Genomic DNA, 144,179 nt, shown 5'->3' with positions numbered 1-144,179 from the left:
ATCAGATGTGGATACTTAAAAATTCCAAAGATCTTTTAGAGTACATACAATCTAACTCTCTTTCATCTTGTAACAGTATTAAAACATTTGACTTCTCTACTCTTTACACAAGTATTCCACATTCCAAACTTAAAGACAAATTAAAAGAGTTGGTATTACTTTGCTTCATAAAAAAGAATGGCCAACGTAGATACAAGTATCTTGTCTTAGGGAGGGATAAATCCTACTTTGTAAAGAATCACTCTGATTCAAACAAAAAATTCTCTGAAACCGATATCATCAAGATGCTTGATTTCTTGATTGACAACATATTTGTTACGTTCGGAGGACGTGTTTTTCAACAGACTGTCGGCATACCAATGGGAACAAACTGTGCCCCTCTACTTGCTGACTTGTTTCTTTATTATTATGAGGCTGACTTCATGCAGGAACTTCTTAGGAAGAAAGATAAGAAGTTAGCAATATCCTTTAACTCTACTTTCCGCTATATAGATGACGTTCTTTCACTAAACAATTCAAAATTTGGTGACTATGTGGAACGCATCTATCCCATCGAATTGGAGATAAAGGATACTACAGATACAGTTAAGTCAGCTTCATATCTTGACTTACATCTAGAAATTGACAATGAGGGTCGGTTGAAGACAAAACTTTACGACAAAAGAGATGATTTCAGCTTTCCAATTGTGAACTTTCCATTTCTAAGTAGCAACATTCCAGCAGCACCTGCATACGGGGTATATATCTCTCAATTGATACGATATTCCCGTGCTTGCATTTCCTATCATGATTTTCTTGATAGAGGTTTACTGCTCACAAGGAAGCTATTAAATCAAGAGTTCCAAATGGTGAAGTTGAAATCATCCCTTCGTAAATTTTACGGACGCCATCACGAGTTGGTTGACCGTTATGGAATAACCATTTCACAAATGATATCGGATATGTTCCTCACGTCGTAACTACAATCCCCTTCCCTTTCATGAATTTGACCTCCCGAATTAGACTATTTACCGGATTTGTAATCACATAAGCAACACGACGGGTGCCGCATGTGGAGCAGGATCTGCTTACCCTTCCGGAGCACCTGAGATCACCCCTAGTTTTTGGTGGGGTTCGTGTTGTTTATTTCTTTAGTTTTCTATGTTGTGTCATGTGTACTATTGTTTTTCTGTTTGTCTTTTTCATTTTTAGCCATGGCGTTGTCAGTTTGTTTTAGATTTATGAGTTTGACTGTCCCTTTGGTATCTTTCGTCCCTCTTTTACATCCATCGCTTTTATTCACTGACGCCAAGGAAGTTTTCTGTAACATAACGTGTTGCCCTTACGCCCAAATATTTGTATAATAAAAATAATTATTTTATTATGTTTTTATATTTTTTCAGTACTCGAACAAATCAGACTGGGTATCTTGAAATACTTCCTGCTGGACGTTTACAGGCTTTATATCAACAATAACTACTTTCGTAATTATGGTATATTGTCTGTGATCGTTTTTATAGACGGTCATTAAAAGCTATCAATTATCTGCGGTCAAGGTTAATTTATAATTATTTGTACATCTCTAATCATTGTTCACGCATGTAATTCTCTTATCAAAGGTCTATTAAGGTCAACGCATTGAGGTTTTATTAGTTAATTGGCTTTGGTCTGCTGTGTCGGTATTAACTTTGGATCATACGCTTGATGTGTATTTATTATGTTTGAAACATGTTGTATAAACCACGGAAAACGGTCATTCCAATGTAGTCTTATAGGCTTTACATGTGTATTCATCCTTTGGGCTGTTTTTTATCCGGATGCCAGCGCATATTTTTTTTTTTACACAAAGTATGGAATTGTTGGCTTATACAATGACACTAACGGTACCAATTTTACTTCACAAGATAACCATTTCGACAAATATGACTCTGATGACTGTTTAGGCAAAAAATGAAATATAAAATTAAAAAATAAAGTTCCAAAATTAAAGAGCTTATAAACACAAAAAGATCAAAGGCGGGCACAAAATAACCATTATGCATACCATATCAACTATTTCGCCCATTTGTAGATTTCAAATGCAGAAGAAATAGCGATACAGTTGTGGAAAATTGATAATTATAAATATCATGTCTGTAATTTGGAGATAAGAGGTCTCAGTAGTGACTTGAATTAAAACAATTTTCCCAATTTTTGCATCAGGACCATACTGCCTGTTCATGAGGCCCATGAAATGTACGCATGCATCGATTTAAATGTGAAGACATCATCTGATGTAAACCGGAGACGAGGGTTCGCAGCCTTTACTGCTATAAAGGCCGATAAACTGGAAGTCAATGTAGAAAAACCTTCATATCTTTTAGTTTTCAATTGTTGCATACCTTATGTCTGTATCTAACACAGTTGAAGTAAGACAAATAAGTCTCGTCATTTCATATTAAAAAATGGTTTAAGTGATCCGTATTTGGTTAAATATTTGATTATTTGCAACGTCACAGGGTTAATTTAACATAGTTTGTTTCAATCTTTATTCATTTGTGTGTGACTGACGACGAAATGTAAAGAAAACAAATTTGTATTATTGTAATTAGATATATAATAAAGAGGACTGAATATTAAATTTTTAAACTTTAAAAGAAAAGAGTGTATATGAATAAACAAAAAAATAACAGGGGCTGGGGATTTGTATTGTAAGTATCTATATGAAGATAAATATCATGACACAAATATCGTATACTTGTAAGTAGTTAAATTTGATTTGTAAATGTTCTTATATATGATATTATTTCTTTTTATAGGAATATGTTTGCATGGCAAACAACGCGGAACCGTGCAAGAGCTGAAAAAGGATACACAAGTTTTACTTAAAAGTATGTTATATAAATAATATTGAATGGGATACTATAAAATAAGTATTAGTTCCAAATTCATTTATGTATATGAACTGTTTCGATCTCTGGACATATTGTAATATATATTGATATAATAGGTGTTCTTGTTGGAACAAATATTATATACCCTTTATTCAGACAGAAATAAATAAAAGAATATTACATCCGTTTTCAACATCTACCATAAAGGAACCTCTATTTCACAATTACCGAAACATGATAACCAGAATTTCCCATTTAAATTAATTTGAAAAATTGAAAGCTACTATGACGATCAAATTTTTAACGTTAGGTTTAATCATTTTTATTTTATTTTATTTTTTTTTTTGGCAACTTGACGGTGATTTGTTATTTATTTAAGGAATGACTGTAATATATTTTCTGTCTATAAAGAAATAACATAAAAAATGTAGTGCACACTGAATAACCCGCGTAGCGGGTTATTTAACAGTGTGCACCACATTTTTTATGTTATTTCGAATAGACAGAAAAAATATTACAGTCATATCTTATAATTTAATTCTAAATTCCATTTTAAACCGTAGAAAACCATGAAAAAACGTTGACGACGTCACGGTCACATGACTAAATTATGTCTATGGGCTGATAACAAAATAACGTCAGCCAATTAGAAGACGCGTTACTTCCAAAATAAAATTATATATCTATAGTAACATATGCTATTGATTATCTATTAGTTTTCTAGGAACTATGATGTAGTTTGAAAGACTTTTGTGTAACTGCAGTTAGATCATATAAATCAAAAGAAAAAGAAAACATTGATTGATTATTTGACAATTAAAACACGTTAATTTAATTGATAGTATACCTTTTTTGTAGAAAAGAAATTAATATGAACACGTTTTATATACAAGTTATCATTTTGTACAAAGGATAATTAATACAATTAAATAATGTTTAAATAATTATAAGATTGTCAATGAAATAGATACCTGTATTTAGATCATAATTATGAAGTAGATGGTTGCAATTTTGGCAACTTTACGGCATTCAACAATGAGAGGGAAAAGAAATTTGTGTATAGTCGGTTATAACAGACCCTGACAAGAAATATTTGAAACAACTAATTTGATAAAAAACGTATGGCCAAATGTACTAGTATAGCAAAACAATTTTGGAAATTCAAATACTAGTATGTCAGACTTGAACCAACGATAGGTAATTCCTTGCCATGTCAATCATACCACATCTTCTTACTTTATGTTAATTGTTAGCTCTGTTTTGGATATGGCAATATACAAAGACGTTGTTAAAATGAATAAACAATTGATATCAAATGGATCTTAAAAGGTATGTATATTTCTAAACAAACGTCACTACTTTAAAAAAAAAATGTTAAGCTACAGGTTTAATGAGGTGGATAAGATACTGCCAATAAATTATCAACAAGTGAAATCATATTTTATTAAAGAATTCTTTATGTATAACTTCAAGAATTATCAATGGTAAATCAAAACGTTTACGTGTAATCTAAAATTTGGATAGGGCACAAGAGCGATGTTCTAGTATAAATTCATATCCCTTTATCAATTCTTTCACAAGAAGAAATGAAATCATGTAAATATGTTTTCACTGTGTTGTTGAAAAAAATGTTTCAGTTGTTTTCTTTTCTTCCATTTCGTCTACAATAACTGGACAAAAGTATTCGTCACCTGTCACCAACATGTTTTACTACATATTTCATAAATTATAAAAACATTTTGAAGGCATTTATAGTTGCATTTTTATTCAGACGCTATACAAGGAATTACCGAAGGAATATTTGTTTATTTGTTCATAGTTTTGTCTTCAGATGTTTTTGTTTTCCTCTTATGTATACACACATACTAAAATTTTACAATATAATTTGGTTGCAATAAATAGCAAATTTCAGAACAGAAAAAAAATAGTTGTGTTTATCTCGTTAGAAAATACAACTTATCAACAAAAATAGTAAAACTAAATAAACGACTAAACCTTTGAGAATTCGGCTTCTACTGGCACCAAGTTGTTTAAAATTAAACCGGAATGACCAGAGTGACCCCGAAATAATTTTTTTTTTGGTGAAAAATGGTAGTTTTATATGAAATATTTAGTGAAAAATCTCAAAATACTACATGATAAAAGAAATTTCAATGAATTCTGTTTATTCAGAAATCAATTCGAGGTCTTTATAACTAGTAATTATTAATTCAATTTATTTGCATTGGTGAGTATTGTTATAACAGTAACATGCATTCTGATATATTAATACACATACCTGTATACTACATGTACTATTCATCCTGAAATCGAAATAATTCATCTTGCATGTTTGTCCATTCTTCTTAAATCACAATAAGTATTGCATGCACAAGTTTTGGAATTTACAGTATCGGTAACATTTGATTACAAAACTATCAAACTTCAAAACTCTATAAAAGAAGTTTTATATATATGAAAAAGTTTTGTTAAAGTTATTGATTAATTTGAAATTGTCATCTTTTCAGAAACTCGAGGGGAAAAAGAAATTTCAAGGATAGTAAATCTATTGAAGAATGATTTCAAAGGTATTTGTGTTAATGGTTTATGCACTCTACATGCATATACAATAATTACGGATAGTTAGCTTTGTCCAACTCATGATCATAGATATGCGTAGCTTAGTTGTTGATGAATTTTTGCTAGCTCTTTTCTTTTGGTAAAGACAAAAACATGAATGGTTGTTGATTGCTTAAGGATGTACTTAGGTGAGGTTTTGGAATTTGTGTCAAATGTTCGGACTCCTTGGTGTTCATCCATACAATACAATGTTAAATATTTTGCCCCATAACACCCATTTATTTTTTCATATAAGACTTAATAGCTCATGAAAGGTCATTTACCAGAATTTTAGAAGATTCTTGATTTTCTTTTTTTTTTGTTTTGAAACCCAAATAATACCAATGCAAATACAAGGTAAACGTCCGAGATAGCCTTTTCCCGCCATATTTTAAATCTAAAATATCTCGAAAAGGAGGTCAATGACCTATCAATATTTTTAGTTTAGCTTTATCCCTAATTGATGCTCTACCAGCTTATAGTATCAGTTTTAATTTCTTAATTTCTTAATTTTTACCTAAGTACATCCTTAAAGTTCAGAGGCAAATATGTCATGCATCTTAATGACGATATAACATAAGGTGTCAATGGAAATAACTATCCATCAACACCATAAAACGTAGATTGTTGCATCTTAATGTCACCGACACCTTTAGATAAAAATAAAACCCGGTCCATGAGGTCACGATAACGGTGCTTTCCTGACAAAATGTCAAACTTTTCAGACGTATATTTTTGAAGAATTAATATATCTTGTTAAAGTTATATTGGAAGGTAAAGTTTTGACTTAATTGCATTTATGTTTTATTACATGTTTATGTTGACAGCAGTAAACTACAAGTTGAATTCATTTAAATTTTCCTTAGTTCATTTGTTTTAAAACTTCCTACTCATATTTAATATATAGTTAAGCATTTTGAATATTACTATTTTAAGTATTTGTATGCATTATAAATTTCCTACAAAAATGTTTTTTAGTATTCATGAGCATTTGACATTTTCTTGTAACATTCATGGGCATTGCGCGCGATATATGTTACGTTTAATTTGTAGGCTAAATATCACATGAAAATATGATTGATGTAAATGAATCGTTATTAGAAAATGTGAAATCTATTTGTTCATATGTAGTAAATTCTCAATTCGTCTTCTACTGAATATATATTTTTTTGAAAGACATCAAATAGATCATAAAGTAACAATCATTTAACTTATTTTGTATATTTTCAAATTATAAGGAACATGTGCAAAACTTGCAAGAGATTATACAGAGCTTAGGAAGTACAACAAACAATCCGGCGTATACAATATATCTCCAGGAAATTCGAAGAATCTTAAGTTTTACTGTGATATGACAACTGACAGAGGTGGTTGGTCGGTTAGTATACTATCTTGTTGTATATGTTCACTATTACAATTAAGTAAATGGTTCCCAAATACGTTCACCATTGTCGGTGTTTGTATCCAAATTGCTGAATTTCGAGTATCCGTCTTTTCTGTTCCTCCTTTGTTGCAATTGTTGTGATAATGAACGCCATACTAAACTCCAAATTGCACACAAGAAACTAAAATCAAAAATAATACAAGACTAACAAAGGCTAGAGGCTCCTGACTTGGGACAGGCTTAAAAATTCGACGGGGTTAAACATGTTTATGAGATCCCAACCCTCCCCCTATACCTATAGCCAATGTAAAAAAGTAAACTCATAACACTAATTAATAAGTCTATTTAAAGGTTTTGTAAGCTTCTGAGGTGAAAACTGAGAATTTTGGTAATTTGTAAAGAGTTTTACCATAAAAGATTGTTTGCTTGCCAATGATACAACTTTTCACAAGAGTTCAAATGACGTGGTTGTTTGCAATTTAGTCCACCTAACTTAACAATGAGAAATTCCTTACAAATTGATGATGTTGCATGAAAACAAGATCGCGGACACACACTAATTTTACACTGAACGATAATCAACTTTTAATGGCTCGATTTAAATTATCGAAAAACATATCATGATGATACACACTACATTAAAAATATATTATAAATTTGAGGTACAATTTACTATTTCTTAGATAATCCAGACACACCAAAATGGAAATGTGGATTTCCAACGAAAATGGGCAGAATACGAAAATGGTTTTGGGAATGTTCGGGTATCCGTCCACGACATCAGATCAGTACATGAACAGTAAAATACACACACAAAAAAATAAGAACAGATCTTTTCTGCTGTACTCCATCTTAAAATCACAATGAGGTTTTTCAACCCGCAGTAAAATTGTTCACCTCCCTACAAGTTTAAGATTCGGCCTCTAGCTCAAGTTTGAGCAGAATAGTTTGCAATCTGACAATGAATGACCAGGCCTTGAAGTAATATCAAGAAAAATGATGTGACAAAGGGATCAAACATTTCACGTCACTCGTTTTTTTCATTCATTTTCTATTTCTACAGTATTTTGGTTATAATTAAAATATTGCATAGCCAAAAAATCACGATGTTAAATTGATCATGTCGTGTACTGGTCTTAATCTTTGGTATTACCCGAAAAGAAATCAAACCAGCTACTTGTTTTGGGGTTGTTTAATAAAACAACAAATATATCTCAAATTTTAGTTAACCTGGGCCAAAAAGGACAAATGCAGTTTCTCACCACTTTGCGTTCGTCGTCTATCGTTGACGGACGACCGGCGTTTACTTTTACAAAATTAATCCTCACTGAAACTATTTAGCGACGAACTTTAAATTGCAAAAAAATTAGATTGTCAAATCCTACAAAAAAGTCTTGTAAACCCAGAATCAAGGTGTGGGATAGGTTCCAACTTTATGTCTCCATTCAAATGCATGAATGGCAAAAAAAGGGTGTTCCAAACCCGTCTTTTCCCATCTGGTTCCGCCACTGAGAAAGAAAGAAACTTAAATAAACAAAAATTATCAGCAAGACAAGATTAACAATTAAGACAATTGGCGCAGATTATACGACGACTCCTTGGAGTATAATTTTAAGAGTTTGCTTTCTTGATTATGCATACAGACACAGGTAAGCAACACATGTATATACTGAACCAAATCCTGATATCTACGATGAGTTTATTTTTTGCATGTTCATCCCTGTCGTATGGAGATTTTAAACGATCTATCTTAATAATATGATATACGATTGATTAAGAATATGGATCCTTCTTGCATCATAGCATTCAAGGAAATTATAAGTATTTATTCAAAACTGAATAGATAATCTTACTTTCTTTTTCTGGTTTTTGATTTTGCATTCAAACAGCCAACCCACTTATATTGATAAACATCTAGGTTTGTGTTTTTATCTTTCCAAAATATAAGTAACTGAGAGAAAAATCTTTGTTTTGTTAATAGATATTATCCCTTTTCTATTCTTAATTAAAAAAAAACTGAGAGTTAAGCTTTCGCTTTTGTTAGAAATTTAGAGCCAAATTAATGCGATGATCCGCAAAAATACACAAAAGAGAACAATAATAGAAAAAAAAACAGAAAACGTTATAAACTTTTTAGCACCAACTCAAACCCCATTATTATTACTCATAAAATAAGTGAGTTTTTCTCTACATCTAGAAGAAGCACATTTTTTACGTTAAACACATGAACTAGTGTGCATTTTTTGTTAACGGATCAGCTGAAGCACGCCTCCGGGTGCGGGAGTTTCTCGTTGCATTGAAGAACCATTGGTGGCCTCCGGTTGTTAATTTTTATCTGCTCTGTGGTCAGATTGATGTTTCTTTGACACCTTCCCTATTTCCATTCTCAATTTTATTATCCAGGTGATTCGATGAAGTTTCATAACGGAATGCTGTTTACCTCAACTGACCAAGACAATGATCTGCACGGTGGTGGCCATGTGGACCTTGGTGGCCTAAACAATGCTGTACGAGTGCACTGAACAACAAATTAAGCTCCAATCTTTATTGGACCACTTTGCCTAATAATGCTGCCAAATCATCTGTTATGATGATTAAAAGAATATAGACAATCTTTTGATAATAAATGTTTGCAAATCAAAATGCTGTTTGTTTGATTGAGTCTATTGAGTGGTAAATGTACATTTCGTCGACCATGCAATAAATATGTCAGTCAAAGATTCATCTTAGGTTTCAGATAGTTTTAATAAAACATATCATGTTATTCCAGCATTTCAGGTGAAGTAAAGATGGTTCATATTAAAGATCTCAAAAAGAACAAAACGACAACGATTTTTCACTCTTAATTTTACGTTTAAAGTTGATCGTAAGTTTTTGAAGTTGTTCATGGCTTACTTTTCTACATGTGGGGTGTATTGTAGATTGTTGTTTTATCGTTATATTAGCCTTTCAACCCCTTAGGTTTTGGTTTCAATTTCGGCACGTGGAAGGTCTGTGCGACTCCAATCTTAGTTGACTACGATTCCAGTTTTTCTACGGTGGTTCTCTCGTGGTTCTCCGGCTTCCTCCATCAAAAAAAAAATTATATCAATGAGATAGCACGATAGTGTTGAAAGTGGCGGCAAACACCAACCTATCAATCATTTTGATTTGTCATTTGTCATAGGAACTTTAATGACACTCTAAGTATCTCATTAATTTTTAAATTATAACAAACAGGAAAAGGAAACAAATTAATAAATCAATGAAAACTACATAGCTAATTGAAGGCGGAAAACTTTAAAGAAACTTGAAGAGTATCAGATAAAATGTTAAAGAGGCTATTACGAATACTAGTGGTCACCCTATCATGCAATCAAATATTTTTCTAACATTTAACACTATAAGCATAATAAGGTATGGGGCAATATGTATTCAGAATATTTTCTTTTGTCATCTGCTTGACCAGAATATTTCTTTTTTGTAAAAAATTGGGATCCGAATATGTTTTAAGGACAAAACCATAACCCCCCTTTTTTGTCGTTCCTTAACTGCTAGAATAGTTGTCCCAGAAATTTGAATTCGATTCTATCTTATGACCATTTAAGTGTACAGGTAATTAAAAAAGGTGTGTTGATGTGAACACATTTAATATGAAACCGGTGTACATTACACATGTTACATTAAACTAATTGTAAACATCTTTACTGTATATGGTGTTTGCTGTTAATACAGCCTGAATGTCAATAACTTAACACAATTTAATCATGGTGTCTATGATGAGTTTATTTACAACCACCTGGTCGATGCCACTGCTGGTGGAGTTTTAATTTGGGTCGATGCTACATCTGGTGGTGTGATGATTCCCTGAGCTGGTTACCAGTTCAGTACTCCGCACTTCTGTGCTGACATGAATTATCATTGATATGGTAATATTTATAAATTAAATGTTTACAAAAAATTTGATTTTTTTAAATACTAAGGCTTTTCTACCTCAGGAATAGATTACTTTAGCTGTATTTGCCAAAACTTTTTGGAATTTTGGTCCTCATTCCTCTTCAACGTCGTACTTAATTTGGCCTTTTCAACTTTTTTGGATTCGAACGTCACTGATGAGTCATTTGAAGACGAAACGCCCGTCTGGCGTAAAGACAAAATTTAATCCTGGTTTCTAGGATGAGTTTATTTACAACCACCGGGTCGATGGCACTGCTGGTGGAGTGTTAATTCCCCGAGGGTATCACCAACCCAGGAGTCCGCACTTCTGTGTTGACATTAATTATCATTGATATTGTCATATTTATAAATTAACTTTTGAATTTTTGAATTACTAAGGCTTTTCTACCTCAAGAAAAGATTACCTTAGCTGTATTTGGCAAAACTTTTAGGAATTTTTCAACTACGTTCTTTATTTGACATTTTTCACTTTTTGAATTCGAACGTCACTGATGAGTCTTTTGTAGACGAAACGCGCGTCTGGCGCAAAGACAAAATTTGATCCTGGTATCTATAATGAGTATATTTAAATTGTACTTGAAAATGAATAAATGATACAGAAATACAAACGATAATCATAAATTAAATTTAAACTTGTTTAACCTTCATCAGACAACTCTAACATATCTAAGCCTTATATTTGAAAACCAATGATATATTCAAGAGCTGAAAATTTGTCGACTTAAAGGACTAAAACATGCGAAAGTGACCTATCATAATGGTAAAGTTCATCGTTGGTAAATTTTCCGTAGGAATGTCACATGCGAGCTTTTTAATTACATCTAAGGGTAATTATTTTCAATCTTAGTTGGTTTAACTCATGTTGACATATTCAATTTTTTATGGGTGAGATTTTGTAAACATTCCATACGGTACGTAAAATGGTTGGTGTATGTATGCACACAGATGAAATGGTTTAATGGAGGTTTTTTAAATAAAAAATTAAAACGGCTACAAATGTCTCAAGTCAATGGGGTTTTTTTTCAGTCGGTACAAAACAATTTTTGGCGGTTCTTAGATCAAGTTCGGTTTATTTGGGTTAAGATCCAGTCAGTTTTGACAGACTAATATAGTTTGTAGCCAGTTACTTTAACTAACAAATTGAATCACTTCCGACACCACATAAAGAGATATAATGTTTTACCTGTCAGGAGTCATTCTGAGTTCTATTCTGGATTTGATAAGAGTGGGTTGCTCATCATTATTTTTCAATGAAAAGTTTTGAAACTGTGGGTTTGTTCACTTCGTTCTCAAATATGCCATGGTGTTGTGTGTTATTATTTGGATTATGGTATCACACTTTCTGCTTCGTATCTTCGCTTTTTGTGCCTGGATGACAGGTTTCTCTTTTTTACTCAATGTTTAACTTTAGTTCTTCATCTCTGGCTTTAAACGGACTAATTTAAAGTTCATGTAGTTGGTTTAGTTGCTATATGAATTCATTTCGTAGCTTTCTCATCGTGTATTTTTTTTTTTTATAACAAAAAAAAGTGTTTTTGAAATAAAAACATATATATATATCGCTTTTTTTTCTTTTTGTTGTTGTGTTTGTTAGTTGAATTATATGCCTCGAGCGATTCTAATGAGTAAACATTTTCCAATTGATTTTTACAGTGGTTTTACATCATTGGTCTCTAGTAGACAGTTATTATATTGACAATCATAAAACCACTCCTTTTCATGTGCCTCTCACACACAAGTCTTTGGTTGTCGTTGGGTATTTATATATGTGTTTTCTTAATTTATTACATGGTTTAAATCAAGCAGTTGGATGTCCTATTTGAATTGTTTGATCTTTTATCATGAATTACTTTTATAACTGACTATATAACACGGGTATAACTCATTTTTGAAGGTGACTAATAGTTACTTACATGACAGTTGTAGCTTTGGAATACTACATCAATTTATGTCTTTACTGAATTAAAGATACAAAACGAGTTAATTACCCAAATACTGTACATATCACGTAAAAAATGATTCAACCCAAGATATAGATATATGTATCAAATCTCTTTTGGGTGACAAAATATTTCAATTGTATTATTCTAAAAAGAGCTTTGAACTTCGTTATACGTTTTATAGTCATGAGATTATTTTGTTTAAAAGTGTATCATTATTAATTTTTTTTTAATTTTTATATAATAGAAAAATTCTAATGATCTGTATACTGCTATTCTACCTTTATAACATCATACAAAAGTGCACCTTTGTAATACTTTGTAACAAGTAACTGGTTGTTTTGTCGAATATACATCAAACCATTTGGCAACTTAACACCATCCTTTGAAGAAAATAATTGTTTGTATTGTTATCCGTCCGGAGATATAACAAAAACTTTGCTGGAGTACTTACAGGCGACGAACACGTTTCCGCGAATGTCTACAGTGACACCGAGTGGTTTAATCAGCCTCCGATTTAGGAATGTTCACTGTAATTTTTCAAACTGATCATAACACATTACTGATTTATTGTATTCATCCTGCAATTGGGTGTCCTACTATACAGATACAGCCCTACAAATATCGCTATGCTGTATATGAATACTATACAGATATATGGCTTTAAAGCTCCCGCCCACTGCCGGACTGAGTATTGTTTGAACCTGTGTTACCTCAGAATGTGTATTCCAGTTGCATTCCAATGACGATGACAATTGTCGATTTCAAAAGTTGAATGTGTATGATTGTGTTACAAAATCAACCATGTCAATTTCAGCATGCATGTTTAGTGTATGTCAAGTCTGAAGCGTAGGACAACACACTTCTGTTTCAATTTTGACAATGTTTTGGTATTTGTTTTTACTGTTGAAATTAGTTGTTATGTTAAAATAGATAATTATTCACCTTCAGCGATGTATTATTGTTGACCATTCGAGATTCTTTTTTTGCGAACCCGTCTTCAGCGTAATGTGTGATTTTGATATTACTACTCGGGCCTCAAGGGATAACAAATCGAAAATAGATGCTAAATATGTTTAGTTGTTGTGTCTTTCAAAACACAAACAATATACAGAATTAATTGCAGGATAAAGACAATAACTGTTTAGTGTCTTTAAATATCAGCTGTATTTGTACTCGGCTCGAAACAGGTGTAGTAGCTCGCTAAAAGCTCGCATACACCTTGTTTCCTAGCCTCGTACAAATACAGCAGTTATTTAAAGACACTAAACAGTTATTGTCTATGTATTTGTACAGTAAATTTTATCTTGACTTTGGGTAATGTGAGCATAATCGTCATTACACCCTTTATAGTTGTTTTGACTACTCCGTTATGATGGTTAAATTCAATTATTCCTTTCTTTGTGGTGCATGATACCAGTCTATTATATGTGTACATTATACCAGTACAGTGTACGTCTAAAAGGAATGAATTCAGCTCATGTTTGGTATTGATATCAACCATTTTTATTGAATTTGATCTAGCAGTAGTAACAACCATGGTATCGCTATAATATGTGATATCAAAAGGAATAAACGGTTTAAGTTTAATCTTAAAGTCAAGTGAACCGTCAGGTTTTATTACTCCAATGCTCATTTCCTTCTCATTTGCAAATGCAATTTTGCCATGGGGAAGTAGTGTACAACCCGTTACCCCATCTCCATATGCTGTTATCTTCTTTTGAAACTCAAATGCACTATTTTTAATTGACTTAACAGTCGATTTGGTTGCAATCATCTGCGCTTACTTTTCCTTCTTGTTTGTGATAACGACAAAAATTGGAAAATAATCTACACCTACAGTTCCTATGTACGGAATACCAGTAGTAATTTGTTCAATGTCAATAGGGTCCTTCAATACTAACACAGCTTGACATAGGCCCTCGCTGGCGACCATTGATTGGACAAATGTTTCATTTTCCACCATATCATTTTCAATTTGTTTCATAGAAAGAAAAAGTTGGACATCAGATGCATATTTCTTCATGTTTATAAGATTAATATGGCATTGATTTAATTGTTCTAGTTTTTCGTTCAACGGTTTTAAAACCTAGTGTATTTTTTTGCTTTCGTTTTCTTCTTTGTAAACTAAGTCTTGTATTTAAATCGTCATGTATTTTGTCCAGATGTTTGTTAATTTTAAATCTCGTCTGGTCAATTTCTTGTTTTGTTCTCTTTCTCTCTGTCTGCAGTGACTTCAGATTTTCTTGCAGGTTGGTTCGCATTTTCTAAAAATTCGCAGCTGTTTCATCAATCATTTCTTCCATCTTTTATATAATCATCAATTTCGATTAAATCTTTGCAGTCGTTATTTGTTTCAATGATACATTTCCTACAGCAAGGGCAGTCGCGTTTTACAAAATGTTTGAAAAATTTCTTTGTGTTTTGTACAATATTGCTGAATATCTTACAATTTCCGTTGTAAAATCTGATACTCAATTAAAGGAATGATGTTATGATTTCTTGACGCTTTCGGTAGGTATGTTGTTCTTTACAATCAAAACAAAGTCCTTCGTCACAATCAAGTCAACAGAATGTCGATGGTTTCGACAGTTGGCGAACATCACACACACCACATATGGCTATTGAATGCGACATAATGATCCTGCAATATGTAAACATACGCATAAAGATTAACAAAAATCTTATGTTATTTCAAACACCATTAAAATACGAAAAAAGTGAAGGAATATCGAATATATACATTAAATACAATAGAATTTTATAAACAGGTATGTCAGTATAGGTAAAAAGAATTAAAAATCGAGAACCTCAAGTGTTTACTACATAAATTTAAATTTGGCCTTTAGTAGAAACTACAACCTGACCAATTGAATATGACACCCTTAAGATAATCCCAAGACACTTTTCTGTTAGCCATTGGTAATGATTTTTTTAACTTCGTCATGTATTTCATTTAGACTTGAAACTTTGCATTTCGTGAACAAATGCGAAAACTTAAAAAAAAAACTGCATTTTTAAATTGAATAAACAATGTAAAATGCGTCATTTTCAATATATTTACATACATGTATCAATTCAACACAACAAGTGAACTGTTTTCAGCAAAGTCAACATTCAAGGGTATTAAGGTCGTGATAGTGAGGGGAATTTATACTGTGAGTATGTCATAGTTTGATTAAGTTGGAAATTATTGTGTTAAGTGATATTATTTCATGAAAAACAATGGCACATAAATAAAAAAGACATCATTATTTGCTCATGGAACGTCTGAACATGAATATTTGCTGGTAAATACCTTTGGTTGTAGCTATGATGATTCATATCGTTATGAAGGGAAAATAACGATTAAGTAAACACATATTATACAACAATTGAAAAACTGAAAAGAAAAATAATACATCCATTTATTTATTTTTTTGGCGTTTAACCTTTTTCACCTGAATTCGCGACAATTGATGATGTCACCATTTTCTATATTCTTGTATTGTTCATTCACATCAATGGTTCCCATGTGTACGACGATTTTCTACTCGAGGAAAATAAATCCCTCTAGAAATTAGTCATTAACGGTATTTTCAAGATATTTAAACTTCAAAATGTGTCCCCACAGAAGGTTCACAAATAGACTTCCATTTTTTTGTTTTAGGAAATCAGTATTTCCGTGAATATTTCACCTTAGTCTTATGATTGTCCTAAATAATTTTCTTTAAAATTATGCTTCGTGTAAAAATCGCAGAACGGATCACCAATCTCTTGTAAAGCGCACAGACCATGAGAAAATTCCGTTAAACAGTTTTTGCGATGTCAATCTGGGAAACATTCTCGCCTATTTTATCTAAAATGTGGAGGATAAATGTACCAGACAACGTTTATTTTGTATACTTTGAATGATCCTTTCCATGATAATCATTGTATTTTATTCAAAACTATTCTTTTACATAATTATTGCTTTTAAATTTTAATATAAACGAATAAAGACTTCTCTTATATATATTTAACAATATAAGCCATAAGAAGTAACAATGTTTTACGTGCGGTTTGTGTATTAAAAGTTGTATTGCCCATCGAAATTCAATTATTTGATAAATTTTGTATCTTTGTTTTTTTCACAAGCGTTATCAAAAATACTAATAATAGAAGGTTAAATAGCATATGTATTAATAAGATCTGAGCCATGACAAATTTGATCAAAACGATTACTTATTTCTAGAATCTTAACTGAATTATGTCAATCTTTTAACAAAGCCGTATCAATTTCGATATTTTGGTAGACCCTGCGTTTATTTCTTAAAAATAACAATTCATATGTAGATCGTGTGACTCTCAATATAGATTCAAACATCTTACTTGCCTTGTATTTAATCATTTGAAAAGAACTGAGGCAATCGTGCTGGGTAATCACTAACACGTATGCATTTAATTCCAAACATTTAAGCAGTACTATCTACGGGGAATGCATAAAATACTACAAATATCACTTCACAAGCTTAACATTGGAATTAGAAATTGATTTTTGGCTACTAAATAATTATTCTAGTATTTATACATCCCTGTATTTTCTTCTAATAATTTCAGGTGATTATTAATCCAAAGGAAAACTTCGGATACCCAAATTGCATGAAAATCTAAAATAAAACTGTAAACGGTGCCTTAGTTTCTGTAATTCGTACAGACCTTTGAAATAAAACATTTTTCAGATATGTCCTCTTTAGAAAGTGATTTTGTCACAGGCGGGTGTGAAGGCTCCTAATGGAAGTACGACATGTTAAACGCTTTGAACACATCAAATTCAGAAATTTGTAATTTTCATTCTATAGCCTTGTTTCAATACCACTGTTTGTTGATTGAGGGTATAATCAGCCTCGTAATCTGTTCTTCGGTTATCATATGATTTATAACATTATTTTTTTTTTAACTTTCTTTGTTGATGGAGAAGTCTTAATCGCTTATTCCATTTTAAGATGCTAAATGGAACGGCCACATTAGCAGTACTTTATGATTTGCCCAAAACGATTAAGATAAACTTTAAGCACTACACAAAAGGAAACAACCAGAATAGTGACACACAAGGTTTATTAACCAGTTTTGTTCTAACAAAAAAGACCTTTTATACGCCGAGAGAGGATAGTATATCAAACTTTAGCAATACGTCGACATCGACTTATAATGTAATTTTGTAAATGGTGATACACCGGAATATCTAGTAGAAATAGTTCCTCCATGTATATAAAGGTCGTCTATTCTTTTTTATGCGATGGGAAAGGACAAATAATCCCTTTCACTACCTAAATAATTCATTTTGTTTTTCAACACTCATAATGGCACAAATCAAACGATGCTATTCTTTATATAGTCATTATCTAATTTGAAAATGTAAAGGTGCAAAACAAACTTTTTCGAATGGCCCTTGAAAATATCATATCATCTTAACACAGTTGAGATGCAGTTGTACATTTCTTAACAATTTGTTCAAAGTAAATATAACCGAATTTCATGCTTATTTAAGATACATTAAAAGGACTGCATGCTTTTGTATTTCTCGCAATACGTGTTGCGTCTTACCTCTCAAGTTTCACTTGTCATCCGCCTAGTTTATTATTTACTACAAATAATTGTCTCATCCTCTTTGAATCATTGATTAAATAAAATATGTTTAGACCTAAAAACACTGATATGCACTACTCATTTTACTTAGAGAAGCAGGCATGGTTAAACAACTTGACAAAATTATTGATCGATGTAATATACCCATGTTAGTTTCTTCACAGTAAACCATATAAATATATATATATAAATATATCTATCATGTTTATTGACTACCCTTTCAATGTTTTTGTCAATAAAGGCAACAGTAGTATACCGATGTTCAAAACTCATAAATCGATAGAAAAAAAAACAAATCCGGGTCACAAACCAAAACCGAGGGGAACGTATTAAATACAAGAGAATGACGACACAACATTAAAATGTAACACACACAGAAACGAACTAAGCATTAGACAAAATCCGATGAGAATAACAAATATAACATCAAAACTAAATACATGAATTTTGGATAGAAAAGTACCGTGACACGTCTGATAATAATGTGAATTCACACTCAAATATAAGAGGAAACAAACGACACAAAAGAAACACAGCGTTAAAATGTAACACACACAGACACGAACTATAATATAACAATGACCATATTCCTGACTTGGTACTGGACATTTTTTAAGAAAATAATGGTGGATATAACCTGGTTTTGTGGCATGCCAAACCTCCCTCTTTTATGGCCATGTCAAATATAACATTAAATGACAACACAACATTACAGGACTACAATACAAATAAATAGGAGAACACAATTGACACAGAAACACACGAATAATAGCTAACAAAAGGCACCAGGTTTAAAATTTAATACGCCAGAAGTGCGATTTGTCCACACAAGACCCACTAGTGACGCCAAGATACAAATGTTTGAAAGCCAAAACAAGTACAAAGTTGAACAGCATCGAGGACCAAAAGTTCAAAAAAGTTGTGCCAAAAAGGGCCAGGGTTATCTGTTAGGTACCAGAACATCCCTATTATTTAGAATAATTCATACTTTTGCAAACAGTAAATTTTATAAAATAACTATATAAACATATACATGATAAAACTGAAGTATTAACTAATTACAGAAAACAACCGGATACATTACATAACCCGACAAAATCCAACACAATCCAACACAAAAAATAGACACACCCGAATAAGTCAAGGCCTCAACGCAAAGTGACGACACATTTGAAATTGTAAAAAATGACAAAAAAGCTTTGAATTTGTTAAACAGCACATCAAAAATGAAAAATGACGTCACATTTGAATGAATAAAACTATCTGTCAAAAATAAGATAGAATTAGGATTGATTTAATATTATATATGTACTAAATACTGATATTACATTTAATAACAATGAAAATTGCAATACTGAGGTAGCAGTTAGACAATTACCTATATTCTATGTCCGGTTATATCAGAATCAAACTGCAACCGTAATACATCGTACAAATTACGTTTAACCAAATCAAATCTAATAAATGAAGGCGGTGATTAATTTTCTTTAACATAATTTTTTTTTTTAATTTCAAATATATTTCTACCTTTGCTCCAACGCTTATTTATAAAACTATGCGCCGGGTTTATGTCAATATTTGAAAAAAAAATGTTCAGCTTTTAGTGGTTTATTGATGATACATAATTCTAATAATGGTGAAATTATATAAAATGAAAAAAAAACTTCATATTTGAGTGATTTTTGCTGATTTTTCAAATCAAAATAATGCAATGAGGAAAATAAGTACTCACTTTTCTAAAATAACTGTACACTCTTTTTTTCCCTTTATATAATATTCATCTCAAGTCTTGAATATGGGCTTAATTCGTTGAACATTTATGTTTAAACCATCACGTGATTTCAAAAACGCATACAGATAATCAATAAAAAAGGTAAAAAAAGTGGTGAATTTTGAATGAACAAAAATATTTATTTCCGGCTTTATTTAGTCCAGGCTCTACATTGTTTTTTAATATATTGTAATACAAATTGCATTACTACATATTTCGATATTGTGCGTACATCATAATATAACATTGTTATCAAATTATACACAGGAAAAGACTTCATAAGTTTCTTTAAAACAATTCTGATCCTAGTTTAATCATTTATTAAACAAGGGAATGACCACCATAGCCAAGTATGTGTCCACAATTCATATTTTTATTCATTTACGATACACCAGAAATATTGTTAAATGAACTAAACACAAAAATCGGAGTGTGATTTTCTTACTATGAAGCTGATATAGAATTACAAATACAATAGAAAATTATGCTGTCTGGAACAGGAACATAAAGTTTATATTTGATATTATAAACCTTAATAACTCTTTTTGGGGAAATTTGTATTCCAAAGCCATATAAAATATTGATATGTTATTTAACGGTAAGGATTGCAACGCCGACGACATAATACAGCGATAGCGCCAAATCTCTAACACGTGTAACTTCTATACTAGTTTTCGCTTAAGCAACACATGGTTACGTTAGACACAGGGTTTCGATATATTACCTGCTTTTATTGAAATATAAGGGTATTCGTAATATTGGTATTTATCGTGTTCATCGTTCAATCTAATGAACACGTATCTTTATTAGACTAATCCCAATCACTTCAACCAACTTAAATGGAATATTCTTAGTGAAAGCCATATGAAATTAGAATGAAATACAAAACATAGATAACAATTCATTACACAATCTTAAACGATGTAATATATGACTATCTTTTACTATTTACCTTCTGTATTGATTCTCATGACTTTCAATAAGATAATTGTTGAAGACTGAAAAAGTGAAATCACAAAAAAAACTAAGCTCCGAGGACATGCAGGCATTTTCTTATGTAGAAAATGATGGGCATATATTGTTAAAACGCATATGAACTTATTATACTTATCATTTAGTTACAAAGTATGTTTGCTTTATGAGATTTGAATTTAAGCAAACTACTGGTCCTTTAATTTAATCAAAGCTCCTCCGATAATTTGAGAGGAACAAATACACTTTACCTGTATACTGATGAAATGTTGTACCTGATTCTTTTTCGTTAATTCAAAATGGAAACGGGGAATTTGTAAAAGAGACAACGACTCAACCAAAGAGAAGAGAGCAACCGGAATCGACCAATGGGTGTTTAATTCGGGGCGAAAATCTTGCACACTGAAGCCTTATCAGCTGGCTTCAAATAAAAATGAGAACTATTTCAGTGAAAATGGGCGTCACACTCAACTTCGAAACATAACTGAACCAAAATTTAAAAAAAAACATAGAAGACTAACAAAAGACAAGAGGCTCCTGCCTTGGGAAAGGCGCGAACATGCGATGGGGTTAAACATATTTTTCCACAATTTAATCCTCCCCTATACTTCTATAGTCAATTAGTTTACAAACACGCAAAATGGCAATGATCAACATAAATTAACAATGGACTATTTTCAGTCACTGATATTCCAGCTCAAGACCTCAATTAAACTAATTTTTTTAGATTATATCTTACTGAAATTTAAATTAAATTATTTTGTTCATTTAATTTTGTTACATTTCACATTGCAAATGCAATTTAAATAAGCTGTACTTCTAATCTCAACTTTCGTCTTCGAAAAGATTTCTCGTCGCTTACCATGATAATCTCATCTTTTATATACAAAAAGTTGAAATGACTTATATAGTATAAGGAACTACTAGTTCTGGATAGGGGATCACTCTTGAATCATAAAACTTAAAGTGCAGCCTGTTGTCCAGTGAACTGTTTGAATAGACCCGTATGTTGATTTGACATGCTCTACTGATTGTCTAATAACTTTTATCCCTTCTTTGATAAAATTATAAGATTAAGATTTGTTTTTTGTTTTGTTTTTTTATATTATTTATTTATTCTTTTATTATTCTTTTTTTATTCGTTTTTTTGTTTTTTTGTTTTTTCAACCCTTTTTTCAGAGGTTTTCATTCTCTTTTTCGCAAATGTGATTAGATAAGTTTATGATTTTATTTTTTCAGATGTTCGGACTGCTTGGTTTTCTTCGTACAATACAGGGTAATCTATTTTGCCCTACTTCTCCCATTTTTCTTTTCCTAATCTGGAGTGTAGGTTTGACGCATCACTGATACATGTTTGAAGTAAGAATTCAAGTAAAAAACATATGTATAAATCTATAGAAATTTGAAATTAAATGACATAGTGACATGTCAGACACAATTATAATGAAACTATCTAAGACACATATCAACATTTTATTTTATGTAACTTCTTAAATCACCTATAAATTCAGTTAAGATTAATCAATGATATTTATGTAGATACCTATATCATTCACGACGCCCCGTTATGACATTAATATATCATTAAGAAAAATGAATATGCACACAATGAAATACACATAAAACTTGTCAGCTATTTTTAGAAACCAATATGACCATATTTTTAAAAATAGATCAACTAACTGTGTCATGCGTATCTCTATCGTATCGTATCGGGTTGTTACTGATTAATCTACTTTTACAACTAAATCGAAAGTACTTTATATCTTGGAACGAATCCACCATCTACACATTTTTTCCTGGGAACATGTCACTGCAGGTAAGTATTGCTACTTGAAGATCAAAATACGCTATTATATATGAAACAGGAGGGTCGGGTAGCTATTCGCCACCGTCCCCTCGTGTTGATTGAACGTGCCCCGCGGCTCATCTGGTCAAAAGTTCGTTCCAGTAATACTTAGCTCTGACCAATGAGACCCAATACAGATGTTCAAATACATAATTCTATATAAATTTATTCATATATTTTAAAGCCAAACATTAATACCAAAATGAAATAGGAGAACAAAATGTGGTCTGATTTATTTGATATTCAATGTCATGTTTTGTTTTATTTGATTATAGAAAACCATGGATAACTTAAACAAAGAAAAAGTCGATTGGAGAGAAGGCAAAACCTTACCAAATTGTATGCTGTACATGTTAGAAAATGAAATTATGTGTGACGTCACGTTCCGTGTTGGAGAAAGCTGCAAAATAATTAAGGCACATAAGAATATTCTGGCTAGTCGCAGCTTGGTATTTCATACGATGTTTGAAGGTTTACTTCCTGAAAAAGGAGAAATCAATATACCTGATATTGACGATGATATATTCAACAATCTACTTCGGTTAGTATGTTGTCAGTTGTTCCAATTATGGAATATGTTCACAAACAGAATAATTAAATACAATCTGAAATAATAGAAAATAAATCAAAACTTGTTGATAGTTTAAATAAATATATATTTGGAAGTTTGTAATAACCCTAACTGGCTATACAACCCTAACTGGCTATACAGCCCTTGCACGGTCGGTAGTTTGAAAATGTTCAGTCAGCATGTCTTTGAAGCTTTACAAATATGCATGTACAGACCATCATTTAAAATATATTGGTATAAGCATATGCTCTGATCATTTGTTAATGTTTGAACCATATGATAATATACTCGTTTGATTATTTTAACAGGTTAGACCATATGAGTATTCACCAGAACTTACCGCGTCAATGTATCTGCTATTTTGCCTTCGCTAATATCAATTTAAAGCACCTTTATATGGCTTTTCTTTTTTTCGTCCGTAACAGCTCTCCAACGTTTTTAAATTGTTTTGATCTTAAAATATGTCGTTCTCAACTATCATTAAAGATATATTAATTGTCGAAATGCAGATTTGGTTCATGAAAATTAGTACCGTTAAACATGTTAAAGGGGCACTAGCTACAAAAATTTAAGATATGAATTTTTTTTGTTCAATAATTCATGAAAGTGAAAAAGTGATATAATAATTCGCTTTTAGTGGCCGGTATGCTTCAATTTTGTCAAAATAAGTTAAGAACTATTGCTGATGCATTATTCACTTGCAAGTTGATAGTTCGACCTTATGATATCCGTACCTATGCGAACTTCAATTTAACTCCTTAATGATGTTTCAATGAATAAATTGTCTGAGAAAACAACAGTGGAAATCTTGTTAAAGGATTAATTTATATATTTATTGAAGTAATTTTCAAAAAGAGGGGCAAAAAATACCAGAGGGAAGGTCAAGCTCATAGATCGAAAATACACTGACAACGCCATGGCTAAAAAATAAAAAGACAAACAGACGACTAATAGTAAAGAAGACGCAATACTGAATTTCGACATATTGTGTTTCGTAAAGAAAAATCGACAACGACCAGGTCAGTATTTAATATGCATATGGTCATTACACCCCAGCTCCTTTGTTTTATCAGGGGTGATCTGAGCCGGATCACCCTCTTTTGTATTTTTTGTCTGCATGCTTTCCTTTGTTCTGTAACATTTTGGCGGAATTGTCAAATCCACAGTTAAACTTAGAAATAGTTATACAGAAAAATGACTAACTATTAAAATTTGTGAAGAAAATAAACCTGTGTCTATGCTGGGAATCGAACTTAAAACTATTAGCATATAAACACATAAGTCATACCGCTACATAAGGACGACTGGATACACACTCCCTGTTAATCTAACATATTTAAACTGTGTGTTCGGGGCTCATATATGGTATACACAATATAATAATATATGAAGTAAAGTATAATGATTGTGATGTGTTCTAAACTAGATGTTATGGAACGTAAATGGGCTTTTATCCTATTTCGAACAGCTGGGATGTAAAATAATTATCCCATTCAGACTTGGTGAGTCAATGTAATATCATTCTCTGGCTCATCGAAATCGAAAGGATCTTGCACTGAAATACCACTTTCCCTCATTGTATAACTATTACTAAGCACACGCATACGTTACAAATAATCATTTGATCGAGAAAATATAGAAATAACATTTTGTTATTCAATGTTCAGATAAAACAAATAAAACGTTTAAGCTATACAATGACCGCATTCGGTAATCATAATTTAGCCCGTACTGACTTAAACAGTAATGTGACGTTCACACGATTATGGACCGTTTTGAGATCATACAGCACTAAACTACGACTAGTGAAAAGGTAGAATTACTTCCCTTGATGACCTGGAGTGTCCGATCCTTGACTGCACGCTGTCATAAACGTACGTAACAGAGTCCTGAAAGGAAGGATTATCACATTTAATTGCAAATTTGGTTCATTCATTCACTATTTAACTGTCGTCCTTGATAGGTTTATTCCCAATAATATTTTTAAAAAGTCTAATCAAGATCCTGTGAATCGTGGATAGAAATAAGATATATCAGCATTTACAATTGTGGTCTTAAACTTGATTTATATTATATATTTTTTCAATCAGGTATGCCTACAGTAATTAGATTCAAATATCCACAGACAATGTTAACAGAATGGTATATGCAGCTGACAAATACATGCTTTCAAAAATTAAGACAAAGTGTTGTGAACTCCTTAAATCAACTGCACAATCTTCAAATGCCGTTGTGGCGCTCTCAGCGGCTAAACAATTTCATCTCGAAGATCTTCAAAAAGAAAGCTTACAGTTTATAGAAGATAATACGGACGAATGCCTGTTGTCCATTCATGCAGTTCACCTAAATACCGAATGCGTTAAAATTATTTTAACATCTGATAATCTTTCTTGTTCCGAGACAGAAGTTTGTAAATTTTTCCTGAAGTGGACAGAAGCTCAATGTAAAATGCAAGGTAAAGAAGTAAATGCAGAGAATTTAAGAGCCATAGCAGGAGAATTGGTGTTCATGATAAAATTTCCTCTTGTAGAAAAAACTTATTTTTCAAACAAAGTTTCACATTCCATGCTACTTACCACCGATGAAATTCTAAGTGTTTTTCGGTATCATTTTGGTGAAAAATGCTTACTTTTTTCGGATACACCTAGATGTTCATCCAGCTATTTGCAAACTAAATACTTAAATCGACATACAAGTGTTAAGTTTGGATGGCGCTCTACTGCAGCTAACGCCCTCAAGTTTTATTCAAACAAATCAATATTGCTCAAAGGATGCATAATTTTTGAACCAGAAATAAATGCGAGTGTTGAATATTCGAAGTTCACATTTGAATTAACAGATAATTCTGAAAAAGTTATATGTAATGAGGTACTGGACATGCAATCGACAACGTCACACAAAAACACAATTGCTTTAACACTAACCAATCAGATTCGACTGAACACCGACGAGCGATATACAATTATGGTTCGAGATATTAAACCCTCAACGTATTATGGAGTCAATTGCAAATCAGTTTGTAATCGAGATGGTATTACAATAACATTTGAGAATTCTCCAAAGTGTAAATGTAGTACCGATGTTAATCATGGACAGATAGCTGGAATCATGTTCAGTATCTAATACTTTGCGTCATTTATTTGTTCAATTTTTTGCTTTGGTTTACCGTTAAACTTGCATAAACAAAACCGCCACAACACCTGGGAACATTATATTTTTGTAATTTTGAACTCTAATTTATTTATTGTTTGGAAGAGGAGTCCTGTCAAAACGCCTTATTCACTAATGTATGATCTTCATAATCGTATGTTCGTAGGATACGTTTTTTAAGATCAATGTTTACTTCGAGATCAAACATTATTTTGGTAAGCTATACTAAAGAAGACTTAATTGTTTATTAAACTAAAGGCGACTTTTTTCCTTAGTATTACTGGTTAAGCATTCCTGTCAAGTTTTGTCATAATCAATTCAATAAATTTTAGAAAATCTAGTATAATTAAATCTTGAATCTTCAGCGATTCGAGCTAAAAAGTAAATTCCCAAAAATACTGAACTCAGAGGAAAATCAATTTATGAAAGTCCATAATAACATGGCAAAATCAAATAACAAAACACATCAAAAACGAATAGACAAGAACTGTCATATTCTTGACACGGTACAGGCATTTTCAAATGTAAAACTGGTTGATTAAACCTGGTTTTATAGCGCTAAACCTCTCACTTTGATGAAAGTAAAGGAGTAGGTCTAGTAAGACCCCTTTTTGGCCCCAAAATATAGCAGTTTTACAAAATTGTTAAAATGTTATCTTTTTGTTATTTATTGGACAGTAGAATGCTTCAGCTACATAAATATGGCATGTTGTTGACAATACAATGCACATATCGGATACTAGCACCATTAAGTCATGCTAAATTACTGAAATCTTCACAATTCTAGCATTTTAGTTAAATTTTAGACGGTTTTCGTGGCCGCATTCGTGTTCATCCTTAATATTGAACGGATGCGGCCACTTTCATTTTTGACAAAAACCATCTAAAAAGTGACATTTTTTGGCATATTTGGTAAATTTTTCATATTTGAGCTTGATTCGGATCGTTTTTTAATGACTAATTAGTAATCAAAAGTACCAGGATTATAATTTTATACGCCAGACGCACGTTTCGTCTACATAAGATTCATCAGTGACGCTCAGATCCAAATAGTTAAAAAGCCAAACAAATACAAAGTTGAAGAGCATTGAGGACCCAAAATTCCAAAAAGTTGTGCCAAATACGGCTAAGGTAATCTACTCCTGGGGTAAGAAAATCCTTAGTTTTTCGAAAAATTCAAAGTTTTGTAAACAGAAAATTTATAAAAATGACCATATAATTGATATTCATGTCAACACCGAAGTGCTGACTACTGGGCTGGTGATACCCTCGGGGACGAAACGTCCACCAGCAGTGGCATCGACCAAGTGGTGTAAATAGTTATCAAAAGTACCAGGGTTATAATTTTATACGCCAGACGCGCGTTTCGTCTACATAAGACTCATCAGTGACGCTCAGATCCAAATAGTTAAAAAGCCAAACAAATACAAAGTTGAAGAGCATTGAGGACCCAAAATTCCAAAAAGTTGTGCCAAATACGGCTAAGGTAATCTACTCCTGGGGTAAGAAAATCCTTAGTTTTTCGAAAAAATCTGTTAAAATCTTTCACATAAACTAATTGATTCAAATGATGTAGACACTTTTAAAAAAGTCAAATTGGTTTAAATTGGTCAAAATCTTTCGTCAGATGAACCTGAAATTTGAGGCCAAAATCGGTCCTTACCGGACCTACTCCTTTCTTCAACAAATCCAAACCAAGCCACATCATGATAGAAGTTAGTGTGGACCAATAAATGATGAAAACAAATGTATTTCATCTGCCTACAAACAGTTGAATATGATACAAAAGATTATTTTAGGAAGATCAATAGCACTGGTGGACCTAATTGTCTTCTTTATCAGGTCTCTTTTGGTTTATTTATACCTATCATTTCCTCAAAATTTCAAATTTGCAGGTCAATGAATAAAGATAATGGGGCAACTTTCACTCATTTAGTATAGAAATGTTATGAGAAATTAGTAATTCAAGTATTCAAGCAGAATGAAAAATCAATATAAAAGTTTACCGTCTCCAAGGAGATTTCAAAAGTCCTTACATAAAAATTTAATCTACGTAATCTTTTGTTTGCATAAGAATATAACAAATTGAGGAACCATCGCCGTATCTTGTACCTAGTGATGGTACGATATGTGTTATACCACCAACTCATAGTAACATCAGTATCCATACGATGTCATATACTTATATAATCATAAATTTATATCTCGGGTGTTAATTTGAAAGCACCATTATTTTTCTTAATTTGTCGATAATATCAAATATCCATCAAATTCGAGGCTACATGGTTATAAAATGGGGAATTTCATTCGTTAAATTCCAGTAATGGTTATTATTCTATATGCAATTACCAATATCATGAAATTTAAAAACTTTGTTTTTGGTACTGGACAGGATATAAAATTTCAAGTAGTTCTTTACAGGAAATAAGTTTTGGACATTTATTTTGAAGAAGTGCCAATTTAACAAAGACTTAGAAAAAACAAGGGTGGTAAATTGTTTAACTTCTATTTATAGAAGTTTATTATGCACCTGTGATCATACAGATACTCTCATTTGCTAAACCATCATGCTATTGCATTGAAATAACGCAAAAAAAAATAATATTCTGAGTGGATCGAGTCCCCGAAACTCATTTTAAGATGGTTTGAATAGGTTTGCACTTGGGGTGCAGTTGCAATGTTCGTCAAGTAGAAAAAGCCTGTCTTGATGTTTTGATGTTAATACATAGTAAAGTTGATTAGGTCTGAAATAATTTTAGGACTCTACCATAAATAACAATAGGATATTCTTTTATCTTCTTAAAAATGAAAAAAAAAATCAATTCTTACAAAATACGCTATGAACAATCTGCTTTATTCTAAAAACTAGTTTTGCAAGTTTAAAAATTACTTGTTTACAGTTTTATTGATTATTAGTTTTGCACGTTTAAAAATTACCTGTTTACAGTTTTATTGATTATCTTTAATCATTCATCATTCGCGTGTATTGCTTAACAATACTTAGTAGTGCATTAAATGAGGAAAATATATAAATGATTTTGAAAACATATATCTATAATTATATTAGAGAAACACGAGGAGCGAAATTTCTCTTAAAAAGTAAGTACAGTTTTATCCTTTTTATACGACCGCAAAAATTGAAAATCTATGAAATTTAAACACAAGGTTTATGACCAAAAAAGGAAGGTTGTGATTGATTTTGGGTGTTTTGGTCCCAACAGTTTAGGAATTAGGGTCCAAAAAGGGCCCAAATAATCATTTTTCTTGGTTTTGGCACAATAACTTAAGTATAAGTAAACAGAAATCTATGAAATTTTAACATAAGGTCTATGACCACAAAAGGAAGGTTTGGATTGATTTTGGGAGTTTTGGTCCCAAGGAATTAGGGGTCAAAAGGGATCAAAATTAAACTTTTTTTTATTTCATCAAAAAATGAATTATTGGGGTTCTTTGATATGCCGAATCTAACCGTGTGTACAGATTCTGAATTTTTGGTCCTGTTTTCAAATTGGTCTACATGAAGGTCCATAGGATCCAGAATTAAACTTTTGCTTTCAACAAAAATTGAATTCTTGGTTATCTTTGATATGCTGAATCTAAACATGTACTTAGATTTTTAATTATGGGCCCAGTTTTCAAGTTGGTCCAAATCGGGGTCCAAAATAATTATATTAAATATTGTGCAATAGCAAGAAATTTTCAATTGCACAATATTCTGCAATAGCAAGAAATCTTCAATTGCACAGTATTGTGCAATAGCAAGAAATCTTCAATTGCACAGTATTGCGCAATAGCAGGAAATATCTAATTGCACAATATTGCGCAATAGCAAGAAATTTTCAATTGCACAGTATTACGCAATAGCAAGAAATATTTAATTGCACAGTATTGTCCCGTTTTCAAATTGGTCTACATTAAGGTCCAAAGAGTCAAAAATTAAACTTTGTTTGATTTCTACAAAAATTGAATATATGGGGTTCTTCAATATGCTGAATCTTACCATGTAATTAGATTTTTAATATTTGGGCCCGGTTCACAAGTTGGTCCACATTGAGGTCTAAAGGGTCTAAAATTGAACATTATTTGATTTCATAAAAAAAAATGAATTATTGGGGTTCTATGATAATGTATGATATGCTGAATATAACCATGTATTTAGATTTTGGATATTGGACCATAATAGGTAAATGTCCAATTTAAATTTTTTAAGTTTTTAAGTTTAAGTTCTTAGACCAAATTCATTCTGTGTCATAAACCTATGTTGTGTCAACTTTTCAATCACAATCCAAATTCAGAGCTGTATCAAAGCTTAATTGATGTGTCCATACTTGCCCCAACTGTTCAGGGTTGAACCTCTGCGGTTGTATAAATCTGCGCCCTGCGGAGCATCTCGTTTTTTTATTATTTCGTATATTGATGAAGTGGTAAAATAGGATTGACTTAAGGATGCTGTTTTTATCTGCATTTTACAGTGTATTATTATATATTCAAAAACATAGTCATCAAGCTCGGACTTTTAATTTTTGTTAATGTAAAGTCAACTTGGATATTTTTGTAGAGAATGGACACATATATACATATTGTAATGAATTTAGAAAGTTCTCTTGTTGTATCGCGAAAAAACAATACATGTTTTGACACACACTCTTTGACACATTCCCCATTTCTCCAATGCCCGGGCCCCTCTCTTTGTACTCTGATAGACAGGTGAAAGAAGGGAGAATAAAGATGAGTCACTTCATATGCATCCTTTTCCGTTTTACATGTTTTATTAGTCATTAAAAATCTGTTGATCATTTACTAATTCAACACAACCTGAGTTCAGCTTAAATTGATATTATTGTGTGATGTGTTCACTGGTCTGTACAATATCGTATAATCTTTTTTTTTTTTTTTTTTTAACCAAAGCAGTTGACTTTTCTTTTTAATGAATATCGAATAGGTATTTATCTTGATTCACAAGCTAATTTGTTGTCAAGGGATACAGGGATACAACACGACGGGTGCCACATGTGAAGCAGGATCTGCTTACCCTTCCGGAGCACCTGAGATCACCCCTAGTTTTTGGTGGGGTTCGTGTTGTTTATTCTTTAGTTTTCTATGTTGTGTCATGTGTTCCATTGTTTTTCTGTTTGTCGTTTTCATTTTTAGTCATGGCGTTGTCAGTTTGTTTTAGATTTATGAGTTTGACTGTCCCTTTGGTATCTTTCGTCCCTCTTTTATACTATGTATATCCTTATTGGATTATGATGCAATGGATGATTGAATGCCTTAATTGTTTTAATGGTTTAACAGGCCGGTTGGGTCGCAATGTGTCACCGTTTACTCTTGTTGATTAATGGTTTGTTCGGCTGCGAATGAGCTCTGGCAAATGAGACCAAATACAGACATTCAAATATTTTATCAAATAATCCACATAATTTACATGTGATCAGTGAAACCGTATCATAAATTTAGTTACATGCAATAATCAGTATATGAGACAATATCTGAAAAAGTCTAATTTTTGGCAATAAGAAAAAATCAAAAGTCTTTAAATCCGGTATTATAATAGCACAAATCGAAGAACACACATTAGGGATCTAGAAAATGTTGTCTATAATTCAAACAATTGTTAAATGTGGTAACATTAGCAATTTCAAAAATGGTACAAAATAGTTCCAGTTCTTTCCTGTTACCAAAATGAATTAATTTTAAGAAGTTTCTAATGAAAATAAGGAATAAGTTTAAGACACTATTTGTGGTTTAATAGTATATTCTGCAATAGTTTAGTAAATGCCAATTATTGATTTTAGCATTTTTAATACAAAAGGTTTAGAAATATACTAAAAAATAGTCAGAGATTTCGGTAACATGAAAGAATCTTGAGTAACAGGACAACGGTAACAGGACCGAATTGGTAACAGAAAGGATTTTTTTCTAAAAAAAATGCTTTTATTTATAGTTTAAGAAAAATACATCATTTCAGATTGGTCACAGTTGGGTGATAACAGCAAACAATGTCATTTATCCTTTGTGAATGTATTTTGTCAGATAAAAAATCTGCCTAGGTAATGAAAAATTATAAAATAAATTCATTTCTGTTACTATCTACTGTACTAGAATTGCAAAATGTTCTCTGCTGTTATCAAAAGCAAAAACCCTTTTTTAATTCAATATACTGTGATGATAACTTATATTAAATGAAATGGTTGACATATAGTAGATTAACTTTTTGATTCATCAGTGAAATTGTCTTGAACATCCTTCCTGTTACTGATTATGGTTATGCTGTTACTTTTTATCAGGTAACATGACAGAACGTAACAGAAAGGAATTACGCAGTACTTTTTGTTTATTTACTCGAATTGTGTAGAAGTTTACTTTCATCAACATATCAATTTGATAAGATACTATAAAAACACATGTACTGTTATAGTACTGACAATGAAATATTCTCAGAAGGTACACAAAAAAGGCTGCAACAGGAGAGAACAACAAAATTATTTTCTCCAAATTCTGATCTTTGGGGAGTTCAGTTTTTTTTTTAAACTGGCTGCTATTCACCATAACAAATGGATTAATACATTCAGGAAATGATGCTGTTCACATTACGTTACAAAATAAATTGTTGGGTTTTCAAACGTGTCCACAGGTGGAAAAAACCAAGCGGTAACAGAAGGGAAAGTACCCCTGGGGACAACATTCAAAAGACCCTTTATAATGCAAAATTTTCGTATATGCTTTAGTTATAGCCAGTTACAAGACCAGTAATGGAGAAGTATATTATTTAATCTATCAGATTTATGAAAATCGGAAGGCTGTTTACTTAATTTTGATATTCTTTGAATGATTTAATTTTCAGAAAATTAGAGGGAACAACATGATTTTTTGTGGGGTAGACCATTTCATTCGATGAAATATTAAAAATAATTTTTAATTGATTGCAGCTGGTGCATTATATACTCGAGTTAATACTGAAACTTAAAATTTTCCAAAAAGATGCCTGAATAAAAAATTAATTGCTGGTGAAAGGCGGGACATGGAAATTAGACTTTTTCAGATATTGTCTCATATAATAATAGTAATAACGACACTATAAAGTTGACATTGTGATGTTGACAATATCGACAAAACATCGTGCACTGGACATACTAGAGAATGTGAAATAGCTCCTGACTCTCATATACTGATTACTGTGTGTAACTAAATTTATGATACGGTGTCACTGATCACATGTAAATTATGTGGATTATTTGATAAATGTTTGAATATCTGTATTTGGTCCCATTTGCCAGAGCTCAGTCGCGAAGTATGTCCAGTGCACGATGTTACATGTATGTCGATATTGTCAACATCACAATGTCAACTTTAAAGTGTCGTTTTTGTGTTTACATTATATCCTATCTATATGTTCTGTACCTTTGTGTATACATCGTTCACATCGTATAATCGTGATGTTAACAATGTCGTGTCCACATCGTTTTTATGTTGTATATCGACTCTATAATTTTCTGTTTACATCGTTCGCATCGTATACATCGTGATGTTGACAATATCGTTTTAACATCGCCACCATTGTATAGATGTTGTCAACCAAGTCTTTACCGTTGTGTTTACATCGTTCACATTGTATGCATCGCAATGTTGACAATATCGTGGCATCATCGTGTTTATGTTGTATTTCGACTCTATGAATTTCTGTTTTCACCGTTAACATCGTTTACATCGTGATGTTGACAATATCGTTTTTACATCGTTTATATTGTAAACATCGTCAACATAATAACTGTATACCTTTGTATTTACATATTCATTGTGAAGTTGACAATATTCACAAAAAAATATAATTCATTTATATTACTCAATAAAGTATGTCGATTACATGTATACAGTTTTTATGTTTTTTTTAAAATAATAAATCTTTTAAAAAAAAATGTGATGTTATTGCTCAAACTTGTCACAAAATAGTGTTAACATTGTTTATATGGCAATGTAAACAATGTAAACACAAAATCTTTTTATCACTGTATACATCACGATGTTACCGATGTAAACACTATACAAGAGTTCCAACAATATTAACAATGTTGACACAACATCGTGTTAACATTGTATACATCGCGATGTTAACGATGTCAACGATGTAAACAATGTATAAAGGTTCAGACAATGTAAACGATGTTGACACAACATCGTTTTAACATTGTAAACATCTCGATGAAAACAATGTAAACACAATATATTTTTAGATTGTATACATCGCGATGTTAACGATGTCAACGATGTAAATGATATATAAAGGTTCAAACAATGTAAACAATGTTAGAATAATATCGTGTTAACATTGTTGATATCGCGATGTCTACAATATTGATGAATCATCGTGCACTGGACATGAATGCTATTTTAGACCCAGCACAAAATATTTCTTTAAAAAGTCTATACTTTGACAAGTCCATTTAAGAAGGTATAATTCAGTATGACTTACTTTCAATCTAAGGCGTAAGATGCTTTTGTGTGGTAAAAAGAGGTACACAGTAATGTTGTTAGTAATAACAAGTGAGAAATGTCATTTTAACAATAATTTGTCACAACTCTTAATTGAAATTAAAAAATTCGGAAAATTTTAAAGGCTAAATTCATTTTCATTATGATTGCACAAAAAATATCAATAATATTTAATAGTTCTTTATATTTAATTGTAAAATCTTTCGTAAACTGTACATGTTAGCCTTCAATTATCATCTTTTAAACGGGTAATTTCAAAGACGTGTGCTACATCGGGAGCAGGTTCGGCTTACCGTTCTGGTGCATATAAGATTACATCTGGCTTTTTGCAAGGGTCGTGTTCCGAAGTCTTTGGTTTTTTATGTAACGTTTTGTTTTTAGTTGTTCGTCTTTTGGAGTTTTTCTATTTTTTAATGTTAGATTCGTTCATAATCGTCACCAAATTTTGTATTTTTCAATGAGAAAACATCATTTATATAGCGGAACGTAACGTTAAAGAATTGCTAACTTCTTATCTTTCTTCCTACGAGGTTCCTGTATGAAGTCAGCCTAATAATAATAAAGATCAAGTCGACAAGAGGCGGTGAACAATTGGTCAGAGTTGGTTCCCATTGAAATTCCAACAGTCAGTTGAAAAACACGTCCTCCAAACGTAACAAATATGTTGTCATTCAAAAAATCAAGCATCTTGATAATGTCAGTTCCACAGATTGTTTTTTAATCAGAATAATTCTTTACAAAGTAGGATTAATCCCTCCTCAAGACATGAAATTTTATCTACGTTCGCCATTCTTTTTAATGAAACAAAATAATACCAGCTCTTCCAATTTGTCTTTTAGTGTAGAAAACTCAAATGTTTAAATACTATTGCAAGATGAGAGAGTCTTAGATTGTGTGTATTCTGAATATCTTTGGAATTTTTAGTATCCACATCTGATTCACGCCACCTCTACAATAGGCACATTCACAATAACTTTGGAGCCCGGCTTTGTTTGCTGATAAATTAGATGTCAAAAATTTAGAAAGAGATTTCGCGGAGCACTTAGAAGACCCAGTAATATACTGGTGTTACACTTGTGTAGTTTAGGTATCCAATACATTGTTGGAAGAGCCAGTACTTCGATATTTAGTAAGTCATGTACCCGTTTACGAGATCCGTTCAAAGCCACCAGTTTCGTTTTTGTAATTAAATCTCCTATCAGATGTATAGCATAATACCTAACTACTCAAGTATAAAATATTTCTTTTCTTTATTATTACTTTTTGACTTCGAAATTCGATTGAAAAGGGGTTTTATCTGATGGAAATGATGATGTTTACAATCTCGATAAAATCAGGTAAATCGTATCAGTATCTATCTGATGAGTAAAACCCTTTTCATCTGACTTTTATAGATTGTTCTTATGTTGTACAGTTACACCACTGTGTCATGTTAGCAAGAGGGTTGAATCCTTCAAACTAGCTTAACCCCGCCACAGCATGTTCAACCACTGAATAATAGGATTGTTTGGGTTTTTTTGGCTGCATGCATTTCATATTTGTTTTTCCGTTCATTATTTAGAACGATAGAATGCAGCCAATTGTTTTATTATTCACTTTGTTAATTGTAGGCAAAGTTAATGGGACAATCAATCCACCAACACGTATCCCCTCAATTCCTTAAAATCCCCATTGTACTTGTCTAAACTAAATATTAGTTTGGAAGGGAAAGTTTGACACTCATCATTATTGAAGGTTGACCTTAAACTTTAGCCTCACATCCAAAATGTTTAGAAAATGTCATTAAAAGACTTAATTTGCTACAAAGGACGAAACAAGTGTACCTTGGTAAGAACCAACCTATATATGTTCAAACCACCAGCAGTCTTCAAACTTGTGCATTACTAACCAATATAACTCATTAGAAAGGCCAAATGTATGGACTTGAATATTGGGAAGAAATATGGAAAGGTTAACCATCATTCAAATGCATAAACTAAAGGAACATGCAGTATAACTCTTCAAACAAATTGCTCCAAAGTAACTTCTTTTTCCCGTAAAATTCATTGAAAAATGATTTTGTTGTAATTTTAAGACTAACTGTTTTGTTCTATAATGATTGATTGCAGAAAGTGTATTTTGTAATTTTCATATAGCAACATATGGTTGTAAACGATATCTATACATAATTAACATAAATCTGCACGCAACGAAGAAATTTGATAATATACATATATGCTTGAAATACTACTTGTGCAATTTCTCGTCATCAATGTTGTAGACTATTCAATCAACAACATCATTACAGAGCATGTACAAAATAATACTGATTGCGTATTTGTCGACAATGAACTTGACATCGGGGAGTAAAAATAGCAGTGGTAATTACAAGATCAACACTTTATGCATAATATTATCTCATCTGTGCAAACACTTTTTTAAATCATTAAGAACTGTTCCGGTTTTGATTGATTCTTGACTTTCAAATTTTCGGCTTTGAGCTTTGGCAATTGAGGTCAATTCTGACACTCGCTTAGGACACATGGAATTTATAATATGTTGGTTTAATTTTTACGGTATGTCTAAACATTGTAGGTCATACTTTGTTTTGATGTAAGTATATTAATATTGAAAAAAAATACTTTACGTAATTTTGTACCATAATCACCTCGCGATAACTAAGATGATTTTCTACAGTGTATTTCTGTCTTATTTGCTTTCATTTTAGGTCTTTTAATTTGTAAAAAACAATAACAAAATGTGCCACAAAATAATAAATTAATGTATGAATACATTTAAACGGTACTAGAAGTCAAAAAGTTTTAACCGTTTGTTTCCCATCGTAATTATGAGGCTTGTATAGTGAATAAATAAGTAAACCCTTTGTGCTCAAAAAGTTTGATGTCACCAAAATTAACGGTTTCAGTTAGTAAGGTCAGAAAACATGTTTGCCGTATTTTCCATTTAGTTACTTATGCAATCCACATTTCAGAGGTAAGACAGTATCGTAAATCTTCAGAGGAAGATGGTAGATTTGACACTATTTGGAACTCGTTGCAAGGTGAGTGTTATTTAGATAACTGTTATGTTTTTAGTAATTGATCTGTTCATAGGTTACTTTCAGGATATGGTCATCTATATATGGTCTATAGATTAGTTTGTAGAGATATTTAGTATGACCGAATGAAAATCTTGAATGGAACTTATGTCAGAGCATTTTTACTGCTACTACCTCTTATCACTCAAACGCAAACTTTATGTATGCGTCATTGAAAGTAAAATGAATTGGGGAAAATGTGTACAATCAATTCTGACAATACTTTCGGTTTGTCCGATAATGTATTATGTACATATAAAGTATATAATCAGGGAAATTGGAGTCACTTAAATGCAGTCTTGTACGCTGTACATGTGTCTATTGATACTTTTTGCCTGTTTCTTTTCAGGTAACAATTCGATAATCTGATTTAAGGATGTTTGCTTGTCATGTTTTTGGATTTTGTCAGATTTTCGGAATCCTCTGGTTCTATCTATTTGAATAACTTTTTTAAAAATTGCCCATTGATTCCAATTTTTCTTTTTATAAATCTTTTATATGTATAATTATAAGCCATTTGTAAAAGTCTTATAAAATCTTTGTTATTTTGTTAATAGTATTTGAGAAGTTTAAATTGTCAGTGATAAAGCTATGATAAATCAAGAGAGAACATTTTCCCACCAATATTTCAATAGCTAATATCTCGAAAACAAGCACATTTACCTACATATTTTTTGTTGCTTGTTTGGTTCTTTTATTAAACCCCTATTAATATATACTACTATTATGAAAAGCTTGTTATTTTGAACCTGAGTCGCAAACTTCCTTAAAAGGTTTCCTAATATTCCTTCTCGATGTGTGGCTCTTTATTTAAATAGCTTCTTCTATAAAAAAAAAAATGACATTCTGTCGTCATTTGTTATTCATATTGTATTGCCCCGTTGCTCAAATCGCTGTTTTCCATGAATTACTTCTTTAATACCTTAATATAATGTAAGTTCATGGTGCATTCCTCCTTTTTTGTAATTTAGGGATATAAGGTTTATACAGGCGCCTATCTTATCTTGAAATGGAATTTTTTGGTTATACAATAACGTTAATGGTAAAATTGAGAATGGAAATGGGGAATGTGTCAAAGAGACAACAACCCGACAATAGAAAAGACAACAGCAGAAGGTCACCAACAGGTCCAATGTAGCGAAAAATTCTCGCACCCGGAGTCGTCCTTCAGTACCAATTTTACTGCACCAGGTACGCTCTTCGACTATAAATATCTTTTCGTTGATGCTTTATACCAAAACAAAATACAAATTTAATATTCATAAAAAATAATCTAAAAAGTGATTATAAACAAAAAACGCCAAAAAGTAAAGCTAAAGCCGTCCACCAAATAACCATAATGCACAATACTGACAATAAACATTATATCGCCCATATTTTTAGATTTCAAATACAAAAAATAGAGAAGATACAATTGTGGAAAATTGATAATCATACATATCATTTATGTAATTTTGGGTAAAGAGACATCAGTAATGATATCTATTAATTCAGCATTTTATAAACAAACATAGTACAGAAAATGAATGAATAAACACAAAAATGCAGCTATTTTGCTGGTGATATTCATCTTATGATTATCAGTTAGCCAATTCTTTATGGTGGCCTTGAAATGTGTCGGGAACCTATTTCGATTCTCCATATAACACGGCTGCAGCAGTTTTGGTTTCAGGGCCATATCACCTGTTTATGACGTCCATAAAATAACGATTTTTTTCGCATGTATCTTATGAACTGTGGAGACTCCATTTGATGGGACAGAGGATAATTAAAACTAAGAAACGGAGTCGCAGCAGTTACTGCAATACATCCCGATATGCTGGAAGCCTATTTTGAAAATAAAACATATTTTTTTGTTTTTATATATGGCATATATGTATCTAAAGACCTTGAAGACAAGACAAATCTCATCATTTTATCTAAATAAAACGTTTTGATTTTAGTTTTACGTAATGTGTACCATGTTTAATTATTGACGTTGAGGCTAAGTCCTTTTCACATCGTTTGTATCAATTTTGTCCGTTTTGAAGTAACCAACTATGTAATGTAAAGAAACAAATTGGTATCTTTGAGATAATATATATAATAAAGGGAACTCAATACTGTATTTAACATTTTTTTTAAAAAGAATGATTTACAGGTGAATATGACTAACCAACACTTGTACAAAAAATATTCAGGATTTGTTATGTCATGTTAAGTTTGAGTTTGAAATGATATTAGAGATTACTTTTATCATACACTGTTGGTGACCTTCTGCTGTTGGTTTTTTTTTCTATGATCGGGTTGTTGTCTCTTTGGCACATTCCCCATTTCCATTCTCAATTTTACTGCTTCTTTTACATAGGTACTATTTCTGTACTTATCATATGTAATTTACTTTTGATATTTAGTACCATTTCTTTACTTTAATAGTATTTTATATTTAGGTACCTATATTTTACAGTACTTGATTTGTACTTCAAATATTGGTACATAATTGATACAAACAATTATCACAGTATTCCATATTTGAACATCATAACTTCAAGAGATTTGAAATAGAAAATCTTTTAAAATGCTGAAAATGTAACGGTGTAACCATAAATCAGCAATACTTTAATTTCAAGTACAAATCAAGTACTGTAAGTTACAGGTACGTAAATATTACAATAATTTTAAAGTAACAAAATAGTACTGGGTATTAAAAGTAGATTTCCATTGCTACAAATTTTTAGACCAGAAATACTAGTAGTACCTATGCAAAAGTAGCTGTGTTTTCTTTCTTTTTATACATGTTATAGGAATATGTCAACATGGTAATCGACCAAAGACTGTGCAAGAGCTGAAACGGGATACACAAGTTTTGCTCAAAAGTAAGTTATATCAACTTTTAATGGGATACTATGAAATTTAAAGAAATGCTAATTGCATGCATATGTATGAACTTACCCAAAGTGTGGTCTAGATATTTTGAGAGAGGAAAGTTATTTTTTTAATAGTGAAAATGACCTTATCATGAAAAGTATCTAGAATACTATCTATTCTATTCTAAAATTATTTCTGTACTTCTTTCGATAAACCATTGTCAACGTATAGGTGTACCGCCTAACATAAGCTGTTATAAGAATTGATATAAAAGGTGTTCTTGTTGGAACAAATATTCTATACCTTTCATTCCAGTCGGAGTAAATTATATAATATTACTTTCAATTAAATAATAATATTATTTAAAAAGCTTCTATTTCATGACACCATTACTGAAACATGATAACCAGTATTTCCCATTTTAAAAAAATTGACAAATCTTAAAGTTACTGTGACAACAAGATTATTTTATTAACTATTTTTAAAGGTTTAATTATTCATATATTGATTAAAATATATTTGTTTGGTAACACTACTTTGTAGAGGTTTTTTTTTTTGTAGTAACATGTGTTATTGATTATCACTTGGATTTCTTGGAACTTTGTAGTTGTATTATATAACTTCAGCATGTTCAGTTAGGTCATATGAATTAAATCAAAAGGATGGAGACAATAATGACCGCATTTAATGTTTATTTGAATATTTAAAAAGTTGGCCATGTTTGAATATGCTAATTACGGTATGACAAAAAATTTCAAGCTTTTGGTCCTCGATGTTTAGTTTTGTTTTCATTTGCCTTTTTTACATGTTTTATTCGAACGTAGCTTATGTATGCTTATGTAGCTTGATATGCGGTATGGGTTTTGACCAATGTAAAAGTCATTGCTGTGGCCAACGATTGCAAATCTCTACTGACTACTGGTAGGTCTTTTGATGGAAGTAACCTGCTTTTTTATATCAATTATCATCTCTGTTGTAGATATGGCAATATACAAAGATGTTGTTAAAATGAAGAAACAATTGAAAAATGATATCAAGTGGATCTTTAAAGGTATGTATATAATTTAATAATTACATTAGATGTATGATTCATTATAATACTTTATTCTGATTGGCTAACTGCACATCACATTTTATTCCTTAAGCAATTGCATTACTCAATAAAACTTTTCATTCATGATAACACGTGGTCCCACAATAAAGTGCACAGGTGAATTAAATGAACAATTATAAAATTCGTGTTTTCATTATCATAGCTAAAAAATGTAATTATAAGTACTGAATGCTTCTTTTTGTAACTTCATAGGGTTGTAAAAGCGTTGGCCGTGCGCAAATTTTTTTAGAATGAAGCGCTTCCGCTTCATACAAAATGTACTTCGGTCAACGCTTTTACACCCCAATGAAGTTACAAAAAGAAACATTCAATTCTTAACTAAAACGTCAATTCGTATGAAAAATTTTATGGATTAGATACTGAAAATTTGTTATCAATTAGTTAAAAACAAATTTTATTATAGAAGTTTAACTTATTTAACTACACTCTCTTTGCGTTGTTGATAACATCTGGGTTGTTTGGGTATTTTTTTCCTTATTTATCTTAGGGGTCATTTTCTTCAGTGTACATTATATAAGTTACTATATAAACTTCTGTATTCGAGTTCATTATCAATTAGGATAATGTGACTTGATGAGTATTGCAATAATAAGAACCTGCATTCTGATATATTATACATATACTAATCAATGCCCGCAATAATTTCAGAATTTACAGCTGTAACAATTGTTTACAAAATTATCAAAATTCGAAACTCTATAAAAAAAAAAAGGATTTTATATGATTTTTTACTTTTTGAAAAATTTCAGAAACTCGAGGAGAAAAAGAAATTTCAAAGGTATTCAGTCTATTGAAGGATGATTTCAAAGGTATTTGTTTAAAAAAAATGTAAAGAGTGACACACTGTACATGCATATGCAATAATTAGGAAAAGCTAGTTATTTCCAACTTATTATTATAATTTAAGAAAGTATAAGCACAGTTGTTGACTTTGTCCTAGCTCTGGTCTTTTGATTTAGACGAAACATAATTTATTGTTGATTGCTTAAAGTCCAATGGCAAATATTTCACGCATGTTCTGGACGATAAAGAATAAAGAGATATGGTGACAATAGCAACAAACATCAATTAAATTCCATGAAACGTAGTTTTTGAATCTATAAATCATTGCACGTACGGCTTTCAATAAGTGGAAAGCCCGGATATTGAAGTGCTACAGTAAAAAAAACTTTTAATCTCGCAGCGCAGTCTTGTAACAATCATTATTACAGCATACAATGTACGTTGCATTTATTTGCAGATGAAATGACAGATAAACGCGTGGTTAAATTTTCATAAAATTAGAAAATAGATGGAATCATTTTTTAAATCTATGCATTTATTTGTACATATAGAGTAAATCAATATTATAAGACTCTCCAAACCTCTTCTATTGACCAATTATTTGTTTGTAAACATGTTTGTAGCATGCGTTTAACTTATTTTTTATGTTTTAAAAATTATTAGGAACATGTGCAAAACATGCAAAAGATTGTACAGAGCTTAAAAAGTACAACAAACTATCCGGTGTTTACAAAATATCTCCGAGAAATTCGGAGGTCCTAAAGGTTTACTGTGATATGTCAACAGATGGAGGTGGTTGGTCGGTTAGTATTATATGTTGTTTATGGTCATTTTTACAATTAAGTACTAAATGGTTTTCCAATAAATTCACATTCAGGATTGTTGGGGTTCACATTGCTTAGCTTAAATCATCCGCGTTGTGTTTTGTGGATTTGCTGTTTGTCTTTTGTTTAGTGGCATGTCCGTCCGTATTTCGTAGGAGATATTTTATTTGATCCTTCGTTACCTTCTGTTCTTCACCTTTCTTTTATTTTTATGTTTGAGTTCACATATGTAAACGCAAAGAGTTATTATTCTTTTAAAATGATTTTACGAACGAACGTTGTATTTATGAAAAGTTAAAAGCTTATTGATGTCCTTATATATTGAATTTGTTAAATATAAAAATAAGGAGATATGGTTTGATTGCCCATGAGACAAATTTTCACCATATTTCAAATGATGTAGAAACAGCAATTAAAGGTCACCGTACTTCAACATTCAGAAAGGTCTTACGAGAGAATAAAATTGCACATTAAAACAAGATAGCAAACATACATCAATCTTTCACTTGACGTAAATCAATTAACAATCAAGCAAGGCTTTTCTTCCTCAGGAAGAGATTACCTTAGCTGTATTTGGCAAAACTTTTAGTCAGGAACTTTTGGTCCTCAATGCTCTTCAACTTCGTACTTTATTTGGCCTTTTAAACATTTTTGATTCGAGCGTCACTGATGAGTCTTTTGTAGACGAAACGCGTGTCTGGCGTAAACATACAATTTTAATCCTGGTATCTATGATGAGTTTATTCACACCTTTTAATGAATCGTTTTTGTTTTCGAAATATTATATTGATATACGCTATATTAAAAATATTTATAAAAAAAACGGAAAAAGTCTTCGGATATCGTATTGAAATTATCTATTCTTTAGATAATCCAAAGACACTATGATGGTACTTTGGATTTCCAACGAAAGTGGGCAGAATACGAAAAAGGGTTTGGGGATGTTGAAGGTGAATACTGGCTAGGTAATATTAGTTATCTTGGTGTAATCAGGGGTGTACAGAATTTTACACCGTTGTTGAAAATTCATACACCCTGAGGCGGAGCCGAATGGGTGTATGAATTTTCAACAACGGTGTAAAATTCCGTACACCCCTGATTACACCAAGATAACGAATTTATTTCTAATGAACAATTCCTATACTCATTTTGAAACCAGGATGTAAAATTGAAAAAAAGGTAATGAAAAATTTACAGGGTAACATTTTTTCAATGTCCATGTTGCTGCTCATTGTGAAATATTTTTTACATAATTTTTTGAAAAATTGAGAAAATTTTTGTGTTCTTTGAGTTTTCCGGGGGGAAAAAATTTTTAAATATTTTTTAAAATTTAAAAAAAAAAATTTTTTTAAATTTTTTTAACATTTTATTTTGATTATTTTTTTTTTTTTTATTTTTTTTTTTTAATCTTGGCAAAAAAAAATTTCTGAAATTTTTGGCAAAATTTTATTTATCCCGGGGTGAACCAGGGTGGGGTGTTATTTACACCGGGGTAATTAACCAATCAGATTGCAGTATTTTTGCTGCATTAGAAATAAGTCATTTTATCGACTTTGTGCTAATACCTTTCCGTCCGGCTAAAGCGCAGAATCAATTTAAAATATCAAAACACGGTCTCAGGATTCAATTTTAAATCATCCTTTGATCATATGTCGAACATTTATGGAAAAAAAATAATATGTATTTATAAACATTGACAATTGATTGATTGATTGATTGATCGATCGATAAGTTGATTGATTGATTGATTGATTGATTGATTGATATATTCATATAATATATTGTCAATATAGAATGATCCATATATTTGAAAAAGAAAAGAAAAGAAATAAATAAAAATCAAAGGAATTTTGAATTTTGGAAAAACAAAAAACAAAACAACAAAACAACAAAAAAACAATAAAACAATAAACAAAAATATGTCTTCCATACAGCATTCACAATACCGCCCTCAAAGGATTTTTTAATTATTGTCGTATAGACATTAACTAAGATGAATATAAATGTAGTTATAAACATAGACAAACATCAAACATGCATATTCACTATAATATAACAGTATTAAATCCTAAAATAGATGGCGATGTGGATAAAGTAAAAACATGTAAGTGAAAGTAAATCAAGTAAACAAAGTACCTTTTATTTTATGATAAAAAAAAAACCTAGTCTTCTAATATTGGAATCTAGGCTTCAGAGTAGATATTGGCCATATGAAAAGGGTTACTTTCAAAAAATATATTCTTTTCTAGTGGTAGAGATTCTTTGATGTAATGTTTTAGTCCTATAAAATTTACCTTATTTTCTCAGAGATTTGTTCTATAAGTATAATTTTTTAAGGAGTATTATTAAGTTTTTGGTATCCTTTTTTTTTTCTTTTGTTTCCTAGATTTCCAAATAAAATAATATCTATATAATAGAGTTTTTTGTGGTGTAAAAAACCATATTATGCACTTTTTTCCAATCCTATTCTCCTTTTTAATCAAGACACCATTTATCTCCACTGTGTTACATTTTTTTTCTAATAAAACATCATACATATCTTTTGACTCTTTATTTGATAAAACAAATATTCGAAAACTTGGTACAAAGAATAATTCAAAGACTGTATTTTTATATTTTTATTATTCCAAAGTTAGTCTGTTAAATTCCTTTTTTTTTTTTGGTATAAGTTTATTTTGCATTTTGTCCATGCTTTGCAAACTTTTGTTAATTGCTATGAATTTCCCACTGGAATATACTGATATTTTAGTTGTATTCTGTTGTAGAGTTTTTTCATGCAAATAAAAATATATCTTCTTTTTGTTTTCATTATTATTATTCTATTGTAAAGGAAACAAGCATATCCATCATATGACATCTAATGAGAAATATGAACTAAGGATAGATTTGACAGACAACAAAAATAAGAAGAGATACGCTGTGTACAAACAATTCAGTATTGGAGATGCAGCATCAAAATACAAACTAAGTGTTGGGAGTTATAGAGGAAATGCAGGTAATCAAATTATTTTTCGAATGTTTAAACAGGGCTGATATGCATAGTTTTATGACAATTTATAAATATCAGCCCTGGACCTTTCAGGAATTCATTATTAAAAGGCTGGAATTACAAGAAAACGTGATATTTCGATCAATTCATCATATAAACGAGAAAACAATTTTAAGAGCGGATATATTTATGATATTTCGAGTGAATATCACAACTGAAAATAAACATTTTATCTTAATATATAGTTTGAATGATGCATCACGGGATATTCTAGTAATTTTATTCTTCAAATGGTACCGGAAGAAAAACGGCAAACACCAGTTTCTAAATGACATTTTATACCAAATTTGTCAAATTGTTTTACTGAAACGGAATATATAAGCATCTTTTCTATTGTTATATAGTTTGGTTTTGTTTTAAAGCACTCTATTTGCTTATCCGGTGGAATTGATATAAACCTAGAATGATACACAACTCAATCGTACAAAATTCGAAATTTTAATAACAATCATTTTTATCTACCAGTTATTTCCCTTGTTATCCTGAATTACTGAACTAAGTTTTTAAATATCGCTTTTTTTATCCAAGATTACCGCACAATTGATAAGATAAAAGGGTTATGATGTGGTTTACAGAAATAAAATACGAACAAAATATAAAGAACAGAGAAAAACGAACACGAACACGTAAAAAAGTATATAGAATAATGGTGTTGTCTATTATAAAGAATAGAGAAAATGATCGAATTAATTAAGAAAACAGAAATGAAGACATTCCTCAGACCCTCTTTTTTATGATTGTAACTCATAGGATAATTCAAGTCTTGCTCTACAACTAGAACACATATTTATAATACAATGTATCAACATTAATACATTATTTAGGTGATTCGATGACGTCTCAAAATGGACTGTTGTTTTCCACCATTGACCAAGACAATGATCAGAGCAGTGGTGACTGTGCAAAGGGAGGTGGGCCTTGGTGGTATGGAAATTGCACTTGGAGTGCACTCAACAAAGAGTTCAGTTCCAACCTATATTGGCACTTTTTCGCTAACCATGTTGCCAAAACATCTATCATGATGATAAGAAGAATATAGAAATGATTCTAATAATAATTTTTTAGCAAATAAAAATACTGTTTTAGTCTATTATCAATGATTATTTTAATCAACTGAGTGGTGTATATAGATTTCACTGCCATGAAATGAGGATTTTAGTCAAAGATTCATTTGAAATGCACATTTCGAAACTGTGAAGACAATTAATCAAAAATGAGGCGATAATTACTTCACCGCTTATTGAGTTTTGAACGTATAGGTATTGTTTGTCTGTGATCGATTTGTATATGCTCAGAGCATTAAAGCGACAAGACACCTACTTGTTTGGCACACAATGTTTACGTTTAACATAAATAATAATAAACCCTAAAGATTAAACACGCTGTTTTCTAGAGGGTAATGACGTGTAAACTGAACTAATATGATAGTTGTTATCCATTCGTTTGATGTGTTTGAGCTTATGGTTTTGGTTTTACCATTTCAATAGGCAAGGTTGTTTTTTTTAACTTTTCTCGGATTTTTGCGATTTTATTTTTTGCCTCACAAACTGAATAAAATTCCAAAGTTTACATAGCATTCCAAACCCATGCATATGTTATTTATTTCTCTTTGAACCCTACGATTCTACTCATGTGATTCGGTTATGAAAAACATTTGGGCAACATGGTATATCGATGTGTAAACCATGGAAAACATTCTAACGGAACAATGACATTCAAGTATTTGTAGATATGCGAACCATATCAAATTATCATTATTAATTATTAATTACAATACATACCATGTTAAAACAAGAGTGCACACGCTGAAATGTCTCGCCTTCTTTACTAATCATTGATATTATTTGATAGTCCTAAATATAAAACTTTATGACAACTGTCACATAAACCTAACCAAAAAAACTAAACATTCACCAATGAACCATGAAAATGAGGTCAAGGTTAGATGAACCATGGCAGGCAGGCATGTACAGCTAACATTTTTTCCATACAACAAATATAATAGAAATGAGGTCGAGGTCAAGTGAAAACTGTCTGACGGTCATGAGGACCTTGCAAGGTACGCACATACCAAATATAGTTTATTACTTATAATAAAAGAGAATTTAACATTACAAAAAAACTTAACTTTTTTTTCAAGTAGTCACTGAACCATGAAAATGAGGTCAAGGACATTGGACATGTGACTGACGGAAACTTCGTAACATGAGGCATCTATATACAAAGTATAAAGCATCCAGGTCTTCTACCTTCTAAAATATATAGCTTTTAAGAAGTTAGCTAACACCCCCGCCGCCGCCGTAGCCGCCGCAACACTATCCCTATGTCGAGCTTTCTGCAACAATAGTTGCAGGCTCGACAAAAATGCTCATGAAAACGAATCTGAGACATAAGAAAACTCATCAATTGGTTTAAACACTTTTGAAATAAATAACCATGAATGTTGATTGATTAATATTCGCTTAAAACGTTCATTGGCAAATCTTTCATGCATGTTCAGAACGATAACAAATTAACAATGATTACAATAGATAGGTCCTTTAAAAGAGGGGCGAAAGATACAAGGGGTGCAGTCAAACTCATAGATCGAATATAAACTGACAACGCCATGGTCAAAAAAGAAAAAGACAAACAGACAAATAATAGTACCCAAGACAAAACATAGAAAACTAAAGACTAAGTAACAAGAACCCGACCAAAACCTGGGGATGATCTCAGGCGTTCCGGAATGGTAAGCAGATCTTGCTCGACATGTGGCACCCGTGTTGTTGCTCGTGTTATTACAAATCCGGTAAATTGTCTTATACGGTAGGTCACATTCGTGAAAAGGGGAGGGGATTGTGGTTACGACATAAGAAACATATCCGATATCATCTGTGAAACGGTTTTTCCACAATAGTCAACCAACGCGTGATGGCGTCCATACAATTTAAGAAGGGATGATTTCAACTTCACCATTTGAAACTCTTGGTTTAAGAGCCTAAAAGAGTTTAACCGAGAATGAAGAGCCGAAAATCAGAATGCCAGGGAGAAATTATTTGACAAGGAAATATTTTAACCTTGCAACAGGCCACCTATGGATCCATCAAAGTTGTTACTGAAGTTCTTTATGTGCAGATTGTTTGGATCTTTGTCTGCAAGAGACATCGGATTCTTCGTCCACATTATGTCCGGGCATTGCTGCGATCTTATACATATCAAACAGTCAAGTGGACGTCCCACTCAGACAAGGTTTTAACTGACGAAACTTATTACATGCTCATATTTAAATGCCAAATTCAACCCTTGTGATTTTAACGTCCATGTGATAACAGCCCAAATATACCAAACCAAACGTAATATAAATAATAAGATGGGTATATGAGTACCAATGGGTGATCAATCGTCCAAGTAACAATGTATGAAAAGTAAACAACTATTAGTCAAAGTACAGCCTTTGACATGGAGCCTTGGCTCGCACTGAACAGCAAGCTATAAAGGGCCCCAAAATGACTTGTGTAAAAAAGTTCATATCCAGGAAAATCAACGATCTAATATATATTATAAACGAGAAGCGAAAACTACTATGAACAATATCAACAAACGACAACCACTGAACAACCGGCTTCTGACTTGAGAAAGTGAATACAAATGCAGCAGGTTGAAACGTTTTAACAGGCGTCAACACTCACCCTTACCAAGTTATAAACCAACCAGAGTATCAAAAATCCATCAAATAAGTTCTAGACTGATATTCAAATATATTTGACAACACCGACAAATGGACGGAAACTATAAATCTCAATATGAAAATTTAGTCAAGTTAATGGATTTTATAACATATCTTACCAAATAACATGTTTCTACTGCTCAACTGACTTAAATTTATGTTGAAAGACTTAAAGACATGAAGGTTTTCCTACAAGTATCTCTTAAACTAAACCTTTTCAAAGATCCATTACAATGAGGCAATGAATATATACACCTTACAATTATCTTTACACTTCATATTGTTAACATATCGCTCATAGTATTTGAAAATAGACAAACACAAAAACTCAACATTGACCAATGAACCTCAAAGTTATGTCAAGGTCAGAAGATAACAGCTAGACCAGAATGTATACCTTACAATCAAACAGAAAAAGTTAATATTGACGATTGAACCATGAAAATGAGGTAACTGTCAGATGAACCCTGAATAACAAGACATGTACATCATGCATTCATTCCATACACAAAATATAGTTTAACCAAAGCTTTATAGTATCTAATAAACGGACAAAATTATAAAATCTAAACTTTGACCAACGAACCATAATAATGAGGTCAAGATCAGATGAAATCTGCCAGTCAAACATGTACACCTTTTAATCATTCCATACACTAAAACTAAAGAATGTATAATTACTCCGTTTATTCTATTATGGATGTTAAATCTGATGCCTCCTGTAGAGATTCTCATGTTCTCTGCCAGTTTATAAGGCTCTTTCATTATCTCTTTGGGTAGTCTATATGTAGCCTGTTGCAAGCTTGAATTTATAACCCACATCCAACATACCCTCATTTCAAATGGCAGTCATAATTTTCCACCTTTTCATTCTTGTTGGCCTAACTTGATAAAATTAATGAATTAATCATCCTGAACTTGCATGAAATATTTCCCACTGGACATTAAGCAAGCAAAAAACAATCAGTCAACCAATCTAATCAATAGATGAACACAACATTAATGAACTTGTTCACACATTCCACAGGCTAGAGGTCATAACTGGAAAATATCAAAATCTGCTACAGGAAAATGTATATTAAGAAATTTTGCCTGCTTTTTTTGTTTGGATTGTTGATCAATTGACACAAATGCCATATTCATTATTGTTATTCCCTACCATGATGCTTAAAGGTCCTGGAGAGAACACTGTACCCTAACAATTTTCACAATCAAAAACATTTCCCCACAATTTCTGAATTTACAGTATATTTAATATTAAAATACTATCAACATTTCATGAGATATTGTAATGAATACTTGAAATATACACCTGCTTTGTACTAGTCCAAAACACTGAATCAGATTTTTATGTCTGCAAGATGACATTTTATCCTACTGTTCACATTATTAAATCTCCTAGCCAACCAATCTTAAATCTAACTTTTATACAGACAAGCAGCAATTTATCAATATTAGTATCTCGTTCAACCTGCTCTGGGAATGAACCCATGACCTTCTGCACTAAGGACAATCACTCAATAACTGGACAATACTTTCCTGCCAACAGCAATGCAGACAACATTGAGCAAATTCTAACAGTAAATCAGTTGTACAAATGTATATTTACAGTTTTTAATCGGCAACATAAACTTCACAATCACATGACATAACAAAATGCTGATGAATTACAAACTGCTCCATTGCTGAACTGAAAAATTCTATTGACCGGTCAATTTTAACTTTACAAATTGGTTTCTTTCTGTAAAATACATATATTTGAAAACAGATATGTATGTATAAAAGAAGATGTGGTATGATCAACTCTTCACAAATGACATACAAGTTTACAACAATGCATGGTTCAGTTATTCTATAAATGGTCACATGTTTATCATTTATGAAAAAATTATTACTGGACATATCATTTTCTTCTAGTTAATATCCTACTGTCTAGTATTTTTGTTTAATTTTCAATGTGTTGCTGTGTAAATTTTAAATATTAAACTTGTTAATATGAGGAGTACAAATTTCCATAGGGAAACAAATAAGAGAGCTTACAGAAATAATACCAAACAACACCATTCTGTAGTTTAATAAACATAATTTGTAATCTACTGATGGTAATACTTTAAAAGCAACAACAAAAATTGGTCTATAAATCAATGTGCTGTGTGAATTTTATGAAGTATAAAAAGAAAAGCCTTTTCTCACATGTAAACTTTTGAAAAAAAAGAATGAATATTTTAAAACTGTTTGTGTATTCTAACAATTGTTATTTTCGCAGTTAACATTTCAATACTCTAGGCCAAACCTATTCATGGGGGTTTGTTAATAGTCAGAATAAATAAAAGGGAATAATTCAATCTGTGCATTTCGAGAAATTCTTGGTAAAATGAAAAAAGGCCTCACAAAAATCCCTTGGTTATAGCACTGCTAGTTGAGGAATCATTTATTTTTTTTATTTTTACAAACAGGACAATCAAAAGAAACTCAGCAGTCCTTATATTCCACCTTAATGACCGTGCAGGGCAGTGCAACTTTAATCCATTTTCAAATGCCTGAATTTGACTTTAAAATCTTTCTTTAGCTCCACCTCTGAATTTAATTGACATTGGAGTTTTTATCAAACATTCTTTTGAACTAGGGGTGACAAAAGAGCAGAAAACAGTTTTGTATCTATTTTATATGTAAAAGTTGACCCTTATGGACTTTATCTTTGAAATAGAGATTATATACAACTTATTTGTGTAAGGATAAACTGGATCCCTGCCGATTACTCAAGCACTATATATATATATACCTGCAGATGATTCAAAACAAATAACTGAATGACAATGAAATGTATGATTGAAATTGAAGCAATGAAACAACTTAAAGTAACATGGATAAAATTGTAAACGTCAATCACTGAATAACAGCATCAACAATATAAAAAGAAAAAGAAACAAAGAATAAAGTTTTCATAATTGGACTGAATCATAAAATCTCAGTTATATGACATAAAATTTATTTAAAGAATGAAGTTACAATCATAATATGCCTCAAGAAATGGTTAAGTAAAAGCATTTGGTATATTGTAGTCAGAAGTTCAATTTAATAGCACTATTTAATTAAAATAAGCTTTAAAGTGGTGACACCTGGTGTTGACCTTTTACAATGTCAAATTTGTTTCATTTTGGTCTAATGACCAGCTTCTTTTGTTCTTATTTTTTTGTATGTATCAAAATAAGCAGATTTCAGTTGCCAATAAGTCTATGTACAAATTCGTTTACAATTTCGACACAGTATTTTGCCAAGTTACCATAACAACCATTCATAACAACACAAAAGCACTTTCTTGCATTACACATATATTAACAGTAACAATTAGCTCGCAGCTTGTTGTATAAATTATATTATTTTAAATGATATATTATACAAATGCAGTCACCAATGGAAAATGTGTGAATAAAACATTACATATTGATGTGAAACATGAAATCAGACATTCCACAATAAATGTGTTAGTTTTATACATAACTGTTCTCTTTATTAAGACAAAATTTACTTATATAACGTGCAAGAATGAAAGAATAAAAATTTATCAACTACATACTGTCTCATTTCACATCAGTATCTAATCATGTAGTAAACTACATCAGAAAAAGAAGATTAATGCTAGTTTCCTCTCCAATTTAAAACTGACTTATAGGAAAGAGTTTTTCAAATAAAATATTTTTTTTTACAAAATCAAATCTTTAGTGCCCCTAAATTTTATCGAAAATGAAGTCAGCATGTCATCTGCAAAATGAACAGTTCAAGATCTAGAACAACTATTTCTCCATTATCCGTGACCTCTCACTTCATTTCAATAAATTAATAAATTTGTCCTATTAATGTATGTTATCAATCGATGTCCATTTCTGATTTTACTTCTGTTTTCGGTGAATCTGCAGGTGTTTCTCCTGGTTTTGTTGAATCTGTTTCCATTTTCTCTCCATTATTTTCTCCTTCCTTCTTCACATCTTTTTTCTCTTCTTTAGGTGGTTCCACTTTAGGCTTGGGTTTGTTCATGATAGGATTGCACGTAGTATCTAATGACTAAAATATTAAATAAGATTACAATATCTATCAACTTCAAATGATTAAATTCAATCCTTTAAAATTACACAGGATATAAAAGGGGCATTAGCGATAAAAATCTTAACTTTTTTCTTTTACCTAAATTCTCATATTGGATTTATAAAATAATAAAGCATTTATTCAAATTACACACAAAAAGTCCCAATAAAACAATCAACCAATTATGGACTTGGTATTTTTCAGCAAATTCATGTGCATTTCAGACCAGATGCCATCTAATAATCCATCCAGATGACCTCCATGACTGCTGATGGATATATAATCCAATATAAACTTATGTATAGTATAAATAGACTACTTGTGAAATGTTTCAATAAATGAACAGATTTATTTTTACTTTGTTTGATTTTCATTTGATTTTTGATTTCCATTAAAACAAGAATGTGTCCATAGTACACGGATGCCCCCACTTGCATTATCAATTTTCATGTTCAATGGACCGTGAAATTGGGACCAAAACTCTAATTTGGCATTAAAATTAGAAAGATCATATCTGCCATAGGGAAAATGTGTACTAAGTTGCAAGTTGATTGGACTTTAACTTCATCAAAAACTACCTTGACCAAAAACTTTAACCTGAAGCCTGGCAGACGTACAAACCAACGGACGAACGAACAAAAGAACGAACAGACCAGACAATATAATGCCCATAAATGGGGCTAAAAAAGAACAAAGGAAGTTTGCTAAAAGCCTTTGTGTACTCATTCAAGGTTGATATTGATAATGGATTGTATCCTTTTGTATCGTACTGTCAACCCTTTGTATCCAAATACCAATCGTATAATTAGTTAGGTGTATCATAACAGCCTGAAATGAGACAGACTAGTATGTGTAGTTTATAATGATGATTTTTCTAGGTCTGTTAGGTTTCATGTCATACATCTGAAGGACGCCTCTGGGTGTGGGAATTTCTCGCTGCATTGAAGACCTATTGGTGACCTTCTGCTGTTGTCTGTTATATGGTAGGGGTGTTGTCTCTTAGACACATTCCTCATTTCCATTCTCAATTTTATTAATAACACTCCTGGTTTTAATTATCTTACCTGTTTTGTTGATCGAATTTGTTGTGCTAAAACATTTGGAGGATCATAACAACTTTGTTTTTGTGTGTCCATCAGTGCTTTGTTGTGCCATTGTTCTTTTTCTGCCAGGCATTTAGAAACTTTTTCTATATCTTCTGCTGATAAGTGGGCGAACTTTTCATCCTGAAAATACAAATTACAGTAAAGTAATATCTAGATAACCTTCTCTTCATACAGTGAGAAGCCTATGTCAACCTAAATTTTTTTATTAATTTTTTTTATTATTATACTATTCAATACAAATATTTACCTTCGCCCATGTCAAATTTGCAAACGACTTATTAAAAGAAAGAAAATAAGAACAGAATTCCAATGTCCCCCTGTGTTGCACATATGTTATTTGTCCAAGGCCATTAAATGAATGAAGATGTGATGTCCCAATGCTTGTACAACTTGCATACCAAATAATCATTGATTTGTCATTAGTGCTGACCTAATCACAAGTTGATGATGCCACTGTCAACATCACTGAATTAAATTTTACATTAGACTAGTTGCTAGCAGGGATAGGCTGTAATATGACGTGAGCATTACCATTAGTTACTGATTCAAATGCTGTTTTGAAGACAGAAGTGTAGATTGAGGGATACAACAATTGCTACCCCTGCATCACTATCAAAGTAGGGGTATATTGACTTCAAGAACTATGCATTACCTTCTGACTACAGAGATCTAAAAATTTCCTGACATGTTGTATACTATGGCCTAATTCATCAAATGCTGCAGGCCTCCACTGGAATTCATCATATCGGTCTTTTATTGGGATACCAATATTCTGAAAGTAATCAAATAGACAGAAGCTATTAAAATACATGTCTAAAATAGATATATTCTGTGATATCAATTACAGCTATTTTCCTAATGTATGTATTTTAAAGGTTTGGTTAGTTTTCTTACTTTGTATGTATAAATGTTTGCTCAAGCTTTCAATAACATCATATAAGCTGAAACCCAGCCTATCTGTTGATTAGAATTGTAAAACTTAATTAATATGCATGAGCAAACAGTTATGAAAGCAAAGTTAGCAAGCCAATCAAACCTTTAAACTACATGCATTAGGAAAATAGCTGTCAAATTATTTCTGTATCTATACATAAAATTACAGTTATCAACTGGCACAACAGTAAAAATGTTTTTCCCCCCAACACTGTAGTCACTTAGGAAACCATGACTGGTTATTTTCATAACTTATGTAAGTCGAGAAGGTTTGCAACTAACTACCTTGAAAAAAGAGGACTTTAGACTGCTTACATGTTAAAGCATTTGACATCTAGAGGGGTGAATATCATCTTTCTAAATTTATATTTTCAACATGTTATATATATCAAACAAGAATGTGTCCAAAGTACACGGATGCTCCACTCGCACTATCATTTTCTATGTTCAGTGGACAGTGAAAATAGGGTAATAACTCTTATTTGGCATTAAAATTAGAAAGATCAAATCATAGGGAACATGTGTACTAAGTTTCAAGTTGATTGGACTTCAACAACTTCATCAAAAACTAGACCAAAAACTTTCACCTGAAGAGGGAGAGATGAATGAATGAACGAACAGACGCACAGACCACAAAAAATGGGGCATAAAAATTGAAGTATGTTATATTGTATGTAATTTACTAACAAATATAAACAGCTATACATATATTATATATCATGATATAAACTAGTGTAAACAAGGTCAGGATTAGGTACAGATACTTGATGTTTCCTAACTCATAAATGTAAACATAATGAAATCAAAATACCTTTAACTGTGTGAGTTTGTCAAGGTAAATTTGTTTTTTCTGGTCATCTCCTTCTTCGTACAGCCAGTCTTCAGTTTCTGATAATAATTTACTAAACTTTTCTCTGTCCTAAAATGGAAGGCAAAATAAATATCAATATGTACTTTGATAACTATACACTTTTGACATAAATTGAGAATTAATTCAAGACTGTCTTGGATTGGTTAAATGTTTTACAATGTATGATTCTAATAAACAAGCAGCTTTCCTCCAAATTGGAGAATGGTGAATTGTAAAATTTCTCATTATCATTTCAGCCTTGTAATCACTGGTGTCATTCATACTTCCATGTAAAACTTCAGCTCAAACAGGTCCAAGCGGTCATCTTTAACTTACTTCAAGGTGAGAGTTATCTGCTACTTGTTGAAAACCCCACTGACATTGAGATAAAAAGCTATAAAAGTGTGTTCCTTTTCTCTTTAGCTGTGGACATACTGTTTGTGTGTCCTGGATGGATACCCCTTATCCTATCTTTTATAATTCTATCAAATATATTGTTATGTTGTAAATGCTTATGATAAATCAGGGGTTGAAGTCATAAAACTTTGCTCAGTGCTCGGAGCACAAAAATCATGCTCGAAACATGAAATCACGCATTTTGATTGGTTGATTCTTGAGTCTGAGTTCAAAAATCGTGCTCGAAAGTTTTATGACCGCAAGGCCCGGTGTTTCTTCAATGCCTTTTTTATCAGTGACAAGCCAATGATAAATAGAAGTGGATTATCTCTATTAAATAATATAAAGAGAGTAGGGGTAAATTGTACTACAAGGACAATGTTTCTTCCATTGTGTATGATATTTCCAGTATGACACATTCCATTTGATAGTAGAAAGACCTCCGGGTGCGGGAATTTCTCGCTACATTGAAGACCTGTTGGTGACCTTCTGCTGTTTTTTTTTTTTTCTATGGTCGGGTTGTTGTCTCTTTGGCACATTCCCCATTTCCATTCTCAATTTTAAGCTTATCTCACTTTTGATGCAATTGTTACCAAGAAACTTCTTGACATTTTCTAATTTTCATTGATTATATGTTTTTAATGATTCACATTTTCTTTTAACTTGATGTAGTCATTATAAAAAGGTTAAAGACAATTAAGCTACAAGTACTCATGCTTTTTTTTTTACTCGCGAAAGTCACTTGAAAATAATTCTGTTCACAATTTCACAAGTTACCAAAATTTTGAATGCTCACAAGGGATTCTGTATACAGTTGTATTTTAACTTGATACTCATGCTACTTACTGCTTCCTTAACAAAAGGTTCATAGGCTTCAGACAACTTATCTCTCATGTCGTATACATATTCCTCTACTGCGTTCTTAGCATCAGCTCGCTCTTTCTCTAATTTGTCTGCCATAATCATCTGATTCTGTCAACAGAGAATATGATAATGAGGCTTAGAGAAAAGGTTTAATTAATTCATGTCCCCCACATAAATTTGTTCGTTTTAAAAATATTGTTTGACCTATTGTGTCAGGTTAAAAAAGCACATTTCCGTAAAAATAAATCTTCATTTACAGTCAAAAGGGAACAGACAAGAAATGAAAACATTATGAGTCAACTATACAGCTACTTTTGCATAGGTACTATTTATGTACTATTTATGTACCTCAAATCTGTAGTACTGGAAATCTACTTTTAATATTCAGTACTATTGTGTTACTTACTAATTATTGTAATATTTAAGTACCTGTATTTTACAGTACTTGATTTGTACTTGAAATTTAAGTACTATAGATTTTTGGGTGCACAGTTACATTTTCAGCATTTTGAATGTTTGTCTTTTTCAAATCTCATGAAGTTATGATGTTCAAACATGGAATACTGTGATCATTGTTGGTATCATTTTTGTACCAATATTTTGAGTACAAATCAAGTACTGGAAAATACAAGTACCTAAATATTACAATAATTTTAAAGTAAAGAAATAGTACTTAATATTACAAGTAAATTTCCAGTACTACAGATTTTAAGTACAGTATTAGTACCTATGCAAAAGTAGCTGTGTAGACTAGGGAACAATAATTGAGTATATTTTTTTTTCAAGTCCCTTCAAATTTTTTTTTTTTTTGAAAATTGAACTAATCACAGGTTTTGATAACAGATGTTGGTCTGTTTTGAAAGGTTTTTATAACAACTAAATTTTTTAACAATTACAGACTTTCACCAGAGACTTTTTCAATCCCGAAATAGGTCAACAGATGTATTGAATTGGTATCATTTGCATAGGGTTGATTTTTATCCCATGCAGCTAATTTGTTTGTTTGTTGTAAAATTTTAGTGGGTATTTTTGTCTTTTTGTCTTTTTGTCTTTTGTAGATGAAACGCTCGTATGGCATATTTACAAAATTTAGTCCTGGTATCTATGATGAGTTTATTTATAACCACTGGGTCGATGCCACTGCTGGTGAAGATTTATTTCCCCGAGGGTATCACAAGCCCAATAGTCAGCGCTTTTTGTGCTGACATGAATTATCATTGATATTGATATATTTATAAATTAACTGTTAACAAAATTTAGATTTTTTTGAAATAATAAGGCTTTTCTACCTCAGGCATAGATTACCTTAGCTGTATTTGGCAAAACTTGTAGGAATTTTGGATCTCAATGCTCTTCAACTTTGTACTTTATTTGGCTTTTTTAACTTTTTTGGATTCGAGCGTCACTGATGAGTCTTTTGTAGACGAAACGCGCGTCTGGCGTATATACAAAATTTAGTCCTGGTATCTATGATGAGTTTATTTGTATGCTTCCTACTGCAACGTTAAAATTACAAATTTTAAACATTGAAAAATATAATAAGCTGACTTATAAGAGATTTGGAACAAGTGATTTTTGTTCAATTTTGTTTATTAATCTCTTTTTCTGATAGCGGTCATGTATAAACTGTCTAGTTTTACCTCTTTTTCGACAAGATCATTGATCTCCTTTTTGGACATTTCAGGAACAAAGGCTTCAATTGGTAGATCTATTTTCTTCACTTTCTTTTTCTTCTTTTCTTCAGACTGTAAGAAAAGAATGCTTCTAGTGTTATTAAAATCAGAAAAATAAATTAATTTCAAATAATATAATAAATAAAAAAACCCATAGAATAGTACATTGTACTTCTTTTTATATAAAATCACTGAGATATAAATAGTCTGCTTGCAACAAAAATTCAATGAATTTTATATATATCGTATGTATATATATATATATATATATAGTGTCTAAAAATAGCAACAATCAACATTCAATCTATCTAGGTGTGGATCAGTTTGTAAATAAACTGATGCAGTTACTAAATTAAATTATATAAGTGTCTAAGAATATAACTTTCACACAATAATGATCGAGTGTTATAAAATTAGTTGTTATATTTTATATATTATTCACGCAATATTTCGCTAAACAAATTAGCTTCATCGGGCGTGTGCATCTATCTAGGTGAAATCGGATGCATGACAAAAAAATATCTTTGTAGCTTGACGTTTTTGTGTAAAAGTTTAACATATTGATTGATGGGGTATATAAAAGATATTTTTGCCGTTTATATATATATATATAGATTCCACCACTGCATCGAGTGTAATACGATATTTATCCACTCGAGACAGTTAAATTTTCAATTTTAAAGTCCGAGCCGCCTCGGCGAGGACTTTAAAATTGATAATTTAACTGTCGAGAGTGGATAAATATCGTATTACACGAGATTTGGTGGTGGAATCTGTTTCTCTAATGATTTTCTAACATTATGCAGGCAAACTTATTCCTTCTTTTCGAATGATCTGCAAAAAGATGTGTTCTTTCTATGTGACGTCGTCAGGCATGGTCGCCTTTTTTCATGTCGTCACAATAGGAAATTCAGAGGACAGCAAGAAAATTCGACGTCACAATCGGATTTTAACCAATGAAGTATTGAGATCAAACGAACCACACGTTGATTAATTTTTTTTATACAATGGGTGCAGAAAGGGATAAATTGACGAAGAATTAGAGAAATATATATATATATATATATATATATATATATATATATGTTGGACCAATGTAGCTTGTTAAGTAGTCTTAACGGGATTTAAGGTATCAAATTCATGATCACCGATTTAACCAATATTTGATTTATAACATACTATTATAACATGAGGCTCTCACGAGCCTGAATTGCTCACCTGTCATTTTTTGCTTAAATCTTTCATCAATGATTATTTTTGCTTTTCAATATATATTAATGAGTGGCTTAAAAATTTCATTGAAATGTTCTTTGTATCTATCATATTTTGTAACATGGCCTGTTGAGCTAATGAAGGAAAGACTTTATCGTTATATATAAAACTTATTACTTATTCAAAAGGTTTACATAAGCTATGCTGAATATTATTTTCACATAGAATACCTTTTTCTCAGACTTCTTATCACCAGCAGCATTTTCTTCTTTCTTCTCATCATTATCTGTTTTTTCAGGGGTTTCTGGTTGGTCTGTTTGCATCTGAAAAAGATATTTACACTTGAGAAATGGACCTTCTCTAATTTTTGTGCTATTTTCACATTTCATGACCGGTGTGAGAAAAATATTTCTCCTCACTAGTGAAAAATCTGTTCTCGGCAAATGATTGGTTGAAATTTAATTGTGAGGTTAAATTTTCTTGTTTTGTTCTGAATTTTCCTATTGTGACGTCATGAAAAGAGGCGACAATGCCTGATGACGTCAAATCAGAAGTACACAACTTTCCTCAAATCTTTGAAAAGGAAGCATAAAAATCATTAGAGAAACAGATTCCACCACTGTTACTCATGTATTACGATATTTCACCACTCTCAACAGTTAAAATTTAACTGTCTCGAGTGGAGAAATATCGTAATACACTTGTTGCAGTTGTGGAATCTATCTTAAACTCTAGGAAAATATCATTATTTTCAATAGTTAATAATAGTTCAAAGTTCTCAGAAAGAATCACCTGTCACACAGTTCTAATTTTAACTCCCTAGGTTACAGCTGATTGCTATAAAAGGATTGGAATGTCAGTAATTACAATCTTAGGGTTTAATATGATATTTGTATTAATCAAAGATACTGAATAAAGTGCAGTTCAGGAATTTTGAGTGTGTATACAAATTTCGTGCCATGTATGAATTAAAATTCAACTAGAAAGGTACAAATACGATCAGATATATGGAAAACTGTAAATATTAACCCTTTTTTCTCTCTACAGTCAGGGGTACTACTTAAACAAGTGATTTCAGAATCACTTCTTCAAGTGATTTTGGCTGTGAAATCTATAAATAGACACAGACTTTTTAAAATCACTGAAACAAGTAATTTGAGAAGATCACTTCAATAAGTGTTTATAACTTTTTCTTGATATTTTTCTTACAAGCTTGATTTTTTTATTGGTAAAAAGACAAGAATTCCATTGAAAAAACAACTATAAACATCTAGAAATTGTCTTTTGCTTGATAAGCCTGTCAGATTTTTTAATTTATCTAAAATATACATTTTCTGGAATAATTTGTAGATCAGGACATAACCTTGAAGTATATCATTCTAACTCTAAAGAAAACCAATCAGGTTACCTAATATTGTTGACCTTTGTCTGATAGTCAGAGTAGTTAAAGAATATTTGATTACAGAACATTTCCCAAGGGTACTTTTAAAAGCTTTAGCGCACTAACCTACTGCTCAAGCGCACTGGTGAAATTAATGTCCATAGAAAAAGGGGTAATTGATCTATGTAGGAAAATTATAGAAAAGTTTGTGAAAATATGGAAAATCAATGAAATTAGCATTTGAAGATCAAAGGAAACACCAAAATCACTTAAATAGGTGATAACTGAATTTATCAAATCACTGAAATAGGTGATAATGAAATCACTTGTTTAAGTAGCACCCCTGACTGCTCTAAACATTAATTTCAATAGTTTTCTATGTAGGCTTTTAAGCCAGAATTTGTATTAACCTCAGTTTCTCCATTGACCTCAGGTTTTTGTTCTCCCTCTGGAGTTTTTCCTTCCTCTTCTGCTTGTTTTTTCTCAGCATCAACATCCATGGACTGTTCCTCAGCTTTAGCGTCCTGTTCCTCTTGTTCTATTGTCTCTGACAGGGTAGCAGAATTTACAGTGAAGATACCATTTTGATTAACCCTTACTTTCACTTTCACTTTGGCACTGTCTTCATTTTTGGGTTTTTCTATCTTACTAACTTGGAATTTACCTATTTAAAAAAAGAAAATAATGAATACTTATATCTTTTTTTTTGCTAATTAATAGTTATATAAGTATCCTCTTGTTTATACTAAAATCAATATTCAAAACCACTACCCATACAATTAAATAAAAAGTGTCATTCTTCCACTACTCAAACCATTTTTTTTTTTTAACAAGACTATATCGACTCTGGAACTGCATTGCTGCAAGGAATTGATTGTGAAAATTCTAGTGCCTTACTGATCATTCCCTTTCAAACTTTGACGAAATTTTTATCGTGCAAAGAGTGTCGTAAATTTGCTGCTCACATTGGAGATGTAAATAATAATTACATTTACTCGCTTCAACTTAACATTATCAAACTGCAGACAAACTATTCAACAATTTCCTTTCATAGAAGCCAAGAAAACTTTGAGGAAAGTGACAACATTTACGCAAGTTTCTCATCTTTCAGACGAACAGAACTGAGCAGTTACTATCCTGCTTTTACATATAAAAAAGAAGATGTGGTATGATTGCCAATGAGACAACTGTCCACAAGAGACCAAAATGACACAGACATTAACAACTATAGGTCAGCGTAAGGCCTTCAACAATGAGCAAAGCCCATAACGCATAGTCAGCTATAAAAGGCCCCGATAAGACAATGTAAAACAATTTAAACAAGAAAACTAACAGCCTTATTTATATAAAACAAGAGGCTCTCAAGAGCCTGAATCGCTCACCTTAATTCTTTTGGTTAAATCTCTCATCAATGATTATTTTGGCTTTTCAATTTATTTAAATGTTTTTTGGATCGTCCTATTTTCTTCAAAAGCCAAAAAAAATAATCATTTTCTCCTAAATTCTATTTTAGCCATAGGAGCTATGTTTCTTGACATACAAGGAAATAAAATATAAAATTTATACTAGATACTCTGAAACTCATTTAGCCTAAGTTTGGCTGAAATTGATACAGCAGTTTCAAAGGAGAAGATTTTTTAAAGTAAGTCAACATGATGAACAAATTGTGAAAAAAGTCTTTAAAGGGCAATAACTCCTTAAGGGGTCAATTGACCATTTTGGTCAAATTGACTTAATTGAAGATCTTACTTTGCTGAACATTATTGCTGTTTACAGTTTATTTCTATCTATAATTATATTCAAGATAATAAACAAAAACAGCAAAATTTCCTTAAAATTATCAATTCAGGGGCAGCAACCCAACAACAAGTTGTCTGATTCATCTGAAAATTTCAGGGCAGATAGATCTTGACCTGATAAACAATATTACCCAAGTCAGATTTGCTCTAAATGCTTTGGTTTTTGAGTTATAAGCCAAAAACTGCATTTGACCCCTATGTTCTATTTTTAGCAATGGCGACCATGTTTGTTGATAGATTATAACTTCGGATACAATTTACAAACTAGATACCCTAAGGAACATTCAGTTAAAGTTTGGAAGTATTTGGTCCAGTAGTTTCAGAGAAGATTTTTGTAAAAGATTACTAAGATTTACGAAAAATGGTTAAAAATTGACTATAAAGGGCAATAACTCCTAAAGGGGTCAACTGACCATTTCCGTCATGTTGACTTATTTGTAAATCTTACTTTGCTGAACATTATTGCTGTTTACAGTTTATCTCTATCTATAATAATATTCAAGATAATAACCAAAAACAGCAAAATTTCTTTAAAATTACCAATTCAGGGGCAGTAACCCAACAACAGGTTGTCTGATTCATCTGAAAATTTCAGGGCAGATAGATCTTGACCTGATAAACAATATTATCCCATGTCAGATTTGCTCTAAATGCTTTGGGTTTTTGAGTTATAAGCCAAAAACTGCATTTTACCCCATGTTCTATTTCTAGCCATGGCGGCCATCTTGGTTTGATGGCCAGGTCATCGGACACATTTTTCACACTACTAACCCAAAAGATGATTGTGGCCAAGTTTGGATTAATTTGGTCCAGTAGTTTCAGAGAAGATTTTTGTAAAATATTACTAAGATTTACCAAAAATGGTTAAAAATTGACTATAAAGGGCAATAACTCCTAAAGGGTCAACTGACCATTTCGGTCATGTTGACTTATTTGTAAATCTTACTTTGCTGAACATTATTGCTGTTTATAGTTTATCTCTATAATAATATTCAAGATAATGACCAAAAACAGCAAAATTTCCTTAAAATTACTAATTCAGGGCCAGCAACCCATCAAGGGGTTGTCCGATTCATCTGAAAATTTCAGGGCAGATAGATCTTGAACTGATAAACAATTCTACCCCATGTTAGATTTGCTCTAAATGCTTTGGGTTTTGAGTTATAAGCCAAAAACTGCATTTTACCCCATGTTCTATTTTTAGCCATGGCGGCCATCTTGGTTTGATGGCCAGGTCATCGGACACATTTTTCACACTACTAACCCAAAAGATGATTGTGGCCAAGTTTGGATTAATTTGGTCCAGTAGTTTCAGAGAAGATTTTTGTAAAATATTACTAAGATTTACCAAAAATGGTTAAAAATTTACTATAAAGGGCAATAACTCCTAAAGGGGTCAACTGACCATTTCAGTCATATTGACTTATTTGTAAATCTTACTTTGCTGAACATTATTGCTGTTTACTGTTTATCTCTATCTATAATAATATTCAAAATAATAACCAAAAACAGCAAAATATCCTTAAAACTACTAATTCAGGGGCAGCAACCCAACAACGGGTTATCTTATTCATCTGAAAATTTCAGGGCAGATAGATCTCCACCTGTTTAACAATTCTACCCCATGTCAGATTTGCTCTAAATGCTTTGGTTTTTGAGTTATAAGCCAAAAACTGCCTTTTACCCCCATGTTCTCTTTTTAGCCATGGCGGCCATCTTGGATGGTTGGCCGGGTCACCGGACACATTTTTTAAACTAGATACCCAAATGATGATTGTGGCCAAGTTTGGTTTAATTTGGCCCAGTAGTTTCAGAGGAGAAGATTTTTTTAAAGTTAACGACGACGACGGACGACGCCGGACGCCAAGTGATGAGAAAAGCTCACTTGGCCTTTTAGGCCAGGTGAGCTAAAAAATGACTGACCAGTGGTTTCAAAGTGATGTGCACTAACATGTTTTGTTAAACATGTATCTGTAGTAGGTATTCTATTCATTAATTGTTCAGACGTTCTCGACTTGTACATTTTCGTTTTGTCAAGGAGAAGAAGAGAAAGGGAGAAAAGGTACTTCTTTTTTTCCATAAAATCCAAGTTTGCATCTTCGGAAGTCAGTTAAGTTACCAAACAATAGGTTGATAACTCCCGAGAAACCGGAAGCTGACATTGGCGTTTTCTAAATACCTGACCAGGCCGACAAAGTAATGATAAAAATCTGTGTTTTACAAAATTGAATAGTGATGACTGGGAATCCGTAACTATTTGACTTTGACCGTAATAGCGTAGTTTTGATCGCAAAATCAGAAAAATTACGGAAAAATCATAATGGTTGGCATCTATGAGTTATCCCTTGATCCTTCATTAATAGTCGTTTTCTTCTTACCTATATTTGTATCTGGTATGGGGACATCATTTTTATGTGTATATTTAGCCTCCAACTGGAATGGCTCTGTTCTGTAGAATGTCAGTACTTTAGACATAGGAATCATATGGTACTTTGGAAACAACTCCATTGAACTGAAAGGAAAATCACAAGGTTAAATGTCACAAGTCTAAAACTTCTTTTTAATATTTACTAGATTCAATGAGTTCAACTCATTTGTATTATGTAAGGGCTGTTCCATAAAAACATGCTTTAGACACAGGGTATGCACTTGGATATCTCATCTATTGGTAGGTGTTTTTCGTACAGTGAAAGTGTAAGAGACATTCTTTATTAGCCTCTAGAGTTTTTTTCTTGGATACAACATATATATGTTCAGACAGGATAGTCTCAAGATGATAAGCATGTCTCTGGAGTTACCAATTTAAAAGGATCAAATTTATATCGGAGAATAGTCAGTCTAAAGAAAAGTTTGTCTGCTGCGATTTGATTTTTACAATTCTTGTTAGTTTCTATAAAAAGCTGCCTGAAATTCAACATATTCAAATATTATCCTATAATTTAAAAGAAAATTAAGAAAACTTGTTAAGAGAAATAATGTCAACAGTAAAGTATGTAGACAAAAAGAAATTGCAACCTTGCACAGGACTAGACAAACCAAAATAAACAGAATATTTAGGGAATGACTGTAATATTTTTTCTGTCTATGAAGAAATAACATAAAAAATGTGGTGCATACTGAATAATGCGCGTAGCGGGTTATTTAACAGTGTGCACCACATTTTTTATGTTATTTCGAATAGACAGAAAAAATATTACAGTCATTTCTTATAATTTAATTCTAAATTTCATTTTAAACCGTAGAAAACCATGAAAAAACGTTGATGACGTCACGGTCACATGACTAAATTATGTCTATGGGCTCATAACAAAATAACGTCAGCCAATCAGAAGACGCGTTACATTCTAAATTAAATTATAACAATATAATGGGGATTCATTAAATTTCAAATAGAAACGAGGTATTCGCAAATCAGCAATTTTTCTTATCCAACCATGAAAATTGATATCAACAAAAACAAATGAACCACAGCATCATTGACATAGTCTTGCCTGAATGATAACTAGGAAAATCATTTATAAAACCCCCTTACCTGTCTTCTTCCATTGTTGCCTGCCAGCTCAATGTAATAGAATAAGGTTGTGCATCATTGATGGAGAAATCTCGCACTCTGAATGTGGGATTTAATATGGCATTCTGTAAAGAACATCCACGGGCCACAGCTTCATCAGCATTCAGTGTCGTACTTGGCTCGATGCCAAACACTTTCTGTACTAGACTTTTAATTGATGGAACTCTTGATGATCCTCCTACGATTTCTACTGCAGCTAAATCTGATGTCGACATCTCTGAAAATGGACAAAAAACTTTGTATTTGCAAATACTCAACTCAGTATTATCCCCACACATTTTATGACTTCTTTATAACAAGGTTAATTGATATACCTTTTTGTTTTTGTTAATCACATCCATTAGAAAGTAATTCAAAAATAGAAAGATAAAAGCTAATTTGCTCATCATAATTTCAAGATTGAGCTTAATCGCACAACTTATTGTGATATTTATGATTTTTCTAAAATCTGAAGTGCAAGACTCCTCTTATACAGCATTAGTTACACGGACTGCAACAACCCAAAATATAGAATTTTCATTTAACTTATTTTTTTACAACTTTTTACGAAAATGCAACCAACAATTTATCACCCACGAGTTCAAAAAATTCCATATTATGGGTTATTGGGGTATGTCTATTAGGCTGACTATCTTATTATCAAAATTTGTGTTTTTTAAGTAAAAAAAATTGGATAAAATCTTTAACACTTTTTGGTTTTCACAAGAAATAAGTTGCCAAGGGAGATAATTTAGTGATAAATTGCTTGTAGTCTTGGATTATTATTGATTTTTGGAATCCACCAGTGCATATTGTGGAAAAGACAATGAAATACGATGCCCCATTCTAACTATCATTTTCTATGTTCGTTTGACTGTGAAATTGGGATCAAAACTCTTATTTGACAATAAAATTAGAAAGATCATATCATAGGAAACAAGTGTACTAAGTTTCTAGTTGATTGGAAAACATAATTCCTCTAGATTGGGCATACAAATATTGGAAATCCATAATAATTTATAAATACTTGAAAAATATATTTATTGAATAGTTCTTTAAGCAAGAGTCATACTTACTACTATTTTCTAGTAATGTCTGGAAAACTGTTTCTATTCTTTGAAGTAAACCAGCTGATAGTTCTTCGAACTGAGTTCTAAAATGAAAATAAAATACTAAAAATTAACATTAGAATTGAAAATCATTCACATAATCCTACAATATATATACTAATACAATATATGTCTTTCTAAGTAAACATTATATTATTTCTTGTTTATTTTAATTTTTATTTCTTTAGAGTTATTGCATTGGTCCTTAGAAAATTAGTTTTCAAAGAGAAAAAAAAAATTGGGGAATGTGTCCACAGATGATGCCTCTGCTTGCATATAACGTTGTAAAGATCAAATGTAAATTACTCTAGAGCAGTAAAAGGGATCTACCTAACTGTGTGTATGATCTGAGTTTTGTGGTTATAAGCATAGTGGATAAGTATCATAATATTTGGTTGAGGCCAAGATAGAGAAAGGAAACTAAAAATTCAGCAATTTTTCCATTTGTAAAGGGGACATAACCCCAGAACAGTAAAAGTGAAGCCAGCAAAATTTTGGGATATTGGACTTCCACACAGATGGATAAGGTTAAACTTAATGCTCCTGTGCCTACGGCTTAGGCTTAAAAAATTACAGCTTTTTTCCACTTTCCACCACATACTGTCAAAGAATTTAAGTACCGGTAAATTGAAATTGGAGGTCATTCAAATATCTATCAATAAATCAAAAAAGTATTCTAAGATGAACTTTTCTCGAAAGAATATTTCATCCCAACGGAAGGCCTCCATTCTTATTTACCTGACTTAGGCAACCTAAATTTTCAATCAACCTGTACAGAGTGACCTACCTGTCCATTCTACCTGTCACATCCTTGTCATCCATGAAACATTCTATATTAATTGGAATGGATTGTGTGTTAGCACTCATTAGTTTTTTCAGTCTTTCACACTCAGTTTCTAATCTCAGTCTAGCCTTCATATTCTTTCCTGCATCAACCTTATAACGTTCTTTAAAGTCCTGTTGAAAATAGTCTGCAAGAATTTTGTCAAAGTTCCTTCCTCCTAGACAGGGGTCAAAATTTGTTGCTAAAACCTACAAAAGTTACACAAAAAATATCTAATCAAATCACAAAATCAGTCGCCAGCAATCTACAGTTTAGTATAATGTTAATTCAGAAAAAAATATTGTGAAAAATGCAAATTGGTAAGTATTGCAATATAAACAAGACCTCACATTCTGATATCTGATATATATCCTGTATTATTCCTGAAATCATAATAATTCATCTAGCATTTTTGTTCATTCTTTAAAAGTTACAATATTAAATGCATGTAATAATTTCTGAATTTACAGTAACATATTGGTATTTGTCTATTGTTGTAAGCCTGTATATAGGTTTTTTATTTAAGGAATGACTAATATTTTTTCTGTCTATGAAGAAATAACATTAAAAATTTGGTGCACACTGAATAATGCACGTAGCCAGTTATTTAACAGTGTGCACCACATTTTTTATGTTATTTCGAATAGACAGAAAAAATATTACAGTCATTTCTTCTTATAATTTAATTCTAAATTCCATTCTAAACCGTAGAAAACCATGAAAAAACGTTGATGACGTCACGGTCACATAACTAAATTATGTCTATGGGCTCATAATAAAATAATGTCAGCCAATCAGAAGACGTGTTACATCCAAAATTAAATTATTGTTTAATGTCATTGGATTGCTGTTTCCTTGGTGTACATCTCACATCTCTTTTATATGCCATATATGCTAGTTGCAATTTTTCAAGTTTGTTGTAGAAATTTTAGAAACTTTATCTATGTCACAAATATTACTTAACATTCTGCTCTGTTGAGTCACATTGTACCATATTGTAAGTTGATGTTGTTGCATTTCCCCAATGAGGGATCTAAGCATATGCAAATAACTTACACCATATCATGTACACAGTTTTGTTCATGTTTTGATATTTTTGTTGGTCATAAAAATTCAAAATTTTCTAATTTTCTACATTCTTTTGATGAATTATTAAAGAAGAAAGATAACTGTGTTTGCAATGGTTTTTCCTGGAAATGTAAAAGAGCTTTTCTGTCAGCGGTGAATGGGTTAATAATGCTTATTTCAATGTCATACCTTTAGCTTTGTCTTGTGAAATGCCACAATGGCTACCTGTAGGGAACAGTAACCAATATCAACAAACACCACATTCTTGGCTTTCTCTGTCTCAGCTGGGAGATCTTGTTTGTAAATACCATAACCCAGAGCAGCTGTAATTAAAAGTCATATATTATATAAGATAGTTGTACAAGTATTGGTTATTTCTATTTGGTAATTCTGCAATTTTAATGTTAACATCATTTGCATTAGGGGCAATCTTCCTTCAAAATGAGACACAATGGAAAATAAAAGAAAAAAATGTCTGGGACACAAATGCCCTCTATTAAGCTTCCTTGTAGTATGTAAAATTGGACAGACTGTCAAGGGTAAGGCTTAATGCCTCCTTAGCATTGAGGCAGGGACATGAAAACTGAGACGAGTCTACCTTTACATGATAGCAGTGTCTTTTGGAAGTTAAAATGTTTTTTAAGCAGTGATCTTTGGATGTCAACACATTTTTTAATATCATTGGTACAGTATCCGTAACCATCCTCTTCATAAAGAATGTCAACTGTGTTAAAAAAAATCTAATTTGGTGCTTTATGGAGAATCATTCCTACATAACCTTTTAAATTATATAGCTGTAGTTGCAGATCTTCAGAAATGATAATCTTATTTATTTTTCAATACATAAAATACAACAGAAAACGCAAAGTGAGAATATGATTGACTGGTGTTTAACTCTATTTTCAACATTATTGTTCTGTTTCGTGGCTGTCCGTATTTATTTGAGAGAACCACCAATCGTCAGTAGGATAACTGCAAATCCTGGTCAGTTGAGATTCATGCAGTCAAGGGCACATGCTTCATACAGGATTTGAACTCCAAACCACAGTGTTGACAGGCTAGTTATACAGTACTGTAAATTCGGAAATTATTGCGTGCATTTATTATTGCGATTTTGTCATTAAAGAATAATATGCGATTTTCATTTTTGCGATATTGAGAAAATCCTATTAAAGTTATTAACTAGATTTCAAAATGTGAGTTGAAATTATTGCGATTTAAATCCTGTCGCAATTTTCGCAATAAAAAAAATATCGCAATAATTTCTGAATTTACAGTAGTTTGACCATTGAAGACCACTCAACATCCACTGTGGTCCCTGTTGAAAATCGAGATAAAAACACTAACCTGCTGTTGAATCATTCATGACCTTCATGCAATTCAGTCCAGCTACCTCACATGAATTTAACATTGCTCTTCTTTCTATATCTGTGAAAAATGTGGGTACCTTAAATAGAAAATTAACGTGTCATCACGGTCATGTATTACATGAATTGCATGCAATAGAACAAAACTTTGTATTTTTCAAATCAAATTTCAAATCATTTTGTTTGGAATAAATTATTGTAAACTAATAAGATGAATGTGCGGATATTCCATACTTGGATATAAATTTAAAAAAATAACACTAAGAAAGTTAAACAGTACCATCCTTTCATAAAATCACAATTAACTTGAATTAAACTTTGCTGTTTTGAAGGACCTTACGATAAAACGAATCATCTACCTTTATAACTTATTTTATATTATTAAAATAGTCCACTTACAGATACAACCACATCTACAACTTTAGTCTTCAGTCCAGCTTCTGATATCTGCTTCAACTTTGTTAATAGAGCTGCCATCATCTGCTCTGGAGTGAACTGCTGCTCACCTTCAAGATACTGAACCTAGACAAAGAAAAATATGTCATCATTATTATAAGTTTAACAAAAATCTCTTAACCCTCTTGCTGCCGGAGGGACACATATGTCCACACCGGCAGTGCCGGAGGGACACATATGTCCATGGTGTAATTTATGCAAGCTTCTCATCAATGCTGTATTTCTGTCAATTAAAAAACGGAAGATTAAACAGTGATATGTTTTTCTCCAATTTGTCCCAAATGTAACGGTCATTATGTCGTGACGTCATATATCGAATGAGGGCGTTGTTTGGCATATTACGTCACAGACGTCGAGCTGTCGTATTTGCCGGCATATGAAATGCAACCTTGAAAAACGGTCGGCAGCAAGAGGGTTAAACTGTGTGCATTTAAACAAGTTTTAACAAGTTTGATGAAATTTGATGAACCACATGATGCTTCAATTTGTGTGGCATAATATGCAACCATATCCTTTCAGAAAATATATAACAATTGACATTTTCAACTTTATTGAAAGAGTGAAAAAATATAAGCCAACCAACACCTGAAGTGGTGATTGTGTGGTAGGGTATTGTAAGAGAAAAGATTGGCACTACTAAGGGCTATTTCAGAAAAAAATGTATGGGGGGAGGGGGTTTGGAAGGCAAATTGTATTAATAATACATGGGTGATGGGTATAAGAGCAACTTTTCACACTATAATGCACTATAATTATCAATTACAATTGTCTGGATGGCGGGTGCTGACAAAAAAATGCCTTCCATCCCCCCCTTCCCCCCAAGCATTTTTTTCTGGAATAGCCCTAAACCAACTTTATTATAATATTTATCCACTGAGATGGTAAAATTTCTGTTGTTATCATTGGGGTTGAAGGGTAGAATTCTATCTAGCAAACTGTTAATGTCAGGGTATTTCTGAAACTAAGTAATCACTATAAGATTGAATGAGAGAATTTCTCTATGCTATTTCATTGTAAATTTAAAACAATTTGTGGTTATCTCCCTTCCTTCAATTGGAAGACAAGCTAGACTTTCAAATATCTATGATGATAGTTTGACAAAATATTATTTTAAACATTTTTAAATTACTTTTTGTTTTTTTTATGTGTTTTTTTTAACAAAAAGGGATTTTCATGTGAATCGCAAACCATTAACTTAGAGCCTATTTCATAATGCAAGTAGAGTAACACTTGGTTACCTTGCTTGCTTTGTAAATACAATTGTAATTGGGATTACGTCCAATCAAAACTTATATAATATATTCAGGTTTGACAATGCCTAAATATATTATTGTTTGAAGATGTCAATCTTAATTACAATGCTTCAGTAAATGATTTTTTAAACAAAGTAAGCAATCCAACCAAAGTTCTACTCTACAAGCATTATGAAATTAGCTCTAAATGTGAGTCTAACTTACCTTGATTAATATTTCTCCATTCTTTCCCTGTTCCACCTTATAAGGTTTGGGAAAATCAGTGAGCTCCTGTTGTACAAAGGGGTCTGTGAACTTTCTCCCAATAAACCTCTTGAAAACAGATACTGTATTTTTCAGATTTGTAATACATTGATTCTTGGCCGAGACACCAATACTTCTGTTCTTTTCATTGAAGGAAACAAAGGCCCTGAAAATGGTATAATTGCATAATTAAAATATTAGAAATCAAAAACAATATTATTATAATTCATATCAGTCTTGTTTACATGTTCAGTTTTCAACTCAAGCTTTTAAACTACAATTTATAATTAACATTCCACACAGCTGAGGTACGTTTAGAACTACAACTTTTTCTCATTGTATTATTTTACCTGTGCTGATACATTTTATGTACTCAAACATTAATTGCTCCGTGCGAAAGAAAAATCTTATTTCATTTTTAATCGATTTTTTTTACCGCAGAGTGAAGCAACTTGGTATGAGACCATGTGTTCAGTTTGGTTTTTTTAAACAGAGTCCGACTGTCCGTATGATAGGATACTTTTTACATAAGCTGGAAAATGTTTTCTATTATGTGCCAGTGCAAAGTCAGAAGCCTGTAGTTCAGTGGTTGTCTTAAGTTCAAGTTTTTCGTAAACCGTTTTGTTATAAATTAAGGCATTAATTTTCTGAATTGAATTGTTTCATATTTTACAGGTCAGGGCATTTTATATCCAACCATACGGTAGGGTTTTTCTCATTGTTGAGGCTATACGGTTGCCTATAATTTCTTTCATCAAATTCATTTGAACTTTGGTGGATAGTTGTCTCATCATGCTCATTGGCATTCAAACCACATCTCCTTTTTTATGTAACTGTAGCTCAAAATAAAAGCTGGTCTAGAAACCCTCAACACATTTTTTCAAGAGATTACTATTTCATGACCACACTGAATAATTCTAAGCCATACTACACATCACTGCTCATTTTCATAATTATTCACAACAACAAAAAGAATCCATTGGCCTCGATATTAAAAAAATAATTAATTGAGATAAAAACACTGTGTCTTAATTATTATTACAGATAAGTAAGCGAAGGAAATAGTAAAAATAGTAAACACTTAAAATTTACTTGCTAAGTATCGTACAAGGACAAACTTTCCTTCCTTTTTTTAATTCACAGTAGGAAAGAAATATACTAATCTTTTAAAGTTTCGTAACTATTTCACTCAGATATCTTTTTTCTACATGTATTTTTAACAGTGTTCTTCCATAAAATTGCATTTAGCATCATGGTAAATAGGCCTAAAATAAAATATTGTTTGTTTCCCCAATCTCGACCGACCCTGCAAAAACAGTGCTACTCATCAAATTTTATTGTCATAACTAAGTCAGATATTATTTTATTCATTTCCAATTTCCTGGCTTGCCGGATTGTACGATATTGTTCAAGCTTTTTGGAAAAATAAAATTATTTCCCTACCTACCTACCAACACCTGGCTTGGCAGGCTCGGGATTGGGGAAACAAACAATATTTGGCAGGCTCGGGATTGGGGAAACAAACAATATATTACATGTAATTTAGGCCTAGGGAAATTTGAAATACCATTTTGCTTCTAAAAATTATAGCATCACATCCATAGCATAATCTAATTCAGATAGCATCACATTAAAAAATATAGCGTCACATTACCCCGATTTTAAAAGGGCCTGGGAAGAACACTGGTACATTTTGTATATTGTAAACTCAAGTTCATTTCAACAACTTTACACTGTTCAGCCAAATACAATGGTAATTTGTCTTCTTGTAATTGTATTCTAGCTAGATAACGTTTTTTTTTTACATTCAAGGGGAAGTCAAATTTTAGGGTTGATAGACATTTTTTTGTTTCTGGTATGTATATTTGAAATCTTTTAAGACAAGGTGTGCAGGCAATTTGGAACATACATGTAGACTGACAGGTAAAAAAAAAGGTTTTCACAAACTCTGTATATATATCAGTTTCACAGATGACATTGGATATGTTCCAATTGGCAAACATAAATCTTTTTTTCCTGGGTGATCCTTGAAGAAAATCTGCTGGTCCTCACTATTAATTCTATTGAAAAATACTAAAATTGTGTCAGTCCTATACAAAATTTTGGTGGTAAAATCCTGAGGACAACCACTTTTCGCGATCAGTGCTAGCTATATAGAATGAGCCACAAAACAGATGCCTCACATCTGCTTACCTGTCCTTCCATCCATCCCATTATCATTAATTATGGACATTGGTATAATATAGCTTTTCCAGCTAATTCTTTCTACAGTACCAGTTTGGTTTTGATTTTTAGAGATGAGTTGATTTGGGAGATAGTTAAACTTTGTCATTTCATACCAATTTCAAGTTGATTTATATGATTGATTTGCACTAGATGAATTTGAATTTGATGGAAAACTTGAATGTGTCCTCAGTACACGAATGCCCCATTCGCACTTTCATTTTCTATGTTCAGTGGACCGTGACATTGGGATAAAAACTCTAATTTGGCATTAAAATTAGAAAGATCATATCATAGGGAACATGTGTATTAAGTTTGAAGTTGATTGGACTTCAACTTCATCAAAAACTACCTTGACCAAAAACTTAAACCTGAAGCGGGATAGACGGACCAACGGACAGACCAGAAAACATAATGCCCCTCTACTATCGTAGGTGGGGCATAAAAACAATGGGAAAGCCATTTTTCATGTCTATAGACATCAACGCTATTTGGAAATCCTCGCCACTTGACCCAAGAAAAGTTACATCATACAACCATCACTTTTGCACTGTGGTGTTCTATTATATGATGTCAAAACTTTATAGGAACCTTTGTGATCTGTCCAGTGATTGCGGACAAATAGTGAGAATCATATTGTGTTTAACAATTTACTGTTACCTGAGCATAATTGATTAGTCTTACAAAATATTTTTCATCTTTGTCTCCACCCATACTTAAAACTGGGACCAGGATTTTACAAGGCAACATGCTTACGGATTGAGCTAAACATTACAAGCACAGCTGACTAAGTATCTACCACAAATACTAAGAATTAGACCAAGGGAAGAATCCTTTCACATCAAAATTTACAATGTCAATGAAGATATCCCTTTATATTATTCTGATATCATCAATGAATTTTGAGCACAATTTAAACATATTTTCTCCATAATACTTTTATATAAACAGACATATGACACAGTATATACACTCAAAACTTAGTCCGCGATTACTCTGACGTCCAACGTCTGTTTTGCCAGACCAGTGTTTTCCTTTTTTCACTAAGGGAAGGTGGGTGTTTTAAAAAAATCACTTGCAACCGGGTGTTTTTTTTTTAAATGTCCACCCGTTTTTTTTTAATTTACTGTCGGTGCACGTGGGGGTCACAAAAATAAAGATTTGTATAATATTCACATTTAATGGAGTTGAACAAACATAAATAGACGTAGTCATATTAATTGTCAAATATTCTTTGATTTGATTTTTTTCAACAATTTATCTCTTTTCTCTCTTCTTTCATTTACAATTTTATGTCATGTTTCTTGCTTTTGTGCCGTATTTTTGGCCCATAGAACAGTAGTATCCTTCCTCTGTGACTATAAGCCATTTGAAGTCTTCCTCATATTTGTCTTCACTTGCGTGTCTTTTCCGTTGTTTGGTTGATTTTTGTTCAATTTCCACAACTTCAACATTACTATCAATTTTATTTAACTTATTTGGTCTAGTATTTTCTTTATCACCATCGTCATCTGCCTTTCTTGTACCCCGATTGATAAATGAAAACATTGAAATTTGACGATTGGACGCCATCTTTGTCAATGAAAACAAATCAGCGAGGCGCGATTAGTATTCAAATTTTAACGGTACGGAACCGAAAAAAATCCGAAATTTGAAAAAAAAAGCCGACCATCTCCTAAAATCGAAAGGTGGTCGGCTTTCAAAAGAAGGTGGTCGGCACACCCGGCTTAAATGCCGAATGGAAAACACTGCAGACAAGCTGGGGCCGTAGGACGTCAGAGCTCGTCCCATATCAAAAATTGGATATTTGCCCACCCAAAATAGATGCACTGCTTCCTCGCTCCTGGTGCCAATTGAGGGCCTTGGAATTATATAAATCAGGCATCAATCTGTTCATTTTTCATTTATCTCTTCATTTATGTAAGTTTCACCTACCTGCCAACCTTTATTTTTCCATATTTTACCAGTTTTCACAGACCCATCGATTTCTGCATTTTGACTTTCACTTTCAAATGGACGTCAAGTTACGAGAGAGTTCATGGCCTCGAGACTCAAATATGCAAATATAAATATTTGTTCACCTCCTTTACAGGAGATCGGTATTAAGCATTTAGTTCCAACCAAGATAACAATCGGAAGTTCTCTGACATTTTGATAACTTGCATCGTAAATGAACAAGGTGTTACATTTGGGTCATTTGCACTGTTTTCTCGTGGTCACGTGATAATCTTTGAAAATGAAAGTTAAAATGCAGAAATCGATGGGTCCCTGTAAAAACTGTTAAAATATGGAAAAATAAAGGTTGGCAGGTAGGTGAAACTTACATAAATGAAGAGATAAATGAAAAATGAATAGATTGATGCCCGATTTTTATAATTCCAAGGCCCTCAATCGGCATCAGGAGCGACGAAGCAGCGCATCTATTTTGGGTGGGCAAATATCCACTTTTTGATATGGGACAAGCTCTGACGTCCCACGGCCCCAGCTTGTCTGGCAAAACAGCCGTTGGACGTCAAGATTAATCTTGGACTACTAAAAACTGAGTCCATTCCTTGACGGGAAGATAAATAGATCACACTAAAATAATAATAAATAAATAATAATAAATAAGCTTTATTTATTATGTTTGTCTATGTTTTATATACCATGTCGACTCTAAATAAAGCTTATTTATTTATTTATTTAAAACCGAGTCCATTCCTTGACGGGAAGATAAATAGATCACACTAAAATAATGATTAAGGATAAACTTGGACAAAAGAAAATAATTTTAAGGGGTATCTAAATAATAGATTACAAAACTTACGGTGTATTCCTTGAACTGTATTCATTGTCAATTGTTTCAATGCCACCTTGTCTCGCTACAGCAACGAAACAGGAACTGTTACCAATATCAAAACCGACCGGCATTTTCCACTTTTCTTGTTACCTGTTGGATATTATTTAACAGAAAAAAGAAAATGTCTATACAAATAACTTTTGCTGATTTACAGACAAATATAAAGATTTCTTCAAGTGAAGAACTATCCAGTAATAAATCACAAGGAAGTTTAACACAAATAAAACTAGGCTTTCTAAGAAATTTCGAGAAATCACATGGAATATCGCCGCCTTCGAGAACTTACGGAAGTTAACTTGTCAGCAGTAAAATTTACATAGATAATATATAAACAAAATACTTCATATTTAAAAAAAAAATTATGCAGTCGGATAATAAAATATACATAAATCATAAAAACTTGTATCATTGATTTTATTATGGCATTTTTTTAATTATTTTTAAATTTCATTCCATGCGGCCTTGCCCTCATTCAAGTTGAGGCGCGTCAAAAAATATTTTGAAAATGAATACACGATGTGTCAAGGCTTGAAAAGGAATACACTATCTTCAGATTATCTGTAAACAATGCAGATTTATATTCATCTACAAAAATTAACAGAAAGAGACTTTAATACAGATTAAAAAAGACAATGGCCGGTCAATTCGGCGTTGGAGAGACAATAGATGTAAGTAGCCGGTTATCAAAAATAAACAAAAAAAATTTCAAATTTAGAAAGTCATTAAGCTTTTGATCATGGCAGGCCTGGTCAAGAAATAACTGCCTCTCATTAAAAATGATTTTTCTTTTAAATCTTATCTGATCATAAATCATATCCATACACCATTTGTGGATAGGATTTGGTCCAGCTAAAATGAATTTTGAAGTTTTGGTTTTTGCTTCAACTTCTTTACAAAAAACTAAATCCTCAGTTTGCAGAACTGAGCATTTTGACATGATTGTCTCGTTATCTGTTAAAGTGAGTATATTTCAATTTGTAAATCTTTGAATTTAGACGTTCAATGTTTAGGAATACACCTTATTGCTATCTGGGTGAATCTAGAAATCTGTCCAGCTTGAACTATTGACGTCATATTACAATCACTTTTCCATTGTGGTGTCAGATATTTTGTATTATGACGACAAAAATTTATGGAAAAATGTGATGTCCAGTATTGGCGGACAAATAGAGATAATCATAAGGTGTACATGTATTGAGCATACCACTTCATTATAAAATATATCTACAGATGACCGATGGATTTTTGCGCTTTCATGGAATTTTCCTTTGTCACAGTGCTCAAGTGATGAAGTCATAGTAATAACTGATTGTTCGATAACTTCACTAATGCGGATTGAACTCAGGCCAACCTGTGTAACGCAGTCATAAAGAACATTGAAAATGTGGTATACACCTTATCACTTTTTTTTTGCCATTACTGCCAGGACTTCACTATTGTTCCAGTAAATTTTTTGGGGTATTTACCTTCGTAAGGAACGCTCAAATCTGTTATATTTTTGTCTTGTTTTACATTTGTAATTACAGGGCCTTTTATGTGTTTGCTGATTGTTGAAGAGCGTATGGTGACCTATGGTTCTTATTTCTGTGTCATAAGTCTCATTAGTAATCATACCACATCTTCTTTTTTATATTTTAGTTAAGGGTATTGCAACGAAATGAAAAAATGAATTTTTTTTACTGCTTGAAAATTAAGTGACATTCTAAAAACTTAAAAAATTGTGATTATAGTCAAAGGCCAAGTCATTCATCTGTAATACATGTACTTGTAATAGTAAGGGTGAAGATACTTAACAGCTACATGTATAGAGCTATCAATCTATTCATACGAGAACAAATTATTCAATCAAAACCAGGCTTTAAAGCACTTATTTGTTAGTTCCATTTCCATATTAATGATCAGGGACAGAATGGGGTTTACAGGATAGAGAATAGAGGAATAATAGTACAGAAAAATGGGATAAAAAATTAATAAGTAGAGAAAAATAGGGTTACAAAGTTTAGAATGAAGGGGTGGTAAAACATAAAGAATACAGAAATGAAGGACGGACCATACATCATGTACATTCAATAACGTTCATGATAATATGACTATTTTGATACATGTACATCTGAAAATACATCTTACAATTCAACCTGTTTTTGTGTAAGCAAACCCAGAGGGCCAACATGTGGGGGGATAGTGTGCTTTGGGTGCAATCGTTAATCATTTGATGAAATGAACAGAATTTCAAGGTGAAATAAAACTATAGCAACATAAGCCTGTGTATATAGTGTTTCCAGACAAACCTTAAGTTCAAGTGTAGAATTAATTAAGCCTGCATGTTAATCAGACATAATTTTAACAAATCAGACAGAAGATTGTATAAGGAACTTGGCTGGGGCACTCGCTACATTTCCAGAATTTTCAGCTCTGTATACATACAATTTTTTTTGGGCCAAATTAAAAAGTATGTGTGGTTCCAGTTACATCTTTAAAGAATTAGGGTAGGTAGGTAGGGATTTTTTTATGTTTTATTTTTACATTGAGTCTATGGGAGCATATTCTGACTTTAACAGTGCTTATAATGAAAAATGACAAAAAAATCTTTAGAGTAGGCTATTATTAAGACTAAAAAAGTAGGGTAGGAACCATACATATATTTTTATTTCGCCTTAGTAAACAAATAAGCCTTTATCTTCAGTCTGCACAGAAAACTTTTTCATCTTCTAGTCTGTAAACTAAATATCAAAATTTGTCCTTGTATGACTATATTAAATTTTGAAAATTTTCACTAGTCCGAATCAATATTTACTAGTCTGGGGCATCGTACTAGTGGCTAACAGTGCAGACTGTATCTTTATGACTATATGCATCAGTCTACATGTATCATATGAGTAATTTCGACTGTTACGAAAGAACCCTTACTTTCTGAAATTCAATTCAAGTTTCAAGTCATCTCAAAATGACCGAAATTGAATGATAAAATGTCCTAAGCCCTGACCCTCATGACCCTAGACTAGTTGAACTGTTCAACCATTTTGGTTATCACCATGGTTGTTTGGGTTAATCCTTACTATGTGTTAACAAAATGATTATTATATGTTGCATTTTAATTGCACCAGTTCTTCAATAAATTTATCGCCGCGATATAGCCTTTTTGTGCTAATGCGGCGTAAAACAACCAACAATAAATTTGTAACAAGTATGTGTCCATAGTACATGGATGCCTGACTCAAGTCATACTATCATTTTCTGTGTTCAGTGGACTGTGACATTGGGATAAAACTTTGTTTCAAGATGATTGGACTTCAATTTCATGAAAAACTACCTTTACCAAAAACTTTAACCTGAAGCGGGACAGACAGATGAATGAACGCACAGACCAAAAAACATACATTTTAATGCCCCTAAGTGGTAAACTTTGTTTCAAGATGATTGGACTTCAATTTCATGAAAAACTACCTTTACCAAAAACTTTAACCTGAAGCGGGACAGACAGATGAATGGACGCACAGACCAAAAAACATACATTTTAATGCCCCTAAGTGGTACATACATGTATTTATACCTACAAATGTACATGTATAAACTCCAAAAATTTGTTAAAACACATTAAATTCCAAACCAGGTTAAATAAAATTGAGTTGAAAAGAGGCCAACCAACAAGTTATTTTTAAATTAAGGACTTATATTGGAACTACATTGTTAATCCATATTTGAAAAAAATGAAAAAAGACAGATTATGAATTAAATGTATAGGTACATATGTATATAAGGACATTGTAATATATGTATAAATGCCACATAAGTTTAAAATGGCATACCTGTGATGCACTAAGTCTTATGCAATATTGAAATATTGTTTAAGCTGATAATTAGACTGACCAGTCACCTTATTAACACCTGGTAAGCATACATGTTCACCTGAAACAGAAAAGTGTTGTTTATTTCTTGTTCTCAACAGGTGTGAGTGTAAAAAAAATAACACTAGATAAAGATACCATAAAATATTACTTTAAAAAAATGACTGTATTTTGTAAAAATAAACTACAAAGTTCTGTTAAATTTAAATTTTTTTTTTTAACTTTTATTATTAGAGAGTGATTACTGCAAAATGAAGGATAAGACACTTGCAGTGACAAAATGGTTACAGTGTTTTCACAAACTTCCATCATTTCCTGAAATGGTCTAGACACTTTATTTTTCACACTTCTGTTGACAAACATTTACATGGTTTTATATGTTTTTCTTCTCTTTTACTAGTCAGTTGACACTGAGGTTGTTAGTTCCAGCCAGCCCTGCACTTGGCAGGTGCAGTCAACTCCAATATATATCTCTGGACAAGGATTGACGCGTTTGTCAATTGTTGTCAGATTACATGTAGAACCTAATGTTTTCTAGATAATCGACTGATCCTTTTGCCCTCAATCCTGCCTTTAGTTGTAATATCAACAGCCATCCTTTTATATCCTAAGACCCATACATGTACATTATTTAGATCTGTTCAATCTTGATCTGTTACGAAAATTTGACAACCACTGCCATAATAACTATCAAATACACTGTCAACACTGGGGTTTGACTTCCAACTTCGCACATTGGCAAGTGTGGACAACTCAATTCTCTATGACTATTAACTATAGCTTGGATTTACAGTTCTCTTGTAAATTGTTGAAAATCCATGGTTCTCTCCGACTTACTCCACCAATAAAAGGTGGCTGCCACAAATAGCCAATAGTGTTGGGGAGTCAGTTGTTGGTCACTGCATTAATTGTAAAGACCATAGTAGTTAACTTATAAATATCTTTAGGTAGTTCAGGGCCACAAGGATATAGTTGTGACCAAAAACAATTCTCTATAAAAATTGACATTTTGGTGGACCTGGCTTGTAATTATTCCCCAGCAAGACAATCGATTCAAATTAAGTCAGCATTGATAGGTTGCTGTAACTCCAATGTTTATTTAACTGAATGTCAATGTTCACACTCAAGTTGGTGTTAAAATTTAAAAAATGATTGAAAATGACCATTTTTAGCTAGGCTAAGATGCATTAAAAGTAGTTCACACTCCCATCCTTTAAAAGTGAGACCCATTCATTAAAAATATGCTACTAGGGAAAATACTGGTGCCAGTAAATAAAAATATTGTTCAAACAATCGAAAGTTAACAATTTTACATAGATTAGAACATGTAGAACCTGTCTAAACAATCCACTTTTAAAGTCACTTGATAATTATTTATATATTATCACCAAGTTCCCAGTACTTAAAAATATTGAAAGGAAATTTGATAACAGCTTTAAACATTCAGGTGTTACATTCATTGTGAATGGATATTATCATGAAATACAAATCATCCATTAGCTAATATTGGGGTATATATATGTAGAATCAAGTACACTTGCAAAATGATCCCTCATATACTTGTTCTGATTAAACAGGAAAAAAATATACATATGCTTGCTTCCTGCCTCCAAGCTGGAAAAAAACTTGTACACAAGTCAATTCTAAAAACCACAACACGCAGACCAAGCTCGAAACTTGGGCTGTGGTTGATTTTAGGTTCAAGCTAGGTTTATGTCCCTTTTTATCCCAAAAGATTAACAAAGGGTTTTAAAATGTTTCTTAACTGGTATAAACAAATGACTAGCGCCTTGTGACGAAAGTAGGGGCTTCAGTAGATGAGTGTTCTAGTCCCAACTGTATCACTAGCCTGTCGTCACTAAGGGTTATATTTAGAACCCCTCACAGGGCATGTGCAACCTTGGATTTTCAGTGTACATACTGTGTTTCTATGAAAGGTCAGTGGTTCTCTAAGGCTTCCTTCAACAAAAACTAATATGCACGAAATAGCCAATAGTGATGAAAGTGGCATTAAACGTACACCAATAAATCAGTGTAACAAATGTCACAGAATTTAAGGCAAACATTGTAGGGATTACAATCTGGAAGCTGCATAATATCTAACTAATGAGTTCGGTTCCTTGCAAGTTCTACATGTTAAAAGTGAGAAAATGTTACGTTTATGCCACTTTATAGATCTAGTATCAGTGATCGAGGTTAAAGTTTCATGATTAGGTCTGTTTCTCAACTACTGAGTGTTAAGCCTGGCCAAATAAAAATATGTGTGCCAGGCTCGTTATACAACCAACTCTAGAACTTTAATTTCCATTTTAGACAATCCATTAAGAAAACCTGACCTACCAACCGAATATCTTTTCAGGATGTATCTGTGCCCTGGCACACATATATTTTTATTTGTTCTAAGCAGGAGGTCAACTATATATTTAGTTATAATTGTAAGTTGTACATGTTAAGGTGGTACCCAACACTTTTACTAAAATTAATTTGGCTCGTTTAATTTTCATAAAATTTTGACAAAGTATTTACCTTGACCCTTTTACAAAAACATCAAAAATTCAAAAAATTTTAACCAAGCGTTTAATTAGAAAAATTACACTGGTTATATAGCAGTTTGACAAACACTAATTTTGATCATTGAGAAGCTTTATGTTGCCTTCAAAACACAGTGTATTTAAAACATTTAGCTGATATTACAGAGTTATCTCCCTGTAGTGTTAGGTACCACCTTAAATGGGTATCATCAGTCTTGCCTGATGTTCATGGTTTCGTTGGTCAATATTTAGTTTTAATAGTTAGTTCCTCTTCTAAGATACTATATTAAGCACTAGGTCAAAACGGTTCATATGTTCTTGACCTCATTTTCATGTTTTATTGGTTAATGATAATATAAGTTTTCCTGGCTAAGTCTCTTTCTTAGATATTATAAGCAATAGGGTCCATAGGCGGATCCAGGGGAGGGGCCTGGGGGACCAGGCCCCCCCCCCCCCTTTCGTGGGAAAAATTTGGTTGATTATATAGGGAATCATTGAAGCATGACTGGAGCGGGGCCCCCCTTAGGAAAAGTTCTGGATCCGCCACTGGGGTCAACTATATATTTGGTACATGGAATGATTATAAGTGTACATGTCTGTCTGGTAGGGTTTATCTGATCACAACATCATTTTCATAGTTCATTGCCTGGTCAAGTTTTCATGATTTGATCTTTAACATTTTCTTGTACAATGTATACTAAAAGTCTCACATATTTATTTGTAAGAGTGCCTGGTCATTGCTTGTTATTAGAAATATCCTTCATTCACAGAGTTTCAAAACTACCGGTATTTCAGAATAGGAAGGATCAGGACTTTTAAATATTAGGACGGCAATTCTGAAAATGAATGCTGTTGAATTTGAATCATACATGTATTTAAGGGTTTTCTAAGAATTAATGGTCTATAGCTACCATGGCCAGTACCTTTGTAAATAAAAGGTCACAGACTTTCGGGAAGTTGTATTATTTTCACCCTTGTCTGATTTTAAAAATTTGAATAAGACATTTAAAATTTTTACATTTTTCCAGTGTAATTCCAGCTTAAGAAATTTACATCTCTTACTAAAAAAAGAAATCCAAAACAATTGATAAATTGTAGTTTACACATCTAAGAATTATTCAGAGTTGAGCATTAGCATGACTACACATGGACTAGTACATCAGTAGTTAATATAGAATGGTACAGTATTAAATCAATAACTTTCCATGACTTACAAAATTTTATTCTTCACTGTAAAATAGTGTTACTATACAAATCCTTGTTCAAAATGATATATAGAATTTGATTTAAAATTCAATTTTTACAATTTGAAAAATTTATTTCTTAAGATGTTCATGATGTTGATTAAATTCATCATATTTTGTAAATTCATACAGAGTTCATTGTAACCTTAAAGTTAAATGGTTTTAAATAACTTCTAAATTCACTCAATGTACAGTTAGTTTTACTTATTCAGTAATTTGGCGTGGTCGCTTTAGCTTGTTGACATAACTTTTTAAAAGCCATGTTTGATCATATAGATTTACTCAAGTATTTTTAAGTCTTTTATTGAAATTTTAAAGCTATTTGTTAAAAGTTAGCGTCCTTTTATAGAATTTCTAAATCTCATGTGCTCATTAAAGAGGGATTTTCAGATGGATTAAAAATGTGACAACGCTTGACCATGTGTTTGTCCATCTTTATGTTTTATTTATTATAAAAGTGGATATTGTAATACACAGTGCATGGAAAAAATAACAGTAAGTTCAAATATTTTCTTGCTTCACTTTTTTACAAATCAAAATTTGCGAATTCTTATAATTATCTAGATTTATCTAGACTTATAATTACTTTATTATTGTACTTGTTGAAATTTGAAGACTATTTTGTTTGTGATTTTTTTGGGAGAATTAAATGGCTTTTGACAACTAATATATGTACAAAAGTATTCCATTGTCATGAATCGATTGTCTAGATTAAAAATTAGATTTTTGTTAAAAGTAGGGTTGGACTATGAAAAATCCCTTTGAATGTGTTAGAGTACTAGTGTTACAAGAGTTTTGTTACAATAAGTTCTTAATAAATACATGTCATGTATGTATGTATTCATGATATTCAGATCCCCACCCCCCTTATTTAACAGTTAACTTTTGAAACAAAGATTTTGATCACATGAATAAAGAAAGAATTTGAATGAATTAGGTTGACAATATAATATTTGTTTAGGATAAACCATGCCCGTTAAAAATTCCATCTCTGTATAAATACACTGTTATAGTAAAAGGGTGTTTTCAAAATAAAATTTATACATGACTTTCAATGACTTTAGGCATGCAATTAAAAAAAAAGAAGGTAATATTAGTACAAATATTAGATCATAATCAATTCTTTAAACATTTAAATAATTTATTTTGTTTAATATTTAAGGTTGTGAAAAAGGTGACAAGTTTGTTGACAATAGATTGAAATCAATAAAGCTTTTTATCAAAAAAATCAATTAGGAATTAAAAAAGACAATTTAGTTTAAAGTTTTAAATCTACACAATATTTAAAGGGTAAACACACAGATATGCTTTTGAAGATATAATGTGAAGAATGTATGGTACTGTTAAATATTTCCTTCAGGTAAATAATCTTGTACAGGTAAATAAATTTTCCAAGTCTAAACATGACTGTTAATCCTGAAATTACACTATAGGTGTCATGCTAGGCATGGTCTGTCCGGACATGGCACATAACAACATGGAGCACTCACCCATTACAATTAAGGGATTAATTAATGATTGTGTTTCAATCATCTAACTGCTGGACTAAATTAATTAGTTTGTAATTAATCAAATAAACAAGCGAAATACATGTTTTGATACAAGAAAAAACATGAAATTGACAATGTTTAACCTTGATATAGTATATATATCCAGGGCTTGGATTCAGTTAGCTATGAAATCTCAAAATGTTGATCAAAAACTTAGAGGAATATCATCTCTCTGATAGTGATGTTTCAAAAGCTCAAATTTTCTTTGACTTGGTCAATACCAACATGGAGAAAATACTTAAACCATTAGATGTTATTAAATCTGTGGAATTATGCAAGCCATGTGATTTCTCTATAAACGAAATAGACATTATGAGTGTTGAAGATAATTCATGTGATCAGTGTGAAATTAACAGAATTAATGAAGATGAACTTATTAAACCATGTGACTTCAGTATCAATGAGGAGAACGGGAGTATTGAGGTAAATTTGTCATCTTTTTTGCATAATTAAAAATGATTAATATGTTTTGTAATTTGAAGGTGAAATGCAAACTTATTTAAGTTCATACAAGTGTCAATGCATCTTCTAATATAGAATCATTTATCTTTTCAGGATTACCAAGTGTTGAACTTGTTGGGGAAGGGGGGTTTCGCATGTGTGTACAGGGCAAGGTCAAACAAAACAGGTGAAGAGGTCGCCATAAAGATGATTGACAAGAAACTGATGAAGGCAGCTGGCATGGCTGCTAGAGTGAAAAAAGAAGTAGAAATTCATTCAAGATTGAAGCATCCAGCAATTTTAGAGGTAAATACAATTATTAAACATATAGAACACCAATGCTGACTATAAAATTTACCATAGTACCACACTACACTACTATATATTTATCTTTTCATGAAACTATCAACACAACAGATAAAGAGCTAATTCAAAGTGACTTCATCACTTGTAGCTATGTTAATTTCCTTATAATTGGAGTATGCAGATATTTATCATGGTTATTATTGGGAATGTCAGTTTCATTGATGCACATGTATAATTTCATATTGGATTTGAGATGATGAAACTGACGATGAGTAAGATGGGACATTTATTGATTGTTCATAGCTATAAAACATCATCATCCATGTAGGTGGCTTGCAGACTCGTTAATCAAGGTGTTGTTAAAAGTAATTCTTATGTCATTATTACTGAGTAGTTAGCTGTTGTGTGAGATACTTAATTAGGTCAACCATACTCACCTTAATGACATCAATTGCATGAAATTAACATTTGAAATAAGATTGGTTAAACACTTTAATGAAAAGAAATAATTAGTTAGGTGTTAGGTTGCTTGTTTTAGTAAGCTTGTATGTTGTTAATTATCAAAACAGTATTTGATCATTTGGCTTGGGTGTTGTTTGAAATTAACTGTAAATTTCTTTATTACTTAGCTTGTATTGTCCAAACACATAAATACACATATCAGCTAACAACAGATATATTTTAAATTTAATTAGATGGATCACAATAAAAATATGGAATAAGAAATTAATTTTCATGAAAAATAATTGAGAAAAAAAAAATGATTTTGGAAAAAAACATACTTAAATTTTTCAAATTTTGTAATTATGTTGAAGAGTTTAATCTCAAACACACCTTTGCATGCCTTTCACATTTTATTTCAATCATTCAGTCTTTATGGTTCTTGAGCCTAATAAATTGCCAAGCCTTTGTGCATTTATAAAGAAATGCATTCAAGAATTTGTTAATCGAACATTAACATGATTAACCGATGACTTTCAGTGCAAGTTGGAACAAATCTGTGCAGCTATGCACTACTCCTTGAGTGCAGTGTTGTAACTGGTCAATTTTTAGGTGCAAAGTTCAAAATAATAAGTATAAGATTGTGTTAATGTGCCAAAATAGTATCCAGACCATATACTGCAGCAGTAATATGCTTAGCACGTTAAATATATTGATTTAACCTTTAGTTTATTACTTTAAAGGGTTCAATTGATCAAAGGTCAGTTGAAAAGTTGAACTTCTCTTTGAAGTATTGTTCAATAGTGTAATCCATTTAAATCTGTGATCAGCTTATGCAACCCTATAGGAAATATGACTGGATTAATAAATAACTGCCACCCCCATGTTTAAACCTGTAAGTTTGAAACATTGTATTTTTTTTCTTGCAGTTGTACAACTATTTTGAAGACAGCAACTATGTGTACTTGGTGCTGGAAATTTGCGCTAATGGAGAACTCAACAGATATCTTAAAGCCAACTGCAAAGTTTTATCTGAATTGGAAGGTTGGTATTCCTAACAACAATACCTAAAATACAATAAAAGTGTATTAAAACTGTAACATTAATCATGGTTATAAACCTGCAATGGTCAAACAATTTAGCTTTATTCAACTTAACCCAGAAATAACAATAAAATTGTATGAAAACAATCACTATTATGATAATAAAAATATTCTGGTTCAAATACTTCACTTCATCCAATGTACCTCCAGTATATACCCATTCCATTTAATAAAACTTTCTTACAATGAATAAATTTCTACATTGAAGCTTTCAGTGTGTTAACTATTTTGTGCATATCTTTATTTAACGTTTACATTTATATTTTCAGCTCGACACTTCATGGTACAGATTGTATCGGGGATGTTATATCTCCACTCTCATGGAATACTCCACAGAGATCTGACTCTTGCCAATTTACTACTCACAAAATCTATGGACGTTGTAAGTATATATTTAAAACTTATTAATATGGTTTCAATATCTAAGCATTTCTTTGTTTGAAACTGTCTCTGAATTTCTTAGAAATGATTTAATTCAAATGTGAAAAAGAAAACAATAATTTTACATAAAAAAAAATTAAACATAGAAACTTTCATTTTGAAAGATTTATTAAATTTTATGTTTTCAGCAAACTTAACATTATTAATAAATGTATGTTTTTATATTTGCAGAAAATAGCTGATTTTGGTCTTGCTACACAACTAAACTATACTGAAGAAAAACATTTTACAATGTGTGGAACACCAAATTATATTTCTCCGTAAGTATATTATCATTTAAAACAAATAAATCTTTTTGTTAGTGACTCAAGTATTGCAGTATTGCATATTCAGTATCTAGTCAAAAAAAAATAAAAGTATAAAGTTTTCTCCTTCAAAGATTTAAAGTTTTAAAAATTCACTGCAAAACTGTAGTCTTTACATTGTGAAATAAAGTTATGAAGATTTTACATGAATTTAATTTATATTGCAGTGAGATAGCCATAAGAGGAGCTCATGGTTTAGAAACTGATGTCTGGTCTTTAGGTTGTATGTTGTACACATTTATGGTAGGCAAGCCTCCATTTGATACAGATGCTGTTAGGAGTACACTGAACAGAGTTATAACAGCAGCATTTGATCTCCCAGATCATTTATCACAAGAGGCCAAAGACCTCTTACAGTCATTGTTAAAGAAAAATCCAAAAGATAGAATTCCTTTACCAGGTATGTAGAAACGATTTTATATTGGGGGGGAGGGGGGATAATTATAGAGAAAATATTTGAAAAAAATAAACTAAAATTTGTATTTAGTTCAAAATCTTTGCAGTATAATTTTAAATTATTTTTAGTAATTCATTTATTTGTTTATTTAAATTAAATGGTTTTTTTTAAATTAAACACATGTTCAGTTAATTATATTATCCAATTAAGGTACTTGAAGTCATTGGAAATTAAATTAGTCCAACCATTGACTATATTCCATCAATTAATTAATATTTTATACCCCTTAATCATATTCAATAGTTTCAAATTTGTCAAGAAAAGTTTTTGAAACAAGAATAAACATGACTATCACTTACTTGTATATTTATACTTGAAATTATTTGTTTTAGACATTTCACTTTTAAAAGTTACAAGATGTTAAGCTTAGGTACACAGACTTATATAAAGATAAAAGTCCATTTTAACAATAGATTTTTTCTTCTTTAAATTTTCTTTACATTTGTTTTTATTTGTTTTAATATTATATTGATTTTATTTTTCAGAGGTGCTAAATCATCCTTTCATGACCAAATATGCATCAACAGAATTTAAAGGTCCACAGGTAATTGTCTACAAACACTTATCTTATGTTTATATAATATATACATGTAAATTTTTTGATCTATTTTATCTTGTTTATTTCTTAACTCTTTTAAAAGGATATTAAAAAAAGCAAGATTAATTAGATTTTAAAACTGAGTAGAAAAAAAAAGAAAATATTTTTTAACCAAGATTAAAAATTGAAAAGATTTTGTAACTGAAATATTTTAATGATGATATCTTCTATTTATAGAATTTCGGTGAGACATCCATTGATAGTGGTAGAGGAACCATGGCAACTATTTCAACCACAGCATCAAGAGTGTCAACAAGGCCACGCCCCTTCCCAGCATTCCCTATGGAATCGGGAATCTCTGAAGGAGACGAGGACCAATTGAAGAAAGACAAATACTCAAAGAATTCTGAGGATTTGAACCTTTTTTCGGGACCAAATACGCCACAATTGAGGCACCCACCATCTCCACCAGTTAGACTAAGGGATAGGTAGGCATAGCAATTATATATTTAAAACATTAAAATATTAAACTATGTAAGACTGAAGTTAAAAACAAAATTAAAAAGTTATAACCATATTTTTTTTGCTGCACTCATTGAATATAAAGCATATTTAATGGCAAACCTTCTATTTATGACATTTATAAAAAATTTAAAAAAAAAGTATAAAGAATTGTAAAGAAAACTATTGACTAGGTTTAATAAATTATTTTTTTCTCCATTTTCAGTGAACGTGAAGCAGCAAGAATGCAAATGAATCAACAACAGCAACAACAGGGTGATTCTGGACATTTCCTTAGGAATACTAACCAAGATAAAGCTCAAGAAAGACTATTCAAAGCTAAACAAATGGAGAATTACCTTGAGCAGCAAAACAACCGTGCTGGTCAACAGTTTGATCCAGCAAAATATCAAGATCGTGCCAATACACCAAGTAACTCATCAGGATGGTCCTGTAGCATGTCTCTGCATAGCAATGACAAACCAAGTCATACCGACATAAGCAAACCTTCTGTAGCCTCTGACGTTTCGTCGCAGGATGAATTTAGTCTACACAATACAAAGAAAATACTCAATTTCGATAGTGACAGTCACTCCACTGGTCAACACAGCAGTTGGCACGAAAAATCTAAAGACAGTGTAAAAAATATGGAACGACAACATAGTCAGATGAAAAAATATGGACGCAGTCGATCTTTAGAAAACTTTCTCGACAATGATGAAGAAGATTCTAATTCTAATTCGCAAGGTGCTAAAGTAGAAATTAAATCACAACGATCGGTAGAGGAGGCTACTAACTCAGCAACCAAAACAATTAGAGATGTTGTATTGCCATTAACTGCCATTCGTCTTCGACCAATCAGACAAAGAACAAGAAATGCTATTGTAAGTTTCTATATTAAATAGCCATGCAATTATAAATTCAAAAAGAGGTAATATTTATAGAATTAAAAATTGAAGGACCTGTAGAAGTAATAATTCAGTAATTTCATGATGCATAGAAAGTTTAGGAAAAAAAATCAAATGTCTGAAATTCTATTTAAAATTTTATCAATGCTTTGATGAATTGTAAAGAAAGTTATTTTTTTTCTTTCAGGTCAACATTTTAGAATCGGGAGAAGTTTGCATGGAATTTGTCAAACTGAAACAAAAGGTTGAAAAAGTTGTTGAAGTCATGGTGATATCTGTTGATGGTCAGAAAATCAATGTTTACCAACCAAACAGAGGCAAAGGGGAACCAGTAGGAGAAGAACCTGTTGCTCTGCCAACTGAACCAATCAAATCATTTGTATTTGATCTGTTACCTGAAAAGTATTGGAAAAAGTACCAGTATGCAGCAAGGTAATTATCTCCCCTTTCATTTGTTTTAATGGAATCTTCAATTGTCTAAATTGAATAATTTTATTAAATTGAAATTTTTTTCTTGTTAGATGAATTCGTGACCCAAAACTTTTTAAAATTAAAGAAATAAAAATTTAAACCAGAAAAAAAAACAATAGTAAAGTCAAAACATTTGTAATAAAATATCTTTTTATTTATAGATTTGTGAAACTGGTGAGATCCAAGACTCCAAAGATTACTATGTATACACAGAAGGCCAAATGTATGTTGATGGAAAACAGTCCATCTCCAGACTTTGAAGCAGTATTTTATGATGGTAGGTTTTGAAATTTTGAAACATGTATATGTTATCTTTTTGAAAATAATTATTCAATATTAAAATTACTAATTTTTATGTGACAAGAGTGAACTATATAAATGTGAATGTGTATGTTTTACGAATTAAGTCTTTTGCACGAGTTTGTTCTCCCCATATATATCTTTGAGAAGTTTGAAAAATATATATATATATATATATATAGATTTGTGATCTTTTATTAAGTTTGGTGAGATATTAACATGATAAATGTTTTGTAAAGGCTCACATCCTTTGGAAGACGATGATAGTCTAAGCGATTTAATGGAATCCAGACCGTATCCATTCGTCCCTTCGTGGAGTAAGTCGACACATTGTGGCTATAGCTATTAACAGAACTACTTTCTTTATAGATGTGCATACTCACTCCTCTCACATTTTACCAGAATTAATGTTGTGTGTGATTTTTTTTCCCCACCTTTTTTGCACATGGTATTTTCATGCTTTATAGCTCACAGTGTGTATATTGTACTCCTGTATTCTTTTAACACTTATATATATTGGAAATCTGATACTTCTGGCTTTTTTGGCACATTGCAGTAATTTTTCTCATATTTTTTATGCCTATGAATTAAAAATTCTGAAATTTCTTTATATTTAAAAAAAAAAATTAAATTAAGAACAATGGAAAAAATAGAAACATTGAAATCAGAATTAGAACTAAAATGAATCATGTAAGATATATTGAAATCATCATTTAAATTTATAAACACACCCAAAACTGATGAAAGTATATGAATTGCTTTAAATTTTCTATGTTTTAAGTGTGTTATTTCATATTTTAATGGGGTTTGTTTTAATTTTTCAGGTGCTAAATTCACAATGAGTTCCAGTAGTATGAGAATTATTGAAAAAACTGGGACATCCTTGGTGCTAGATTCAGAGGAAACAGCTCAGAGACTGGCTGAAGATACCAAACAATTGTTAGAATATGTCAAACAGGTATGTTCACTCACTTCAGATATCAGTATTTAAAGATAAAAGAAATGTATTAATTATTTTTTAAAGGAAAAGTAAATAAAAAAAATTTAAGTTGTAAAATTTTCTCAGTAATATTTACATATTTTTTTTTCCTCAATTTTATAGTAATTTTACATTTAATTTGAATTTAAAAAGAAAAAAACTTATTGATATTAAATTTCTTATTCTTTGTTTATTTTCAGTGTCGGCAACAATGTGAAGAGATTGACAGGGTAATTAGTTCTGTACATAGCCGATGTGGGTTGAGAGAGCAGCTCTTCCCAGTGATCATTGGTAGACGACCCAACGGTCCAAATTTAAACGATTCCTCTCCTTCCACGGGTGCAGGTAGTTCCTTGGCGGTAGAAATCAACAGCAATCCTTCATCAGACTCAAACAGACACGCTACAGTAAGTTTTTAGTCTTGAGTCTTACTGATAAATTTAATTCAAAATTTAAAGATTTCATTGCCTGTAATACATGGAGAAGCAGCTGTTTTATGGGAGTGTATAGTAATTCTTAACGATATTTGTTGAACCATTTTCAGAATAATTTCATTAAAAGAATTAGGAAATTCAGTGAAATTGCTGCTTACAAGAAATTAAAAAACTATTTCCAAAAATTTCAGTTTTCCTTTAATACAAATAAATAAATCAATATAAACAAGAAATTGTCTCATTTGCATTCATGTATTTCTAGATAAAATACTTCCTTATTTACATAAATATCTAACGGTATTCCTTCTTTTGTATAGATGTCTTCATTTGACGGCACAGTAGTAAGCGCTGTAACAGACTGTACAAGCAGAGTGGAAACAGCTCCATCTGACACATCAAGGGACGTAACTCTAAAGTCCAAGTCTGTCAACGAGAAATCAACAGTCAGCAATGGTGGTGTAAGTCCCACGTCAAGTCTCAATGGTTCAAGTCAGCTACGCAAAGTCACCAGAGATGTTCTTAAACAAGTTTTCGTGCAAGATATTGGATGGGCTTCTAAGGTACATATCATTTCCTTGTTTTGAATTTCAATAATAAAACTTGAATTTTCGTGTTTTTAGAAAATGAATTATGAATCTAAAATAAAATGTTATTTATAACAATTTTTATAACATCATATTGGTAGTTTAAAAACATAACATTTTAACGTTTATTTTTTATTCTCTTTTTTTAATTTTTTTTTTTAATATATCAGATAAATAGAATTGTGATACTTTTAATAACAAAATTCCTTTCTTTCTTTTTACAAATGCAAGAAATATTATGTTGACACATATTTTTAATGGCTTTATATTTTATTTTTCAGCACTCTAATGGAGAAATATGGGTAAAATTCAATGATGGAACACAGCTTGGTGTCAAGTCATCTACAACAAATGTCAAATATATTGACTGTCAAGGAAAACTTTATAGGTAAGTTTCTCTCAAATAAGTAGTAAAATCTTAAATCTGAAACAATTATTAGAATTTGTCTATATTTATAAGAAAACGAAAAAGAAAAGAAATTAAAAGTGGATATTAACTGAGTTCATAAATATGCATTTATAAAAAATTATTTTAATAAAATTATTGGTAAAGAAGAAATTGTATAAAGATATGTTGAATAGAATCACAAGTAGAAGTATGAAGTTGTACTGTGAAAAGCTAGTAACTATTTTGACATGTAATTAAGAAAATCAGAGAAGATATAATCTTACAAAGTAACTTTTTTTTAATTATAAAATTTTGACTTTACAATATACTTATGTTTTAAGTACTATATATACCATGGTTTTTACGAGTTAACATATTTAAACAAACGAATCGAATAAAACAATATTTTAACAGTGGCGGATCCAGGGGCGTAGATAGTGTACATCCCCTAATCATGTTTTTTCACAGATATTTGTTGCCGATATTTATTCCTTTTTGTATAGGTACCCCCTTTTTAAATCGAATTTAAATTGAATTTTCGCAAAGGAAATTATAGTTTTACATTTTATTTTTTTCAAAACTGAAAGAAGAAACATCTAGTAATTGTTTCCAAAATTAAGGGAATTCGTAACAATTCTATGTAGTTTGAAAAGGGTTTCTTGAAATGTGGTACACATAATTTATTGCTTTTTCTTATAAAATGAAAACAAATGAAGATCTTGACCTTTTAGTACGTTTTACAGTTTCCTAAATTTTTTAGAGGCGGATACATTTAAAAAAAAATTTTGGAGCTTCGGTCATGGAATAACATGAAAATGAATATGTTATACCATGGCTGAAGCTCCGCCTTTTTTCCTTTGGATTCTAGTCGAGTTGCATATTTAATTAGCAAAGTATGGTACAACATAAATTTGCATATAATATACCATGGTTTTCCCTCACCACACTTTTTAAGCAAATTATTTCATAAAAACATCAAAGGAAAAAATCCAATTTATGTTACAATCTCTTATATTTTAGATTCCAAAGGACAGACATTTTACCCGATATTGTGCGAGCAAGACTGGAAAAGGTCCCATTAGTGTTAGAACATTTACTGCAAGACTCACCAACATCTTCAGTAATGACTCCACGCTGAGGAAACCTGTTTTAAAAACATTCCATAGAGTGCCATATCCGTCCTCGTCCATGACCTCGGTCAGGATTTCTCTAGTGCTGTGATATGTATAGTAGTGTCAGAATTGTTCCTGTGATGACTCAACAGGCAGCTGCTCATTCTGTGTCTCTCTAGACTTTTTACTCGTATACCTCCGTACATAGACTTATATATGTATAGACTCTTTTGCATTTATTGTGTACAGACGTGTAGATATTAGTGTATAGTATTTGTTGTGTAGAATCTCTTTGTTATTGCTCATACTAGATTATTAGTGCTAGTTTTACTTGAATATCCCATATTCTTGTTTAAATTTGGTTTTTACCTTAATTTATTTTTAGCATTTAGATTAATTTATTTATAATCTAACGTTTTAAAAGTATTTTTAGATGTTTTTAAATTATTTTGTACTTGTTTTACTTGTATTAAATTACCATGACAACTGAAAAATTAAACTTTTCTTATTATTTTACTGGAGATGAAATGTTTTAGCATGTACAAGTCAATCTGAATTAAGTTTGTTTTTTAGATAAATTTATATTAGAAATTATTTTAATTCAAATATTTTATTTTAAATGAAATGTTTGTTATTCGAAAGCCAACAATTCTTGCAAGAAACACCTATTATCTTTTCTATAACCAGAAAATTATTTGAATGAGGCATATCATGTATAAGTACTTAGTTAAAATCAGTAGTTCTTACTTTAACCCAGTAGTTCTTACTTAAAATCAGCTAATTTGCAATTGAATTGTATGGCTCTGCATTAGCACTTTTAAAATGAGTTGCCTTACTTAAAATTGTTTATTTTGTATAATGAATCAAATTGAAAAATCTGTTAGTTAGTTTTCTAAACAATTTATTTGTTAATAGATTCAAATTAGAAAATCCTGCTCTGCTGCATCAGCATGGTGTGACAAACTGTATTACCAACTTAAATTTCACCAAAAAATAACATTGTTTAGTAATCACAAGATAAGAAAAACACACGATAGATGTTCTTTTTTCCCACTGACCTAGTTTATGGTGTACATGTAGTCAGCCATTACAGAGTTTTCTCACTTGCTTCAGGTTAACACAAACATTTTTTTCTCAAGCCTAAATAATAGTATTGAAGTATAAAAAATGTTTATTGTACATCCTTATTTCAATTTGGATTTCACTTTATAGAATTGTTGGCTTCTTTATTTTTGTTAAGTTGGGATATTCATCTGAAAACTAATTTATTCTATTTATGCATTTATATATTGAAGAAAAACTAGTCTTAAAGAAATAAAATTGAGAGTATAAAAATATTGTATATTGATTGAGTTTTATTTGCTAACCAAAGATGGGATGATTTTTACATCTAGTTTGACTACATTGAAGGAAGTAATAAAAAAAAAACAGGTATTGGTTAGCATCACAACAAAAACATTTGAAATCGCAGAGCAAAAGGGATTGTTTTTGCAAATATCTTCTGCTGTCAATCTTAGTTTTACCCCTGAACCTAAATTAAGTGCACTGTTGGTTCATTTATTTTCTTGGATAAAGGAAAAATGGCATTTTCGTGGATATTTGATTTCACGGTTTAACAAAAGTACATATACAAGGCTATATGAAATTTGTACTTCGATAAACAATCGAGGAAGTAAACAACTACAGGACACTGTTCACCCTTCAAGAATGTGCAAAACCCATACTGTAGAGAAGGCAATAACACTGCACAAGATAACAATATATGAAACAATTCAAAAAAAGAAAACCAACTGCCTGATTTAGGCAAATAGCATATAACAAAATACAACAACTATGGCAAACAGAAACCACTGGACTCGTATGATTACTGTACTTGGACTCAGAATTCAAACAATCATAATACTGGATTTTGAACTAAATACTGAGTAAGCATTATGACCAAGGACCCAGGTTGAGTCTGTCTGCTATCAAAATACAAGAAATGCATGTAACTCCCATTTGTTTTTAATAAGAATTCTAGTTTATCAGCACTATGAACTGTTATATATAGAGACAGCCATTTTATGTTAAAGTTGTCAAATAACTACAAAACTAAGAATTTTTATGTGTTTTATGTTATGGCGTATATTAACCTCACTGAATTCAGTTAAAATGAAATAATTGGACTTCTTATCTGTCATTATCAAACTTTGTATTATGATCATAGCAAGCAGAAGATGGAGCATACTAAATGGTGCCCCCCCCCCCCCCCATTTTTGTGGGGAAAATTTGGTTAATTGTATAGGGAATCACTGAGGCATGACTGGAGTGGGCCCCTCTTATGAAAATTTCTGGATCCACCACTGCTCGTGGTAGCATTTTTGCCTCAAGGACTGGAGCTTGTAACCTCCACAGAATAGGTATTTGCTGCTTCTCCAGTTAGAATGCAGAATTTAGGAGTTAGGTCAAAGTCTAATGAGAATGGAGTCTGAATAATGTATCCATGTAGGGTGATATATCTTGCTGCATATTGTTATCATTTTAGTTGCACATTAAATATATGACTCTAAGAGTGTTTATAACAATACAGGGTTATCTCATTAATATGTTATCTAACACGAGTATTAGTAATATTTGTTGCTGGACATCAAATTTAATTAATAAATCAACCAATCAAAACATTGGTAATAAGTTACAAATCAGTTGAGTAGACCAATCTTCTGCAAACTGGTGGCCAAGTGATCTAAGTAGTTCTACTAATGTTATCACTAGCCCGTCAACACTGAGGTAGTGAGTTCGAACCCTGCTCGTGCGGGTGCACTTTGACTCTAATCTAAATTGACTAGGATTGTCAGTTTTCCAAACGAAGGTCGGTGATTTTCTCCGGGCACTCCGGCTTCCTCCACCAATAAAAACTGGCCGCCACGAAATAGCCCAAAAGTTGCGCTAAGAAGTGCCGTTAAAACACCAACAATCAATCAATCTTCTGCAAACTAATTATGTGTGTACTACATAAAAGAGAATCGGAAGATACCAAAGTCGAAGAAAACTGACAACTCCATGGCACGAAATGACAAACAAGTCTACCAAACGCAACATAAAATATAACAACACGAACCCCCAAAAAAAACTGGGGTGATATCAGGTGCTGCGGAAGGGTAAGGATATCCTGATTATATAACACCCTGACACCCTTCGTAATACAAAAGTCATCATGAGGTATAGAGTAGAGATTTATTTCTACTGTAACAATATCATGACAATTTTGAATCAATACCTGTTATATTCGGCTTCATATGCGTGTTGGGGACCTCGGTGGCCGAGTGGTCTGAGTAGTCGAACTATTACTAGCCTGTCATCACTTGAGGTTCACGGTGAGTTCGACTTGACTCCAATCTCAATTGACTATATAGGATTGTTATTTTTTCTACCGAAGGTCGGTGGTTCTTTCTGGTCTTTCCGGCTCCCTCCACCAAAAACAACGGACCGCCACAAAGTATAGCACAATAGTGCTGAAAGTGGCATAAAACACCAATCAATCTCTTGTTTTTAATTTAATGATTAGTTTAAACATATTTATTTATAGTGGATTAGGTACAAGTTTTGCAACTTATATTAATCCCTTTCCACTTTAATGATTCACGGGTTGTGCCAAGTAAATGAGATGAAGTAAATGAAAGGACATGATTCTGTGTTGCAATGCTCTGACTTCCTTTTATGGCCGAATGACCAACAGGTAGCATGTATACATGTATGAACACTAAAGAGATTTATGCGGCTGAACTGACTTTGAATAAAGTTAATACTAACAATGAACTCTACCCTTTCCTGAATCTAGATATGTATATCTTTAACGGGAAGCTTGATACCAAAATTTATGATAAAAAAGATGATTTTTCATTACCTTTTGTTAATTATCCATTTTTAGATGGTGACGTACCCTTGTTACCATCTTATGGTGTATATACCAACTTGTTCGATTCGCATGTGTATGTAACAACGTATTTGATTTTAACGAAAGGAATCTGTATTACTGAAAAATTATTACACCAGGGTTTCCAATATCACAGACTATAGTCAAAACTTTACTAAATTTTATCACCATTCGTAAATATAATTCAACATGAATACATCTTATACGTTCAGGTATTTCACATCCAATCTGTTATGGTAATATTCTTTACAAAGCACAAAAATGTCGGCATTCCACCTCAAAAGCTCACCAAACCTTTGAACAGACTTATTCAGAAGGGATATAGTTACGATACTGTTGTCAGGTCATTAAAGATGGCATATTTTGGTATTAATATTGATTCATTCATAGGGTCTTTGCATCGGAATTGAACACATTTATTCTAAAACCAGTTGTTGGCATAATACGGATTATGTTCATCTCATATTTTATGATGGTATGATACTAAACCCCTAACGGGAGTGATTGTGCTTGATTTTCATATAATGAAGACATAATCTTTCAATCAGTTTAATTGAGGTCAAGTAACTGCTAGTAGTCCTTTGTTAATTAATGTATCATTGTAATTTTGCTTAGTTTCTTTTGTTACCTATTCTGAAATCGGACTCGGACTTCTATCAAACCGAGTTTTGCTGTGCGTATTGCTGTTTGTTTGTTTTCTCTACATTGGCTAGAGGTATAGGGGGAGGGTTAAGATCTCACTAAACATGTTTAACCCCGCCGCATTATTGCGCCTGTGCCAAATCAGGAGCCTCTGACCTATGTTAGTCTTGTGTTATTTTTGTCGAGCCTTCGACTTTTGTCGAAAAAGCGAGACATAGATATCCTACATTCCGTCGTCGGCGTCGTCGGCGTCGACAAATATTCACTCTGTGATTAAAGTTTTTGAAATTTTAATTACTTTCTTAAACTAGCCTGGATTTCTACCAAACTTGGACAAAAGCTTGTTTATGATTATAAGATAGTATCCAGAAGTACATTTTGTGAAAAAAAAATAATCCTGTTTTTCCGTATTTTACTTATAAATGGACTTAGTTTTTCAGCAAAGAAACATTACTGTACATTCACTCTGTGGTTAAAGTTTTCAAAATTTTAATAACTTTCTTAAACTATCCCGGATTTGTACCAAACTTGGAGAGAGGCTTGTTTATGATCATTAGATAGTATCAAGAAGGAAACTTTGTTAAAATTTTGTTCATTTTTATCCGTATTTTACTAAGTTTTTCTTCCAGTTAACATTACATACAGTCTACAGTTAAAGTTTTTAAAACATTTATTAGATTCATAAACTATCCTGGATTTTTACCAAACTAAGACAGAAGCTACTCACAATCTAAAGATATTATTGAGTGGAATATTTTTATTTATTTTTTCCCTCATTTTTGTTTAGCCTGCGATTAACAGCAAAACTAGGCGATACACTGGGTTCCGCGGAACCCTTACGAATTTTTAAGACTAGTTCATGGATATGTTTTGGAGTTTAATATGACATTCATTTTCACTGATCTAGTACACATTTTTGTTTAGGGGTTAGCTGAAGCCCGCCTTTTGGTGTGGGATTTTCTCGCTGTGTTGAAAACCCATTGGTGGCCTTCGGCTGTTTTCTGCTCTTTGGTCGGGTTGTTGCCTCTTTGACACATTCCCCATTACCATTCTCAATTTTATAGAGAGAAAAAATGACGAGAATCTTAATAGATACTCCAGAGTACTCCCTGGCAAAAACAGAATATTTTTCTGTAGTATAACTCAGATGAATTGATGATGAAAGACCACTATATTTTCATACAGCGCACTGGGTTGAAGATCAATTCGCGGAAAAAAAAGGATTGTTGCTTTTTTTTTTTAATTCATAGCCAACATTCCTATCATTCCCTTGGTTAAACTGAAAAAAAAAATACATTCGGTGTGTCTTGATAAAATGTCGTAAAAAAAAGAACATTATCAATTCGCCCATCGAAAACAAAATATTGTGAATTTTAAAAGAAACTATCACAGATCTCCTGTCGACAACAACATGGCTAAATGAAACAAGACAAGCCCCATTTTGTTTTTCAAAATCACAATAAGTGGACTCTTAAAAGGTATACATAACAAAACATACAATAAAACACCTATCTCTAAACTATATTAGATACAATAACACACTAGTGGTCAGTGGCGGATCGGGGGGGGGGGGGGATAGGGTTGGAACCCCCTCTTTTTTTGGACGATCGATGCATTTGAATGGGGACATATGGTTGGACCCCCCCCCCCCCCCCCCCCAACTTTTTAAAATGTCTGGATCCGCCTCTGAACATCCGCAAGCTGAAGCACGCCTCTGGGTGCGGGATTTTCTCGCTGCATTGAAGACCCATTGGTGGCCTTCGACTGTTTTCTGCTCTTTGGTCGGGTTTAATATTGTCTCTTTGACACATTCCCCATTTCCATTCTCAATTTTATACACAATAAACCAATCAGTTGCGAATTTAAAGGGACAGGGTGCCCGGACGGCCGAGCCCTCATTATATAGAGCTATATATGATTGAGGCATAGATTTTTACATATCCCACTCTAAACATTGCCTAGTTTGGGGCCCCTTTTTCAAAATCCTGGATCCGCATCTGACATTAATCAATATAAAATATTTCAAATATATAAAATAGAAGAACTGATATGATTGCCAATGAGACAACTATCCACAAAAGACCAAAATGACACAGACATTAACAACTACAGGTCATCGTACGGCCTTCAACAATGAACAAAGCCCATACCGCATAGTCAGCTATAATAGGCCCTGATAAAACAATGTAAAACAATTCAAACGAGAAAACTTATGGCCTTATTTAGAATGATCACTGTTTTCCATTCGTTTGATGTGCTTATAGCTTTTGATTTTGCCATTTTATAAAGGACTTTCCGGTTATAAAGTTCACCTCACTTTATTACCGTCTCATCTGTTACAGTTATTATAAATGACAGATCAGCAACTCTCACACGTCTGCACATTCTTAAATAAACATGTAATTAAATAGATCAATTGAAGTTCTTATACACATGTTGTCATTCTGTAGTCTGACCATCAAACGATGTACTTGTTAATAAATTAGTTATAGAAACTGGATTGTATTATTACATACTAAGCAAATATATATTACATTTTCCGTTTTAAATTTACCTTTGAGTCCAGTATTTTGGTTCCTAAATTTGACGAAAAAACTATTGAATAAACGCGTTCAAATATTCGACAACACACTCGAAAGACCACACTTAAAGTTATTTTTAGAACATTTATGTTTATTAATCTAGAAATAGATAACCCGTATTTTTTTATTTGCGTTCGATGTCTTCGGACGTCATCTGTCGTATGTACGATGATGAACGAGAATCTTCGAGTTAAAAATAGAAACTCCTGATTATCCGAAAACATTCGTTTACTTTGTAGCTATGGCAGTGTTAGAATCATAAACAAAGTCAGACTGAGGATACAAAGACTAAACACAAAGTGATATTGCAAGACAGAATTATCGTTTAAACGAATAAAGGTATGTCATAATTATTAATATTATATTTTGCATTATGTTTCGCTATCTTGACAGAAAGATTCAACAATACATAAAAACTTTCAGATAGAATTTTGCATATTTTTGTACATGTAAGAAATATCTTAAATTTAAAAGCATGAACTCAGCGCAGCATCCGTAGAACATTCATCTTATTTTTAGTTCGTAGTTTTAAAAATATTTCATAATATCTTGAGAGAGAAAAAATCATAAGAAAGAGGAAGTGAAAAAATAGACTTTTGTCTTTTCAAATTTGGTAATTTTAAAATATGCATCTCAGACACTTGATTTTTATAAAATTCTTGTTCCTGTAGGTATTGAAAAAATAGGCTGTTTTTATTCAAGTTGACAAAAAAAAAAATCCGTGATTTAACTTGAAAAAAACATGCGCCCAAAACAATATATATTAAATGGTCCGAGTGAGTGCCTTAATTAACGTTGGATGCATATATCAGTTAGAGACAGCGAACCAACAACAACAAGAAAAATCAAAAGACATATACTGTAATATACTTTGATTATTTTTCATTTTAACGCTATATTTAAAAGTTATAATATAGTAAATTAATTGATAAATAAAAAATAATATTATAATTATATTTTTTAGATTACGAATCAAAGATGGCAGGAAAAGTTCCAGCAATTGGAATTGATCTTGGAACAACATATTCATGTGTCGCTGTTTTCCAGGACGGGAAAGTAGAAATAATTGCCAATGGCCAGGGGAACAGAACTACTCCCAGTTATGTTGCCTTCACGGATACAGAGAGACTTGTTGGCGAGCCAGCAAAAAACCAAGTAGCATTGAATGCTGTAAATACTATTTTCGATGTCAAGAGACTGATCGGAAGAAATTTTACCGATTCAGCCGTACAGTCCGACATGAATCATTGGCCATTCAAAGTCATCAACAGTGGCGGTAAACCAAAAATGCAAGCAGAATACAAAGGAGAAACAAAAACATTTACACCAGAAGAAATAAGTTCAATGGTTTTAGTTAAAATGAAAGAAACTGCTGAAGCCTATCTTGGCAAGAAGATAAAAGAAGCTGTAATCACGGTACCTGCATACTTCAATGACTCCCAAAGACTAGCCACAAAGGATGCTGGATGTATTGCAGGACTGAACGTACTAAGGATTATAAACGAACCAACTGCTGCGGCATTAGCTTACGGTCTGGACAAGAGTTTATCTGGTGACAAAAACGTTCTGATATTTGATTTGGGAGGAGGAACATTTGATGTCTCCATTCTTTCGATAGTTGAGGGTTCATTATTTGAGGTTCGCTCCACAGCTGGAGATACTCACCTTGGAGGGGAGGATTTTGATAACAGAATGGTAAAACATTTCATTACTGAATTTAAGAGAAAGCATGGTAAAGACATTTCTGGAAATAATCGTGCAATCAGAAGATTATTAACTGCAAGTGAGAAAGCAAAGAGGACACTGTCCAGCAATACAGGAGCATACGTGGAGATTGACTCATTGTTTGAGGGCATAGACTTCAACTCAAAAATCACCAGAGCACGATTTGAAGATTTGTGCGCAGATTTATTCAGAAAGACCATGGAACCGGTCGAAAAAGCTTTGAGTGACGCAAAACTGGACAAGGGAAGTATTAATGAGATTGTACTTGTTGGAGGCTCAACAAGGATACCAAAAATACAGAAAATGTTGTCGGAATTCATGAATGGAAAGGAATCGAACAAATCTGTCAATCCTGACGAAGCTGTGGCCTATGGGGCAGCAGTTCAAGCAGCTATCCTGTCAGGTGATCGTAGTGACGTCATTAAAGATGTACTGCTAGTCGACGTGGCACCACTGTCCCTCGGAATCGAAACTGCCGGTGGAGTTATGACAAAATTGATTGAAAGGAATACAAAGATCCCTGCAAAAGCCTCCAACACATTCACAACATTTTTAGACAACCAACCAGCAGTTAGCCTTCAAGTTTTCGAAGGTGAAAGAGCAATGACAAAAGACAATAATACTCTTGGAAAATTCGATTTGACTGGTATACCACCAGCGCCCCGCGGTGTGCCTCAGATTGACGTAGAATTTAACATTGATGCAAATGGACTTTTACACGTATCGGCTAAAGACAAAAGTACAGGAAATCCAAAGAAAATTGCAATTACCAATGACAGAGGAAGGCTCAGTAAGGAAGACATTGATCGAATGGTTTCCGATGTTGAGAAATTCAAAGACGAAGATGAAAAATAAAAACAGCGAGTTTCAGAAAGAGATCAACTTGAGAACTACATTTTCAGTGTCAAAAAAGCGACAAATGACTCTGGTGACAAGTTGACATCTGAGGAAAAAGAAACTGTTACAACAGCTTGTGAAGACTTGCTTAAATGGCTAGATCAATACTCCTTAGCAGAGAAAGAGGAATATGTAGACAAAATGAAAGAGCTACAGAAAGTATGTTCTGAATGAAAAAGAATGGATATGTTGTATTTATTCCTAATACAAAATCCATCCATGCAGTTGACAAATCCATAGCAAGGAATGGTAATCTGTTTGCTGTTCTTCATCTTTAAGTCAAGAAAAGTGACGATAAAGACTTTTGATCTTCAATGTTGTTTATATATGGTGTTCATTTTCAAATGTTGTTTTATACATTTTGGTACAGTAACTCGTTTGATTTGACCAAATCTTATGTAATTTTTAATTTAAAATTTGATGCAGTTAAATTCCTTTTTAATTATGACGTCTCATTAGAGATATTTCTTTGAGAAACAAATCTGTAAATTGCTTTTCTGTAACAATCACATAATTAGATATTTTTAAATATGTATAAATCAATGAGAAAATAATTAAACAAAACCAGACAACTTGTGGTCAAACACAACGCTACGAAAGCTCTTTTTAAATTTAATGGTTTCACTTTTTATTTTTTAGAAATCTAAGATATGGGATTATTTCAGTCATGAAAAATGTGTAATACATTATATTTTATGCACTTTTGAGTTTTTTTGTTCTCGGACAGCTGTCTCATGAACAATTACCCCTCAAAATCATCCCAAATATAAGATGAATGAGATGTTGTATGAATGCAGATGAGACAGCTATTCGAATGACGTATATGTAAGCAATACACCTTATCGCTATTTAGTCCATTCCGGGAAAAACAGTCATTTATACAACTTCCTGTTTGGGGTCACCGGCCGAAAAATGGAGGTCATCAGTAGTGAGCTGAGGGAGAATAAACTTTAGAAAGTGATCATCAAGAAACTTTGATATAGTATGATCCACTTTTTTCGAAATTAAAATTGAAGTAAAAAAATATTTTGTTTGAAGTATTTACGGTAGTTTAAACAGGTCTCATTAAAAAGTATCATGCATGGTGAATTGTTTAAACAGGGTCCCAGATAGCTTCAACTGGATGAAAAAGTTGTGTAATTTTAGAACTTATCCGGAATGGAATAAATAGCGATTAGGTGTATTATATGCCACCGTGTGGCCTTCAACAATGAGAAAACCTATAATGTACAGTTGGCTGTAAATGACAAACCAATAAACGAAAAACAAATATGACAAGACAGAAACCAACGACAACCACCGAATTACAGGCTCCTATATCAATCCTTTATATACTTGAAGAAAATATCATTCAAAACGACATCACATCAAGTCAAATTTCAGCTTTCCAATTGTGAACTTTCCCGATTTCTATGTAGCAACATTCCAGCAGCGCCCAGTGGCGGATCCAGAAATTTTCATAAGTGGGGGCCCACTGACTGACCTAAGAGGGGGCCCGCTCCAGTCACGCTTCAGTGATTCCCTATATAAGCAACCAAATTTTTTTCCAAAAAGGGGGGCCGGGCCCACTGGCCCCCCTAAATCCGCATCTGGCGCCTGCATACGGAATATATATCTCCCAGTTGATACGATATTCCAGTGCTTGTATTTCATATCCTGATTTCCTTTATAAAGGGTTGCTGCTCACAAGGAAGCTATTAAACTAAGAGTTTCAAGTGGTAAAATTGAAATCATACCTTCGTAAATTTTAAAGACGCCATCACTGGTTAGTTGACCGTTATGGGATATCCGTTTCACAGATGATAGCGGATATATGTTCCTAATGTCGGAGCTATGATCCCGTGCCCTTGTCACGACTGTGACCTACCGAAATAGACTTGTTATACCAGATTTATACTAACATGAGCAACACGACTGGTGCCACAAGTGGAGCAGGATCTGCCTTTCGGAGCACCTGAGATCACCCCCAGTTTTTGGTGGGGTTCGTGCTGCTCAGTCTTTATTTTTCTATGTTGTGTTTTGTGTACTATTGTTTGTCTTATTCTTTTTTAGCCATGGCGTTGTAAGTTTATTTTCGACTTGTGAGTTTGAATATCCCTCTAGTATCTTTCGCCTCTCTTAGTTGAATATATAAAATTTTGAAACCATGCAAATTACAACTGCAATCTTTGCAGGTGTCTTCTTTTTTTTTTTATTTTATTAAAATGTGTCCGAGAAACTGGTTAATCATCCACCCTGTCCCTTTGAGATAGAAAAACATGCATGAGGGCCTGGATTTGGGTTTCTTCATTTTTTAATTTTTAGACAATTTTTTCTATTCTTTATAATTTAGCACTCCATTATTCTATTCTTTATTTTCATTTTTATTACAGAGGATGACCTTGAGGTCACTCCGATGTATTGTTATCGCTTAAATTTCCGTCATTCATAAATAATAGTCAAATTAGTTTTGGGTTTTCAACACCAGTGAAAAAAGTGCATTTTCATACCTGCGATTTCTGTTCTCCGGTTGTACGATGTTTCAACAAAATATGAAATCATTTCAGTTGTTGATTTAGTGGTGAAAATTTGACTGAATTATATCTTAATAAATACGATTTTATATGTTTAATTGGTGTTTCAGAAAGAGGTCAGGTGCTCTTGTTCATTCATAAAATATCGTTCATTCATAAATTTATCGTGAAATAAAAATCACTACACAGGTTATACGTGGTGTAGTGTAAATGACCACCTGTTGGCTAAAAATAGCGGTGTCACTAATAACGACAAGAAGAATTTTAGCGACAAGAAGCGTCAAGAACGGACAAGAAGAATAAATTAAGCGACAAGAAGACTATTTAGCGACATGAAAACTTCTCGTATCGCATGAGGATGACACATATCAAATGAACAATTATGTGTGGGACTTAGTTTTAAGAAATGATGTCAAAGTAACACTATGAAAATAATTTTAGTAAGCTGAAATATATATTTATTTTTTACATGTTTATGTCTTGTAAGTTATTTTATTTCTGTCCCATTTTTCAACATTAGCGTCTCGAAAGGTGAAATGTTTTAACTGAATGGTATATTTAAATTAATTATGAAAATTGTTAAAATTAAATAAATAAAAGTAATTATTGCCCAGTTACAAACACTACCAGGGGATAATCCATAATTACCCCCAACTTTAGCCTGGTAAACTTGTTGTCTCCTTGTGAAATATAAAACATATTAAAAATGATTTCCTGCTTAAGTCTTTTATTGATATAAAGTCAAAACCTTCTTGCTTTTCACTAGACAACCATGTCCTGTCAGGTTTAATTCTTATATATGTAGATGAAAATTAAAAGTCCCCAAAACATTAACATGGCAGCAATTGCTTTACAGCCTTTAAGGCTTTGATTTTTTTACAGAAGAGTGTCCACCATGCACTTGCACTGCACTATAATAATAGTAGAATAGAATTATCATATACAAATAGATGAAAATTAGATATACATGCAATCGTAATATTAATAATATATATAACAACAAACCAGTGTATTCTCTACGACTATTATTATGTAAGTATAATAGTCCAAGGTGTACTGATTTCTAGCACTACAATATAATAGTTATTACGGTGAGGTTGAATTTCCTGTCATTTATTCATCATCCAAGCACGAACTTGTATCAGAAAAAAATATCTATGTAAATTAACCCAAGTTTCAGGTATAGAGATGTGATCTGTTTCTGTGACATGTGCTTTTGACCATCCACAAGAACATGTGGTCATCCGATGTTCAGTACTTCAGTACTTTGATTTTTAATTGTTTTAATTGTTTTAATTTTTTCTGTATTATCAAGTTTGGTCTTTATTTCTCCCGTTTTGCTCATTATTCTCTTTTCTGTAAACCCCATCCAGACCCTCATGTAGATTGAAGAACACTCTTAGTTATATCAATAAATTATATGCGATATATATATATATCAATGAAACAGCACCCCAACGACACACTATCAAATTGCACAATCGAGAGTTCAACATCATAAAACTGAGAATGGAAATTGGGAATATATCAAAGAGACAACAACCCAATTAAAGTGCAGAAAACAGCCCAAGACCACCAATGGGTCTTCCACGCAGCAAGAAAATCCCGCACCAGGAGGCGGCCGGGCTTCAACTGGCCCCTAAACAAAAATGTCTACTAGTTCAGTGAAAATGGACGTCACTCTAAACTCCGAAACATATAAAATAAATGAACTAAAATTGAAAAAAAACATACAAAACTAACAAAGGCCAGAGGCTCCTGACTTGATACAGGTGCAACTGAAATGCGGCGGGGTTAAACGTGTTTTATGAGATCTCAACGCTCCCCCTTTACCTTCAGAAATGTAGATTAAACAAACACACATCAATACGCACTAAGTATTCAACAAGGACAGACAGTCGTCCATACAATAAGTCAAGCTATAAATCGCACCGAATCTAAATAGTGTTTAATAAATTCAACATAAAACGATTACCAACTAAGAGACAACTAGCTATCAGAGTTCAAATGAAGTGGATGAAACTCCAAGAAATTATAAGCAACCTTTCGACCTGCAACTATGTGAAAAACCCATACCGTATAGTCGGCTTTAAAAGACCCCGACATGAGAAAAATGTGAAACAATACAGACAAGAAAAAAACAACGGCCTAATTTATAACAAAAAAAATTACGAAAAATAAACATGACAGACATGAACCAACGACAACCCCTGAAATACATGCTCCTGACTTGGGACAGGCACATAAAGATTGTGGCGGGGTTAAATATGTTTATAAGCGCTTAAACTAGCTGCACCTAACCTTAGAAAGAATATTAAAGAGAACTACCACCAACAACGTACTCGGTGTAGCTATTTATATCAAGAAAGACTATATTTTCATAGTTCTTTTAAGTTTTGACGTTTTGTCAATGTTTTTTTTAAGAGGAGAACAATTCCTAGATTGCGTTTTACCGGAAACAGATTATAAACAGATCGGTTTAGATACCCAAGTATTTCCCTCATTAGAATCGCATATAGTCTCCGTGCGCGTTGTATCTCGAATGAATTTTAAAAAAGGGCCAGTATGAGTGAGCTATTGCCATTACTTGGCGTCCATCATTTATCGTCGTACGTCGACCATTAACTTATACACACAAAAAAATTCTCTGATAGGAATGGGACAATCGGAATCAGAATTAGCCACAACCATCATTTGGTAATTTAGTTTAAGAAATATACCCGATGACCCCCTATTCCAACCAACATTGCAGACACGGCTAAAAGTAAAACACAGAGGTGAAGTGTATGGTTTGTCTTTTTGGCACGATCGGACCATTAAATTTTCGTGAATGGGTGCTTGCTGTTTTTTTAAGAAATAATCTGGCCTCCATTTTAATCAAATCAAATGGTCCGTGTCCTATCTTGAAAACAGTTCCAAAAAGTGGAAACCTGATGGGGCAAAACTTTTCATTTGTGGAAAATTATCATACGACTAATGTCCTTTATTGATAAGTAATTATAACTAGAGGCTCTGAAGAACCTTGGTTTATGTGAATATTAAACAATGGACACAGATGGATTCACGACAAAATTGTGTTTTGGTGATGGTGATGTGTTTGTAGATCTTACTTTACTAAACATTCTTGCTGCTTACAATTATCTCTATATATATCTATAACAGTACTTTCTGTGGAAAATGTTATTGAAAATCTTCAAATTTTAAGAAAATTGTTAAAAACTGACTATGAAGGGCAATAACTCCTTAGGGGGTCAATTGACTATTTTGGTCATACTTACTTATTTTTAGATCTTACTTTGCTGTACATTATTGCTGTTTACAGTTTATCTCTATCTATAATAATATTCAAGATAATAACAAAAAAACAGCAAAATTTCTTCAAAATTACCAATTCAGGGGCAGCAACCTAACAACCGATTATTCGATTCATCTGAAAATTCCAGGGCAGATAGATCGTGACCTGATCAACAATTTTACTTCCTGTCAGATTTGCTCTTAATGCTTTGGTTTTTGAGTTATAAGCCAAAAACTGCATTTTACCCCCATGTTCTATTTTTAGCCATGGCGGCCATCTTGATTTGTTGGCCGAGTTACCAGACACATTTTTTTAACTAGATACAACAATGATGATTATGGCTAAGTTTTGTTAAATTTGGCCCAGTAGTTTTAGAGGAGAAGATTTTTCTAAAAGATTGCTAAGATTTACGAAAAATGGTTAAAAATTGACTATAAAGGGCAATAACTCCTAAAGTGGTCAACTGACCATTTTGGTCATGTTGATTTATTTGTAGATCTTACTTTTCTAAACATTATTGCTGTTTACTGTTTATCTCTTTCTATAATAATATTCAAGATAATAACCAAAAACAGCAAAATTTCCTTAAAAATTACCATTTCAGGGGCAGCAACCCAACTGTTGGGTTTTGAGTGTGTTTGTACTTCGCGTTGTGTTCGTTTAGGGTTTGACTAACAATAAATACAATCGTGTGGTTCAACATTCATTCAAAAAGCATAGATTCATAAGATACAATATACATAGTAACGCGACGTCACATCGTCAGTGGCGACGACACACATACGAACGCATAACGTTCCCGCAATCCTCGACACCAACAACGGAATGTCTGATTCATCTGAAAATTTCAGGGCAGATAGATCTTGACCTGATGAACAATTTTACCCCCTGTCAGATTTGCTCTTAATGCTTTGGTTTTTGAGTTAAAAGCCAAAAACTGCATTTTACCCCAATGTTCTATTTTTAGCCATGGCGGCCATCTTAGTTGGTTTGGCGGGGCATCGGACACTTTTTTTAACTAGATATCCCAATGATGATTATGACCAAGTTTGGTTAAATTTGGCCCAGAAGTTTAGAGTTTTATACAAAAAAATGACGGAAAACAAATATGCACCACAGCAACAAACGACAACCACTGAGTTGCAGGCTCCTGACTTGGGACAAGCACTTACGCGTACAGAATTTGGCAGGGTTGAACATGTTAGCGGGATCCCAACCCTTCCCCTAACCTGGGACAGTGTTGTAACAGTACAACAAGAACGAACTATACAAATCAGTTGAAAAGGGCGAGAAGATTTTTCTAAAAGATTACTAAGATTTACGAAAAATGGTTAAAAATTGACTATAAAGGGCAATAACTCCTAAGGTGGTCAACTGACTATTTTGGTCATGTTGACTTATTTGTAGATCTTACTTTGTTGAACATTATTGCTGTTTACAGTTTATCTCTATCTATAATAATATTCAAGATAATAACCAAAAACAGCAAAATTTCCTTAAAAATTACCATTTCAGGGGCAGCAACCCAACAACAAAATGTCCGATTCATCTAAAAATTTCAGGGCAGATAGTTTTTTAGTTATAAGCCAAAAACTGCATTTTACCCCTATGTTCTATTTTTAGCCATGGCGGCCATCTTGATTGGTTGGCCGGGTCACCGGACACATTTTTTAAACTAGATACCCCAATGATGATTGTGGCCAAGTTTGGTTAAATTTGCCCCTGTAGTTTCAGAGGAGAAGATTTTTGTAAAAGTTAACGCAGGACGACGACGGACGACGGACGCCGGAAGCCGGACGCCAAGTGATGAGAAAAGCTCATTTGGAATTTCGGCCAGGTGAGCTAAAAAAGAAGATGTGGTATGATTGCCAATGATACAACTCTTCACAAGAGACCAAATGACACAGAAATTAACAACTATAGGTCACCGTATGGCCTTCAACAATGAAATAAGCCTGTACCGCATAGTCAGCTATAAAAGGCCCCGAAATGACAAATGTAAAACAATCCAAACTAGAAAACTAACGGCCTAATTTATATACAAAAAAAAATGACGGAAAACAAATATGCACCACAGCAACAAACGACAACCACTGAGTTGCAGGCTCCTGACTTGGGACAAGCACTTACGCGTACAGAATGTGGCTGGGTTGAACATGTTAGCGGGATCCCAACCCTTCCCCTAACCTGGGACAGTGTTGTAACAGTACAACAAGAACGAACTATACAAATCAGTTGAAAAGGGCGTAACTCATCATATGGATACCAATAGAAATACATCTAACAAAAACAAAAAACACAGAGTGGACGTGGCCGGGTACTAAGTACAGATCTGAGAGTATTCTCAGTTACTGACAGCTAGTTCAAAGCCAATATACATTTTTGATTTTTTTAAGGGAGTAGATAAAGAAATAACATTTGGAAAAAGTGAACCAACAAATTTGGCTTTTTATACGCCCGTCAAAATTTTGACGGGACGTATTATGGTATACAAATGTCCAGTGTCCGTCCGTCTGTCTGTCTGTCTGTCTGTCTGTCTGTCCGTCCGTCTGTCTGTCCGTCTGTCCGGCGTAAACATGTCGCACCGTAACTTGAGAACGACTTATCTAAATTTCATGAAACTTAATATAGTTGTTTTTATGATGGTCAAATGATCTGTATACTTTTTGGTGAAAATAAGATTTAAACTTTTTGAGTTCCGGCACTTTGTAACTAAAACAGGGGTGTGTGTTTTTCACATGTCGCACCGTATCTCAAAAACGATTCTTATTATTGCTTAAAACTTTACACACTTCTTAGTAATATTAATCTTAATATCTGTATACTTTTTGGTGATGATTCAAAATTTCTTTTTTGAGTTATTGAGTATTTTGTAAAAAAAAAGGGGGGGAGGGATTTTTTACATGTCGCGCCGTATCTCAAAAACGATTTATGATTATTGCTTAAAACTTTTCACACTTCTTTGTTATATTAATCTAAAGATCTGTATACTTTTTGGTGATGATTCAAAATTTCATTTTTGAGTTATTGAGTATTTTGTAAAAAAGGGGGAGGTTTTTTTTTACATGTCGTGCCGTATCTCAAAAACGATTTATGATTATTGCTTAAAACTTTACACACTTCTTTGTTATATTAATCTTAAGATCTGTATATTTTTTGGTGATGATTCAAAATTTCATTTTTGAGTTATTGAGTATTTTGTAAAAAAGGGGGAGGGTTTTTTTACACGTCGTGCCGTATCTCAAAAACGATTTATTGCTTAAAACTTTACACACTTCTTTGTTATATTAATCTAAAGATCTGTATACTTTTTGGTGAAGACTCAAAATTTCATAATGAAGTCCTCCCTATACAAAAATGAGAGTATCAAACATTTTAATTTTTCTTTTTGCTCTTTGTCTTTTTGATCATAAAAAGCTACTGTCTCACTTACGTTGAAATAATCTAAAATTACCTATTCCTGTTTCCAAGTTTTTAGATTCTTACTGTATCCTATTGTGAACATTTTAATGTGTCGACCGATTTTATGATCTTTTAAATAACAATTTCACAGCGATCAATTTCCACAAACTTCTACTACCTTGTCTCTAACAATCCTTTACATATTTAAAAAAATTCATAACTACGCAACAATTATTCATTTATTGAATAAACGCGTGAATTCGACAACATACTCGAAAAACCACACTTACAGTTAATTTAAGATCATTTACGTTTATCAATCTAAGAATAGAAAAACCCATATTTTTATTTACGTTCGATGTCTTCGGACGTCATCTCTCACACGTACGATGATAAACGAGAATCTTCGAGTTAAAAATAGAAACTCCTGATTATCCGAGAACATTCGTTTGCTTTGTATATATAAAGTAGCACGCTATGCCGGTGTAAGAATCATAACAAAGTCAGAGGATATTAAGACAGAACACAAAGAGATATTGCAAGACAGAATTATCGTTTAAAACGTATAAAGGTATGTAATAATTATTTAATATTATATTTTGCATTTAGTGTTAGCTAATTTTACAGAAAGATTCAACAATATAAACAAAACTTTCAAATTGAATTTGATTAATTTTGGCACATGTTAGAAATATATTAAAATTTTAAAGAGCATGAATTCAGCGCCGCATCCGTTAAAACATTAATTTCGCTAGTATATTTTTGTTTTTATTTTTGAAAGACGGAAACAAATTCTATTACACTTGAGAGGACGTGGAAAAAGTTAGATTGTGTCTTTTCAAAATTTGTAAATATTATTCACCTTCATTCTTATGAAATTTTTGTTCATGTATCATGTGTATGTATTGAAATAAACGGTTGTTTCGTTTAAAATTAATGAAATAAATTGTCGCGTAGTGATGGAAAAAAAAACATGCGCCTCACACAACTGATTAATAGATAAATGACCAGGGTATTAACATTAGATGTTTATCAGAAACAGTGACCCAACAACAGCAAAAAAATAAAATACATTCTTTCATATACTTCGGATTCCCCCCCCCCCCCCCCATTTTAACACTATACTAAGGCAACAACCATTTAACTTCAAAAAAGGGGGGGGGTATGTTTTTTTTATAACTTTTTTCCACACAAAGCGCAAACAAATTAATTGTAGTTTTTAACTCGATCAATCAGATTATTTTTTTCAAAATTTAACAGTATAAGCTAAAAGGTATTGGATAATTTGCATTCAGAATATTTTTTTATCATCTGCTTGACCAGAATATTTGTCAGATTTCATCAAATTGGGTATCAGAATTTATTTTAGAAAAAAAATACCCATCCCCCCTTTTCTTGGAAGTTAAATGGTCGTTTCCTAACTGTTTATTTCTGCTTTAAGAAAAAAATACAATAAATGAATTGTTAAATAAAAATATAATTATTATATTTTTTAGATTACGAATCAAAGATGGCAGGAAAATCTCCAGCAATTGGAATAGATCTTGGAACAACATATTCCTGTGTCGCTGTTTTCCAGCACGGGAAAGTAGAAATAATTGCCAACGATCAGGGGAACAGAACAACTCCTAGTTATGTTGCCTTCACGGATACAGAGAGACTGGTTGGCGATGCAGCAAAAAACCAAGTAGCATTGAATGCTGAAAATACTATTTTCGATGCCAAGAGACTGATCGGAAGAAATTTTACCGATTCAGCCGTACAGTCCGACATGAAGCATTGGCCATTCAAAGTTATCAACAGTGGCGGTAAACCAAAATTACAAGCCGAACACAAAGGAGAAACAAAAACATTTACACCAGAAGAAATAAGTTCAATGGTTTTAGTTAAAATGAAAGAAACTGCTGAAGCGTATCTGGGAAAGAGGATAACAGATGCTGTCATCACTGTACCTGCATACTTCAATGATTCCCAAAGACTAGCCACAAAGGATGCTGGGTGTATTGCAGGACTGAACGTACTAAGGATTATAAACGAACCTACTGCTGCGGCATTAGCTTACGGTCTTGACAAAAATCTATCTGGTGACAAGAATGTTCTAATATTTGATTTGGGAGGAGGAACATTTGATGTGTCCATTCTGGCGATTGGTGAGGGTTCATTATTTGAGGTTCGGTCCACTGCTGGAGATACTCACCTTGGAGGGGAGGATTTTGATAACAGAATTGTTAAACATTTCATTTCTGAATTTAAGAGAAAGCATGGGAAAGACATTTCTGGAAATAATCGTGCAATCAGAAGATTATTAACTGCATGTGAGAAAGCAAAAAGAACATTGTCAAGCAGTACAGAGGCTAACGTGGAGATTGACTCATTGTTTGAGGGCATGGACTTCTACACAAAAATCACCAGAGCTCGATTTGAAGATTTGTGCGCAGATTTGTTCAGAAAGACAATGGAGCCGGTCGAAAAAGCTTTACGGGACGCAAAACTGGACAAGGGAAGTATTAATGAAGTTGTACTTGTTGGAGGCTCAACAAGGATCCCAAAAATACAGAAAATGTTGTCGGAATTCATGAATGGAAAGGAATTGAACAAATCTGTCAATCCTGACGAAGCTGTGGCCTATGGTGCAGCCGTACAAGCAGCTATCCTATCAGGTGATCGTAGTGACGTCATTAAAGATGTACTGTTAGTAGACGTGGCTCCACTGTCCCTTGGAATCGAAACAGCCGGTGGTGTCATGACAAAACTAATTGAAAGGAATACAAAGATCCCTGCAAAAGCCTCCAACACTTTCACAACATATTCAGATAACCAGGCAGCAGTAAGCATTCAAGTTTTCGAAGGAGAAAGAGCGATGACCAAAGACAATAATACTCTTGGAAAATTCGACTTGACTGGTATACCTCCAGCTCCCCGTGGTGTACCTCAAATCGACGTAGAATTTAACATTGATGCAAATGGACTTTTACACGTATCGGCTAAAGACAAAAGTACAGGAAATACAAAGCAAATCACAATCACAAATGACAGAGGAAGGCTTAGCAAAGAAGACATTGATAGAATGGTTTCTGAAGCAGAGAAATACAAAGACGAAGATGAAAAACAAAAACAGCGAGTTTCATCAAGGAATCAACTTGAGAACTATATTTTCAGTGTTAAACAAGCGACAAATGACTCTGGTGACAAGCTGACATCTGAGGAAAAACAAACTGTTATAACGGCTTGTGAAGAATCACTTAAATGGTTAGATCAAAACTCCTTAGCAGAGAAAGATGAATATGAAGACAAAATGAAAGAACTTCAGAGGGTATGTTCACCCGTCATGACAAAACTGCATGGAGGTGCCCAAGGTGGACCAGCTGGTAGTACTGGGGGACAACACGGGGGTCAGAACACATCTGGTGGACCAACTGTGGAAGAAGTTGATTAATAAACAAATACTTTTATAAATGACATTGCTTAAAGTGATTTTCGAGATTGCTAGTCGTTAACATATAATCATGCAAGAGATATTGTATTGAACTTTTAATGGCATTAATATTGAAAAATAGTTGTACATGTGTTACAAGTTTTGTTATTTTTGTAGTTCCTTTTACAATATGGAGTTATTTTGTAAAGAGCTTTAATCCTAAAATATTTAGTTGTACATGTATTGGCATTAACATTGAAAATATTTAGTTATCATTAAGTTTTTCAGAAGAAAGAACTTTAATTTAATCCATTTAGTTATTTTGTTATAAAATTGGTAAAATATTTAGTTTTTCAGTAATAAACTGTGTAAAACATTTATTTATTCAGTTATTTAGACACTCTTTTCCAGTAAAATGGTGATTTATGTCAATGAGATAGATCAGTATAATATCGACAGCTTTCAATCACTTGAAACTTTTCGTATTGCAACAATAACATGTGGAATGATTACCAATTAGGCCACTCTTCATGCACTAGACACCAAATTCCGTGGAAGTTAACAACTGTACATTCCTGGTATTCAAATGTTTAAGTTTGGCCGTTCCTGGTGAAGTAAATTTTCTTATTTAAGCAATAACTCAAGAATCTGAAAATTGGACATATTCACAGTTACTGAATATCATACTTGTTAATTTCGTGCATCTGAAATCAAGCCATTAGTTTTCTCGTTTCAGTTGCTTGACTTTGATCAGTTCGGGTCCATTTGTATCTTGCTTTGCAGTTTGGGTTTTACAAATACGTAGAAAGTTAGGGCTGAATGACAGTAGAGGATTTAATATAACCCATTTAGTTATTTTGTTATAAAATTTGTAAAATATTTTGTTTTTATTGTCCACCTTGAGCACAAGAAATTGAGTAAGTCCAAGGGAGTTTATTTGTGATACTAAGTTTTTTGATCATTTGTAGTCATTGGTTATTTCATTCCTGAATGGGAAAGAATGGATATGTTGTATCACAGCAATATCATGCTGTTCTTCATCTTAAAGTCACGAATAGTTCATTTTTGGTTTTGATGATACTCACTTTTTATCCTCAATGTTGTTTAGATATGTTGTTAGACTACAAGTTATACTCAACCTAGGGGCATAATGTTTTTTAGTTTATGTATCCGTTCGTCCGTCTGTCTGTACCGCTTCAGGTTAAAGTTTTTCGGTCAAGGTAGTTTTTGATGAATTTGAAGGCCAAGCAACTTGAAACTTAGTACACATGTTCCCTATGATATGATCATTTTAATTTTTTATTCCAAAATAAAGTTGTTACTCTAATTTCACTGTCCAACGAACATATAAAATGAAAGTGCGAGTGGGGTATTCGTTTACTATGGAAAATTTTGTTTTGTTTTTTAATGCTCATTGTACATTTGGTACAATAACTTTAGCATAATTTGACCAAATCTTTTGTAACATTCGATCTAAAATTTGATTCAGTTAAGTTCCCTTTTAATTATAACAAAAGTACGTATCTCATTAGAGACATTTGTTTGTGAAACAAATATGCAAATTGCTTTTGAGGAATAATCACATGTACTTAGTACTTAACAGATTTATGGACCTCTATATATGCCAAACACCAACTCAGGAAACTATGGTTCAAGGGTCAACACAGATGTAGGCAAACAGATGCAGAACCTAGAATACAAATTCTACGCAGAAAAACGAAGACGGAAGCTAGTAAAAGAATTAGTATGCTACTAAATATAGACACTAGTGATACTACAGTTATTCTTTTTTGTATCAAGAATGACAAAGGCCAGAGGCTCCAGACAATGAACAAGCGTAAACATGCAGTGGGATTAAACATGTTTTGTGAGATCTCAAACCTCCCCTATACCTTGAGCCAATGTAGAATAAACAAAGACATAGTCTTCCTCAAGGACAGACGACAGTGGTCCATACGATATGTCAAGCTACAAATCACACATGACAATAACATGATGTACTGATTGACTATAAAACGCAACACTCATTGTGTTGTTTTTTTTACCAAATCATCTTTGATTCTCATACAACTACTATTTATGCTTACCCATGCTTCTTTTTCTTTAGAAACAATCAACATCTGACTTACCTGTGTTTATTAAACATACCGGATTTTTGAAGAAGCTTCCTTTTCTTTAGAAAAAATCAATATCTGACTTACCTATCTTTATGGAACCCATTAAAGATTTGTTTTCAGTTTTCATGAAACAATTCTTTCAAGCCTTGGCCACACTTAAATCAGTTAGAAATGCTGCATCTCCATATTGTAAAGACTGAGGAATAAAAAACTGAATCAGCCCATAAGAATACTGTAAACAGTAAAACATGAACGTGCTGCAAACATAAAGTTTAACTTAAGAAACTTGTGTTAAGCTAGGTTCACACTGCCGATCAGATCAACTCGATCAAGCCCGATCAAGAAAAATTACGTGATCGGGAGACTGGTCTGACTCAATCGACAAGGATGTTCGGGATAGTCTACCCTACTCGTCATCGATCTGACTATCTACCCGAGAGTTTTTGACATGTCAAAAACAATCCAGTAAGGACCGAGAAGCAAGTCACCCGAGAAGAGATCGAGAAGCAGTCGAGAAGCAGTCGTGAAATCGTGAAAGGATCGTGTAGAGATCGAGTTTGGTCGGAATACAACAAAATTTACGATCAGTACTCGATCATTTCGACTTTTGCTCGACTAATGTCCGATCATTTCCAGAATAACTCGACCAATGTCCAATCGCTTCCAGATCACTGTGACTTCTATATTTATTTTACCCCAGACCAACTCGACCAATACCCGATCCCTTCGCGACAACATTCGACTACTCTTCGGTCTCTACTCGCCCGTACCCGAGAACACATGACTGCTACACGATTCTCTAAACGTTTGTGCAGCTCTGATTAACTCTCATAACTCTGTCTCCGCAAAAATATATTGGCAACAATATATTTAACTGTACACAAATTCCTCTATGCACAGTACGTGTCTTTACTTTTACAGGGAGAGGTAACATTTTAAAAGAGAGGCAAAAGACACCAAAGGAACGATCAAATGTTGAAAACAAACTGACACAGCCATAGCAAAAAACGAAAACCGACGAGAAGACAAACAGCAGTCCACATAAAATAGAAAACTAAAAACTTAGCAATACATAACCCAAAAAAACATGGGATGAACTCATGTGTTCCGGAAGGGAAGATTATCCTGCAATGTTGCAATTGGCACCGGCTGATTTTCAAATATGAAAGTAATTGTGCAATAATATTTATTATTAGACTGCTGACGACTAAGTTATCTTTCGAAGTTGGTTTATAAGAACATCGATCAAGATTATATTTACCTGTTTTATGGGCTATTTTCTGTTTTTTTTTCTGTCCGTATTTTTCGTTTGTATAGAAATGTTTGTACTAGTATAAACAAAGAAGATGTAGTACAATTGCCGACGAGACAGCTCTTCACAGAACACCAAATGACATAGAAATGATTAATATATATATACATGTAACAACGAACGATACAAACAGTTCAGCGTGCACACGTTTTGATCATTTGTTTCTAACATACTTTTGCAAAGTTTGCATAAACAATTCACAAACTATACTCTCGCTGCTAATACGTCTTCTGTTTGCCGTTCGTCGTTCTGTTAGTTCAAACGATGCATTTCTTTCTAACTTTAACATTAGATCAATTATCTAAACGTGTTCTTGCTTGTCATAACTCAAAATATTGTCTAAAATTACTAAAAAAAAAAGCCCAATAGGTCCAAGTACACAGTAATTTCGTAGTGCAATTTTTTAGACAATAAATGAAAAAAAATCCCAGCTGTGTTTTCTCAATATTTTTACAGTGTGTTGTACTAGTTTTGGGACAAATTATATCAAACTTATAGAAAACTTCATCAGCCTTACCTCAAAATATGAACAATTTTATATTAAGGGGTCTTGAAATCTTTTGACAGATTCCGAAGTGCTAATTTTTTACCTTTTTCAGCTGGACCTAATCACTACTTTACATAAATATTTATGACCTAATTTTTTTTACAGTGTCATTTCACCCCCTACTTGCTATATGAGGAATAAAACATGGAAAAATAAATTTAGAAGGGATATAACAAAAATTCGTATGTAACACACTGTCAACACTAAGGACTATATTCGTTGTCCGGACAACGAAAATCAAAGGACGATAACTGTGTACTCGGACCTAATACAACTATTACATATCAGTGTCCACTATGAGGAAGTTTTTGTAAGCATTGGGTTCCTCTTTGTTAAGTTAGTGCAAGTCTCTCATACTGCCCACATGTGGTCGGCGTGTCAGCCACTGCCTCACTTAGATTTATCGGCGCCCGTTGCTGTCAACACCTGCTTGTTCGTCTTCTTTTCACTCTCCAAGCTCCGTCACCTGTCTCTCTGAGCTCTTACCACCTTGCCCACAAATCCAATTGCTTTATTTCGATCTATATAGATATTTTGAATGTATGATTTTATTCGGACCTTCTACTGAATATGTACCGATTATCAGGTTATCTGCATGTTGATATCGTAAAATATCAGCTGCGAGACATAATATGAAGCTTTTTGTCGAGTGAGCGTAGCGAACGAGATCAAAAAACCTTCATATAATGTCAAGCAGCTGATATTTTACAATATCAATATGCAGATAATCTGATAATCGATTTATCGGGCTATATTTGCGTGTTTCAGAAGTGTTTTCTTTGTTTCACCAGCACACAAAAGATGACTTGATAAGTTCGGGTCAAAGTTATTAACGTCGGTTCAAACATTATGACGTCGCTGATATGTCCGGGTCAAAGTTATTAAGGCCGGGTCAACGTATTTGACGTCACAAAGACATGATACGGAATAATAAAAAAGAGCTGAACAGAGTGATATAGACATAGTCCGGCCGATCGGTGAAAAAATTGCTCAAATAATGAGGAAAGCACCAATTTTTGCATGATGGTACATTTTTGTGTACTGAGCAATATTAGCTATGGACCCATCCTCAAAATTCAATATGGCGGCCTATTTCAAGATGGCTGCCGTACGTTCTAAAATATTTTCCAGTATTGCACAAACCACAGTGGATTTGATGCTGGGTGCACAAAAATCAACATATTTGAATGACTTGGTGTACTTAGCAAGATTTTGTTTTGTTCTATTTTTGAAATACAAAATGACGGCTATTTTCAAAATGGCCGCCTTGAAAAATAAGCAAATATTCATTATTGAGAATTGACCTGAATATAAGCATTTTATTGATGTATAGTGTCATTTGGTATCTGTCCCAGTTCTGTCCTTTCTGATTTTGCCTTGCTTGTCATTTCATACACAAAGTAGTAGCTGTCATAAAAAGCTGCAGTAGTAGCTTTCATTAAAAGCTGCACTATTTGTTGTCTTGGGTCACACATAAAAGCTGTAATTTGGGATTTATCTGCCTTAAGATATTATTCAGTGCCTATCTTATCTCTTAGTCGCAATATTTTGCAATTTTAGACATTAAACTGAATTGAGAATCAGTTAAACACATATCAGTTAAATGGCAGGAATTGGGGACAACAAGGACAAGAACATTGAAATGGCAGAAACTAAATCACTTGGTGATATTGAGAAACCCACAGCTGAAGACGCTTTAACAGAGGACAGCTCAGAAATGACTATTAAACAATTGTACCAAGAATATTTAACAGATAGAAATCAAATGCTAAAAGAACAGTTGATATTTACCGCAATATAAAACAGAGCGAAGCGCGAATATATAAAATATGTGTTGGTCTCATTACGTTTCAAGCTGAACAGAAAGAGGCAATGAATATCAATAACAAACAGGTGAAAGCAATATCTCAGCAACTTCAGCAGTGTGACGACAGGATAGACCACAAGGCTAGTAATAATTGCTTGACGGAATTGATGGTCAGACCAATAAGATATTCAATGTTGTTGTGAGACGAATGGACAAGCTGACAATAACTGAGGAAGGAGACACAGTTCTATTTCAAAGTGCATTTGAACAGCAGGGTACCTTCCAACAACTGGCATCTGTTGTGAATGAATCAGTGGACAATCGAAATAAAGAAGTTAATATTTCTGTAATGGACACATCATCTAAGCCAAAATTTGACCTTAGCCAGTACAACGCAAGTTTACCAAAAGTACACATCAAAATCCATGCCGTGGGTCTTTCCACAATTGTGCCATAAACCGTGCCAACTCTGTTGAAGGTGTCTTCGCCTTAAGTCAAAAGTCCTATGTCAGGGCCCTTGGCCCTGCATGAGACAGTTCAAATTATTCAACAACAATCTCCATTTAAGAACATACTATAAACCTCTAGTACTAATCAAGGATACCAGCAAAAGGCTTATGTGTCTTCTTACGCACACTAACCATCTACTATGAGTCAATAATATTTGGTTTAGATCAGCACACCATTACAGAAACAATTAGCTGCAAATGAATTCTATCAAGTTTTTCCAATGTTGAATGCAGTGCCTACTTACGGTATCATCCCCGTCGAGTCAATGGCAAATCCAACATTTATCACTCCAATTATGACAACCTCGTCCGCTTCTGGAGCTCTAATATGCTTCCCATAACATCAAGTTGGCTCCATTGACCGATCCAGGAAAGGGCAGAGGAAAGAAAAAGAGTGTGACAACACCTCTTCTTCAGACTCTTCACTGGAGAGAGAATATACCATGTGGCAAGAAAATCTTTGAGCAAGGGACCGGAACCGACGCCCACAGCTGCCACAAATTTAAAAACTCAATTGAAGAGGATCCATCTCTTGGGAGGCGCTCATTTACCAATTTGAACGAACTGCCGGTAGATGACAATGGGAAATCAGGAAAAATGTGTGTAGGCCCCAGATTGCCAGGCCGATGTTGGCTTTGAGTACGCTCGCATGGTAAACACAGATGATGATTCCAAGGCCTTAAAAAGCATTCATTTGGAGCAGCGCTTCAGCAAGGAAGACGATCAAACCAGATTGCAACCATAACATTCCGTCGAGGATGTAAAGACAAAGATTCTTCAAGGCATGTAATAGAGAGGAACCTAGAAACATTCAACAAGGCGTTAAAACACGTGAAAACCTCAAAAGCAAACCAGATGGCGATATATGGATAAAAAAGTGCCAATTATGACCATCGACCACCGTTAAAGAAAATATGAGCAGTCCTTTGGATTATGAGTTGCATAACCTCACACAACTTGTCACAAAACTAGCTGATGTTATGCTTTCAACTAATCAGCATAATTTTGGATTGGCCGATCAATATAATCTCGGTTCTTCTGATAAAAAATCATGGAAGATCACCAGTTCAATGGAAGATCACATGATCAATATAAACGTGGAAGATCTATTGAGCAATACAATCGCGGTAAATCGGCAGATAGAAGTACACCCAAGCTTAATGCCTATCGATCAGTAACACCCCCACTAAGCTAGAGATCATATAGTCCCTAAAGACAACGGTTAGCATCTCCACGGACAAACTCCAGAAATCCCGAATATTTCAGACAACAGTCACCTTCACCAGGATACGGAGCAAATCAAAGTGTAACCTCAACAATGGAGCAAAGGGTCGGGCCAGTAGGACAATTCAGATTCCAAAGTCTATTGGCAATGAAACATCATCTTATCACACAATCGAACAGAGGCCCACTGTCTCGTCCAATATTGTCATCAGACGAACCATTTGAAAGAGCTTAGTAGTACGAGGTACTACACATGACCAGAATGTGAGCATGATTGTGGACACTGCTGCAATGATAACATTAGTAAATGAGAAATTAATTCCGGTAGAAAATTGAGATTTGGAGAACGTAACGCTACGTGATGAGGTTAACAGCTTGTTATTGAGAAGATTATAAGGAACGACTCTCGACATTAATAGAGTAAACATAAAATGGGATGTGTGCAAAGAGCCATTAACAGACGATGTTATACTTAGGCTAGTTATTTTGGACACACTGATCGCAGTGATAAACCTGAGTAGTCCCACAATTACCATTAACAATAAAGAGATAAATGCTTCATTTGTTAATAGTGGAAACGAGATTTTAACTCAGCTAGTTTGCATAAAACGAACCATCACAGTTCCACCAAATTCAAACATGACTGTTACCATTAAGACTAATAAAAGTGCTGACCAGGAGTGCATTTTAGGACCATGCTCGCTGAAATGTTGCAAATTGGTTACGCACGTAGTTGGAAAAGGAAATAGTTGCCCCTTAACCATTTTAAATGATGGCAATCGTCTAATCCGCCTGAAGAAAGGTACACCTATTGATTACATAGAATAATTTGACGATGTAGTGGGTACGGCAGATGCAAACGCGATAAGTGACGTAAGACGTGGCATTGAAGAGACACGAGACAAGGTGCCCTCGGCACTGCCTCAAAGTTCAGATGAGTTACCTACTATTCCACCACATTTAACCGACCTATATTAACGTCAATCGACTCGTTTCAACCTATTTCATTCCAACCATTAAAACTGAAAGCGTTTAAAGAACAATTACAATAACATGTAACATTATGATATTGATTAACATTTTGAATTTCACTATTTGTTTTTGTATATGCAGCTATATTTGCAACTTATGTGTTATAGAAATACCCAAATTATTTGTTTTATACTTTTGAATTAATTGATAACAAATTCAAGAACATGAAGTCCATTTTTAAAGAATCATTACTTTAATTTCCGAAATTATATAGAATACTTTTAGGACAATCTTGAATTTTATACCGTTTTTCCGCCATCTTGAAAATGGCAGCCATATTGGATTTTTCAGAGTGGGTCCATAGCTGAAATCAAAGGGTATATAACCAAGAACTACTATGCAAAGTTTCATGCTTTCCTCATCAAGTGAGCAATTCTGCTCTATATCTGCACCAATCGGCCGGACTAACAGTGGGACGACCGATAAAACCAAATATACGGAAAATGTGTCCATGGGACACTGATAATACCCCAGCTAGCATAAGTAACATTATAAAGGGTCATTACTCAAGAACGGCCACCCAAATTTGCATTTGAACTGTGTTTTATGGAAATCAGCATTGTGTATACGGCGTTTCATAAAATTTGGTTGAAGCAAAAAAAATTAAAGAACGGAAACTAATATTGTTGGGACGTACGCACATACGTTCGGACGGACAAGGGTAACACGTAATGCCCACTCCGAAGTGGCGAGGAATAAAAGTTTCGGACGTTTTTATACTAAAATTGTGCATACTCGACCAATTCCCGATTATCCCTACGACCCATATACGATCAGGTCGATCTGGTCTGGTCGAGATCAGACTGAGATTGTGAAAAAATTGATTTGGTCTAGCTAGTCGAGTAAAAATCGTGTAAAGATCGTGAACTGATCGGAATTATCGAATAAGTATTCATTTTGTTGTCGGGATGGAGTCCTGATGGGGTCGTGAATTGTCGAGTTAAGGTCGTGTACAGTCGGATGACGGTCGGGTAGAAGTTGTAAACAGGCCCGATCAAGAATTTGGTTGAGTTTGGTCGTGGAAATTTGGACAATCGGGTTCATCGAGTTGATCTGATCGGCAGTGTGAACCTAGCTTTACTGTCCTTACTGTATAGGATGTGTTGTCGACAATCAATGACCGGATCAACATGCAGTCAATATAATTTGATTACCCAACGTAATTCGCCGTTTCAGAATCTAATGCATCCTGGGTAATATTTTCAAAACTGTACACCACAACGTCCTGATTGGTTAAAAATGTCATAAACAATGGAAATTTAACCAATGACGTGGCGTTATTTTCATTTTGGGGTACGAACAATGAAATTACCCATGATTCTTTAGATTCTGAAACGGCTAAATTGCGAGACCTGTTTACAACTGGTAATGAAATTGCGGAATAGCATTGCGCACAGATTAATTCAATAAATGTTTCCCATGCATAAACTGTACTGCCAAAGAATCGGCTGAAGAAAAACATTTAAAGCTCGAAAGTTTCAACTGCATAATTGCCAACCCCCATAGTAATGGTTGGTACAAAGGCAAACTCAGAATGTGCAAAACAGAACCCAAAACATGTCAAACAGAATTGGTTGACCTTTCTGGCAATCATTTTGGCGTTTGTTACAAACAGTCATTGCTCTTGACGGTGACAAATTCATTCAAAAATTTAAAAAAGAATAATCTAGTGTTGCGTTTCTAAAGTCGGTCAGTATAATATTGCCAACTAAGTGACAACTTTTTATCAGAGTCCAAATAAAGTTGATGCAAAAATTAAGTATAAGCAATCATGCAGCCGTCAACAATCTGAAAAAAAACTAATACAGCAAAGTCTGCTGTAAAAAGCCTCGACACGAAAAATGTTAATAATTCAAAAGAAAACCAACAGCTTAATTTATACTTAAATAATTTTCGAAAAACGAAACAAACAGACAGGAATCATTGACAGCCACTTAACTACCGATTGTAAATTAGGCAAGTACCATCTAGAGTTCAAATGAAGTGGATGTTAGAGATTATAATCAATTATACGATCACAAAAAATGTGAAAAAATCATACTGCTAAGTTGGTTGAAATATGTGAATCAGTTTAAAGAGAAAAACAACCGATAAATTTTAAACAAAACAATTTTCGAAAAAAAAGTATGGCAGACGAGAACCAACAACAACCACTGAATAACAAGCCTGTTTTTTCCACCCACCAACAGAATATTAACTGATCGACAAAGATACCCGAGTCTGGGAATTCCCCTTCTAAAAATCGCATATAGTCTCCATGTGTGTAGTATCTTAAAATATCATACATAAATTTCCAATAAAGGACCAATGAGAGCTATTGTTATCACTTGGCTTCCGACCCGTCGTCATTATCTGTCGATCATGATTTTTTACAATAATATAAATAAATTTGGTGTATTTACTGATTGGTTAAAATTATTAGTTTTATTTTCAATGTTGTCAAGTTTTATGGCGACACGCCCACTCTGACGTAATTGTGTATTCATACGCCAACATGTGTGTACGTTGTTATTGTTAATATAAATAATATGAAAAGTTCTTTGAGCCTTATTTTTGATAGAAATTTATTTTTAATGAATGGCAATAATTTATTTTGAATTTATTGACCCATAAAATTAATTTTTGACTCTTCACATTTTACATAATCCGCTTTTCGCGGATTATGTAAAATGTGAAGAGTCAAAAATTAATTTTATGGGTCAATAAATTCAAAATAAATAATAGCCATTCATTAAATGTTCCTCTGAGAATAATGGGTCAATTGGAACCAAACTTGGCCAATCGGCAATCCTCGGGTGACTCCGCTACTCTCCATATGAGGTACGTAATCGGCCGAGTTGTGACGAATGCAAATTTGTCCAACCATATCATTTGGCTATTTAATTGAAGGATTATTCCCGATGATCCTTACTTTCAGCCAACACTGAGGACTTAGCTTAAAATGAAACACAAAGGTGAAATGTATGTTTTGTCTTCTTTCTTGAAAACCGTCACAAGTCGATAATAAACTGATAACGCAATGGTTAAAGAATACAAACAGACCGAAAGACAAAACAATTACAGAAAACACAACATACAAAATAAAGACTGCAGCAACACAAACCCCATTCTCCATTTTGTTATGTCGAATTCTCGAGTGTGTAATTTGATATTGTGTCGTTGGGTTGCTGTTCCATTGATACATATCTGTAATGGTTTACTTTTTACAAATTGTGACATGGATGGAGAGTTGTCTCGTTGGCATTCATCCCACATCTTCTTATATCTAATTAGGCTCTTGTAATGAATTGTTTTATTGAGTTACATGTATCATGTTTCGTTACCCTCGAGCGATACCACTGCTATTGGACAATCAGTTATCTAGATGTCAACATCTTAGTACTAGAGATCAACTGCTACAGACTAACACAATTTCTTTGATATCCTCCTCGAAATCGTCACAACTCGGCCGATTCCGTACCTCATCTAAGGAGAGAGGCGGAGTCACCCGAGGATTGCCGATTGATCCTCCTCGGTCATTTAGCCCTACTTTTCTACGTATTTATACTTCCCTGGTATTCACTTTTATAAGGTTGATCGTTCCTGATGAAGTTTAGCTCAGTACGGAAAGCGCCTTTGACGCTCACAATTCCTGGTAATAAGATGTTAGAGTTTAAGCTTTCCTGATGGAGTCAAATCCAGGAAAGCGCTTTTGACGCTCAAAATTTATTACGTGCATGTCATAATCATTTTTATTGAAGCAATACCACAAGAATTTGAAAATTGAAAATATACACTCTTTTTTTTTGGGGGGGGGGGGGCTCATTTTAGTTTGATCATCAGCGTGAGCCAAGACTCCGTGTTGAGAGAGAGTACTTTGACCTGTAATTGTTTACTTTTACAAATTGTGACGTGGATAAAGAGTTTTCTCATTGGCACACAAACCACATCTTCTTATGTCTATTAACAGTTGCTGTCTATCATACTTGTTTTTCATGCACCTGTTTTCCTGTTTTCCCGTCGCAGTTTTTTGAAATTTATCATTTGAGCCATTTATAAATTGCCTTGCAGTATGGGTTTTGTTAATTTTTGATGGTCGCACGGTAATTATTGTTGTCTTATTGGTAATCATACCACATCTTATGATGATAATAATAAGACTTATTGTTAATGTAAGATGACTTTCCATGTGTTTAATTTTAACATTTGTGACTTGGATAGAGAGTTGTCTCATTGGCAACCATACCACATTTTCTTATATAAATTTGCTAATTGTTAAATGTCGTACGGAGACGGTTATTAATTTTACGGACTTTGGTCTCTGGTGGAGAGTTGCCTTATCGGTAATCATATCACATGTTATTGTTACCGTACAATGAGTTTCAAATGTTTGAAACATCTCTCGATTTTAGACTAGTTTATCTCATTGACATAAATCACCTCTTTTAGAGGTCATTTTCTGGAAAAAAAATGTCTAAATTACTGAACAAATAAATGTTTAACACAGTTTATTACTGAGACTAAATATTTTACAAAATGTGTATGAATATTTCAAAACTAAATATATCGTAATTAAAGTTTTTTCTACTGAAAAACTAAAGGATAAATAAATATGTTTTAATGTTAATGCCAACACATGTACAACTTAAATATTCAATTAAAGTTTTTTTCTACTGAAAAAAACAAATAACTAAATATGTTCAATGTTAATGCCAACACATATATTCAATGTTAATGCCAACACATATGTTCAATGTTAATGCCAACACATGTACAACTAAATATAGCACTTTAAAGGCTTTAATATGTAACTTAAAAATAACAAAACTTATGATAAACACATGTACAACTATTTTTCAATGTTAATGCCATTCAAAGTCCAATACATATTCTCTAGCATGATTATATTTTACCGACTAGCAATCTCAAAAATCATTAAGCAATATTAATGTCATTTAAAATTTATATCTTAATCAACTTCTTCCACAGTTGGTCCACCAGATGTGTTCTGTCCCCCGTGTTGTCCCCCTGAACTACCAGCCGGTCCACCTTGGGCACCTCCATGAAGTTTTGTCATGAAGGGTGAACATACTCTCTGAAGTTCTTTCATTTTGTCTTCGTATTCATCTTTCTCTGCTAAGGAATTTTGATCTAACCATTTAAGTGAATCTTCACAAGCTGTTGTAACAGTTTGTTTTTCCTCAGATGTCAGCTTGTCACCAGAGTCATTTGTCGCTTGTTTAACACTGAATATATAGTTCTCAAGTTGATTTCTGGATGAAACTCGCTGTTTTTGTTTTTCATCTTCGTCTTTGTATTTCTCTGCTTCGGAAACCATTCTATCAATGTCTTCTTTGCTAAGCCTTCCTCTGTCATTTGTGATTGTAATTTGCTTTGTATTTCCTGTACTTTTGTCTTTAGCCGATACGTGTAAAAGTCCATTTGCATCAATGTTAAATTCTACGTCGATTTGAGGTACACCACGAGGAGCTGGAGGTATACCAGTCAAGTCGAATTTTCCAAGAGTATTATTGTCTTTGGTCATTGCTCTTTCTCCTTCAAAAACTTGAATGCTTACTGCTGGTTGGTTGTCTGAATATGTTGTGAAAGTGTTGGAGGCTTTTGCAGGGATCTTTGTATTCCTTTCAATTAGTTTTGTCATGACACCACCGGCTGTTTCGATTCCAAGGGACAGTGGAGCCACGTCTACTAACAGTACATCTTTAATGACGTCACTACGATCACCTGATAGGATAGCTGCTTGTACGGCTGCACCATAGGCCACAGCTTCGTCAGGATTGACAGATTTGTTCAATTCCTTTCCATTCATGAATTCCGATAACATTTTCTGTATTTTTGGGATCCTTGTTGAGCCTCCAACAAGTACAACCTCATTAATACTTCCCTTGTCCAGTTTTGCGTCCCGCAAAGCTTTTTCGACCGGTTCCATGGTCTTTCTGAACAAATCTTGACATAGATCTTCAAATCGTGCTCTGGTGATTTTTGTGTAGAAGTCCATGCCCTCAAACAATGAGTCAATCTCCACGTTAGCCTCTGTACTGCTGGACAATGTTCTCTTTGCTTTCTCACATGCAGTTAATAATCTTCTGATTGCACGATTATTTCCAGAAATGTCTTTACCATGCTTCCTCTTAAATTCAGTAATGAAATGTTTAACAATTCTGTTATCAAAATCCTCCCCTCCAAGATGAGTGTCTCCAGCTGTGGAACGTACCTCGAACAATGAACCCTCACCGATCGACAGAATGGAGACATCAAATGTTCCTCCTCCCAAATCAAATATCAGAACGTTTTTGTCACCAGATAGATTCTTGTCCAGACCGTAAGCTAATGCCGCAGCAGTAGGTTCGTTGATGATCCTCAGTACGTTCAGTCCTGCAATACACCCAGCATCCTTTGTGGCTAGTCTTTGGGAATCATTGAAGTATGCAGGTACCGTGATTACAGCATCTGTTATCCTTTTCCCCAGATAGGCTTCAGCAGTTTCTTTCATTTTAACTAAAACCATAGAGCTTATTTCTTCTGGTGTAAATGTTTTTGTTTCTCCTTTGTGTTCGGCTTGTAGTTTTGGTTTACCGCCACTGTTGATAACTTTGAATGGCCAATGCTTCATGTCGGACTGTACGGCGGAATCGGTAAAATTTCTTCCGATCAGTCTCTTAGCATCGAAAATAGTATTTTCAGCATTCAGTGCTACTTGGTTCTTTGCTGCATCACCAACAAGTCTCTCTGTATCCGTGAAGGCAACATAACTAGGAGTTGTTCTGTTACCCTGGTCGTTGGCAATTATTTCTACTTTCCCGTGCTGGAAAAAAGCGACACATGAATATGTTGTTCCAAGATCTATTCCAATTGCTGGAGATTTTCCTGCCATCTTTGATTTGTAATCTTAAAAATATAACAATAGTATTTTGTATTTAACAATTCATTTATTATTTATTATAATTTTAAAAAGCAGAAATAAAAAATCAGTAAAGTGTTAGAATGAAAAATAATAAAAGTATGTTACAACCACGGATGTCATTGGTTTTTTTTTTATTGTTGAGTCGCTGTCTCTGATAAACAACTGATGTTAGTTAAGGGGGCTCCTAGGTATAAATCAATTTTTTTTTCTAATATAGGATTTTTCTATATTTTTTTTATAAATGAACTTTATCATATACTTAAAGGAAAAATGAAATAAAACAATGGGGTCACCGTTCATTTAAGCTCACAATCTGCCTCCAAAAGAAGCATATATTTTTGTTAATGTCTTTTTTTCTGTTGAACTAATAGGAGAAATAGAGGTAATACCGAAATAAAAAAAATAACCTAATTACAGAAATCGCTTAAATTTTACAATTATTTAGTTAATGTACAGCTTATATGAAAACAATAATAAAAAATATAGGTCACCGATGAGTGAAAAAAGATCTTTCAAATTTAATGCCAAAAAATGGCATTTTTTGCACCAAAGGGATATCATTTTGAGCTTTTTCAATGATATGAACATTTTAAAAGTCACCTGGGGCCAAACCGAATCGATTTTTTGGGGGTTGATTTTTTAGTAATAACTAATAGTGTAATAAATAAAATTTGTAATGAAAAAATAAAGGTTCAATTTTTTGCTGAAATTTTTGTACCCACGAGCCACCTTTTTTAAAAGACACTGACCATTTAAGATTTATCTATTGTTTGATGCGCTTATATTTAATTTTCATCACGACACAATTTATTTAATTGATTAAAATAAAAACCACCTTTTATTTCAATGCATACAGGAACTAAAATTTTATAAAAATGTAATGGATGTTTACCAATTTTGAAAAGACGCAATTTTTTTTACGTCCTGTCGGTCCAGTAGTCTTACATAGATTTTTCCAGTCTCTCAAAATATTAAAAGCATTCTAGCTAAAAAAAAATAGATGAATGTTTTACGGATGCTGAGCTGAATTCGTGCACCTAAGATTTTAACAAATTTCTAACATGTGCCAAATTCAGGCAAGATTCCATCTATAAAAAAAATGTATTGTTGAATCTTTCTGTTTACAAAAAAATGGTTTAGTTAGCGAAACATAATGCAAAATACAATATTGATTAATTAATTTATTGCATACCTTTTTTCGTTTAAACAATAATTCTGTCTTGTAGTATCTCTTTGTGTTCTACCTGTATATTCTCTGACTTTGTATATGATTCTAACACTGGCATAGCGTGCTACTTATATATATACAAAGTAAACGAATGTTCTCGGATAATCAGGAGTTTCTATTTTTAACTCGAAGATTCTCGTTTATCATCGTACTTACGCGAGATGACGTCCGAAGTCATCGAACGTAAATAAAAATATGGGTTTTCTATTCTTAGATTGATAACCATAAATGTTCTAAAAATAACTGTAAGTGTAGTCTTTCGAGTATGTTATCGAATTAACGCGTTTATTCAATCAATGAAGAATTGTTGGGTGATTACAAATATGTTAAATATGTAAAGAATTGTTAAAGGCAAGGTGGTAGAAGTTTGTGGAAATTGATCGCTGTTAAATTGAAATAAATTCGATCTACAAAAACATGAAATAAATGCAAACACCAGTAGTATATAGCACCCACTACAGGATATACATGTAGTTCGAATTTAAAAACTTGGAAGCATGGATAGGTCATTTTGGATCATTTCAACGTACGTGAGACCGAAGCTTTTTATGGTCAAATTTAGTTCAAATATTCTTGGATGCTTTATACTTACTAGGTCAACTCAAGAGCACCAACAAAAAATGATAATTTCATTTTTCACGGTGTAAGGAAGATTTGATATTTGTTGGTGGTTAACAAGTAAATACAGTCTGCTGTAATATTTTGTTAAATATCGATTAGTTTGTCATAAAAAAAATATTGAGTCATAACAATTTTATTCCGTGTTATGCTTACCAAGAGGTCCTCGATTGGGGGACCTTCATAAGTGTATTAATTTTTTTATGTTATTTTTCTTTATTCTTTAAATCCCTCCCCCTCCCCGCCCAATCTATCATCTATTCTTTATATGTAAGCACCCAATTATCAGAAGTTTTGAGTAAAGATAAAAATAAGGATGAGCAACTTGGCAAAAAAATATTGCAGGATGACAATCTATGTAAAAAATGAAGGATAAACTAGCAAAACAAAAAAAGCAGAACCGAATAGAGCAAAAAATAAAAAGGCAGGACCAAATTGAGTAAAAAATAAAATTAAAAGGCAGGACAGAGGTTAAAACTGAAAAAAAGCAGGTCAAAATTGTTCATCCTAGCCCCGCCTTAAAAATCAAATTATAGGTCCTAGCTTATACGTTCTGTCCTTTTGACTCAGATTAAATGTTGAGGGTCCATGTCTTAATAACTGGTTTAATCCTATCTTGCCTCACTGCAGGAACATCGCCAGTGATTGGCATATGTCAGTCGTTTAGATAGATAGATAAGATATGGTATTGCCAATTTAAGGGCCTAAAGAAGAATACAAGTATAAGGGAAAAAACATTCATTAGCATAGGTTCATAGAATTTACATACACAATAACTATATAAATATGAACAGATTTTATATTATGGAGGGGTATTTGCGAAAAAATACCAGAATAGAAACTGTAAAATATCCCAAGCCGCTAGTCGAAATTTAGTCCGATTTGTATGTCATTTGGCTCCACGTTTTCTCAGATAATTATCATTTAATTTACAATTGAAAATAGGCGAAAGATACGAGAGTGACATTCAAACCCAAAAGTCGAAAAAAAAGCTGACAACGCTATGCATGGTTAAAAAGGAAACTGGAGGCTCTAAAGATCCTGTGTCGCTCACATAGGTTTATGTGCATATTAAACAAAGGACACAGATGGATTCATGACAAACTTGTGTTTTAGTGATGGTGGTGTGTTTGTAAATCTTATTTTACTGAAATTCTTGCTGCTTACAATTATCTCTTTCTATAATGAACTTGGCCCAGTAGTTGCAGTGGAAAATATTTTATAAACATTTACGACATTTATGAAATTTAAAAAAAAATACTATAAAGGGCAATAACTCCTTAAGGGGTCAATTGACCATTTTGGTCATGTTGACTTATTTGTAGGTCTTACTTTGTTGTACATTATTGCTGTTTACAGTTTATCTCTTTCTATAATAATATTCAAGATAATAACTAAAAGCTGCAAAATTTTCTTAAAATTACCGATTCAGCGGCAGCAACCCAATAACGGGTTGACTGAATGGTCTAAAAATTTCAAGGCAGATAGATCTTCACTTAATGAACAATTTTACCCTGTCAGATTTGCTCAAAATGCTTTGGTTTCAGAGATGTAAGCCAAAATCTCCATTTTAGCCCATTGTTTTATTTTAAGCCATGTCGGCCATCTTGGTTGGTTAACTGGGTCAACGGACATATTTAAAAAAATGTTTTTTTATAACTCAATGGATAGTTTACATATAAAACTTATGTACATAAATTTTTTTCTGAAGAAAATTCTTTAATTTATTCATATTTAGAAGAAGTTTACTTTATTTTCATTGCTTCCTTCCAGGAAGCAATTCCCCCGACATATTTTCCATATGCAAAGTGACCTCAGTGTGATCCATCTCGTAAAAATCCGGTGATCGCAATACGCATGGATGTCCTTAAAATAAACTATTATCTGAATTTACATGTTAAACATGTGCTCAATTTCCATGCTTTTTTGTTTATTTTTTGTTGATTGTTGACAAACAGGTGACAATCGTTAAACTTCGGCTTCAAAACACGAACTCTAATTACCTGCCATATTTTCACAACAACACTGACCGATTGAAAAAAAAAATTGACGATTATACGAAATTTATGCGAAAAAAATGAAAATTTCTTGAACAGAAGACTAAGTTTATGATGTTTGTATGCATTGGTTCAAGAATTGGAAGAATTTAGGCTCCCCCAAATTTTTTATTCTTCACAGGAATACTTCATCAAATTCTGTTATTCAGCTAAGGAATAATGCATACATTCTGTTTGTGCCTGTTCCTAGTCAGGAGCTTGTAATTCAGTCGTTGGCGTTTGTTGCTGTGTATTATATTCATATTTCGTTCATTGCGTTTTTACGTAATTCAGGCTGTTAGATATTTTCGTTTGAAGTTTAAAAAAAATAATTTCCGGGATTTTTATATCTGACTATGTTGAGAGCCGTACGGTGACTTTGCTTTTAATTTCTGTGTGATTTGGTCTCTTGTAGAGAGTTGCCTCATTGGCAATCATACCACATCTTTTTTTTTATATCATCAAGAAAAACCAGATACGTTTCTGTAATATATGCTTCCGGAATAACGTATGGTAGATTCATTCATAGAGTCTTTGCACTTGCAGCGGAACTAAACACATTTATTTAAAAACCAGTTGTTGGCATGACACGGGTTATGTTCTTCTCATATATGTTATGATGGTATGATACTAAACCCCTAACGGGATGGATTGTGCATGATATTCATATGATGAAGACATAATCTTTTAATTAGTTTAATTGAAGTCTGGAGCTGGCATGTCAGGTAACTGCTAGTAGTCTGTTGTAATTTATGTATTATTGTTACTTATTTTGTTTAGTTTCTTTTGTTACATCTTCTGACATCAGACTCGGACTTTTCTTGAACTGAATTTTAATGTGCGTACTGTTATGCGTTTACCTTTCTACATTGACAAGATGTATAGGGGGAGGGTTGAGATCTCATCAACATGACTAACCCCGCCGCATTTTGCGCTTGTCCCAGGTAAGGGGCCCCTGGCCTTGGTTAGTCTGCTATTATTCTTCCTTCGTTAGTCTTGTATTATTTTAACTTTTATTTTCTTGTGTATAATTTGAAGTTAAGTATGGCGCTCATTTTCACTGAACTAGTATATATATTTGTTTAGAGGCCAGTGAAGGACGCCTACGGGTTCGAGAATTTCTCTCTGCACTGAAGACCTATTGGTGACCTTCTGCTGTTGTCTGTTCTATGGTCGGGTTGTTGTCTCTTTGACACATTCCCCATTTCCATTCTCAATTCTAGCTTCATTGCAAACAGTTATCGTTTGGTATGCTCGTATGAGAAACAGTGCTGTCAATGGCAACAGTCGATTTTGTTTGGTCAATTTAAAATGAATTTTGTTCTAAAACTGCAAATAGATTTTTTTGAAACTATACATGATTGATGAAAGAAATATCAACGATATATGTTGATATTGCAGTATTTGTACCACATAATTCTTATGTTAACCTTATTAGTAATAACTTTTATTTTCTTCTCTGAAACAATTTGAACAATCATAACAAATATTAATAACCATCATTTGGTTCTACAATTGCACGAAACCATTAAAGCCGAAGACAGCACATCTAGCCACACTAACCTCAGATGCTTGAGGGGAAATTGACGTACCAACAACCTGCATGATAAGATGGTTTAGATTTTTAATAAAAAGTTATTGTCTTACGAACTAGACCAATGTTTCAGACCAAAGATACTATCTTATTAGTTACCAATAACTTACAACTTACTCACCATTATCCATTATACCAATATTCAACGGTATTTACAACAAAGAGAAAAACCCATTGAGCAAGACTGACATTAATTGTTAGAAAATGCCCAAATATACATAATCTAAGATATTCAAATTAACAAAAATATAACCCTAGTTGCAAGAAAAATTAAAAGATGATTTTGTAAAATAAGATGTGGACATCTAATCAGTAAAATCATTGTTACAATATAGATAAAGGCAATAGTAGTATACCGGTGTTCAAAAGTCATAAATCGATGGAGAGAATACAAATCCAGGTCACAAACTTAAACCGAGGGAAACACATCAACTATAACTGGGAAACAAAGAAACAACTGGAACATATAACATCACAATTATAATCTACATGATTTATTTCAATGTCAATTAATGCATATAATAATCTTACATTATTTCACAAATGATGCAAAATGATTAATAAACAATATATACATGCAACACAATAGGTATGTACAATAAAAGTATACCGGTGTGCATAAGTCATAAATCGTTTGATAGAAAACAAATCCGGGTTACAAAACGAAACCGAGGGAAACACATCAACTGTAAGAGGAAAACAAATGAACAGTAGGAACACCGAATTGCAACAAAAAAACCCTGCCGTCCATATTCCCGACTTGAAACAGGACATTCTAAGATAAACTGACGGATTGGACCTGGTTTAATGACTAGCCAAACCTCCCGCTTTATGACAATGTTAAACAACATAACTAAAATGATAACACTGCGTAACATAAATAGAGCACAAACACACACAAGAAAAAAATCAAAACAGAGAAACGCAAAATCAAATAATATAATAGTCGACACAACATGCACACCGGAGAACAGTAACACACATATTCCACCAACGACACACGCCATAGGACATAGAAAAACAGTGACACGATAACGTAACTAACATGCGATCCCCAATCCCATTAAATTACCATGACACTATTCGTCCAAACAATTTTAATGAAAATGATGTTATTGAAAGGCATTTTTTATAATTATTTGGACGACAAAAGATAAGACATAAAAGATTATCAAACTGAACCCATAATAGAAACATTAAAAAAATATGCAAATTGCTATAACATTTACCTTAAAATTTAAGTCCAGCATTCATAATGTTTTACTTACAGTTACCATTGTGTGTACAATAATGATAACAAAAATAATCTTTAAGCAACAATTATCTATATTCACTAAATTTAAACATCAATATTAAATCATCAGCATAAAATAAAACAGATTATTTTAGACAGACTTTTAATTAGATTTCAAGATTATATACCATTAAAAAAAAGAATTTGATAAAATTTTGAAATTTTAACTTTAATGAAAGGAGTAGGTCCGGTAAGGACCGATTTTGGCCTCAAATTTCAGGTTCATCTGACGAAAGATTTTAACCACTTTTTAAACACTTAAGTGTCTTTCATTTGAATCGATTAGTTTATGTGAAAGATTTTAACTGATTTAGTCATTAAAAACGATCCGATTCAAGCCTAAATATGAAAAATCTACCAAATATGCCAAAAAATGTCACTTTTCAGATGGTTTTTGTCAAAAATGAAAGTGGCCGCATCCGTGTTATTTTTACACGGGTTTACACGAAAACCGTACTAAAATGCTAGAATTGTGAAGATTTCAGTAATTAAGCATGACTTAATGGTGCTAGTACCCGATATATGTGCATTGTATTGTCAAAAACAGCTCATATTTATGTAGCAGTAGCATTCTACTGTCCAATAAATAAATAAAAGTTTACATTTTAACAATTTTGTAAAACTGCTATATTTTGGGGCCAAAAAGGTGTCTAACTGGACCTACTCCTTTAGCATTAGTATTTTCTAGAAAGTCGAAAAACTAACTTTGATAGAAAGAAAACAACAAAAAAGAGAGAGATTTCCCCTTATCTATCTCACAAATCGGAAGAACAAAAATTTTGTACAGGTTATAACATGTACTTGTATTTTTGCTTTATACAAGTTATAACATGTACAATATTTTTGTACTTGTTATAACCTGTACAAAATCGCAACTTGTACACGACATATATATCATATAAAAAAGAAGATGTGGTATGATTGCCAATTAGACAACTATCCAC

General features: G+C 32.6%; 7 protein-coding genes across 12 annotated transcripts; 5 read left to right on the top strand and 2 right to left on the bottom strand.

Annotated features, from left to right (window-relative positions):
* Positions 1-22,788: 22,788 nt before the first annotated feature.
* On the top strand, positions 22,789-25,818 carry LOC143042333 (BTB/POZ domain-containing protein 6-like). Its single transcript, XM_076214613.1, has 3 exons — positions 22,789-22,879; positions 23,185-23,450; positions 25,571-25,818. The coding sequence occupies exons 1-3, from the start codon at positions 22,868-22,870 to the stop codon at positions 25,587-25,589; spliced, it is 297 nt and encodes a 98-aa protein (XP_076070728.1). The 5' UTR covers positions 22,789-22,867; the 3' UTR covers positions 25,590-25,818.
* An 11,563-nt stretch (positions 25,819-37,381) lies between these two features.
* On the top strand, positions 37,382-47,882 carry LOC143042337 (fibrinogen-like protein A). Its single transcript, XM_076214618.1, has 9 exons — positions 37,382-37,480; positions 38,092-38,160; positions 40,980-41,051; positions 42,023-42,094; positions 42,907-42,966; positions 43,604-43,743; positions 44,633-44,729; positions 46,595-46,759; positions 47,638-47,882. Exons 1-9 carry the CDS (start codon positions 37,411-37,413, stop codon positions 47,850-47,852), a joined length of 960 nt encoding a protein of 319 aa, XP_076070733.1. The 5' UTR covers positions 37,382-37,410; the 3' UTR covers positions 47,853-47,882.
* A 5,955-nt stretch (positions 47,883-53,837) lies between these two features.
* On the bottom strand, positions 53,838-80,048 carry LOC143042332 (heat shock protein 105 kDa-like). Its single transcript, XM_076214611.1, has 17 exons — positions 79,718-80,048; positions 74,650-74,854; positions 73,136-73,258; positions 72,717-72,816; positions 71,559-71,692; positions 70,266-70,510; positions 69,446-69,522; positions 68,352-68,607; positions 67,198-67,331; positions 63,431-63,684; positions 61,870-61,962; positions 60,395-60,499; positions 58,737-58,862; positions 57,456-57,563; positions 56,364-56,483; positions 55,670-55,831; positions 53,838-54,584 (listed from the first exon to the last, which is right to left on the bottom strand). The coding sequence occupies exons 1-17, from the start codon at positions 79,819-79,821 to the stop codon at positions 54,390-54,392; spliced, it is 2,541 nt and encodes an 846-aa protein (XP_076070726.1). The 5' UTR covers positions 79,822-80,048; the 3' UTR covers positions 53,838-54,389.
* Positions 80,049-80,216: 168 nt separating this feature from the next.
* LOC143042330 (serine/threonine-protein kinase PLK4-like) lies at positions 80,217-99,964 on the top strand. 5 transcript variants are annotated; one of them, XM_076214608.1, is made up of 17 exons: positions 80,217-80,418; positions 89,476-89,667; positions 91,038-91,152; positions 91,481-91,593; positions 91,824-91,912; positions 92,125-92,357; positions 92,900-92,958; positions 93,190-93,440; positions 93,680-94,337; positions 94,549-94,793; positions 94,994-95,109; positions 95,372-95,449; positions 95,957-96,090; positions 96,312-96,518; positions 96,863-97,105; positions 97,411-97,517; positions 98,538-99,964. In XM_076214608.1, the coding sequence occupies exons 1-17, from the start codon at positions 80,383-80,385 to the stop codon at positions 98,653-98,655; spliced, it is 2,994 nt and encodes a 997-aa protein (XP_076070723.1). In that variant the 5' UTR covers positions 80,217-80,382; the 3' UTR covers positions 98,656-99,964. The 5 variants fall into 5 exon arrangements, with proteins under 5 accessions (XP_076070723.1, XP_076070725.1, XP_076070724.1 ...); XM_076214609.1 differs by lacking the exon at positions 80,217-80,418 and adding an exon at positions 87,721-87,865; XM_076214606.1 differs by lacking the exon at positions 80,217-80,418 and adding an exon at positions 88,812-89,343.
* Positions 99,965-105,975: 6,011 nt separating this feature from the next.
* LOC143042328 (heat shock protein 68-like) lies at positions 105,976-121,393 on the top strand. 2 transcript variants are annotated; one of them, XM_076214603.1, is made up of 2 exons: positions 105,976-106,105; positions 119,095-121,393. In XM_076214603.1, exon 2 carries the CDS (start codon positions 119,109-119,111, stop codon positions 121,032-121,034), a length of 1,926 nt encoding a protein of 641 aa, XP_076070718.1. In that variant the 5' UTR covers positions 105,976-106,105; positions 119,095-119,108; the 3' UTR covers positions 121,035-121,393. The 2 variants fall into 2 exon arrangements, with proteins under 2 accessions (XP_076070718.1, XP_076070719.1); XM_076214604.1 differs by lacking the exon at positions 105,976-106,105 and adding an exon at positions 118,077-118,169.
* On the top strand, positions 106,735-109,088 carry LOC143042329 (heat shock protein 70 B2-like). Its single transcript, XM_076214605.1, has one exon. It carries the CDS (start codon positions 106,745-106,747, stop codon positions 108,344-108,346), a length of 1,602 nt encoding a protein of 533 aa, XP_076070720.1. The 5' UTR covers positions 106,735-106,744; the 3' UTR covers positions 108,347-109,088.
* A 12,937-nt stretch (positions 121,394-134,330) lies between the features above and the next one.
* On the bottom strand, positions 134,331-137,767 carry LOC143042327 (heat shock protein 68-like). The gene is made up of 2 exons (XM_076214602.1): positions 137,658-137,767; positions 134,331-136,449 (listed from the first exon to the last, which is right to left on the bottom strand). Exon 2 carries the CDS (start codon positions 136,433-136,435, stop codon positions 134,510-134,512), a length of 1,926 nt encoding a protein of 641 aa, XP_076070717.1. The 5' UTR covers positions 136,436-136,449; positions 137,658-137,767; the 3' UTR covers positions 134,331-134,509.
* Between the last annotated feature and the right edge of the window lie 6,412 nt (positions 137,768-144,179).

The sequence above is a fragment of the Mytilus galloprovincialis genome, chromosome 8 (genome assembly GCF_965363235.1).
Source record: "Mytilus galloprovincialis chromosome 8, xbMytGall1.hap1.1, whole genome shotgun sequence".
NCBI lineage: Eukaryota > Metazoa > Mollusca > Bivalvia > Mytilida > Mytilidae > Mytilus > Mytilus galloprovincialis.
This window is presented reverse-complemented; position numbering and strand designations above follow the sequence as displayed.

Coding starts and splice junctions, on each gene's coding strand:
- LOC143042337 (XM_076214618.1), top strand. CDS start 37,411: ATGTACAAAATAATACTGATTGCGTATTTGTCGACAATGAACTTGACA. Junction 42,967..43,603: donor ATTGAAGGATGATTTCAAAG/GTATTTGTTTAA, acceptor AAAAATTATTAG/GAACATGTGCAAAACATGCA. Junction 43,744..44,632: donor CAGATGGAGGTGGTTGGTCG/GTTAGTATTATA, acceptor TCTATTCTTTAG/ATAATCCAAAGACACTATGA.
- LOC143042327 (XM_076214602.1), bottom strand. CDS start 136,435: ATGGCAGGAAAATCTCCAGCAATTGGAATAGATCTTGGAACAACATAT.
- LOC143042328 (XM_076214603.1), top strand. CDS start 119,109: ATGGCAGGAAAATCTCCAGCAATTGGAATAGATCTTGGAACAACATAT.
- LOC143042329 (XM_076214605.1), top strand. CDS start 106,745: ATGGCAGGAAAAGTTCCAGCAATTGGAATTGATCTTGGAACAACATAT.
- LOC143042330 (XM_076214606.1), top strand. CDS start 89,059: ATGTTGATCAAAAACTTAGAGGAATATCATCTCTCTGATAGTGATGTT. Junction 89,344..89,475: donor AGGAGAACGGGAGTATTGAG/GTAAATTTGTCA, acceptor TTATCTTTTCAG/GATTACCAAGTGTTGAACTT. Junction 91,594..91,823: donor TCACAAAATCTATGGACGTT/GTAAGTATATAT, acceptor TTATATTTGCAG/AAAATAGCTGATTTTGGTCT.
- LOC143042332 (XM_076214611.1), bottom strand. CDS start 79,821: ATGCCGGTCGGTTTTGATATTGGTAACAGTTCCTGTTTCGTTGCTGTA. Junction 67,332..68,351: donor GCAACAATGGAAGAAGACAG/GTAAGGGGGTTT, acceptor TTTTCCTTTCAG/TTCAATGGAGTTGTTTCCAA. Junction 54,585..55,669: donor AAATTCGATCAACAAAACAG/GTAAGATAATTA, acceptor TTAATATTTTAG/TCATTAGATACTACGTGCAA.